A 144,179-nucleotide genomic window follows, 5' to 3' on the forward strand; every position below is an offset into this window, starting at 1 on the left:
TACCCATTAGTGCAACCTAAGCCAATGCCTAGCTCTGAATACTGGATACCCATTAGTTTACCCTATACCAATGCCTAGCTCTGAATACTGGATACCCATTAGTGCAACCTATACCAATGCTTAGCTCTGAATACTGGATACCCATTAGTGCAACCTATACCAATGCCTTGCTTTGAATACTGGATACCCATTAGTGTAACCTAAACCAATGCCTAGCTCTGAATACTGGATACCCATTAGTTTACCCTATACCAATGCCTAGCTCTGAATACTGGATACCCATTAGTGCAACCTATACATATGCATTGCTCTGAATACTGGATACCCATTAGTGCAACCTATACCAATGCCTAGCCCTGAATACTGGATACCAATTAGTGCAACCTATACCAATGCCTAGCTTTGAATACTGGATACCCATTAGTTTACCGTATACCAATGCCTAGCTCTGAATACTGGATACCCATTAGTAGAACCTATACCAATGACTAGCTCTGAATACTGGATACCCATTAGTGCAACCTATACCAATCCCTCACTCTGAATACTGGATACCCATTAGTACAACCTATACCAATACCTAGCTCTGAATACTGGATACCCATTAGTGTACCCTATACCAATGCCTAGCACTGAATACTGGATTCCCATTAATGTACCCTATACCAATGCCTAGCTCTGAATACTGGATACTCATTAGTGCAATCTATACCAATGCTTCGCTCTGAATACTGGATACCCATTAGTGTACTTTAAACTAATGCCTAGCTCTGAATACTGGATACCCATTAGTGCAACCTATACCAATGCCTAGCTCTGGATACTGGATACCCATTAGTGCAACCTAAACCAATACCTAGCTCTGAATACTGGATACGCATTAGTGCAACCTAAACCAATGGCAGGCTCTGAATACTGGATACCCATTAGTGGAACATATACCAATGCCTAGCTCTGGATACTGGATACCCATTAGTGCAACCTATACCAATGCCTAGCTCTGAATTCTGGATACCCATTAGTGCAACCTATACCAATGCCTAACTCTGAATACTGGATACCGATTAGTGCAACCTAAACCAATGCCTAGCTCTGAATACTGGGTATCCATTAGTGTAACTTATACCAATGCCTAGCTCAGAATACTGGATACCCATTAGTGCAACTTAAACCAATGCCTAGCTCTGAATACTGGATACCTATTAGTATACCCTATACCAATGCCTAGCTCTGAATACTGGATATCCATTAATGCAACCTTTACCAATGCCTAGCTCTGAATACTGGATACCCATTAGTGCAACCTATACCAATGCCTAGCTCTGAATACTGGATACCCATTAGTGCAACCTAAACCAATGCCTAGCTCTGAATAGTGGATACCCATTAGTGCAACCTATACCAATGCATAACTCTGAATACAGGATACCCATTACTGCAACCTAAACCAATGCCTAGCTCTGAATACTGGGTACCCATTAGTGCAACCTATACCAATATCTAGCTTTGAATACTGGATACCCATTTGTGCAAGCTAAACCAATGCCTAGCTCTGAATGCTGGATACCCATTAGTGTACCCTATACCAATTCCTAGCTCTGAATACTGGATACCCATTAGTGCAACCTATACCAATGCCTAGCTCTGAATACTGGATACCCATTAGTGCAACCTAAACCAATGCCTAGCTCTGAATATTGGATACCCATTAGTGCAACCTAAACCAATGCCTAGCTCTGAATATTGGATACCCATTAGTGCAACCTAAACCAATGCCTAGCTCTGAATACTGGATACCCCTTAGTGCAACCTATACCAATGCTTAGCTCTGAATACTGGATACCCATTAGTGCAACCTAAATCAATGCTTAGCTCTGAATAGTGGATACCAATTAGTGCAACCTATACCAATGCCTAGCTCTGAATACTGGATACCCATTAGTGCAACCTATACCAATGCCTAGCTCTGAATACTGGATACCCATTAGTGTACCCTATACCAATGCCTAGCTCTGAATACTGGATACCCATTACTGCAACCTATACCAATGCCTAGCTCTGAATACTGGATACCCATTAGTGTACCCTATACCAATGCCTAGCTCTGAATACTGGATACCCATTAGTGTACCTTATACCAATGCTTAGCTCTGAATACTGGATACCCATCAGTGTACCCTATACCAATGCCTAGCTCTGAATACTGGATACCCATTAGTGCAACCTATGCCAATGCATTGCTCTCAATACTGGATACCCATTAGTGTACCCTATACCAATGCCTTGCTCTGAATACTGGATACCCATTAGTGCACCCTATACCAATGCCTAGCTCTGAATACTGGATACCCATTAGTGCAACCTATACCAATGCATTGCTCTGAATACTGGATACCCATTAGTGCAATCTATACCAATGCATTGCTCTGAATAATGAATACCCATTAGTGCAACCTATACCAATGCCTAGCTCTGAATACTGGATACCCATAAGTGCAACCTATACCAATGCCTAGCTCTGAATAGTGGATACCCATTAGTGCAACCTATACCAATGCCTAGCTCTGAATACTGGATACCCATTAGTGCAACCTATACCAATGCTTAGCTCTGAATACTGGATACCCATTAGTGCAACCTATACCAATGCCTAGCTTTGAATACTGGATGCCCATTAGTGTAACCTAAACCAATGCCTAGCTCTGAATACTGGATACCCATTAGTTTTCCCTACACCAATGCCTAGCTGTGAATACTGGATACCCATTAGTGCAACCTATACCAATGCCTAGCCCTGAATACTGGATACCAATTAGTGCAACCTATACCAATGCCTAGCTTTGAATACTGGATACCCATTAGTTTACCGTATACCAATGCCTAGCTCTGAATACTGGATACCCATTAGTGCAAGCTATACCAATACCTAGCTCTGAATACTGGATACCCATTAGTAGAACCTATACCAATGACTAGCTCTGAATACTGGATACCCATTAGTGCAACCTATACCAATCCCTCGCTCTGAATACTGGATACCCATTAGTACAACCTATGCCAATGCCTAGCTCTGAATACTGGATACCCATTAGTGTACCCTATACCAATGCCTAGCTCTGAATACTGGATACCCATTAATGTACCCTATACCAATGCCTAGCTCTCAATACTAGATATTCATTAGTGCAATCTATACCAATGCTTCGCTCTGAATACTGGATACCCATTAGTGTACTTTAAACTAATGCCTAGCTCTGAATACTGGATACCCATTAGTGCAACCTATACTAATGCCTAGCTCTGAATACTGGATACCCATTAGTGCAACCTATACCAATGCCTTGCTCTGAATACTGGATACCCATTAGTGCACCCTATACCAATGCCTAGCTCTGAATACTGGATACCCATTAGTGCAACCTATACCAATGCATTGCTCTGAATACTGCATACCCATTAGTGCAATCTATACCAATGCATTGCTCTGAATAATGAATACCCATTAGTGCAACCTATACCAATGCCTAGCTCTGAATACTGGATACCCATAAGTGCAACCTATACCAATGCCTAGCTCTGAATAGTGGATACCAATTAGTGCAACCTATACCAATGCCTAGCTCTGAATACTGGATACCCATTAGTGCAACCTATACCAATGCTTAGCTCTGAATACTGGATACCCATTAGTGCAACCTATACCAATGCCTAGCTTTGAATACTGGATGCCCATTAGTGTAACCTAAACCAATGCCTAGCTCTGAATACTGGATACCCATTAGTTTTCCCTACACCAATGCCTAGCTGTGAATACTGGATACCCATTAGTGCAACCTATACCAATGCCTAGCCCTGAATACTGGATACCAATTAGTGCAACCTATACCAATGCCTAGCTTTGAATACTGGATACCCATTAGTTTACCGTATACCAATGCCTAGCTCTGAATACTGGATACCCATTAGTGCAAGCTATACCAATACCTAGCTCTGAATACTGGATACCCATTAGTAGAACCTATACCAATGTCTAGCTCTGAATACTGGATACCCATTAGTGCAACCTATACCAATCCCTCGCTCTGAATACTGGATACCCATTAGTACAACCTATACCAATGCCTAGCTCTGAATACTGGATACCCATTAGTGTACCCTATACCAATGCCTAGCTCTGAATACTGGATACCCATTAATGTACCCTATACCAATGCCTAGTTCTCAATACAAGATATTCATTAGTGCAATCTATACCAATGCTTCGCTCTGAATACTGGATACCCATTAGTGTACTTTAAACTAATGCCTAGCTCTGAATACTGGATACCCATAAGTGCAACCTATACCAATGCCTAGCTCTGAATAGTGGATACCAATTAGTGCAACCTATACCAATGCCTAGCTCTGAATACTGGATACCCATTAGTGCAACCTATACCAATGCTTAGCTCTGAATACTGGATACCCATTAGTGCAACCTATACCAATGCCTAGCTTTGAATACTGGATGCCCATTAGTGTAACCTAAACCAATGCCTAGCTCTGAATACTGGATACCCATTAGTTTTCCCTACACCAATGCCTAGCTGTGAATACTGGATACCCATTAGTGCAACCTATACCAATGCCTAGCCCTGAATACTGGATACCAATTAGTGCAACCTATACCAATGCCTAGCTTTGAATACTGGATACCCATTAGTTTACCGTATACCAATGCCTAGCTCTGAATACTGGATACCCATTAGTGCAAGCTATACCAATACCTAGCTCTGAATACTGGATACCCATTAGTAGAACCTATACCAATGACTAGCTATGAATACTGGATACCCATTAGTGCAACCTATACCAATCCCTCGCTCTGAATACTGGATACCCATTAGTACAACCTATACCAATGCCTAGCTCTGAATACTGGATACCCATTAGTGTACCCTATACCAATGCCTAGCTCTGAATACTGGATACCCATTAATGTACCCTATACCAATGCCTAGCTCTCAATACTAGATATTCATTAGTGCAATCTATACCAATGCTTCGCTCTGAATACTGGATACCCATTAGTGTACTTTAAACTAATGCCTAGCTCTGAATACTGGATACCCATTAGTGCAACCTATACTAATGCCTAGCTCTGAATACTGGATACCCATTAGTGCAACCTATACCAATGCCTTGCTCTGAATACTGGATACCCATTAGTGCACCCTATACCAATGCCTAGCTCTGAATACTGGATACCCATTAGTGCAACCTATACCAATGCATTGCTCTGAATACTGGATACCCAATAGTGCAATCTATACCAATGCATTGCTCTGAATAATGAATACCCATTAGTGCAACCTATACCAATGCCTAGCTCTGAATACTGGATACCCATAAGTGCAACCTATACCAATGCCTAGCTCTGAATAGTGGATACCAATTAGTGCAACCTATACCAATGCCTAGCTCTGAATACTGGATACCCATTAGTGCAACCTATACCAATGCTTAGCTCTGAATACTGGATACCCATTAGTGCAACCTATACCAATGCCTAGCTTTGAATACTGGATGCCCATTAGTGTAACCTAAACCAATGCCTAGCTCTGAATACTGGATACCCATTAGTTTTCCCTACACCAATGCCTAGCTGTGAATACTGGATACCCATTAGTGCAACCTATACCAATGCCTAGCCCTGAATACTGGATACCAATTAGTGCAACCTATACCAATGCCTAGCTTTGAATACTGGATACCCATTAGTTTACCGTATACCAATGCCTAGCTCTGAATACTGGATACCCATTAGTGCAAGCTATACCAATACCTAGCTCTGAATACTGGATACCCATTAGTAGAACCTATACCAATGACTAGCTCTGAATACTGGATACCCATTAGTGCAACCTATACCAATCCCTCGCTCTGAATACTGGATACCCATTAGTACAACCTATACCAATGCCTAGCTCTGAATACTGGATACCCATTAGTGTACCCTATACCAATGCCTAGCTCTGAATACTGGATACCCATTAATGTACCCTATACCAATGCCTAGCTCTCAATACTAGATATTCATTAGTGCAATCTATACCAATGCTTCGCTCTGAATACTGGATACCCATTAGTGTACTTTAAACTAATGCCTAGCTCTGAATACTGGATACCCATTAGTGCAACCTATACCAATGCCTAGCTCTGAATACTGGATACCCATTAGTGCAACCTATACCGATGCCTAGCTCTGGATACTGGATACCCATTAGTGCAACCTAAACCAATACCTAGCTCTGAATACTGGATACGCATTAGTGCAACCTAAACCAATGGCAGGCTCTGAATACTGGATACCCATTAGTGCAACATATACCAATGCCTAGCTCTGAATTCTGGATACCCATTAGTGCAACCTGTACCAATGCCTAACTCTGAATACTGGATACCGATTAGTGCAACCTAAACCAATGCCTAGCTCTGAATACTGGGTATCCATTAGTGCAACTTATACCAATGCCTAGCTCAGAATACTGGATACCCATTAGTGCAACCTAAACCAATGCCTAGCTCTGAATACTGGATACCTATTAGTATACCCTATACCAATGCCTAGCTCTGAATACTGGATACCCATTAATGCAATCTTTACCAATGCCTAGCTCTGAATACTGGATACCCATTAGTGCAAACTATACCAATGCCTAGCTCTGAATACTGGATACCCATTAGTGCAACCTAAACCAATGCCTAGCTCTGAATAGTGGATACCCATTAGTGCAACCTATACCAATGCCTAACTCTGAATACTGGATACCCATTAGTGCAACCTAAACCAATGCCTAGCTCTGAATACTGGGTACCCATTAGTGCAACCTATACCAATATCTAGCTTTCAATACTGGATACCCATTTGTGCAAGCTAAACCAATGCCTAGCTCTGAATACTGGATACCCATTAGTGCAACCTATACCAATGCCTAGCTCTGAATACTGGATACCAATTAGTTCAACCTAAACCAATGCCTAGCTCTGAATATTAGATACCCATTAGTGCAACCTAAACCAATGCCTGGCTCTGAATACTGGATACCCCTTAGTGCAACCTATACCAATGCCTAGCTCTGAATGCTGGATACCCATTAGTGTACCCTATACCAATGCTTAGCTCTGAATACTGGATACCCATCAGTGTACCCTATACCAATGCCTAGCTCTGAATACTGGATACCCATTAGTGCAACCTATACCAATGCCTAGCTCTGAATACTGGATACCCATTAGTGCAACCTATGCCAATGCATTGCTCTCAATACTGGATACCCATTAGTGTACCCTATACCAATGCCTTGCTCTGAATACTGGATACCCATTAGTGCACCCTATACCAATGCCTAGATCTGAATACTGGATACCCATTAGTGCAACCTATACCAATGCATTGCTCTGAATACTGGATACCCATTAGTGCAATCTATACCAATGCATTGCACTGAATAATGAATACCCATTAGTGCAACCTATACCAATGCCTAGCTCTGAATACTGGATACCCATAAGTGCAACCTATACCAATGCATTGCTCTGAATACTGGATACCCATTAGTGTACCCTAAACCAATGCCTAGCTCTGAATACTGGATATTCATTAGTGCAACCTATACCAATGCATTGCTCTGAATACTGGATACCCATTAGTGTACCCTAAACCAATGCCTAGCTCTGAATACTGGATACCCATTAGTGCAACCTATACCAATGCATTGCTCTGAATACTGGATACCCATTAGTGTACCCTAAACCAATGCCTAGCTCTGAATAATGGATACCCATTAGTGTAACCTATACCAATGCATTGCTCTTAATACTCTATACCCATTAGTGTACCCTAAACCAATGCCTAGCTCTGAATAATAGATACCCATTAGTGCAACCTATACCAATGCCTAACTCTGAATAATGGATACCATCAGTGCACCCTATACCAATGCATTGCTCTGAATACTGGATACCCATTAGTGCAACCTATACCAATGCCTAGCTTTGAATACTGGATGCCCATTAGTGTAACCTAAACCAATGCCTAGCTCTGAATACTGGATACCCATTAGTTTTCCCTACACCAATGCCTAGCTGTGAATACTGGATACCCATTAGTGCAACCTATACCAATGCCTAGCCCTGAATACTGGATACCAATTAGTGCAACCTATACCAATGCCTAGCTTTGAATACTGGATACCCATTAGTTTACCGTATACCAATGCCTAGCTCTGAATACTGGATACCCATTAGTGCAAGCTATACCAATACCTAGCTCTGAATACTGGATACCCATTAGTAGAACCTATACCAATGACTAGCTCTGAATACTGGATACCCATTAGTGCAACCTATACCAATCCCTCGCTCTGAATACTGGATACCCATTAGTACAACCTATACCAATGCCTAGCTCTGAATACTGGATACCCATTAGTGTACCCTATACCAATGCCTAGCTCTGAATACTGGATACCCATTAATGTACCCTATACCAATGCCTAGCTCTCAATACTAGATATTCATTAGTGCAATCTATACCAATGCTTCGCTCTGAATACTGGATACCCATTAGTGTACTTTAAACTAATGCCTAGCTCTGAATACTGGATACCCATTAATGCAACCTATACCAATGCCTAGCTCTGAATACTGGATACCCATTAGTGCAACCTATACCGATGCCTAGCTCTGGATACTGGATACCCATTAGTGCAACCTAAACCAATACCTAGCTCTGAATACTGGATACGCATTAGTGCAACCTAAACCAATGGCAGGCTCTGAATACTGGATACCCATTAGTGCAACATATACCAATGCCTAGCTCTGAATTCTGGATACCCATTAGTGCAACCTGTACCAATGCCTAACTCTGAATACTGGATACCGATTAGTGCAACCTAAACCAATGCCTAGCTCTGAATACTGGGTATCCATTAGTGCAACTTATACCAATGCCTAGCTCAGAATACTGGATACCCATTAGTGCAACCTAAACCAATGCCTAGCTCTGAATACAGGATACCTATTAGTATACCCTATACCAATGCCTAGCTCTGAATACTGGATACCCATTAATGCAATCTTTACCAATGCCTAGCTCTGAATACTGGATACCCATTAGTGCAACCTATACCAATGCCTAGCTCTGAATACTGGATACCCATTAGTGCAACCTAAACCAATGCCTAGCTCTGAATAGTGGATACCCATTAGTGCAACCTATACCAATGCCTAACTCTGAATACTGGATACCCATTAGTGCAACCTAAACCAATGCCTAGCTCTGAATACTGGGTACCCATTAGTGCAACCTATACCAATATCTAGCTTTCAATACTGGATACCCATTTGTGCAAGCTAAACCAATGCCTAGCTCTGAATACTGGATACCCATTAGTGCAACCTATACCAATGCCTAGCTCTGAATACTGGATACCCATTAGTGCAACCTAAACCAATGCCTAGCTCTGAATATTAGATACCCATTAGTGCAACCTAAACCAATGCCTGGCTCTGAATACTGGATACCCCTTAGTGCAACCTATACCAATGCCTAGCTCTGAATACTGGATACCCATTAGTGTACCCTATACCAATGCTTAGCTCTGAATACTGGATACCCATCAGTGTACCCTATACCAATGCCTAGCTCTGAATACTGGATACCCATTAGTGCAACCTATACCAATGCCTAGCTCTGAATACTGGATACCCATTAGTGCAACCTATGCCAATGCATTGCTCTCAATACTGGATACCCATTAGTGTACCCTATACCAATGCCTTGCTCTGAATACTGGATACCCATTAGTGCACCCTATACCAATGCCTAGATCTGAATACTGGATACCCATTAGTGCAACCTATACCAATGCATTGCTCTGAATACTGGATACCCATTAGTGCAATCTATACCAATGCATTGCACTGAATAATGAATACCCATTAGTGCAACCTATACCAATGCCTAGCTCTGAATACTGGATACCCATAAGTGCAACCTATACCAATGCATTGCTCTGAATACTGGATACCCATTAGTGTACCCTAAACCAATGCCTAGCTCTGAATACTGGATATTCATTAGTGCAACCTATACCAATGCATTGCTCTGAATACTGGATACCCATTAGTGTACCCTAAACCAATGCCTAGCTCTGAATACTGGATACCCATTAGTGCAACCTATACCAATGCATTGCTCTGAATACTGGATACCCATTAGTGTACCCTAAACCAATGCCTAGCTCTGAATAATGGATACCCATTAGTGTAACCTATACCAATGCATTGCTCTTAATACTCTATACCCATTAGTGTACCCTAAACCAATGCCTAGCTCTGAATAATAGATACCCATTAGTGCAACCTATACCAATGCCTAACTCTGAATAATGGATACCATCAGTGCACCCTATACCAATGCATTGCTCTGAATACTGGATACCCATTAGTGCAACCTATACCAATGCCTAGCTCTGAATACTGGATACCCATTAGTGCAACCTATACCAATGCCTTGCTCTGAATACTGGATACCCATTAGTGCAACCTAAGCCAATGCCTAGCTCTGAATACTGGATACCCATTAGTTTACCCTATACCAATGCCTAGCTCTGAATACTGGATACCCATTAGTGCAACCTATACCAATGCCTAGCTCTAAATACTGGATACCCATTAGTGCAACCTATACCAATGCCTAGCGTTGAATACTGGATACCCATTAGTGCAACCTAAACCAATGCCTAGCTCTGAATACTGGATACCCAATAGTTTTCCCTATACCAATACCTAGCTCTGAATACTGGATACCCATTAGTGCAACCTATACCAATTCCTAGCCCTGAATACTGGATACCCATTAGTGCAACCTATACCTATGCCTAGCTTTGAATACTGGATACCCATTAGTTTACCCTATACCAATGTTTAGCTCTGAATACTGGATACCCATTAGTGCAACCTATACCAATGCCTAGCTCTGTATGCTGGATACCCATTAGTGGAACCTATACCAATTCCTAGCTCTGAATACTGGATACCCATTAGTGCAACCTATACCAATGCCTAGTTCTGAATACTGGATACCCATTAGTGTACCCCATACCACTGACTAGCTCTGAATACTGGATACCCATTAGTGCAACCTATACCAATGCCTAGCTCTGAATACTGGATACCCATTAGTGTACCCTATACCAATGACTAGCTCTGAATACTGGATACCCATTAGTGCAACCTATACCAATGCCTAGCTCTGAATACTGGATACCCATTAGTGTACCCTATACCACTGACTAGCTCTGAATACTGGATACCCATTAGTGCAACCTATACCAATGCCTAGCTCTGAATACTGGATACCCATTAGTGTACCCTATACCAATGACTAGCTCTGAATACTGGATACCCATTAGTGCAACCTATACCAATGCCTAGCTCTGAATACTGGATACCCATTAGTGTACCCTATACCAATGCCTAGCTCTGAATACTGGATACCCATTAGTGTACCCTATACCAATGCCTAGCTCTGAATACTGGATACTCATTAGTGCAACCCATACCAATGCCTCGCTCTGAATACTGGATACCCATTAGTGTACCCTAAACTAATGCCTAGCTCTGAATACTGGATACCCATTAGTGCAACCTATACCAATGCCTAGCTCTGAATACTGGATACCCATTAGTGTAACCTATACCAATGCCTAGCTCTGAATACTGGATACCCATTAGTGTACCCTATACCAATGCCTAGCTCTGAATACTGGATACCCATTAGTGCAACCTATACCAATGCCTAGCTCTGAATACTGGATACCCATAAGTGCAACCTATACCAATGCCTAGCTCTGAATAGTGGATACCAATTAGTGCAACCTATACCAATGCCTAGCTCTGAATACTGGATACCCATTAGTGCAACCTATACCAATGCTTAGCTCTGAATACTGGATACCCATTAGTGCAACCTATACCAATGCCTAGCTTTGAATACTGGATGCCCATTAGTGTAACCTAAACCAATGCCTAGCTCTGAATACTGGATACCCATTAGTTTTCCCTACACCAATGCCTAGCAGTGAATACTGGATACCCATTAGTGCAACCTATACCAATGCCTAGCCCTGAATACTGGATACCAATTAGTGCAACCTATACCAATGCCTAGCTTTGAATACTGGATACCCATTAGTTTACCGTATACCAATGCCTAGCTCTGAATACTGGATACCCATTAGTGCAAGCTATACCAACACCTAGCTCTGAATACTGGATACCCATTAGTAGAACCTATACCAATGACTAGCTCTGAATACTGGATACCCATTAGTGCAACCTATACCAATCCCTCGCTCTGAATACTGGATACCCATTAGTACAACCTATACCAATGCCTAGCTCTGAATACTGGATACCCATTAGTGTACCCTATACCAATGCCTAGCTCTGAATACTGGATACCCATTAATGTACCCTATACCAATGCCTAGCTCTCAATACTAGATATTCATTAGTGCAATCTATACCAATGCTTCGCTCTGAATACTGGATACCCATTAGTGTACTTTAAACTAATGCCTAGCTCTGAATACTGGATACCCATTAGTGCAACCTATACCAATGCCTAGCTCTGAATACTGGATACCCATTAGTGCAACCTATACCGATGCCTAGCTCTGGATACTGGATACAATTAGTGCAACCTAAACCAATACCTAGCTCTGAATACTGGATACGCATTAGTGCAACCTAAACCAATGGCAGGCTCTGAATACTGGATACCTATTAGTGCAACATATACCAATGCCTAGCTCTGAATTCTGGATACCCATTAGTGCAACCTGTACCAATGCCTAACTCTGAATACTGGATACCGATTAGTGCAACCTAAACCAATGCCTAGCTCTGAATACTGGGTATCCATTAGTGCAACTTATACCAATGCCTAGCTCAGAATACTGGATACCCATTAGTGCAACCTAAACCAATGCCTAGCTCTGAATACTGGATACCTATTAGTATACCCTATACCAATGCCTAGCTCTGAATACTGGATACCTATTAGTATACCCTATACCAATGCCTAGCTCTGAATACTGGATACCCATTAGTGCAACCTATACCAATGCCTAGCTCTGAATACTGGATACCCATTAGTGCAACCTAAACCAATGCCTAGCTCTGAATAGTGGATACCCATTAGTGCAACCTATACCAATGCCTAACTCTGAATACTGGATACCCATTAGTGCAACCTAAACCAATGCCTAGCTCTGAATACTGGGTACCCATTAGTGCAACATATACCAATATCTAGCTTTCAATACTGGATACCCATTTGTGCAAGCTAAACCAATGCCTAGCTCTGAATACTGGATACCCATTAGTGCAACCTATACCAATGCCTAGCTCTGAATACTGGATACCCATTAGTGCAACCTAAACCAATGCCTAGCTCTGAATATTAGATACCCATTAGTGCAACCTAAACCAATGCCTGGCTCTGAATACTGGATACCCCTTAGTGCAACCTATACCAATGCCTAGCTCTGAATACTGGATACCCATTAGTGTACCCTATACCAATGCTTAGCTCTGAATACTGGATACCCATCAGTGTACCCTATACCAATGCCTAGCTCTGAATACTGGATACCCATTAGTGCAACCTATACCAATGCCTAGCTCTGAATACTGGATACCCATTAGTGCAACATATGCCAATGCATTGCTCTCTATACTGGATACCCATTAGTGTACCCTATACCAATGCCTTGCTCTGAATACTGGATACCCATTAGTGCACCCTATACCAATGCCTAGATCTGAATACTGGATACCCATTAGTGCAACCTATACCAATGCATTGCTCTGAATACTGGATACCCATTAGTGCAATCTATACCAATGCATTGCACTGAATAATGAATACCCATTAGTGCAACCTATACCAATGCCTAGCTCTGAATACTGGATACCCATAAGTGCAACCTATACCAATGCATTGCTCTGAATACTGGATACCCATTAGTGTACCCTAAACCAATGCCTAGCTCTGAATACTGGATATTCATTAGTGCAACCTATACCAATGCATTGCTCTGAATACTGGATACCCATTAGTGTACCCTAAACCAATGCCTAGCTCTGAATACTGGATACCCATTAGTGCAACCTATACCAATGCATTGCTCTGAATACTGGATACCCATTAGTGTACCCTAAACCAATGCCTAGCTCTGAATAATGGATACCCATTAGTGTAACCTATACCAATGCATTGCTCTTAATACTCTATACCCATTAGTGTACCCTAAACCAATGCCTAGCTCTGAATAATAGATACCCATTAGTGCAACCTATACCAATGCCTAACTCTGAATAATGGATACCATCAGTGCACCCTATACCAATGCATTGCTCTGAATACTGGATACCCATTAGTGCAACCTATACCAATGCCTAGCTCTGAATACTGGATACCCATTAGTGCAACCTATACCAATGCCTTGCTCTGAATACTGGATACCCATTAGTGCAACCTAAGCCAATGCCTAGCTCTGAATACTGGATACCCATTAGTTTACCCTATACCAATGCCTAGCTCTGAATACTGGATACCCATTAGTGCAACCTATACCAATGCCTAGCTCTAAATACTGGATACCCATTAGTGCAACCTATACCAATGCCTAGCGTTGAATACTTGATACCCATTAGTGCAACCTAAACCAATGCCTAGCTCTGAATACTGGATACCCAATAGTTTTCCCTATACCAATACCTAGCTCTGAATACTGGATACCCATTAGTGCAACCTATACCAATTCCTAGCCCTGAATACTGGATACCCATTAGTGCAACCTATACCTATGCCTAGCTTTGAATACTGGATACCCATTAGTTTACCCTATACCAATGTTTAGCTCTGAATACTGGATACCCATTAGTGCAATCTATACCAATGCCTAGCTCTGTATGCTGGATACCCATTAGTGGAACCTATACCAATTCCTAGCTCTGAATACTGGATACCCATTAGTGCAACCTATACCAATGCCTAGCTCTGAATACTGGATACCCATTAGTGTACCCTATACCACTGACTAGCTCTGAATACTGGATACCCATTAGTGCAACCTATACCAATGCCTAGCTCTGAATACTGGATACCCATTAGTGTACCCTATACCAATGACTAGCTCTGAATACTGGATACCCATTAGTGCAACCTATACCAATGCCTAGCTCTGAATACTGGATACCCATTAGTGTACCCTATACCAATGACTAGCTCTGAATACTGGATACCCATTAGTGCAACCTATACCAATGCCTAGCTCTGAATACTGGATACCCATTAGTGTACCCTATACCAATGACTAGCTCTGAATACTGGATACCCATTAGTGCAACCTATACCAATGCCTAGCTCTGAATACTGGATACCCATTAGTGTACCCTATACCAATGCCTAGCTCTGAATACTGGATACCCATTAGTGTACCCTATACCAATGCCTAGCTCTGAATACTGGATACTCATTAGTGCAACCCATACCAATGCCTCGCTCTGAATACTGGATACCCATTAGTGTACCCTAAACTAATGCCTAGCTCTGAATACTGGATACCCATTAGTGCAACCTATACCAATGCCTAGCTCTGAATACTGGATACCCATTAGTGTAACCTATACCAATGCCTAGCTCTGAATACTGGATACCCATTAGTGTACCCTATACCAATGCCTAGCTCTGAATACTGGATACCCATTAGTGCAACCTATACCAATGCCTAGCTCTGAATACTGGATACCCATTAGTGTACCCTATACCAATGCCTAGCTCTGAATACTGGATACCCATTAGTGTACCCTATACCAATGCCTAGCTCTGAATACTGGATACCCATTAGTGTACCCTATATCAATGCCTAGTTCTGAATACTGGATACCCATTAGTGCAACCTATACCAATGCTTCGCTCTGAATACTAGATACCCATTAGTGCAACCTAAACCAATGCCTAGCTCTGAATACTGGATACCCATTAGTGCAACCTATACCAATGCCTAGCTCTGAATACTGGATACCCATTAGTGTACCCTATACCAATGCCTAGCTCTGAATACTGGATACCCATTAGTGCAACCTATACCAATGCCTAGCTCTGAAAACTGGATACCCATTTGTGCAACCTATACCAATGCCTAGCTCTGAATACTGGATACCCATTAGTGTACCCTATACCAATGCCTAGCTCTGAATACTGGATACCCATTAGTGTACCCTATACCAATGCCTAGCTCTGAATACTTTATACCCATCAGTGTACCCTATACCAATGCCCAGCTCTGAATACTGGATACCCATTAGTGTACCCTATACCAATGCCTAGCTCTGAAAACTGGATACCCATTAGTGCAACCTATACCAATGCCTAGCTCTGAATACTGGATACCCATTAGTGTACCCTATACCAATGCCTTGCTCTGAATACTGGATACCCATTAGTGCACCCTATACCAATGCCTAGCTCTGAATACTGGATACCCATTAGTGCAACCTATACCAATGCATTGCTCTGAATACTGGATACCCATTAGTGCAATCTATACCAATGCATTGCACTGAATAATGAATACCCATTAGTGCAACCTATACCAATGCCTAGCTCTGAATACTGGATACCCATAAGTGCAACCTATACCAATGCATTGCTCTGAATACTGGATACCCATTAGTGTACCCTAAACCAATGCCTAGCTCTGAATACTGGATATTCATTAGTGCAACGTATACCAATGCATTGCTCTGAATACTGGATACCCATTAGTGTACCCTAAACCAATGCCTAGCTCTGAATACTGGATACCCATTAGTGCAACCTATACCAATGCATTGCTCTGAATACTGGATACCCATTAGTGTACCCTAAACCAATGCCTAGCCCTGAATAATGGATACCCATTAGTGTAACCTATACCAATGCATTGCTCTTAATACTCTATACCCATTAGTGTACCCTAAACCAATGCCTAGCTCTGAATAAGAGATACCCATTAGTGCAACCTATACCAATGCCTAACTCTGAATAATGGATACCATCAGTGCACCCTATACCAATGCATTGCTCTGAATACTGGATACCCATTAGTGCAACCTATACCAATGCCTTGCTCTGAATACTGGATACCCATTAGTGCAACCTAAGCCAATGCCTAGCTCTGAATACTGGATACCCATTAGTTTACCCTATACCAATGCCTAGCTCTGAATACTGGATACCCATTAGTGCAACCTATACCAATGCCTAGCTCTAAATACTGGATACCCATTAGTGCAACCTATACCAATGCCTAGCGTTGAATACTGGATACCCATTAGTGCAACCTAAACCAATGCCTAGCTCTGAATACTGGATACCCAATAGTTTTCCCTATACCAATACCTAGCTCTGAATACTAGATACCCATTAGTGCAACCTATACCAATTCCTAGCCCTGAATACTGGATACCCATTAGTGCAACCTATACCTATGCCTAGCTTTGAATACTGGATACCCATTAGTTTACCCTATACCAATGTTTAGCTCTGAATACTGGATACCCATTAGTGCAACCTATACCAATGCCTAGCTCTGTATGCTGGATACCCATTAGTGGAACCTATACCAATTCCTAGCTCTGAATACTGGATACCCATTAGTGCAACCTATACCAATGCCTAGCTCTGAATACTGGATACCCATTAGTGTACCCTATACCAATGCCTAGCTCTGAATACTGGATACCCATTAGTGTACCCTATACCAATGCCTAGCTCTGAATACTGGATACTCATTAGTGCAACCCATACCAATCCCTCGCTCTGAATACTGGATACCCATTAGTGTACCCTAAACTAATGCCTAGCTCTGAATACTGGATACCCATTAGTACAACCTATACCAATGCCTAGCTCTGAATACTGGATACCCATTAGTGTAACCTATACCAATGCCTAGCTCTGAATACTGGATACCCATTAGTGTACCCTATACCAATGCCTAGCTCTGAATACTGGATACCCATTAGTGCAACCTATACCAATGCCTAGCTCTGAATACTGGATACCCATTAGTGTACCCTATACCAATGCCTAGCTCTGAATACTGGATACCCATTAGTGTACCCTATAAAAATGCCTAGCTCTGAATACTGGATACCCATTAGTGTACCCTATATCAATGCCTAGTTCTGAATACTGGATACCCATTAGTGCAACCTATACCAATGCTTCGCTCTGAATACTAGATACCCATTAGTGCAACCTAAACCAATGCCTAGCTCTGAATACTGGATACCCATTAGTGCAACCTATACCAATGCCTAGCTCTGAATACTGGATACCCATTAGTGTACCCTATACCAATGCCTAGCTCTGAATACTGGATACCCATTAGTGCAACCTATACCAATGCCTAGCTCTGAAAACTGGATACCCATTAGTGCAACATATACCAATGCCTAGCTCTGAATACTGGATACCCATTAGTGTACCCTATACCAATGCCTAGCTCTGAATACTGGATACCCATTAGTGTACCCTATACCAATGCCTAGCTCTGAATACTTTATACCCATCAGTGTACCCTATACCAATGCCCAGCTCTGAATACTGGATACCCATTAGTGTACCCTATACCAATGCCTAGCTCTGAAAACTGGATACCCATTAGTGCAACCTATACCAATGCCTAGCTCTGAATACTGGATACCCATTAGTGTACCCTATACCAATGCCTAGCTCTGAATACTGGATACCCATTAGTGTACCCTATACCAATGCCTAGCTCTGAATACTGGATACCCATTAGTGCAACCTATACCAATGCCTCGCTCTGAATACTGGATACCCATTAGTGTACCCTATACCAATGCCTAGCTCTGAATACTGGATACCCATTAGTGCAACCTATACCAATGCCTCGCTCTGAATACTGGATACCCATTAGTGCAACCTAAACCAATGCCTAGCTCTGAATACTGGATACCCATTAGTGCAACCTATACCAATGCCGAGCTCTGAATACTGGATACCCATTAGTTTACCCAATACCAATGCCTAGCTCTGAATACTGGATACCCATTAGTGCAACCTATTCCAATGTCTAGCTCTGAATACTGGATACCCATTAGTTTACCCTATACCAATGCCTAGCTCTGAATACTGGATACCCATTAGTGTACCCTATACCAATGCCTATCTCTGAATACTGGATACCCATTAGTGCAACCTATACCAATGCCTATCTCTGAATACTGGATACCCATTAGTGCACCCTATTCCAATGTCTAGCTCTGAATACTGGATACCTATTAGTACAACCTAAACCAATGCCTAACTCTGAATACTGGATACCCATTAGTGCACCCTATTCCAATGTCTAGCTCTGAATACTGGATACCTATTAGTACAACCTATACCAATGCCTAGCTCTGAATACTGGATACCCATTAGTGCACCCTATTCCAATGTCTAGCTCTGAATACTGGATACCTATTAGTACAACCTAAACCAATGCCTAACTCTGAATACTGGATACCCATTAGTGCAACCTATACCAATGCCTAGCTCTGAATACTGGATACCCATTAGTGCACCCTATTCCAATGTCTAGCTCTGAATACTGGATACCTATTAGTACAACCTAAACCAATGCCTAACTCTGAATACTGGATACCCATTAGTGCAACCTATACCAATGCCTAGCTCTGAATACTGGATACCCATTAGTGCAACCTATACCAATGCCTAGCTCTGAATACTGGATACCCATTAGTGCAACCGATACCAATGCATTGCCCATACGACCATACGACACTTCCCTTGCACATATTACTGTGTAGCTGCTGTTTGTAGTTCGCTTAGTTTCACTCTAGTTCGCTGTAACCAAAGTCTAATGCCGTATAGCATTGTGGGTAATTGTGGGTACTATGGGAATCATAAAATCGTCGTAATACTCATTTCAACACGTATATATGGGCTTACAAGATAAAAGGCTGAAACAGTAATAAAGGAAAAAGTGCTATTGTTGTCTAAAGTGACGTACAAAATTGGATGGTTTATTCAGTGCCATTGCCCCACCACGTGTTCCGGGGGAGGGGTATGTTTACATCGAGTTCGCGAAACCGTGCATTGGGGCGACGCCCCGATTACTGCGTGACGTGAATTATCGTTACAGATGTTTTAGATGTTACGGATGTTTGTTGCTCAATACGATTCTTGACTTCGCCGATATCAAACTCCGTGAGGGCGTTGAGCCGCATCAGTTTCCAACTAGTTCTCAATTCAACAGTTGAATGAAATTCATAAGCATCTCCCGTGAACGTAATTATTGATACAGATTAAGACCTACTAATTTCATATTGTACCATAAAGTACTAGATACCTTGACAACAAATGCATTCACGGTAAATACGGTAAACACGTCGGGAACGCCTCGTGTGAATTGAGCAAAAAATGACAGAGAAATTACATTCAATTTCCAAAAGATATGCCTACAAATTATTCAATTATGCGTCGTGTCGGCAGTATGTCAGGCACTTGAATAAGATAATAAATGTATGGTGTGTGTGGAGAGACTTTTTGCTTCAACTGTAACATTCGGTTTTTTTTTAAGGTAAGAATGTGTCTTTTTTTTTTCTCTGAGACATGTATTCATCTCACCGGCCACGGCGTCGACGTTGACGTGAGTCTATGAATGTCACCAAAGAACTGACTCGCATCTTGACTTGTACATGCTAGTATACGTCGCCTGCAATAAAAAAAATATCTAGTAGCTCAGAGAAAATGCGTTTATTTATATACGTGGTGTATGAAATAAAGCGGTCAACACTCAACTCTTAACACTCATGGAATTGGGTCAGAGACGGGCTGCATCAGTGTCGGACGTTATAGCAACCCGTGGTCCGATTTTTGGACTGAAACAAATTTTCATATCGTAACTTTACATAATTCTAATATGTCGTGAATATTTTTTTTTAAAATAATTAAAGGACAAGTAAACACAAATGTACAATACAGTACTGACTGATACACTTTTGTTAAAATATATTTTGCCGGGGGTCATTAACAGCGCTCTGTGTGCGCATGCTCCACTGACGGGTGTTGTAATAAAACGGTCCTGCTGCATGCAGAATATGTATGTCTGATCCGCAAAACACAGATATGCAGTGTTATGCAAGTATTCCGATTCAGCTGCTAATATGGACTTCTTTTATTAACTGTACGCCTGGTGCGATGGGAAGATTAACGGAATGAGAAGATGCGCATGTATGGATGGATGCGACGCTGTGAAAGATAAAGTAAGCGCACTCGCTGTACTGCTATACAATCAGCAGTCTGTCACTCGATATCCGTCCTCCATTATAATACCACGTATTATTACATTTGTGTGTGAAAACCATTACTGGACAAACGTAAAAGATATACGGGAATCGTTGAAACAGTTACACTCTATTGTCAACCTGAGTCACTGTCATATATTAAAGCTCGTCGCTAATAGCTACAATTTGGTGAAATACAGTGCTCTATATTTATTATGCGTCAACATAATAATATACGGTATTCGTCCGTATTGTTTGATTGTTTATTCAGACAGCCTAGAACATATGATGCACTGCACCGTGGCAGCCATTTCGAGAGCATGCACATCGCTGAAAATAATCTGAAAAACACGAATAATAATATGCTAATACTAATTGAGCGCATGATGTCATATTGTCATCTATACTATACCGTCAAGGCCGACCGTCTGGTTGTATCGCTGATTTGCATAATGTTGAATTAAATTAAGGTTTTAATTGACGGTGTTGCTCATTATTAACAGTTAGTGAAGTCATGGAACCAAATAAATATTTCGTGTGCGAATGCAGTGAAATTGGAGTAGAGAGTATACAAACACACAAACCAGAACTACGTCGCTCATTATCGATGTCGCATAATTAATTCAGGCTATCTTTGGATATCAATGACGCGTGACTGTTTTGTATTGCGTTATGTGTCTGGCTACTAGTGTATGCTTTTGCAAACACATTTACCTTGCAAAAAATAAATTAATTAATTGTATTAAATAAATGTTTATTTTATTTAAATTTTCATTCACCCATATTTCCATTCACTGACAGGCAAAGACAATGTTTCTTGGTATTTGTTTTTGAAGTCTCTTTTTTTAGGATTCTAGCTGGTAAACAACAGATAGTGATGACAACATTGCATCTTTTTGCGTCGAATGAACCCCTCAATATAATTACAACCTTTAATGACATTTGAACATATTAAATAACATTATATGAACGAGAATTTGACACTTGCGTAATCGAAAACAATACGGAGTCGGGAGTCCAATGGGGATGGGGTGGATGGATTCGTTGCTCTATGACACAACAAATTATTATACTGATAACATTATACACCGGGTTCTTCGAACAATTTTCGCTATATCTGCCGTCTTCATTGACATCTCTCTTTAGTTTATAACGACCCGCCATGTCTTAGTTTCATACTACGTCATTTATTTCAGATACACAACCATGGCCGTTGTAGAGGATAGATTCAACTCTTCTCTTATTCTGCTTATCAAGTTGATCTGTTGTCTTCACTTCTGTGTAACGATTACTAAAGGTACATAATTCAATTGTCGTTTCTTTTAATATATAATGACCGTCCAGCGGCCAAAACAACGTTACAAACTATGATTATGAGATCTCAACTAGAAATGATTATTATGGCGTGTTTGTTTAACATGTGCTAAACATTCTGAAATAATATTGGAATGTTCAAACAAAACATAATTCTACACATACAGACATATCTGTATGTTTGTATGATTTGATATAAAAAATATTGAATTCTACGCTATTAGTCAAACACGATTAATGAAAACCACACTCAGAGCGCAAACATAATTGTTATGAAATATCCTCCATGAATGTGCGCCATTTTGTATATTTATTCGGTAGTAATAAGTCGTGTATAAACTCATATAAACTTGTAACGAGCTGTCGTCGATATGGGAGTGTAATTATATTCATTACATAACTATACCAGGATCCTTGTGGGTGCATGCTACGTATATCATGTGTAGTATACAGCTGTTATTGGTCTGGCTGTCTATATCTAATTCATTCCATGCTATCTCATTACATTTTGGTAACTTCATATTTAGGAACTGGTATCACCACCACTTCGGAACAAAACAATTTAACTAAAACGGAAACTATCCAGCGGATTTCGTGTGGAATAGTATGTGAAAATGGCGGATCCTGCAGACTTCACAATGGAGAACCATTATGCAAATGTTCCAATGGTTACCATGGTTACCGATGCGAGTTACTTGACGGTAGGTATAACTTATAGTCCACATCTATCCTGGGGTAAGAACGCTCGGCGACGAGAGTAAATTATTCTGGTCCTTTAGGGATTCCTACCATTAAGGAACATATTAATTACAAAATTGTAAATAAAGATGTTATTATCATAATTATTGTAATTATAAATAAAGACGTGAGTTATTGTCCAATTTATTGCTAATTTCTTTGTTTGATGTAATGCCTCTATTTATCGTCCAGCCAACTCGAATTCATCTGTTTTGTAGAGAAAATCGCCGGAACCAGCATTGCACGAGAATCTTCTCATGAAACCACATAACATGGTAGTAGTATCAATTCGAGGCTATCGGATTGTCAAAACTCTACACAAATTAATGTTGGAAGTAATGTAAGAAAACCCTAACTTGTAACGTCCGGGGAGTAGTCATACATTTAATTTGTTTTATATATAGATACAACAAGCAGCCACGATGACACGATTTCGCTGATTCTTAGTCTGATTACAAGCACGGCGATGATTGGTCTAATTCTCTGGGGAATGATTCGACTATCTCATCGACGAAACGCAAGAGGTTCTCCATATAGCGAAGGTACATAGTCATTGCAATTAATCTTTCTAGAATATTTACATGTTAACATAAATCAAAAAAATAAAAATAGCAAAACTGTCGCAATCCCTTGTGGACCATAGAAACTAGTCTAGTCTAGTCTATGATGATTAATTAATGTGTCAGATCGATTGGGCAGACAAGAACTATATTCTAACCCATAAAATATGTAAGATACTAGTAGGTTGTGAAATACGTAATACCGGTACCAAAATAGGAAATTATGTCAATACTGTGATAGGTCAAGTGGCAAACAACATTATATATTAGAATATTTACATGTTAACATAAATCAAAAAAATAAAAATAGCAAAACTGTCGCAATCCCTTGTGGACCATAGAAACTAGTCTAGTCTAGTCTATGATGATTAATTAATGTGTCAGATCGATTGGGCAGACAAGAACTATATTCTAACCCATAAAATATGTAAGATACTAGTAGGTTGTGAAATACGTAATACCGGTACCAAAATAGGAAATTATGTCAATACTGTGATAGGTCAAGTGGCAAACAACATTATATGGGTAGAGGCTGGTTATAGTCCACTTTTGGGGAATTGGATTGTTTATTATTTGTATTTTTTTAAATTTTTGTCGGACAATTGTAAGATAAACTTAGGGTCATTTGGTGTCTGGTGAGGGATACGTCCACCGTTTTGCTTTTCTGTCACCTTTGACCCCAGTCCTATTCGGGAGACATCCCCGTTTGGTTTATCTCAAATTTCTATCTTGTTTTCAGGAATATCCTCCCGAAGACAATCATCGGCAGAAAGAGGTAGGGATGCGAGTGAAATCCGAACTCCGCAAAGTCAATCGTCATCGGACCCAAATGAAGTAGTACCATCGCTGTACACTGGAATCGCAGTTGAAGGAACCGTTCCGTACTCTTTCGATTTACACCCTCCCCCAGACTATTATTCGGCGGTAGCACTCTACGCCAGTAGACAGGATTCCCGGGAAGAAGAGGATAAGGCTCCGGGGTCACCACCAACCTACGAAGAAGTTATGAACTGCAGAGCCGAAGATGTTCAGCCACAGGCCGACTCACCGCCATATTCAGAGGATCACCACTCTGATGACAATAATATCTCAGAACTTCATTCTACTGAAAGCTAGTCGCCGCTTTATGACCGGGGCAACATGCGCAATTTGTTTTCATGTTTCTGCATTGGAAATATTGTCCACATTCGAAGTAAACGCAATATAATAAACTACTCCAGCGGCGTTGTTGTATTGAATGACAACCATTTTTTCAGCTTATTGATATAGGGGTTTGTGATATTAATTGAGATATACGTCGACTCTAGATGGTTACTGATCAATCAAACAATACACTTTGCTGTTACTAAATTATTCCAAACTAAAATAGTTACATTTAATTTTGTTCAATTTTGACAGCAATCTCATGGATGCAATTGTCACCATGCAATTTATGTGAAATGTACTATAAAAAGCGAACAAACAAATTATATTCTAAAACGGGAATACGTCCGTCGACCGGACAAAATCACAGTTAGTCGCTAGTGGAACTCGTGATGTAATGTTATCGAAAACACAATTAAACATCAAAACCCAGGTGCATAATCACCAAAGACACGTATAACAATGCTGATGTCATTGTTTAGAGAAATACGTGTAAGTCTAAAGACATTTTTTTATGAAAAACTTATATACTTATCATTGTTATTATAAATTTGTTTGTATAGTTGTGTACATATTTTTCCAACCATTTCTGTATTAATGATGTGTTATCGCAGAATTCATACTCGTGACAGTTTAGTTGGTAGCTTAATTTAAAATATCGCATATACACGTGACAGACAGGCTGCATATCCGAAGACTGGCATATCGTACGAAATGATATTTTCAACTACCAAAGGCATGTTTATACTGTTGAATTACGCTGCTTCCTGGATTATTGTCGGCAATAATGTTCCTGCCGTTGGTGGCGTTACACTCATGAACAAAAAAACGTTTACACCTAGTCTTTCATTTTTTTTAACCGACAAGAACAATAAGCTAAGGAAATAGATTTGTATGATGAACTTTGTATTGAACTTATAACTTCTCGGGTAGTTAAACAGTGTGATCTACGTTATCAATCTCAATTCGAGCTTTTTTCGTCATTCTTTGGTGTATGTAATTTTCCTAATCTGTTAGGTAACCATGCTTATGCGTACACCACGACTGATACATCACATTTAATACAGGTAATACTAGTATTTTCCCTTTTATAAGTACTACACGACCAGGTTTGGTCGTTAGGGGACGGAGGATTATTTCAGAGGATGCGTTGGCCCGAGAGTACTGAGATGCAGAGAATGGACAAATGATATCACAAGCCTGGAATGAAACTATCCCGTAAATCTCAGCTGTAATCTTGAAAGACTGCAGTAAAACATGCCTATTTCAAAATGTTTACAGTATCTGTAAAAAGTGACCATTCCAACAAGGCCACTCATTTACCGAGCATGCTCAGAAACAATGCTCTACCTCTGATCGGCCATCATAAAGTCAATATCATTTTTGTCGTTTTCCAGACATTGAACATTGTATATACTTTATTGGGTTTATTGATTGATTTAAAAAGTTGAAGAAAAATCAATGCAAACGTAGTATTTTTGTTTTCTTCGTTATGCCAAATAGTAGTGTGAGCTCATATGCACCAGAATGTAATTATGCGCGCACCGATCCATGGGCGGATTTAGAGGGGAGCGAGGAGGCCGCGTCCCCTATTTTTAACAACCAACAGGGCTTCGCGCCATCGGAGCTCGCGAACTTGGCCTTCGGCCAACTTATCGGCCCCCTATTCCAGAATCCTAGATACGCCCCTGCCGGATCCGAGTACTTTAATCCTTCGATCTCTGTCCAACTCATGATATTGGGGACACAGTGTGCGCATTTGTGCACTGGTTAATCGCATTGGCTACGTGTCTTGATCGAAATGGTTGGGCAAAATAATGAAGGTTTGTGGAAAGTGGCAGCATGACACAGCCCGGAATTTTACCAGTAGTAACATTTTTGCTTCCTTCCTTAATCAGATGTTCCCATACATCTGTGATAACACATCCCTCTAGATATTCCATATCCCAACATAATTCGAATGATATTTTACTGAAAAATAGAGATAGTATACAAGATAGGATAATTATACTGGTAAATTCACTAGTATTTAATTTTTAGTTACTTTGAAGTTGGGCCACAGTAATACGTAGCCTGTGCCTACGGAAGTAAAACAGATAAATACCATTTGTGTATATAGTTGTGACACTTGCACGACAATCAACCGTGACGATACTGAATTATATGTCTAACTGGAAGGAATTCTGGGAATAATAATTTGATAGACTTGCATACAGTCTCTTGTAAAAATGTTTGATGTTTTGTAATAATCATGCTAATGCCTTGTAAATAATGGCAAAATCCGGGTAACCTGCAAATGTGGTATTCGTCATTTATAAACTCCCATTTTATTTTATTAAAACAAACACCAACAAATAAATAAAAGACTGTATACAAGTCTAAGTATTCGAAAAATATCGACAACTTGAAATGTGCATCTGTCTTTGGTTTCTTCGCAATCCGAAGTCTGTTGTTTTAAACTGAATACATCATAGGATGAAACACTGAATGAAATTGAGTGAGTCGCCGACTACAATCAAATAAGAAATTAATAGCGAACAGTTCAATTAATTAAGTAATTAAACTCATGTGTCATCACGATTCACCATGGTGAATTGACGTGACGCTCTGGTCGTCAATTCAGAAACACATGTGTAGTATGAAACCGACATAAGTGAAATCAGTTAGTTTGCAAATGCTGAAGTAGTTACTCGCAACGGCGTATATGGTCAGTAGTGTACGTGCTTTTTTTAATGCCATACTTTTTATGGTATTCGATAATGATTCAGTTTTAATTTTGCTACATTTAAGTAGGATGCGACTCGTGAATTATTTATGCACATATTTTAGAGCATATTACAGTGACAATATTTCGTATCAAAATCTGTCTACAATTATTAGTCTGTATGGGAATTATTTTGGTTCACTGTCAATCTGTTTATTGAAAAATGGTAAAATATTATACATACAACTGAATGCCACTTTAGCAGCGGTTTCCATTGATGACAATGAAAATACATTTTTTCTTCAAAAACATATAATGGTAAAATGCCCTACAGTCAAAACATACGATTTTCACTGTATTTTATTGGTCGATTTTTTTCCATCCGAGTACGGTGACGCCATATTTTTAATTCATGTTCTTCTTTCTTGTAACATATCAAATGTGTACAAATAAAGAAAATTGCAATATTTGTACCCTAATGATGTTTGAATCGAAATGAAAATAATACTTCTATGTAATTATTTTTATGGTTGCATGATATTATGAAAACAATCACATAGGTATTTCTTATGAGCAGCATACATAATAGTATATCAATTCATTAACGCCGGCCTTAATATAATAATAATAATAATAATAATGTTTATTTGCCATAGATTACATAAAAAATAACAATACAGCAATAAATAATAACTAATAAATATTGATAAATAATAATAATATTAATCTATGGCTGGGAAACAGAAATTAGCTCATGCAGAGCTAGTCTAGTCTATTTCCCATCAAAATATATTTGTAAATAGCTATTTATTAAAAAGGGCAATCAAGTAGACAGAAAAAACTTATTTACAATGGTTTGCTTACACACCGATACATGTTTGTATGCCTCTATATATACATATTGGAATATAACTATGGATGATTACAGTGGATTAAATAGTCTTTCACTTCTTTTTTAAAATTTGCTCGAATACGAATCAATTGGATATCCAGGGGTAAGCTGTTCCAAATTTTAGTTCCCTGGTAATCGACTGAAAACTGACCCAAATTTGTCTTTTTCATTGGTAGAAGAAAGTTTGAATTATCCCTTGACCTAGTGTGATAATGGTGAGTATGGAAATTGAAATAGTAATTAAGGTCACGTGGCAATCTGTGAAATTGTAGGTCATGTATAAATGTACATAGCTGATACTTAAATTGGTCATATATATTGAGAATACGTAGTGACTGAAAAAGAGGTTTACTATGTGCACAGTAGTCTTTAAATAGCATGATACGAACAAGCTTTTTTTGTTGTTTATATATAGGGTCCAGAAATGTGCGATACGTACTACCCCATACTTCTAAACCATAGGAGATATGAGGAAGAATTAGAGAATTATACAGAAGGATAAGAACGTATTTGGGAAGTGTATGTCTGAGCTTAGCAATTAAGCCAATTAAAGGAGTTATCTTTGCTAAGAGGTGGAAAACAGCGTGTAATTAGTTTTGTTGGTATTAATTGTAAGTTTATTAGTGTTGCACCATGTGTTCACCATATCTAAATGTAAATCAACTTCAGCGCTGGGTATATTGTTACTGGAAAATGAATGAAAAAGATTTGAGTCATCAGCAAATAATTTAATTTGGAAGTAAGTTGATGATGCAGGAATATCGTTTATATAAATTAGAAAAAGTAACGGTCCAAGGATGGAACCTTGTGGCACACCATAATTAATTGGGAGAGTGGAGGAGGTATGGCCATCAGCTTGAACAAACTGTTTTCCATTCAATAGATAGTTTTCAAGCCACTTTAAAGGTTTTCCACGAATACCATAGAAACTTAATTTGGAAAGAAGAATGTTGTGATTTATCGTGTCGAAGGCCTTAGTAAAATCCAGGAATACCCCCATCACGATATTACCATCAACAATTTTATTAATTAATTCATAGAAAAGATCTATTAACGCAAGCTTGGTACTGTATTTTCTGCGAAATCCATATTGGTGCTTATTGATAATATTAAATTTGTTAAGAAAGGAAGATAATTGTTTGTGCAGAGTTTTTTCAATAATTTTACTGATAACGGGTAAGATTGAGATGGGTCTGTAATTACCAGGCAAATAGGGTGAACCTTTTTTTAAAAATAGGAGTAATTTTGGCTATTTTTAGTTGGTCGGGGAACACACCAGACATAAAGGATTGATTTATAATGTGACAAAGAGGTATTTTAATGAAAGGGGCTGCATCTCTTAGAAGACGGGAATAATTATAGTCATGGCCACAAGATTTACGCGGGTCTAATAATTTTAGATCAGATTCTATTTCATGGATGGTAACTGGTTGGAGAAAGAAGGAATTCAAATTGGTAGTTGTAAAGTAGTCCAAGGGATCGGCAGATGTGTTAATATTCATAGCAAGTTCCTCCCCAATGTTAGCAAAAAATCTATTAAAATAGTTAGTTATTTTTATTGGGTCATGAATATTCATGGTTTGAGAAAGCGGGTTGTCTATGGTAAGTAGTTTAGGCAGTCTACCACCATTCCCAGTGGCCCTTCCTGTTAAATCATTTATCGTTTTCCAGAGTTTAGTCGGGTTGTTTTTATTTAGATTAATTAAATTGGAGTAATATTTTTTTTTAGATTTTCTAAGAATAGATGTTAAAATATTTCTGTAGGTTTTGTAAGCAGACAGGCGATTTTGATTGTAATTACTCTTAATCACTTTCTCGTATAGTTTATTTTTATGTCTGATTGACTTTGTAATGCCCCTCGTTATCCATGGCTTCTTGGGTAGTTTTGATCTTTTTTTCATCTTGACTAAGGGGGCCACTTTGTCACAAATAGTGCTAAAAATAGACGAAAAAGTATTATACGCATTATTTACATCCAAGCTGTTTAGGACATCAGACCAGTTGACACTGTTTAATTTCAGATGAAAATTTTTAATATTATACCGGGAAAAGTCTCGAGTATAATATACACTCTGCTTTTGGTACATTTTGTCAAGATTTTCAATGAATGCAAAAATGGGAAAATGGTCTGTTATATCTGTCAGAATAGTGCCACAGTGCACAAAATAATCATAGAAGTTTGAATATATGTGGTCAATTATTGTTGATGAGCTATTTGTTGAACGTGTGGGTTTATTGATTAGTTGTTTGTAATTGATACTGGCCATAGAATTGATGTAATTCTGATTTACTGTAGCTGATTGATTATTATAATCAATATTAAAATCACCAATTAAGATACACTTTGATTTAGTAACATTTATATTCATAAGGTGGTTTTCTAGGCCAGTACTGAAGTCAACCACATTTGTTCCTGGTTTCCTATATATAATGCCTATGTTAAAATAACCAGAGTTCAAGTGTAATTCTAGCCACAAGGTTTCAGAGTGGGGAATAATGTTAGAGTTCAATACACGGTAATCAACCGAATATCAGGCAGTAACATCTTCTTTCTACGTTTGTAATCAGTTTGACGTCCAGTAAAATGTAGATTATTAGTAAAATATCTAAATATGTTCTAAATTATGTCACACTTGATTTATTTATTACTTTTTTCATCATAGCAATAATAGTACGGGTTATTAATTTCGTCAACTATTTTAAGTAAGTTTTTATAATTTCTTTCTCGTTTTTATTGTGTATAACCAAATTCAAATAAGTTACTTCAACCATGGAAGGTACTCCCTGCGCTGATTTTGAATTGAAGTGCTCTGTAACCTGTTGAAAACCATGGACCACAAAAGATCGACGTTGAGAGCGCTTTTTGGCTCTCTAAATTAGCGTTTTTCGCCAAAAAAATAAACCTTTTTTTTTTTTTTTTTAAATGTTTTTTGTGCCAGGCGACAGTTCCGGACATTGAATGTCACTGTTGTCTCTCCTGACTATTTTTTGTATGTGCAAATTGCAAGTGCTAGTGCTGACACATAGTGCAATTTTGCCACACTAAGTCATATTCATGTTTGGTACTACATGACAGGGCTGTGCGACCATCTTCCTATCAAATGGCAATTTAATGCGCTGTCCTGGCGTCAACCAGGCTCGGTCGAACACAAGCACCTTTGGACCTTAACCAAGGTTCCCCCAAAGTCGCAAATAAACCTAATATTGTCGAAAATCTTAAAATTGGGCTCGACCGTGAAAATGGGGAGGGCGCTTCCCCCAACAACGGTACAGTTCCATGGGTACAGTAAGGCAGCCGACATGACCTGTCAGTATGACCACCAGAGTACTTCCGGTAACATGATGACGTCACTTGAAATGACTATGGATTACCACAATACGAGGACAACTGAATGAATTCGTAAGTATGTTTTGTGTGTCGTTCTTCTCACTCTGTGTCATTCTCGCCCCATTATAACTCGATATGGTTTACATGGTCATTGTAAAGAAATGACAGATTTCTGAAACACTTAGGTGCGCCAAGAAACTGCATGCGCGCCTGATCATAACAAGGTCAGTTGGATATGACCTAACAAAAAGCCATTGAAACGGCTTTTAAGAAAAACATAAGGCAAACGCTACTCATGACGATGGTCTTGGCGACATACTGCAGTTGTAGTGTGACTAATATGTTCAAAACGTATTCATCATCTTCCTCGAAAATATACAGCAGTAATAGTAACAGTATCGAGTCTGTAACAAGGATGCAGACATGTACACTCCCGTCTATCTGGTATATTAGTGTTCACGGTCACCAGGGTAATTTATTAACACACACGGAGGGGATGAAAAGGGTTACAAATCAGATATTAGTAAAAGAAAAATAACTACATAAAAAGTAAAGGAACAAAAAGGAAAAAATGATAAAAATTTGTATACAAGGAATGTGTTACTGACTTAGTTTATGAAGGTGCTGCTGTCTTATATTAAAACAGTTTATTAAATATTGTGGCTTATGTGCTAAAGGAATTGACATTTTCTCGTCACTTAGTAATGATATGAATTTATTTTCATTACTAAATTTGTCAAAATTTTGTATACATTTATTAGCTACAATGTAAAGTTTTAATCTTATTTCATTGTAATGAGGACAATTTATGACAAAATGTTGTTCATCTTCAACATGGTCATTGTCGCACATATTGCAGACTCTGTCTTTAAAATCCAATTCTGTATGCCGGCCTGTTTCAATTTTCAGACAGTGGTTGCCAAGTCTAAATTTTGTTAAGGATTTGCGATGTTCACTGTTTTTCATAATTGTTAAGTAGTTTTCTTGTTCTATTTTAGTTTTAAAAAGTTTGTAGGTTCTTAGTTTATTTTTAGAATTAGATTTTTTCCTGCTGTCATTATTTATTTCATTTTTCCACTCAGTTGTAAACTCTTCTTTTAATTTCTCATCAGTTGTTTTTAATTTTGATAATGAGATAATATTTGTTTCGTTTAAAAAGATAAGAATGGTTTATATTTTTTAATATCAAATCAAGTTTTTTAAACCATTTACTTTTAATAATTTTATTGACATAGTATGCTTTTCAAAGTATTTGTGGAAGTTGCAATACGATTGGCATATTTTATCATTTGTTTCTTAATAAAAGAGTCAAGAGGTAATTTTCCCAATTCACTATATATTGCCATGATTGGTGTATTTTTTGAGATACCAAGAATGTACCGATAGTATGTAAGCTGGACGTCCTCTACAATTGATTTTGTAGAACTTTCTTCTTTCCAAATGTCACTCCCATACACAATAAGTGGTCTGATAAGTTTATCAAACAGTGACAGTAGTATAGACATGTCCAGATTACCAGATCCAATTTTGGTCTTTAATGAGAATAAGGCTTTTATTCCTTTTCTTTTTAGGTTTTTCATGGCATCTTTAAATTTACCATTTGGACTCATAATTAAGCCAAGATAATTGAAATCTTTTACTATATTAATTTCTTTTCCTTCATAAAAGAATATTTCCTTGTTATGGAGTATGTTATTGTTATTATTACACTTATTGAATATCATTATTTTCGTTTTATCTTTGTTGACAGACAACTGCCATTTTGATGTGTAGGCTGATAGTTTATCCAGACAGTTTTGTAATCCCTTTTTGGATTTTGAAAGAATCACAATATCATCTGCATAAAGAAGGCAATTAATGGGTGTGTTGTGTAACAGTGTAGGGTCACAATGCTCATTATCAAAAATATCAGGCAGGTCATTAATAAATAAATTAAACAGACTTGGGCTAAGGTTGCATCTTTGTTTTACTCCGATATTTGAACAAAATGATTCTGTTAAACCATTTCTTGTTTTCACCTTATATTTCACATACATATCTTTTATAATTTTGTACATATTACAGTTTACACCATTTTTCAACAATTTTTAAAAAAGACCATCATGCCAAACACTAGCAAAGGCTTTTTTGAGGTCTACAAAGTAGGCATAAATTTTATTTGATATTTTCGATTTATTTTTATCATTTGCCTGTCTGATGATCTCCTTGTCATGATGGAGGTATTTATTAATAATAGTTTTCAGAATAAACAGATTGTCTGTTGTTCGACAGTCTTTCCTGAATCCAAATTGTTTATTTGAGAGAATAATATTTTTTTCTAGATATGAAAGTAATAGATAGTCTGAGTATTCTACACATTTATATACATGTATATTGATGTGATGGCTGGTACCACCGTACTATCACGGTGTACTGGATGTAGACAAATTGGAACCATTTGTGATATGTTTTGTCAAGAGACCAGGGGCCTACATGTATGTCAGCGAATGATTTACATAACAAACATGTATGTAAATGCTGTTAATTGTTTTAATTTTAGGCTAAGCTCTAAGATTCCACAAATTGTAAACTTACTTACTGAAATAAAATTACAATTGGAAGTAAAAAAAAATTATTGTGTAAACAACCTAAATAATTATTGTCGATTTCTAGACGATCTGGCCCTGGTCACTTGCGGCCTTGGTAAAAAAAAACAAAAAACGATCCAGCCATGGTTTGGACATTCCGGCCCAAAAACATTTTGGTCGATCTGGCCCAGGCATAAATTTTATTTGGTACATGTATGTGTTCATATCTATTTGTTAAAATATTAAATGCACAACGAATGTATGATATCAGTGGGACTGATATGAGACGATGCGATACAGATTATCCGTGGCACTGATACAGCAATTTTAACGTAATGTAGCATTATAAAATTTTCAGAGAGCAAGTGATATAGAATTCTGAGCAGTTAACTGAAAGCTAGACTGAATCAGAATAACTGAATTATGCTTTACTTCCTAGTGTTTTACACGGTGTGTGAACTACATATTCATTGTTCATAACATTGACCATGCACTTACATGTACGTACAGGCGTTGTATCATCAGTCACGTACTCACTTCTATTGAAGTTGTTAACACCTTCCGTGAATTTTTGTCTTTAAACAATGATCTGCTGCCCACCACCAGGTCATTGTTTGTAATTTAGCATATAAAGTACAAGAAGTCAAGCATTTAACTTGGCAACAAAGTGAAGGCATCTTGCTACATTGTTACATTCCGACATCTATTCTTAATTTATTCACACAATTCCCAATGGAATCACATTCCAATGAAACACAAAAATGCGGACTCTGAGCAGAACTGAAATGTATTGCCGGACAACCAGAAACACAACTACAAAGAAACAGTTTATTTGTTTATTTACTGATAGACCAATAAAACTGTTTTGTCTGCCTACATAAACTGCTACATTATTTTCTCCTGTCAATTAACGTTCTTAATTCATTACGCCACAAGCCATAATTGTGCATTCAAACCCTGACTGAAACAGATTGTATTAGATGTGTATTCTGTGTCTGTGGCTGCACATGTCCATATGTCAATCACTCGGGCCATACGGTGTTTAATACAAAGGTGGTGGTGAGTAAATGAAAAAACATCTGTTGCATTGTGTAATACATGATGTTAAATCGTGACAAATGCCCTGCAAAAGGTAAAAAATAAGTTGTGAATAAGATAGTCACACATTCGTTGTGCATTTAATATATTACCATTAGATATGAACACGTATCGAATATAATTTATACCCGGGTCGGATCGACCTACCTGTTTTGGAGCCGGAACATCCAAACCAGGACCGGATCGTTTTTTTTTTACCAGGGCCGCAAGCAACCAGGGCCTGATCATCCAGGGCCTGATCATCCTAACACCTTATTATCCCATGATTCCATGGTACACTCCCAAGATTCATGGTTTTAGTTGAGGAGATCTGGTTTAAAAGCTCATTTAAGGTTTAGAATAAAACCTATGCCCTACTGCTGTTTCTGGTCAGCTTGCACACCACCGAATAAAGTCTGGTTTGATTTGTTTTTTATCATTTATTTCGACACTTCACAGCACCCCAGCTGATGAATTATTGAACTTACAAAATCTGTGTTCCACCTAATATTTTTTTTTTTTTGCTAGGCCTAACAATGGAGCTCATTTCCTTTCAAGTATCTTTATTGTAAACAGTTTCCTACAAGTTCTGGTCAAATTGTTTTTCTTCAGTCAACTGACTTGGGCTAGCCGCCTTGATACAGCTATTCAAATTCAGGTTGCTATGCATGTTCTGTCTGTTTTATGCCAAAAATTTGTAACGTGTATATATGAATGCAAAAAGTCAACTTATATTTTAGATGAAGTCTGAAAACAGGGATTTATGACCTCTGTCCATCAGTTCACACTGTTTGTGATCTTGGAGAAATTGAAGATGAGAAACATTTCCTTTTCACGTGCCAGCTTTATGATAAAGAGAGAACTGCCCTTTTTACTAAACATAAAATGTATGGAGAGACATTAATAAACATATTAAATAATAAAAACGATCACATAATTAAAGATGTTTCAAAACACATTTATACTTGCTTTATGCTTAGGGAGCAAAAAATCAAACAATAACTTCAGTACCAGCTGTCTCAAAAAAAAACCCACAAAACACAGATTTACATTTATTTACATTATATTACAATTATTCATTTATCTCTTATTGTGAGATATGTATTTATTTCATTCATTTACAGTATTTTTAGTATTTCCTTTTATTTTCATTTTTTTTTATTATTACATGTTTTTGACTTTATTGTACTTTACGTCAAGATCTCAAATGGGATACGATAGCAATAAAGAATTACTTACTTACTTACTTACTTGTATCTGGTGGCCTTTTTGTTTTAATTAATGCAGTTCAATGACATGCCTTGACTGACCAGATTCAAACTTTATCATGTCACACGTATGTTTATTGAATGGTTAAATTAAAAATGACTAAATATTATATTATATTAGTGTCATTTTTGATGCTTAAAATGCATATATACTGTAAAATCTATATTAGAACTACATGTACATGCACACCCTCCAACATTCTCATCAACTGACTTTCCCCCAACGAACCCAAACATTTTTACACGTACAGGAAAGATGATTTATGGTACTGTAAAATGACTAATTTTCACTGGGTTTAAATTTCACTGATTTACCATTTGAGGCATATTCAGTGTGTTTTAAATTCACGGTTTCGTCATTTAGATAATGTGTTCTATGCTAAATTTTACATATTCACTGGGTTTTAATTTAGCCCATTTTCCAGTCAGTGAAATAAGCTAAATTAAAACCCAGTGAATAATTACCCCCTTTACAGTATGTAGCAGGCGGAACAGTAAGTTACTCAAAAAACAGAGCAAAATTTTAAATCCTTTGCATCTCTGCCTGTTCTTGGTTATGGTGCCTTTTCACCACCAGTTTCCTCTTTTCATCACAAATTAACAAAATATTGTCATTTATAGTCTGCAATTTCCTTCCGAATGTTGGCACGTCTTATATGGATCTGTTTTTATGGCTCAACTTGATGGAATGCAATGACCTAATGGTATATTAGTTTGTGTTTACGTTGACCCTGTCACAGGCAATTAATAGGATAGAATAGGATAGGGTAGGGTAAGGTAAGGTAGTGTAGGGTGGGATGGGATGGGATGGGATGGGACGGGATGGGACGGGACGGGATGGGACGGGATAGGGACAGGATGGGGACAGGATGAGGAATAGAATAGAAATTAACGGGGACTTATAATTCGGTCTCTGTCTGTGCATCTGTCCGGAGTAATATTTCAGAATCCTTTGGACCGATTCCGTTCATTCTTTGCATGTGCCTAGTACTTTATGTGGACATATGAACATGCAGTGGTTTAGCGATTCAATTCTAAATGGCCGACTGGCAGCCATCTTTTTTTTAGCTCCGCTGTCGACTTTGTCGAGCGGAGCTTATCATATGAGTGATTGTTCGTCTCCGTCGTCGTCGTCCGTGTCAATGTTTTACTTTTTCGACTTCTTCTTGAAAACTACAAGCCTGAATGCTTTGATACTTGGTGTATATGTACCTTGGGTAGACCTCTCTCAGATTTGTTCATTTCATGATGATATCTTCAATTCTCTAATTTTGGTGAATATTTTTGTCATTTTTAGTAAAAAGTGATATTTTCGACTTCTTGTTGAAAACCGCAAGTGCAATTGCTTTGATATTACATATATAGGTACTACATGTGGACCTCTCTCAGATTTGTTCATTTTGTAATGATATCTTTAATTCTCTAATTTTGGTGAATATTTTTGTCATTTTTGGTAAAAAGTGATATTTTCGACTTCTTGTTGAAAACCGCAAGTCCAATTGCTTTGATATTACATATATAGGTACTACATGTCGACCTCTCTCAGATTTGTTCATTTTGTAATGATATCTTCAATTCTCTAATTTTGGTGAATATTTTTGTAATTTTTGGTAAAAAGTGATATTTTCGACTTCTTGTTGAAAACCGCAAGTCCAATTGCTTTGATATTACATATATAGGTACTACATCTGGACCTCTCTCAGATTTGTTTATTTTGTAATGATATCTTTAATTCTCTAATTTTGGTGAATATTTTTGTCATTTTTGGTGAAAAGTGATATTTTCGACTTCTTGTCTTGTAATTGCTTTGATATTACATATATAGGCACTACATGTGGTTCTAACTCAGATTTGTTCATTTCATGATGATATCTTCAATTCTCTAATTTTGATGAATATTTTTGTAATTTTTGGTAAAAAGTTATATTCTCCACTGCTTGTTTAAATGTGGTATCTAGGACATGCATTGTCAGTTTTCATTCAAATTTAGCATATACTTTATATGTTATGATACATGCCCATGACAATTTGTTTCAAAATCGGATCAAGGATGGCCGATTGACAGCCATCTGACTTTTTGGCCTTACTACTATATTTCCAAGATTTATGTACCATTTTCATTCGTATTTGGCACATACATCATACATGTTACTTTGTTTCATAATCAGATTAAAGATGGCCGAATAATGGCTGTTTTTATTTGTGGCCATATTACTATATCTCTGTCACTCATGTATCATTTTCATTGATATGTCATAAATGGATACATGTACATGTCAATTCTATTTGCAATTTGATCAAATATGGCCGACTGGCTGCCATCTTGTTTGTTTAAAATGTGATAACTTGGACATGCTTTCACTTGTGATCTATGTTTTTCTTTGCTATGTCTTAAAGGCCCAATTCACTTGCCCCGGGCAAGTGTGAATTGGAGGTGTGGCTATTCTAATGCATGGTATTAAACACTTGCATAGCCTATGACGCATCCTGTTCCAGCGGTCCAACATCACGTGACTTTGATTGACAATAGTAATTATTCAAGATTAGTCGCGCATCCCTTTCCCCGGTTCATGTTTTTTACTTTTATCCGCCAAAATCGCAGCTCGTACACTATTTATTGTCATAAATACTACACACAGTCACTGCTGTGATATTCATAGTCACATGCATCCACTTTGGCACGACATAATAGACATGTAAGTTCGAGAAAACGCGTTTTTACTGGAGCTTGGCTGGAGCTGTTTACTACAGCGTAACAAGCAAGGAAATAATCCCTATTGTTTAGGAGCGTATTTATAGTATACCTGGGCCTTTAAACCGGAGGGGTCGTCACACAACACATGTTCGAATTTGATGTAAATAAACAATCTGTTGTATACGCCACTTGGGACTCAAGTTTCAAGGACATGCTCGCAACAACCCCTCTACTTTAATATGACGAGCACAAAGCGAACTTTCAAAAATTTAACGGGGACTGTGTCATTTTCAATGACTTGTTTTTACATTTGTCAAAGGCTGCAGCTAGTACCATATTTGATATTCCACAATCAAGCCTTTTGTAATATTTTATGCTTGCTGTACAGATATCCAAAATAAAGTCACTTCTGCATGCTGTTTTGAAACCTATCCTCTATACACCAAGAGTTCTTTTAGCTTCTCTGCCTTAAAATTATCAGACCACAGCTTGTGATTAAAACAAACGGTGTTCAAATTTTTTATAATTTTTATAAGTGCTTCAAATTATGAAGCATTGTCACTGAGATGAGATATGGTGGTGAATATAAAAACACAAAAAAACTGTATTGATTACTTGTGTACTACATGCATCTCAAGACAGTGGTGCAAACACAGATGTGCTATTTAAGATTTTAATGAAATATTTCCTTTTTCATAATTCAAATTTCAGATTTCTTACAATGACTACGAAGTTGAAATCAATGTCATCTCATCCGCTGTTTGGTGTTTATCTGGCGTTCACTATCATACTACATGGTACATTATCATCGGCACAGACAGGTACATTTACAATATGTTCTCACATCAGTCATGGTCTACAAATACCGTTAAAGTCCTAATATAAACCACGGTTTATATTACAATGTATCAATTTAAAAATTGGGATCAAAAGCTCAAGTTCGGGGTGCGGTTTCTATTACGTACATATTGCAATCACTAAATGGGCGTGGTAATTTTTTGCCCACAACACATGCACAAAACAAACAATACACCGTACAATCTCTTGAATAGGCGTCAGGGAAGAGTGAAAGGCCTTACTTTGGTTCTAAAATAGGCGTTACGAAATGTTGAAAAATTATACTATCCACATGATAAAAAAAATACTCAGTATATTTAATGTAATATGCATTTATTTTTTTAATTTTCTTGGTAACGAAAAGTATATTCTAACAGAAGTTTCAAATAAAAACAAACACGAATGCACTGCTTAGTAGCAAATGATCACATAACGGTAGCGCAATCCGGCCATGCTGCGGTTCACAAGTAAATAACTTACTTGTTTTCGAAGTGTTGAAATTGGTGATTATTATTCAGTAGTGATTACAATAACGCACGAAAAATAAATCCGTTGAATTGTTATGAAATGCAAGTAAAATTCAACTTAGATTCACTACGTTCAATTACCCACCATAGACTCCGGTCAGTCAAAATGACTATTTTGAACTGTAGGCATTAATCAGCGATTCTGCCGGTGACGGAGAGATAGAATCCAGGTCAGGGGAAGCCCCATGACCTCAAGATTCTTTTACCCCTTACGTCACGAACCCACGTGACCGAGGCCACCTGGCAGCGCCACACGTAGCCGTCCATCACTCTTAATTTCTCTCCGCCTCGAGTGGAGATGAAATCTAGCGAGCTCTGCTGGATCGCCTGCTTTTTTTTTCCTGTCCGGATTTATAGCTTGGGTTGTTGCCGCTGCTCGGCATCCGACATGGTAGCTGGTAGGATAAGTTTTCCTTGTCTTTTTTTACCCTCGTGTCGTTTTCCCCTTTGTGTGTAGTATTTTTCACAGCAAAGAAATCAAAATCCGGCGCCACTACGTAGTCACATGTTGATTTCATGGCGGCACCTTTTACAACTGTAATTCGTTTCCCTCATGCATGTCGTCTTTTATTTTTAATGTATTTAGCAATATATAGGTGTAATGACAGCACCAGGGCTCGCTGCCGTTTTCTTTCCAGTCTCCTCGTGTTTCGAGTCGACCGTGCAGTGGTTATATTCAGAATTTACCAGCATAGAACCCGCATCCGAGATACTTTGTCGTAGCTACGTGCGGGTTTCGGGGTTTTTGCGTGAAAGCGTGTTTTTTTCACTGGAGTTCTGAGGCCTGAAATTTTCTTTCAGAGCCATCAAGATCGCTGAGACTGACCGCGTCACAGCAAGGTCGCGCGTCCAGTAAACAAATCGGTTAAAGTGAGTTGCGTGTTTTGCATGAGTGGAAAGTCCTCACGCTCGGCTACCGGTACTTCATGTACCGGGACGTCGAGTAAGAGGCCCGACGGTGGAGGTACCGATATTTTTCTCGGTCTCCCCCGCTGATCGGAGGGCATCCTCACAGTCTGTTTTTTCAGGCGGTGGTTTACCCGATTTTACCGGCTGCAGCGAGGCTGTGCCCCTGGAGGCTTTCCTCCTATGGGGCCCGTTGCGGGTCTCTTTGTGGACCCTTCCTCGCACGGCACCGGGTTTGCCTCCGAGTTGAGGGCTTTGGTCGAAGGACTGTTTGGGCAATTGCATCCCTGGCAGGCCGGGTAGATCAGACGCAGTCGGAGTGAGCTGTCTCCACTGTGTCCCCTCGGTGGGCAAGCAGGAAGAGACACGAAAGCATGTTTGCATTCAAACACGTCTCTTCCGGGGAACCCCCGTTCCCAGTCACGGCTCTCCCACTATTTTGGGGGGTGGCCGAGGCTCAGGCTAATTGCACCGGCCCTTCTCTGGATCCGGGGGCACTGAATGCCAACGGGGTGCTGGCAGCCAAGTCTCCGATCTCGGGGCAGGGCTTTCAGGGCAGGGCACGTGTTAACCCCCCCCCCCCCACTTTCAGCCAGCTAGGGTTCGTCACGCGGTAACGGTACAACGGTAACGAATTTATCCTTGTGTCCGGTCCCCGCTGTGGGTTTTGACTCCTTTCTTACCGACCCACGGGCGTCCCCAGAGGGAACCGACCCTGTCATGAGACGCACAGTCGAACACGCTCCCTCTCACATATTTTAAGTTAAAGGAGACGCAGTTCACTCGCGTTGGATACAGCCGGTACTCCGGGCAGTCCCTCAGAGTCTTCCATCTGTATGACTTGGTGAGCCACGCTTTTGGGGTGAGGCGGAGTATCATCGATCCCAGTGATACGATGTATATACCCCCACCCTTGATCCTAAAGCGACCACCTAAGGTTGCTTCAACGCTTATGGGATCACGGGCATCGGGATCCAAAGCAACCCCGTCGGCACATCTCTCCCCTGTCCGTCTGAGTGCGGAGTGGGGCGCAGAGCACGCAAACGGTGTTGATGGGCGGCGTTGGTCAGCCGCGGAGGATGTAATGCTTAAGGCCCCCGGGTGGGGATAACGTTAGGCAACATTTCCCACTGGACCAAACGCTACCCGGTCGGTGTGTTTCGGGATCAGACCAAAACACCCCCAACCGGATTCCAAGGCTCCTTCCCCAGACCCCGGTACCATGAATTTGGCAAACCGGGCAAAGGGGGATAGCCGCGTTCCATGGGTGTCTTTGCCAATTGAGGACGACCCATCTAGCCCTGAGGGCAGAGTTGCTTGAGCGTATTATTATGCGTGCCCAGCACTCTGGTGACCTTGGAGGCAGAACGCACCAGCCTCCTAGACCAGGCGACATTTTTACTGGTGGGCCACCGCACATCTACGTGCGACACCCCCTAGTGTTGCCTGGCTCGCTTGGCCAGGGCCACTACTGTGCTACGAGACGCGGCCTTAGACGCACGTGTTTTCGCCGACAAGCTGAGCCGGGGTACGTCCCCACCTCAGTGACGCAGACTGGACACCCTCCACCCTCTTTGTTCAGGGAATGGTGGGTACAGTCTCGGAGCTTCGGAGTGCAATGAATCACAGGGTTCAGATCGAATCCGCTAGCCAGTTGGTTCTGCCATAGGCAAGCGGAGGGCACCCCAAGCACAGAAAACACAACGCCCTAGGGCGTTGTCCGCTAGCCAGAGTCAGCCAGGAGGCAAGCGCCTATACCCTTCCATGGGAGGGAAGGGTAGTGGCGCGCCCCCAGGGAGGTAAGAGCCAGGTGGTGGCTCCTCACCCTCTCTGGGCGGACGTCTACCCGGCAGCAGGGGAAGCATGTTTGACGCTCACCTCTGCAACCGGGGGGGGGGGGGGGGGGAGAGAGGCACGTGTTCGGTGAGTGGCCAGGTCACAACTTAGTGACTACTTCAGGCCTTGGGGAACTCACCTCATGGGGGAAGGGAGCACCCCCCCCCCTCGCAACTGCCGAACACATGGCCACACATCCCTGTCATACACAGATTGCGCCGGTGTAGTCCGGTTTGGAGACGGCGGGTGACCGATACCTGGACCTTTCCAGGTGGTGACATCCGTTTACGGCATACCGCTGAAATCTCCATTTCCCCCCGTCAGTGTCTCCCCTGCCAGGGGACTCCCGCAAGGCTGAAGCAATCAGACAGGAAGTAGCAGTTTGCTGGGGAAAGACGCCATACACAGGGTACATCAGCCGGAACTAAGTCCAGGCTTCTACCCAAATGTGTTCATAGTACCAAATACACAGGTGGCGGGCGTCCAGTTCTGGACCTAGGCAGACTGAATCATTACGTGCTCCTCGATCGGTTCCGCATGGAGACTCCATTCAGGGTTCTTCTCTCCATCCACCGTTTTGACTGGCTAGCCCCCACTAGACTTAAGAGGGGCCTACCTGCACATACCGATGCACCCAGCAAGTTGCCACCCCCTTCGAATCGCCCAGCTGGGCCAAATATTCGAATTTCGGGTGCCCCCCATTCGGGTTATGCACAGCACCCTACGTGTTCACCCGAGTGATGAAACAGGTAGTGCTGCGGCTTCACCAAATGTCGGTACACCTCAAACCGTACCTAGACAACTGGTTATTACACAACCCGAACAAGGGGTTGTTAGCCAAACACGTCAGGCTAACACAGGATTTACTTCACCAGTTGGGCTCTTCAGTAAATCAACAAGTCCCATCTCGACCCAACGCGCAGTTGGTGTCCCTGGGCATGGAATTTTGACAGAGGTAAGCTTGGTATAGCTATTTCAAGTGTGTTGCTTAGCGCTAAGCAGCCTAGCCGAATGCCTAGTTCCCTCAGTGTCCCTCCGAGAACTAATGCATATCATCGGAATGATGACCTCGGTTCGAAGGGTGGTTCCCCAGGCCGCACTACGCAGCCGCCCGGTACAACGCTTGTTGTTACAATGCCAAGCTCTCCTATGGGAACTAGATAGGCCCCTTGGACCCACTCACTGCATGTATGACTCTGGTAACAGATGCCTCCCTCCAAGGTTGGGGAGCGCACCTATTGGACGAACAAGCCCAAGGATATGGCCCCCGCATTAGTTTCGGGACCACCATATCAACCGGCTCGAACTGAAAACAGTGCACTTAGCACTACCACACTTTCTACCCGTAGTTCGAGACCACAGAGTCCTGCCCCGCACAGGCAACGCAGCGGTGGTCTCCTTCAAGAAGGAGGGGGGACATGTTCCCCATTGTTGTCAGTCCTAGCGGAGCAAATCCTTCTTTGGTGCCTGGAGTACAATGTAGAGCTAACCGCACACCACCTTCCAGGGGTGAAGAACACTGAGTGGCTGATACCCCAGTGGGTAGGCTCCAGACTGTTTCGGCTGTGGGACAGTCCAAAGATAGACCGGTTTGCCACACCCCGGAACGCCAAGCTCCCGACGTACATAACACTCCTGCCGACTCCAGGAGCCTGGGCCAGGGTCGCTTTGCTAACCCTGTGGACCCACTTAGTTGTGTACGCCTTTCCTCCCTTCCCGCTAGTTCACCGGGCACCGGAGAAAACTTCGACAGGTGCACACCTGTAATTGGCCAACCAAGGCCTAGTTTCCACTTCTGTTGGAAATGCTAGTCGAAACACCAGTAGTGCTTCCAGACTTACCGGACCTGCTGTCCCAACTGGACGGCGCACTACCAATGAGCCCAGCGGGTATCACGCATAGAGGCTCTCAGTAGACCCGCACATATGAAAGCTTTATCTGAGCGGGCTGCTAACGTCCTGGCCAGGGCGAACAGGGATTTCACCAACAAGGCCTACATTTCTAGATGGCGGACATACACTGATTGGTGTAGCAGAATGGAGATTGATCCATACCATCCACCTGTTTGACGAAGTGGGTTTGTCCTACGCAGTGATTGCTACAGGTCGGCCTTGTCCCCCACCATTGAGAACGTTTCGGGAACAAGACTAGCCGATTGTCCTATTATTAGGAGACTATTTACTGCTTTCCAGACACCGAGACCCTGTACAAGAGAACCGCCCAACTGGGATTTGGCGGTTGTTGTTGTCCGCTCTAAGCAGACCGTCCTTTGAGCCTCTCCGTTCAGCACCACAACAATTTTTGACGTGGAAAATAGTCTTTCTACTGGCCCTCGCCTCAGGTAGGCGTCGGTCAGAACTAGGCGCACTGTCTTTCTCGGGCGGGTGCGCCACCTTTATGGACGATCAAGTTGTGCTAAAGACACGAATCCGGTTTCTCGCCAAGAACCAAATCCCAGGACACAATCCTCAACCGATCGTCATCCCCCGGCTGTCAAATATTGTCGGCCCGGAGGATCAGGTGGAATTGTTTCTCTGCCTGGTTCGAGCATGGAGTTGCACACCAAGTACGAGCGCATGAGGTCTGTGTGATTGCTAACTTCCTAGTGCTAGCGTCAGGAGCCCCCCTCAAGCACACACTGAGGGCAGGCTTCTGGAGAACGCAGAACGTCTTTATCAACTACTACCTAAGAAACACCCAATCCATTGAGGAGGGTCTCTTTAAGTTGGGTCCCGTCTTAGCGGGTCAGACTTGGTTTGCTGACCCAGCCCGAACGACCACAAGGGTCCCTGCGCATAGGCGATAAATCAATCTCCGCATTTTTGTGGGGTCTAGCTTTCTCCGAACACTGTCACCGTAGCAGCCTTTTGGCTTCTTGCTCCGGAGTCAGCACAGGCATGCTAAGACACCACCCTTTTTGGGTCTTAACTAAGGTGTTGAGTGATTATTGTTGAGTGTTTCATCCCGGACTGGGAAAAGACTTTCATCTGACTCTGCCTACAGTTCAAAATAGTCATTTTGAATGACCGGAGTCTATGGTGGGTAATTGAACGTAGTGAATTTAGGCAGAGGGTTCCGCGAACCCACCTTTTCACATAGTTCATACCCACCATAGACTCCGGGTCCCCCCCCAACCACCCCACTCTTTCCGTAGCGTTGGTCTAAGTCCTCGATGCGGAGAGAAAGGAACCAGAGTGAACAGCCAGCCGTAATGGCGCTGCCATATGGCCTCGGTCACATGGTTCGTGACGTAAGGGAAAAAAATCTTAGGGTCTCTCCGTCATTGGCAGAATCGCTGATTAATGCCTACAGTTCAAAGTAGTCATTTTGACTGACCGGAGTCTATGGTGGGTATGAACTACCTGTAGGTGAATAGGCGGGTTCGGAGAACCCTCTGCCCAACTGGTGGTCATTTTACATTAGGTGATTATATCCAATACGATCAACTGATGGCCATTTTACATTTGGTCATGTTATTGAATATGGCTAATTGGTGGATATTTTACATTTGGCTATTGTATTCATTATGACCAACTGGTGGCCATTTTACATTTGGTGATTGGATTGAATATGGTCAGCTAAAAGCCATTTTATATTTGGTGGCTGTATTGAATATGACTAACTGGTGGCCATTTTACATTTTGTGATCGCATCAAATATATCAAGCTGATGGCCATTATACATGTACATTTGGTGACTATATCAAGTATGACAAGCTGTCATTTTACATTTGGTGATCAAATTGAATATAACAAACTGGTGAATATTTTACATTTGGCTATTTTATTCATTATGACCAACTTATGACCAACTTTTGTGATCGCAGCAAATATAAATATCAAGTATGACCAGCTGGTAATTTTTAATTTGGTGATCATATTGAATGTGACTAGCTGGTGGCTATTTTACGTTTTATGATAATGTTAAAAATGACCAGCTGGTGGCTATTTCACATTTAGTGATTGTATTAAGTATGATCAGCTGGTCATTTTATATTTGGTGATCATATTAAATATGACCAACTGGTGGCTGTTTTACATTTAGTAATGATTTTGAATATAACCAGCTGGTTGCCATTTTACATTTGGCTATCATATTCAATATGACTTGGTGATCATATAGAATAGGACCCACTGGTGGCAAATTCATTCAGTTCTTGCAAACATTCATTCAGAATGCATGTTTTGGTCAACTACACTTTAGGGCTGTTTGTACACAATATATGGCTTTTACCTTTTGAAATTAACACATGCATTGCGAGTATTTTAGTGATCTCTGTGTAAGAAAATAAATTCTTGTTCATTGGCCCATATTTATGTTGAGAATTCTACATTATCATGGTGCGTAGAGCTCATGTGAAATTTGTGATCAATATATTCAAACGCATCAATTATTATATCTTACTTACTTATTACTACATTTAACATCGATATTTGATGCAATAATAGTAACATGGCAGTGATTCTGTGTCAGTTGTCTCTTCCACCACTCATAAGATAACACAAGTGATTTGACCCAAATTATCTTATAGGTAAGTCACAAAAATTAATTTCTTACAATTTAATATTCATTTTATTTTGTCATTCTAGCTATGCCTGGGACTGCAGCGCCTGGTAAGCAGTAAAATTTCAGCATTTCTACACTTAGTCTGTAGTATGTATCACAAGTCAACTTATTGTACATCATAGTCTATGCTGTATGTCTTAATTCTATATGTCATAATATGTGCTGTAGTATGTGTCAACTCTGTATGTCATAATCTATGCTGTAGTATTGTCAACTCTGTATGTCATAATCTATGCTGTAGTATGTGTCAACTCTGTATGTCATAATCTATGCTGTAGTATGTGTCAACTCTGTATGTCATAATCTGTGCTGTAGTATGTGTCAACTCTGTATGTCATAATCTATGCTGTAGTATGTGTCAACTCTGTATGTCATAATCTATGCTGTAGTATGTGTCAACTCTATGTCATAATCTATGCTGTAGTATGTGTCAACTCTGTATGTCATAATCTATGCTGCAGTATGTGTCAACTCTGTATGTCATAATCTGTGCTGTAGTATGTGTCAACTCTGTATGTCATAATCTGTGCTGTAGTATTGTCAACTCTGTATGTCATAATCTATGCTGTAGTATGTGTCAACTCTGTATGTCATAATCTATGCTGTAGTATGTGTCAACTCTGTATGTCATAATCTATGCTGTAGTATGTGTCAACTCTGTATGTCATAATCTATGCTGTAGTATGTGTCAACTCTGTATGTCATAATCTGTGCTGTAGTATTGTCAACTCTGTATGTCATAATCTATGCTGTAGTATGTGACAACTCTGTATGTCATAATCTATGCTGTAGTATTGTCAACTCTGTATGTCATAATCTATGCTGTAGTATGTGTCAACTCTGTATGTCATAATCTGTGCTGTAGTATGTGTCAACTCTGTATGTCATAATCTATGCTGTAGTATGTGTCAACTCTGTATGTCATAATCTATGCTGTAGTATGTGACAACACTGTATGTCATAATCTATGCTGTAGTATGTGTCAACTCTGTATGTCATAATCTGTGCTGTAGTATGTGTCAACTCTGTATGTCATAATCTATGCTGTAGTATGTGTCAACTCTGTATGTCATAATCTATGCTGTAGTATGTGTCAACTCTGTATGTCATAATCTGTGCTGTAGTATGTGTCAACTCTGTATGTCATAATCTGTGCTGTAGTATGTGTCAACTCTGTATGTCATAATCTGTGCTGTAGTATGTGTCAACTCTGGATGTCATAATCTATGCTGTAGTATTGTCAACTCTGTATGTCATAATCTATGCTGTAGTATGTGACAACTCTGTATGTCATAATCTGTGCTGTAGTATGTGTCAACTCTGTATGTCATAATCTGTGCTGTAGTATTGTCAACTCTGTATGTCATAATCTATGCTGTAGTATGTGACAACTCTGTATGTCATAATCTATGCTGTAGTATGTGTCAACTCTGTATGTCATAATCTATGCTGTAGTATGTGTCAACTCTGTATGTCATAATCTATGCTGTAGTATGTGTCAACTCTGTATGTCATAATCTGTGCTGTAGTATGTGTCAACTCTGTATGTCATAATCTGTGCTGTAGTATGTGTCAACTCTGTATGTCATAATCTGTGCTGTAGTATTGTCAACTCTGTATGTCATAATCTATGCTGTAGTATGTGACAACTCTGTATGTCATAATCTATGCTGTAGTATGTGTCAACTCTGTATGTCATAATCTATGCTGTAGTATGTGTCAACTCTGTATGTCATAATCTGTGCTGTAGTATGTGTCAACTCTGTATGTCATAATCTATGCTGTAGTATGTGTCAACTCTGTATGTCATAATCTGTGCTGTAGTATGTTTCAACTCTGTATGTCATAATCTATGCTGTAGTATGTATCAACTCTGTATGTCATAATCTGTGCTGTAGTATTGTCAACTCTGTACTGTTGAATACTTTATTTTCGCTGGAATTAATTTTCGCTGAAAAGGCTTTTTGGGCGTTTTGTATGGATTTTATTTTCACTGATTTTTTATAAGTTTAATGTGAAATATAGGAAAAAAAGTATATTCGCTGGATTTTATTTTCACGGAATCATCCCTATAGCGAAAATAAATTCCAAGCGAAAATAAAGTATTCTACAGTATGTCATAATCTGCGCTGTAGTATGTGTCAACTCTGTATGTCATAATCTGTGTTGTAGTATTGTCAACTCTGTATGTCATAATCTGTGCTGTGGTATTGTCAACTGTGTATGTCATAATCTATGCTGTAGTATGTGTCAACTCTGTATATCATAATCTGTGCTGTAGTATGTATCAACTCTGGATGTCATAATCTGTGCTGTAGTATGTGTCAACTCTGTATGTCATAATCTATGCTGTAGTATGTGACAACTCTGTATGTCATAATCTGTGCTGTAGTATGTGTCAACTCTGTATGTCATAATCTGTGCTGTAGTATTGTTAACTCTGGATGTCATAATCTGTGCTGTAGTATGTGTCAACTCTGGATGTCATAATCTGTGCTGTAGTATGTGACAACTCTGGATGTCATAGTCTGGGTTGTAGTATGTGACAACTGTGTATGTCATAATCTATGCTGTAGTATTGTCAACTCTGTATGTCATAATCTGGGTTGTAGTATGTGTCAACTCTGTATGTCATAATCTGTGCTGTAGTATGTGTCAACTCTGTATGTCATAATCTATGCTGTAGTATGTGTCAACTCTGTATGTCATAATCTGTGCTGTAGTATGTGTCAACTCTGTATGTCATAATCTGTGCTGTAGTATGTGTCAACTCTGTATGTCATAATCTGTCAGGTAGTTTGTGGGTGACTAAGGGAAATTAGGTCGCAAAAAAACGTCCGGTCGGAAATTAAGCAATAAGCGGTCGATTAAAAAGTGGGAAGTTGGGCGAAATGAGTGCTGTAGTACAAGTGATGTTAGCGTATTTCTAATACAATATTTATTCACTTGCTGTTTACTACAGCTAGAACGTACGTATCTTCACTTTCTTCTGCCGGTTTCTCGCAACCAACATGATTTTTCATTTGGGATTTCGAGAAACTTAACATGAATCATTATGGCATTCATACGCACAACACCTCACCATGTTTCAACTTTTAAATTGTCAGTTAACAAAGTCTTTTATAGTAGCACTTCTATGGGATTGATGTACTAGAATGAATGGGTTCAATTATCAGTGTTCACTGATGACATCATTGGCCCTCTAGAGGCGGAATGACACCAGGCAAAGCAGAAGTTTGTCGTCTACTTCACAGCCCGTTTTATACTCGATATTGAGGGCATTTTGCAGCACCTACAAGTTGTTTTATCGCCAGAATTCATTCATAGATCTCAATTTTCATTTACAGAGTGACAAAATCTCTGATTCTGTTCTCATTTTTAGATTGTATGTATGATGGTGATTGTAACTATAGTGGAATTTGTTTTGATGGACGATGTTCATGTAATGTTGGTTACTCTGGCATTCATTGCGAGTATTATCAAAGCTCTTCTACGTGTACTATATTCTCATCAGACTGTAACCATGGTTACTGTTCTGGTGGATACTGTTCTTGTGATATTGGATGGTCTGGTACGTTCTGCGATGTACGAGATGGTGAGTTGTGACAATAAATCTCAATCTTGCATTTTCAGTATGTTTTTCATAATTAAAGCTTTCCAAGAGTTCCATTGCAATTTCACTTCATCAAACATGGACATAAAATGTATAATGGTGGCAATCAATGCAAGTCTTCTGATGATGATCTCTGCAATTATTTGAAACATTACAGCATCCACATTAAGTGAAACATGCATTGATTCTGTTCCATTTGAAATTACACCAGTAAAGGCATATGTGTGAGAAGTTTGTCATGCAGTGACTTCTTAAACTCAATAACTCACAAGGGCTGTGCAATCTTTTTCAGAATGCACCTATAACTATGACTGTGGTAACAATGCCCAATGCTTGAAAGGATTGTGTTCATGTAAGGACGGATACTCTGGTGATGACTGTGAAGTTTTTGAATGCACTGCCTTCAATTCATGTGGTAGTTATGGTTACTGTAGTGCTGGTATCTGTGAGTGCATCATGGGATATTCTGGTACATTTTGCGATGTAAAAGACGGTAAGCTTAGAGCATTTAATGTTGAGCTATCAGAAAAAAACAGATTATACAAGTAGTAAAGACTTTAATCCAGGTCAAGTGTTCAAGTTGAAAAATTGTGTAACAATTGTTCATTTATTCTTACTGAACATGAGATAAACACAGTTCTTCAGATCCCTGAATTCACATGGCTTTATATGGAGATCTGCATAAACACAGTTCTTCAGATCCCTGAATTCACATGGCTTTATATGGAGATCTGCATAAACACAGTTCTTCAGATCCCTGAATTCACATGGCTTTATATGGAGATCTGCATAAACACAGTTCTTCAAATCCCTGAATTCACATGGCTTTATATGGAGATCTGCATAAACACAGTTCTTCAGATCCCTGAATTCACATGGCTTTATATGGAGATCTGCATAAACACAGTTCTTCAGATCCCTGAATTCACATGGCTTTATATGGAGATCTGCATAAACACAGTTCTTCAGATCCCTGAATTCACATGGCTTTATATGGAGATCTGCATAAACACAGTTCTTCAGATCCCTGAATTCACATGGCTTTATATGGAGATCTGCATAAACATAGTTCTTCAGATCCCTGAATTCACATGGCTTTATATGGAGATCTGCATAAACACAGTTCTTCAGATCCCTGAATTCACATGGCTTTATATGGAGATCTGCATAAACACAGTTCTTCAGATCCCTGAATTCACATGGCTTTATATGGAGATCTGCATAAACATAGTTCTTCAGATCCCTGAATTCACATGGCTTTATATGGAGATCTGCATAAACACAGTTCTTCAAATCCCTGAATTCACATGGCTTTATATGGAGATCTGCATCAGATATCACATCAGTTGCTTACTTGTTTAAATCAAATTTTATTTGCGTCTATATATTGGATTCCTTTGTATTACATGCAGATAAATTGCAGATTCTATTGTGATACATATACATATAAGATTCTATATTTAAATACGCTAATATAGTACACGTATTTCTTTTCCACAGATTGCATGTTTAACTCTGACTGCACTAATGGATACTGTTCATCTGGTAAGTGTATCTGTTACTACGGCTTTAGTGGTTCCAAATGTGACGTGGAAACTCATACTGACTGTTCTACTGATTCTGACTGTAACAACAATGGCTATTGTTCTATTGGATTGTGTTATTGTGATCCTGGATACAGTGGTTCAACCTGTCTGGAATATTCTGGTATGTGCGTTTTTAGTGTCATATTTTTCTGGGTATTTGGGTACCTGATCATGAAATATTTGCTGCAGTATGACAATAAAAATAGAAGTGGGTATCTAGACACAGTGTTCTTTATTGGATTTACGTGATATAGTGATATATACCAGTATCATTAGTTCATTTGACAAATATTAACTCATTGCAGTGAGGTCATTTTACACCTAATATTATGCATATATTCAGAAACTTCTAATATTTATAATGTAATCACACAGTATTGAGCATATTTTAAATTTTCCAAACAATCAATGACTGCTAATGTAATTTTTAATGAGCAAATTTCATGTATCAGAGGACATAATGAAACTAATGTTCATTAATTTTTAGTATGACATTTCTTTCTTTTTAGACTTGACTGATGATGAGTCAAGAAGTCAAACAACATACATTCATTACATCATTGGTTTTGTAGTTCTGACTGTCATTGCCATAGCGATATGCATTATCCGAATGTCTCTGAGAACCCAAGGACGTAATGTAGCCAATACTACAAGATTCACCACTGTGACAACAAATGAGAGGCATCCAGTAACTGCCACAGTACCGCCACAACCACCATCTTCACAACAACGTAAGAATATTTCAACATTTAAATTTTGGATACTTATTAGAAGTGCATCTCTATTTGAAACAAACATAAACAAAAATAGCTTTTAATGTAGTGTGTTAGTCGGTTCCACTGATATCTAAAGAGCCACTCATTGGATTTTGATGAAACTTGGCACATAGATACTCCAAACTAATGCGCAGATGTGATTAGTTTTGGGTGAAAATCTGTGCAATATTAATTACCTACTTTGCATAATGATTAATCAATTGTTGGCCTTTCCACTGATATCTCAAGTACTAATCATCACATTTCAATAAAACTTGGTACATAGATGTCATAGGAGACTGCACAAACCAGACAGTTTTTAGGGTAATATCAGTACATATTAATTACCTAATTTGCATAATTAATTAATTTTCAGCTTTTGATATTTCAAGTAGTAATCATCACATTTCAATGAAACTTGGTACATAGTTGTCATAGGACATTGCACAGACCTGATAGTTTTTAGGGTAATATCAGTAGATATTAATTACCTAATTTGCATAATTAATTAATTTTCAGCTTTTGATATTTCAAGTAGTAATCATCACATTTCAATGGAACTTGGTACATAGATGTCATAGGACACTGCACAGACCTGATAGTTTTTAGGGTAATATCAGTACATATTAATTACCTAATTTGCATAATTAATTATAATAATAATAATAATTTATTTACCTAGAAAATATTTCATACAATACACAAAGTTGTACATGCAGTCTAGGTAAAATGGAATCTGAAATAGCTTAAAAGCTAGTCGAGTCAGATTCCTGACATAACTTGAATTTAATGACTTAAGTTAAGACTGACAGTAGGTTACACCTCAATATATTTCAAATACACAAATATGATAATATAATAATATATATATGTATATACATACATTTATAACAAATATTAGTTCTATTCTAAATACTCTGACATTAAATTTTCCCGTATAGTATTTTTGAATATAGATTTTTGTTTAGACCTTAAAGAGATTAATATGCTGTTCCAAAGTTCATTCTAGGTACAAGTAAATCATTTCGACATCTTTGTCGTGTTCTATATTTATGATGTAAATACTGCAAATTATATGTTGACATTGATTGTGGGAGATTCTCATGAGTTATATCATACATAAAACTTAAAAGTAATGACTTATGAAGTTTAAAAATATCAAGAATTTGAAGAGTATTAAAAATTGGTGGAGCATGCGCAGTAAAGTCGGAAAACGTTATAATTCTGGCTACCATTTTTTGTGTGGTATGTATAACTTGAAGATTTGACGGGTATGTACTACCCCAAACTTCTAAACCATGGGTAATATGAGGCTGAATCAACGTTTTGTATAACAAAAGGAGAATATGCCGTGGAACATAATGTCTTAATTTTAAAAGGATACCCGTTTTTTTCCTAATAGTTTTATTGATCTTTGAAATGTGATTATCCCAGGTCAGATATTTATCAATTTCCACCCCTACGAAAGTTGCTGATTCAGTCTCATATACTACATTGTTTTTTTATGGACAGGGCACCTCTTACTGTCACACACATACGCCTACCGCTGATGATCATATATTTTGTTTTTGAACAATTGATGGTCAACTTATTTGCATTACACCAGTGTACAACACTGTTTAAATGTTTGTTAATAATACACAAATCAATATCTGCCCCTGGAGTCATCAGCAAAGAGTCTAAAGTTAAAACAATTGGTAGAGTTTGGGAAATCATTAATGTATAAAAGAAATAAGGTAGGGCCAAGTACTGAACCTTGTGGTACACCACATGATATAGGAAGTTGAAACAGATGAATCACCATTTGAAAAAATGAATTGTGATCTATCTTCTAGATAACTTTTAAACCACTTATTTGGAAGCCCGCGTATACCATAATGACCCATAATGATTTTTTCCAGCAAAATTGTATGATTAATAGTATCAAAAGCTTGCCCTCGTCAATTTGAAGGAGTAGTGTGTTTATTAGCTTAGTGCTGAATTTATTACGAAACCCGTATTGATGCTTGTAAAGAATTTTCTCTTTCTCCAAATAATGCAGTAGTTGTTAACTGTATTTTCTAGAACCTTGCTAATAAGGGGTAACACTGAGATTGGCCTATAGTTTCCGGGGATATTGTTTGGGCCTTAATTTTCAGCTTTTGATATTTCAAATAGTAATCATCACATCATCACATTTCAATGAAACTTGGTACATAGTTACTTAAGGACTGTGCAGACCTCTGATTAGTTTTTGAGTAAATATTTGTACATATTAATTACCTTATTAGCATATAATCAGGTAATTTTCAGCTTTTTGCCTGATATCTCAAGTACTAATCATCATATTTCAATGAGACTTGCTACATAGATCTTCTAGGACTATGCAGAGACTTGATTAGATTTAGGGTAAATAATTGTGGATATTAATTACCTTATTTGCATAATTAGTTAACTTTTTTCATGAATGTTCCACTGATATATAAAGAACCACGAATTGGATTTTAATGAAACTTTTAAAGAGTACTCATCATCACATTTCAATGAATCTATAACTATGAAGAGACCCAATTAGTTTTTGGTAAATATTTATGCTTATTAATCACCTAATTAACATAATTAATTAACACTGATATCTTAATTACTGATCATCACATTTGAATAAAATTTGGTACATAAATTCTCTAGGACAATAGAAAGGCCTGATTAATTTTGGGTTAAAATTTGTTCATATTAATTCTCTAATTAGCATAATAATTCATAATTTTTTTGTTCTGTTCTGTTCATATTAGTTACCTGATTTACATAATTAGTTTTCAGTTTTTCCATCAATATCTCAGGTACAAGTAATTTTGAATTAATTTTTAATGTGTCTTCAATACTCTCAGCACACAGGAGTTCTTTCTAAGCTTTCTTTGATTGTAATTGTCATTGGGTTATTGAGTGGGCTAAGGAAAAATTACAATGTTTACCTGATACTGTCATTCATTGTCACATGTGTCTGCAATGATCTCCTGGCAATCACATGTTTTGTAATGTACAGCATCGTGGAGTATGTGTTTCACATGCTAACTGAAATCCAGAGAGTGAGCGAGGCATTAATACAATGGCTCACTGATGGTGTCATTTTTTGTCACACGTGTCTGCAATGTCACCTGGGAATGATGTATCATGTAACATACAGCAGTGTAAAGTGTGTGTTTCACATGCTGACTGAATCTTATAGAATGGGTGTGGTGCTAAGGGAAATTTATAATGGCTCACCGATGTTGTCATTTCTTGTCACATGTGACTGCAATGTCACCTGGGAATGATGTATCATGTAACATACAGCAGTATGAAGTGTGTGTTTCACATGCTGACTGAATCTTATAGAATGGGTGTGGTGCTAAGGGAAATTTATAATGGCTCACTGATGGTGTCATTTCTTGTCACATGTGACTGCAATGTCACCTGGGAATGATGTATCATGTAACATACAGCAGTGTGAAGTGTGTGTTTCACATGCTGACTGAATCTTAGAGAATGGGTGTGGTGCTAAGGGAAATTTATAATGGCTCACTGATGTTGTCATTTCTTGTCACATGTGACTGTAATGTCACCTGGGAATTGCATGTTTTTTTAATGTACAGTGGTATGAGTATGCCAACATGCTTACTGAATCTCAGTGTTTTGTATCTCAGTGTTCATAGCATAATGGATCTCTTACTATGTCAGAGTCCATTACAACCAGGGTTCCAACTAATTCTGTACTGATTTGTAATCACCAGAAAGTTTGTCATTTACCAACAACTACCCTTAATATAAAGCTAGATCAATCTAATTTAGAGCAAGTTAGGGCTTTAAAATATCTTGGTGTTTCTATAGATACCCACCTCAACTTTGATGAGCCCTTTAACAGTATAATTAAAAAAATAAATAGAGGTCTGGGCATTTTAAAACGCTGCTCTCCATTCATCTCTTTCCAAACATGTAAATCACTTTTTTTATACTCTAATCTTATCTCATATGGATTACTGTTCAACCGTGTGGTCTGTATCTTCTGGTAAGAACATCTCCAGATTACAGAGACTACAAAGTTGCGCAATGCGATTTATTTTGCAGGCTGGTCCTCGGACCCATATTGAGGATATGTTTACTTACAATGGATGAGTGTTAAACAGCGAATTCATTTTAATAAGATGGTTTTAATGTAGCGAGTGTCCCATAATTTGGCACCTGAGTATCTTATTTCAAAAATTAAATATCTTAGAGAAGTGCACTCATATTACACAGTTGACAGGTGACTTTAGGGTCCAATCTGGCCACAAGTCCTCTCTCCCCCAGCAAGTGCGTAATCAAGATACGTACATTTGCTGGTTTTAAGAAGACATGTTCTCAGTATATTTTACAAAATACTGGTAAATTTTAAAAATATTCTAATGTAATTGTTGCTTGTATATTTGTATATATATTTTTTTCTGTATTGTATTTTAATGTAATATTTTAACTGGCTCCTTGTAAAACAGCATTTAGCTGACAGGATTCCTAATAAACTTTGAACTTTGAGCAAGAATTTGACTGAGCTCAGGGCTTCCAAATCCAAATACTAATAACCTTTGTATAAGGATACAACAAGGTATTCACGTAGACAGCAATTGTCAATTGTACAATCTTTGTGCACACTCTTCAGTATCCATCTATGTGAATACATATTCTGATTGTTTAGTATCAAATTGATAGCCCATGTTCATGAAAACGTTGGGTTCCTTTAAAAACAATATACCACACTAACACTATTACATTCCAACACATGAATATACCAAATATTAATATAGCGCTTTAAAACTTCTCGCACAGAATACATAATGGCCGATTATTTTTCTTTCCCAGCATATCAGCATTACCCTTCTTGGTATGAACCATTTCAAAGCAGTCAACAGAACAGACGGGCTGATACAACGGTTCCTATTGTGATCACACCACCGCAACCATCAGCACCAGCAATAGAACAACCCCCGGCATATAACAGTGTGACTAATGATCCCGGAGAAGAAAATCTTCCGCCACCTCCAAGCTATGATGCCGCAATGGAGATGAGGGAAGGAGATGTAACTGGTAATATTCCAAATCTGTACAGTGCTCCGCAACCAGCTCTGGCAAGAGAAGATAGAGTAGTATAATAATGTTTTTATTATCACTGTAGCAACAATAGTCAGACTGCCAAGTGTTTATGACTGGATCATAGACTTTACAGATAATAATGTTTTGCCACTTGTATGCCAGTGTTATTGCCCTTCGTGTGTGTCCATGCTTATTACTAGTTGAGATAAAAATAAAAGTCTTGTGGGGTTTTTTTTTATGTGAGATATCTATCATCAGTTGTACTGAGAATAAGGTATATTGTAAGAACAGTGTGTCTACATTTAGTTTCAGAGATTGACAGCAAAAAGCCAACAATGACCTGAACCGTGGCTCTTTTTAACAATGAGACATGATCTTTTCATGACATTGGTGTTGATTATGCTTGTGCTGATGAAATTAAAGAATTTTTGTTAATTTGTCAAAGTGTTATTTATGAATGTAACGTCTCGATTTGATCACAATAATTTTTTCATCAATTTGTTGCAACCTTTTACGCATTTATACTTTTCCAAGAACCTAAATGATGAGAAAGATGTTTGAAAGGTGAATGTTGGTATTGTTCTTGTCTTACTGTTTTTTGGGTTGCAATTTATATCTAATGAACTTCAAACTTGAAAATCTTCAATAAAATCAATAAAAAGTAAACATTAACTGTAAAATTTTGACTGAGACCAGTACTGATGTCTTTTTTTTCAATATATAGTATAAATAAAAAATGTTACACGTGCAGTGTAGTTTTTCTGCTTTTTTCAAATCTGGTGGATATATTATTTGGGAACTTTTTTACAATTCATGTTATATTATATTATTCTATAATAGACATTGATATGAACTATACATTATAGAGGAACATGAATATTAAGTAATTTTTTTTTTGAAATTTTTTTTGTCAGAATTGTTCCCACGTAAATTTCAGCTTTTATTTACCACAAAATGTTTGAATATATTATCGCATTATTTCAGGAATTTTATACTCATTTTTGCCATGCAATAAAAAAATATCATGTATCTATCTATCCATAAATTTGTTATTTAATCTAGATCATTAATGGGAAAGGTTGTAATACTTATGCTATGTTTTAACTCATTTAGTATAACAGATGAAACTGACGCATTTTTAAAATTACATTTCGGTGCCAGGTCATTCAATCAATTTCTTTCCTTAATTCTTTCCTGACTTTTCTTTCAAAATTATACACATGCTATAGATATAGCAGTTTGCCACAGAAACCATAATCTTTTGTGTTCGAAATTATCTAACAAGACTATGTGATAATGGCATTTTAATAAGCTCTATATGGGTGTCAACCAGACAAAATCAAGCACAATAAAATGAAATCAGATTTTTTGTATGTATTTATTTATTAAACAAATGAATTCATTTACTATTCAAACATGTACAAAGCTATTTTAAATTAGTAAAGTTTTTAAATTTTTATTTTCCAACATGCAGAATTTAGTATTTGGTAATTCACTGGCTATTGTCACTGTTACCATGGTAACATATTGTACATTGTATCTGGTGGTATTCCTGTAAATACTTATAAAATATATTTTTTTTGTGTCAGTGAGATGTACCAGTACCACAGACATACATACTACTATGTTGGTCTGTATTTTACTGTTATTATGCATGTATTTAACTATGTATTTTTTTTAACAATATGTAAATAAAAAAGATGTGTAATATTGATATTGCGTATTTGTATTCAATATTGATGTACCCTGGATTGCCTAAATTTTGCTGCATACAAAATATTATTATACATCTGTCACCATAACACCACAAAATACAGCATGCCGTAATTTTGCAGGGTATTTTCATCCTACCATATGAAGAAATGTGAAATACTACACAACAGACTGATTGCATTTGAGATAATTAATACTGCAATACAATGGTTTAAGTTTTACTTCACCAGCATACACCCATCTGTTTTTACTAAAGGCCAGTTGTCAACTGAAAATAATCTCCTATTTCATTAATATGCCGATGACAAGTCATATTATACAAAAATGCAAAAACTACACAAATCGAATCTTTAAAAAGCATTTGACAGTGTTATAGCTTGAAGGCATGGTTCTGAAATTACGGAATTATGGTGGATTAATTAAATTGTCTTCAACATGCATGTGCATAAAACAAGATTGCAACTTGTTCCATTCTCTTCAACTTAACCCCGAATTTTTAATCCAAATACATGCCACCCCACTTTAAATGACAGTAAAGTTAGCTGTCTGCTATATGCAAATGACATTTATATACTAGTACTTTCTGAAAACGATATTGATCTTCAATATTGTCTAAGTAGTCTACTTACATACACAAAGCACAATAGAGTGGAAGTTATCTGTCAATACAGACAAAACAAAATGTATCATCTTCAATAAAACAAGTCGACTATTTGCCTACAATTGTTACTTTGGCCACGGTTACTGTAACTGTTGTTAATTTCATTGGAACTGCCTGTTGCATATTTGGTGTGCTTACATGCATTTTGTAGAGCATGGGCGGGTCATTTCAGTTGTCTTATCGCTTATTTTGTTTATTTCCAACAAAATGTATGTGGTATCATGGCTTCTCATTGAAACTTTCGCATGGCTGAAATATAAACACTTGCATGGTTTTTAATTGACGTCTTTTTTTCTGATCATGTTTTGTTGGTTTTTTTATTTCAGTTTTCTGCCGATCTTGTTCTTTAGAAACGAAAATGTCATACAAGACAGGCAAATTATATTGAGTTTAAACTGAGCAACAGGTTTTGTCAGGATTCACTGGAACAACTTACACTTTAGTATTACCATGGAGCTAAAAAAAGAAGGAGAGAGGACCCTATTGTCTTTCCTGTGTACCACGTTAGTTGGTTCTTGTTTGCTTAGCCAAAAAGATAAACAATCTCTTCCCTGTTGTCTGTTACTCCCTTCTAATATGGATTACGTGATTCGTGTATATTCGGAACGCATTCGGTATAGTCTGGTTCCCTGCCCCATTTCAACGCTGAGGGCAGGGAACCAGACTAGCATTCGGTATTCGCCGACACACTGTGTGCAAAGGCCTCTGGGACGGAGAGCGCGATTAGGGTTGACTGCGCATGCGCACAGTAACAAACAGTACAGTAATCTTCCAACCTAGCGGCGAACCATCGACATATGAAATGCGATCTTTACCGACCGCTGGACGTCGCTCGCAGAAAATGAAAATAGAGTCTAAAAGCCAACTTCACAACGATAATAAATCAAGTTGAACTGTTTTGCAAATGTTTGCGGAAAATTTGGTAATCAAGCCTCGAAAATCGTCAACTCACGGAGCACAAAAATGTTGTAAATTGACGCCAATTCTTGAATAATCGTCCGACTGTTGTGCTTCCGGTCTTCAAATACGCAGAATGACCTAATGCACCAATCACATGCCACTGCGCATACGCAGTGACCTTATTTGTTAACTGCGCATTCAATTTTATGAGAGGGGCGTACATCTCACTTGAAATACAGGACTACGGCACGTCTCACTGTGCAAACATACACCAGCTATCGTGGATTTCCATAGAACGAAATTCAATGGGTTTAATTGGATAATCTGGGCGTGAAACAAAGGGAGTTTATTGGCTAATATTGCGTCCTCTCTCCTTTTTTTAGCTCCATGGTATTACTGAAAGTATCGACACAGACACAATAAAATGGCGTGCAGTTGTTGATTGCAATGAACTCTGGGAAAATGACGTCTTATTTGAGTGATTTCCTGTCTACATTTTATGTTAATGATTTATCACAGATTATTAGTACGTCTTTTGTTTCAATTGTTTACCCGCGACACGCATCCAATGAAAAGAACATGGTTTGTTTTTTAACCGTCTTTTTTAGTGCTTTGGCAAAAAGGAAATACGTAATTTTTTCTAAAAAGCTATGAAAAAAAGCGAAAAAGTTATACTCTCCTTAACAGGAGTGAACTAAAATCAAATCTAAGCATAGCAAGAATAAAAACTTATGAGACCAAAACGACAGTGAGGTATACATGAAAGTATGTACAATTGTTGGAGATTCATAATATATATTTGTATTCGTTTTATATTGCTATTATTATTATTATTACATGTCATTTCGCTATAGTTAATTCGTTTACCTTTCGCATGAAGGATTCCTCTGAGTAATTCTCGACCAATTAGAATCATTTAATTTCAGCCAATCATTTTACTCTGTATTGTATCTTTTTCTCCCGCGTACTTACATTTTGTATTTCCCGCTTACATGTTTTCTCTCACGTTCGATACGCACCTATATAAAGGGCTAGTTTCGGGGCTCCTTATTCATGTGTTACATGTTTCTATGCCAGTTTATCCAGCAATAAACCATACCGTGTTTTGCATCCTCATTGACTGTTTATTCTGCCATCAAGTTCAACTGAAGCGTATTATTATACCCCACAACAATCTGTGATAAAGGATATTAATCATTTCCATTTTTGCAGATTCATTCTGAGAGTGAGGAAACATCCCTATAATAGGCATACTATACGAAGAGTTAATGGAACATCCACTTCACGTTTTCATACAGAAACAGCTAACCAAGTACTACAAACAAAGCGATTAACTCGTCTCACGAATTAATAAAGAAAACAGCAGTAGTTAAACAAATAAATAGTAAACGGTTCAGTAATATAAGGACGCAGTTGTACAACATCAGTACAGCACAGATAATAAATACAAAACAAAAATATTCAAAAACATTGAGCAAAGAAAATATACATATCATATTAATAGAACAATTCATTGACTATTGGAACAAAACGGGATTGATGTAAAATAGACTAGAAAAATAAATCGAAAAGTTGTTCAAACTAGATAATTACTTAAATTCGATAAAAAAAATGGTCGAATTCCGTAAAAGTAACCATGACTTGAAGATCGAATCAGAATGGCACTCAAAAGCGAAGTTAAATCCATCTGCACAGACAAAGAAATCGACGATGAATATATATCAAAATTAATACTGATACAAGACAGCGACACCTCAAATTGTTGATATACATGATTCACAGTTTAATTCGTACCGTACGTTTATTCGTCCCAATTCATTTTTGTCCTAATACGCTATTTATTTTGATTTGTAACAAGAGTTCGGACAACCATAATTACTAGTTGCTAGTTACCCAGTACCAACATTTCTAGTCGAGTCGAGTCGACTGACCCGGAAATGTGCATCAAGGCTGGCTGATAACTTTTCAATGGGACATCTTAGTCGATGTATTGATTATAGATACAGTTTGTTGTTCGGATCTAGTATATTGCGCATGGGACTAATCGACCGTCTACCATATATTTGTTAAGTGTCCGTTGTTTTTTTTTTCTTTTCTTTTTTTAAGGTAATATTGTGCTATATTTTCTTTCTCTTTTAGTATTTTTGCTTTGGAATTCCTCCAGTCCCCCTGTTCTGTCCGGCCAGCCTGTATTAGGTGATTGGTATAGGCTGATCTATCAGGCCCCGTGTGAGCAATAAAATAAAATAAAACCATATTGCAAGAGAAGTGGAGTGTTTTAGGGTAGAAGCCTAATCATAAATGCAAATCTGACTCAGAATTTATTCATTTTTCAAATAAATTGTACTTCCAGGCATTTATAAGGATATTGATTTGAAAAAAAGTTCGGGGTCACCAGCTCAGTTTTCGACTGAGAAAATAATGGTTGTAATTTAGCGTATATTTGCCATTTTGACAGTATTAACGTTTTACCATATGCTCCTATGGCAGAGATATTATGCCATATCTCAAATTGTTCCCTGGTGACATATGCTGAAAAAATCATATATTGTTAATGATGGGGTACTTATTGTTGTCCTTAATTACAAAATGTACAAGATGTCAACAGTTTCTCAAAATACGTCATCATTTTACACAATAAACCAATAAACACTGTCATGCTATTTATGCCCTTTCTCAAAAATTATGACTAGGCTTCTACCTTATGCTTATAGCCAATAACATGCATTTTCTTCGATCGTATCGCCACCTGATAGTGACCTGACCCACAGTGAGGGACTGTGCCTGACCTAATCAAATATTTGTTTGTGTACGCATGCTCAATTTGGGTTCATGGTTGCTGAATGAGTGTATATCATATGTAAGTATGTTTTGTGTATCGCTCCCCACTCAGCAGAATTCTCTCTAGGATTATTGCTCAGTATTATTCTTGCCACGAAATTACTCACTATTGTACTCGTTACGCTTTAAGAAGATCTAGTAACTGTAAAGGAGCGACAGCTTATTGTTAAACTAGACGAGGCAGAGAATCGCGAAACTGCGCCCCAACAAGCAGATGTGAGTTGCAATCTGACGTAACGGTACAACGACGGTCGCGGTGACTTTGCCCTGGACCATTGGCGGTGACGTGTTGTACTTGTGGTGCGACTAATCATTGGTATTTGACTAGTCCGTTCAAAAACAGTGTCTATATAGTCTGTCTCAAATTATACACCTCGTGAATGCAACAGAGATGTAGTTCATGTCAACTGCCAGGCAGAGGCCGGCCCGTGTCAAGGAGGATTTTACACAACACGCAGTTTTTGCCAAAGCTCTGATGTGCAATAAAACAAAGTTGTTTCAGGAGCACTGCAGGGTCGTGGAACATTTGCTGCAGTTTATGCAGCTCTCTTGATCGTGGTATACGTTGCGGGGCCGCAACGTAATATCGAAATAGCTTAAGCGGCCAATAAGAGCTGCTAAACTGCAGCAAGTTGAACATATGATTGATTATACCCGCGGGTATATAAACAAGTCGTCTCAATACACCGGATATCATGAGGGCGTAAATTTGTTTTATATGGAATATTTATAAATGTTTATAAATTTCAAAAAGCTGATTGAAAACAGTTTGACTAATCACAAGAAGATGAACCTATTCACTGGCTCATGTTCACAATTTAAGGTTCTTTGTCGATATACTTTTACTTGCATTTTCTAAAATTTATTTCAGAGTAATTTCAAGTATTAAACAGCAGTGGTCATTGCATCACGCCACTGTTGCGCAAACTGACGAGTACAAACTGAGATGTTACCAATCTTCAATTAGATAACAATTCTTTGGTAATTGGAAGATATCATCAACAGTAATTAGTTCACGTCACCCCCAGGTTAAAACTCATACTTGTGATAAATTAGAAAAGTGCATTGGATGACATTAACACTTATGTCGCATATGTGCGGCCCAATGACCAACACCGTTTAAACAAATTTGATAGAAATTATCAGTTACATTCATGGCAGTAAATGCGACAATGGAGAATTGAAGAAACCTTGTTAAGACTCATGATTAATGGACGTCATCCAATGTACCTAATCATCTTCCCTCAATTTGAACAAAGTGCAAGGATCTTTCGAGATAAAAGTTTTTTAAATATTTGTAAATGGCCATAAAACAAATTCACGGCTTCATTTAACCTGGTGTAATGAACATTTCCTTTAATCCAGTAGATTAGTTTCTGGTGGTTGTGCATTGTTTTGCTAAAGCAAGGTGAGATACATAGTCGTGTTGGCTACTGTAAAATACTTTAAATTATTTTAGCTGGAATTAATTTTCCCTGAAATGTGTTTTGAGGTGTTTTGTATGGAATTTATTTTCACTGATTTCTGACGAGTTGAATGTGAAATATAGGAAAAAAGGTATATTCACTGGATTTAATTTTCACTGAATCATTCTTTCAGTGAAAATAGCGAAAATTTATTCCAAACGAAAATAAAGTATCTCACAGTAACATATTGACATTGTAATCCAGCTAAAATAATGTATTTTAGTGTATGTTAAAGTTATGGTAAAAACACAATCTGTTGTTGGCACTGAATAATTAATACTTTCCCTAAAGATCAACTTGGCTTATGTTTAAATGTTTTATGTTTTTTTTTATTGTTATTTTTGTTTATTCATGACTATTTTGTTGGTCTTATTTGCCAATATTATATTGCACATCTGTTACCTTTTATTAACTACATAAATAAAATTGTTTACAGTATTTTCACTTCACTAATTTATAACACGTTATATTTCATATGATTTCCCCATGAATTTATAATCACAATATTGTGCATATTATAAATGTTTTTCAGATCAACTAAAAAAGGGCCAGCTTGTGGTAATTTTGTTTTAATGAATGTCGTTCATGTTTTGTTCATGTCTGACATTTATACCTCATGACCATGACAGCCAATCAGATTCACGCATTACAGGAAGCATATTCGTGTGTCGACCTGCTGCCATATTTGTATGTCTACCTCCATCCGAATACCTTTCTTCCCTATTTACCTGATTTAAGCCAATAACTTGTATACAACACATCGCAATTATTCATGAACTTATTAGTTTGCCAGGTTTGCATTCACTTTTTAAATATCTGACCATTTTGTTTGAATGAACGCTGTTCCACAGCCATATCTCTGACATGCCTTGACCAATTAAGTTTATATATATTTTATATATACACATACAAGATGTTCGAATGGTAGTCATTTTAAAGTGAAAAATACATCCCAGATCTTGGTGACTGTGAATACTTTATTTTTGCTTGGAATTAATTTTCGCTATTTTCGCTGAAGGAATGATTCAGTGAAAATAAAATCCAGCGAATATACCATTTTTCCTATATTTTACATTCAACTTGTCAAAAATTTCATACAAAAGACACAAAACATCTTTTGAGTGAAAATTAATTCCAGCTAAAATAAAGATTTTACAGTATGCATAAATACATTGTAACTACTAGTTAGCAAGAGTTGGTTGTTTGCACTGGGAAATAAAACAATGGCGTTGTTTGCTACAAATGTAATAAATACACATGTATGTTTCTCCATTACTAAAACTACTTACGAACAACATTGTTACAAAAGATTGCAAGCTAGTGATGATCAGTGAGCAAAAATTGGTATCAGAATTTGCATGTTAGTTGGCAAAAATATAAACAAATTACATATGTCAACCAATATGTCGAGGACCAATAGCATGATAGCACATCTATATATTTTAATAAAATATTCTTTTTTTTAGATATCAGATTTCTTAAGATGCCTACAAAGTTGAAATCAATGTCATCTCATCCGCTGTTTGGTGTTTATCTGGTGTTCAGTATCATACTACATGGTACATTATCATCGGCACAGACAGGTACATTCTCACATCAGTCATGGTCTACAAATAGTATTTCTCATAAGATGAATGAAATTCAAAGCAGGTTCAAAGACAATTGATATTTATTGACTTATGCAGGTATTATAGTCTGTTTTGCATGTGTCAATATTAAATTTTTTTAGCTTATGTCATGGTGATGTCTGTCTGTCTGCAGCAAATTTGTGAAGGTGATATCTCAAAAATCAGTGATCAGAATCGGTCGTAAACTATAAGACAATTACAAGATCTGATTAGGTTTTGGTACGAATTGTTAACATTTGCATTTGAAAGGAATTCTCATTTCATTGATAAGACTAGAACTGGTTCTCAGATTCACATGAAACTTAACACTGCTATATTTGGAATATTTGTGCAAGTGTTGTGCATAATTATTGAGCACAATTAGTATCTGAATTGATTTCTATTTGTTTCAGAACCAGCTCTATTTGTAAACCTCTATTTTTTGGGAATATTTTTTGTCATTTATGGTTAAAAATAATGTTTTTCAGATTGTTTTGCAATTTGATATGAATATTGTTGACATGGATTACACTCAGAATTATTATTTTCAAGGCACCATTGCAAGTTTTTTAAAAAATTGTTTGCGAATTTTCAAATTCTTCTCCAAAATTAACATTGCTTTGAAATTCATAATGTCAACACATGGACTGGTACTCTCTCAAGTTTGTTTATTTGGTGAAGATATCACTAATTCACTATGTTCAATTACCCACCATAGACTCCGGTCAAAGTTAGAAGAAGCATCATGACCCAAAGATTCTTTTCCCTTACGTCACGAACCACGTGACCGAGCCTATATGGCAGCGCTATTAACGGCTGTACAATCACTCTTCTTTCATCTCCGCCTCGTCGGGAATGATTCTGAGCGGCTCTGCCTGTCTCGTTTGCTTTTTCCTGTCCGGGTTTCTAGCGTGGGTGACTGCTGCAGCCGCGGCATTTGACATTCTAGCTGGTAGGATAAGTTTTTCTTGTCTCTTTACCCTCGTGTCGTTTCCCCTTTGTGTGTAATATTTTTTCACAACAAAGAAATTAAAACCCGGCGCCACTACGTAACCACTTGTTGGTTTTGTGGCGGAACCTTTTATAACTGTTTCGTTTCCCTCATGCATATCGTCTTTTTTTTACAATGTATTTAGAAATGGATAGATATACTGGCAACGCCAGAAGCTCGCCGCCGGTTTTATCCCCTCGGCCTATGAGGCAGGTTTGCATCAACTGTGCACAGAACATACTAGATTGGAACCCTCATACTAAATGCGTACGGGGTTCAGGCTTTTGTCCAGAGGGCATTTTTGATCATTGGAGTTCCGGGGCCTGGGATTCTTTCCAGCATTGCGTTAAGATCGCTGAGACTGACCGCGTTGCTCGCTTGGGAAAAGATCGTGCATCAGGTTTAATCGGTAAGTGTGAGTTGTGCATTGGCATGAGTGGGAAGTCCTCGTGCTCGGCTACCGGTACTTGTACCAAGACGTCAAGCAAGAGGCCCAATGGTGGAGGTACCGATGTATTTCGTTTTCCCCCCGCTGATTGGAGGGAATCCTCACAGTCTTCTTTTGCAGGTGGTGTGTAAACAGGAAGAAACACAGGAAGCACCGCTCGCATTCTAGACACATCTTTTCCAGGGGGAACCCCCCATCCTCTCCCCCCGGCTGATGGGGGGGGGGCTCATGCTAGTGGCACCGGGTCTCTATGGGGACCCCAGACACAGAACACCAACGGGGATGCTGGCAGCCAAGGCTCCGATCTCGGGGCATGGCTTTCGGGACAGGGTACACATTGTACCTCCCCACCCGCCTTCAATCAGCCAAGGTTCACCGCGTGGTACCAGACTCAAAAACTTACTTTTAAGTCCGAGCTCCATCATGGTTTTCGACTCCCTATGGCTCTCTTGGCTGGGGCTACTACAGTGCAGTGAGATGCGGTTTTAGATAAAATAGATGTCAAGTGTTTCATATAAACATGTGTTATCTTGTTTTTATTTTTTTAGTTTGCACTTCAATGTCTGACTGCTACAGTGGAGACTGTGTTTCTGGACATTGTGAATGCATTGAAGGATTCTCTGGCATTTACTGTGATGTTTATTCTCCATGTCATGATCTTTATTTCCCATGTGGTGAACATGGATACTGTACAGAAGCTCAAACATGTATTTGTTCTGAAGGTTATTATGGTGCATATTGTAATGAGAAATATGGTAAGTTAATAATTGTGATGTTTTATTATGCTTAGTACACTAATACCAAACATTGTGTTTGTTTGTGGTTGACTACGGTAATCAGCAAACTTTGAGACAGCTTGTCTATGACTAGGGTCTATTGTCGCAAACTTTATGGTAGTTTGTAATGAGAAATTAGGCAAACATTAATGTAGTTTGTGGGTTTCTGAGGGAAAATTGCACAAACTTCAAGGTAGTTTATGAGTGGCTAGGAAAATTTAGGGAAACTTAAATGTAGGTAGTGGGTTTATGTGGGGTAGGCAAACTATAAGGTAGTTTGTGAGTGACGAGGAGAAATTAGGCAAACTTTATGGAAGTTTGTGGGTTTCTGAAGGAGAATTATACAAAATTCAAGATAGATTATGAGTGGCTAGGAAACTGAGAGAAACTTACATGTAGTTTGTGGTTTTATGTGGGATAGGCAAACTATAAAGTATTACATTTCGCTGATTTACCATTTCAGGCATATTCAGTGGGTTTTTAAATTTACGGTTTTATCATTTAGATAATGTGTTTTAAGCTAAATTTTACATATTCACTGGGTTTTAATTTACTGCATTTTCCAGTCAGCGAAACACTGCTTTTGGAGGCAGCCATGTTGTGTACGCCCTCAACATCAAAATATGTTCAAAGCTTGAGTTCTCGATGTCTAAACTAGCGGATTTCATTCCTGCAGCTAAGCTTTTCCTGACCAAGCTATGCTGCACGGTGTCAAAGCTGTGATTTTCATTAAAAAGCTACACTTTCATTGGTACCCCTGAAGAGGTCAAGTTGTTATTAAAGGTACATCAGATTTATGAATGCAGTTTCTTGAGCATGTATGAGACATAGTTTGGTTGCGCTTGTGTACTTTAATAGTTTGGACCTGGGTCAATGAAAGTTTCAGTTATCAGATTAAGGGAAATCACTTTATGATGAGTTGTACCCACATAGAGTACATATTGAATTGTAGATGTTCCATGTATTATTTTAACATTAACATTATTTTATAATTTAATTAAATGACGGGGACTGTGACAGTCATGTCTTGTTAAATAAAATATGGTAGTGTATGAATGGCAAAAGCGGTAAGCCAACTTTTGCGGTAACTCTGCGCTCGCCATTTACACGCTCCCATTCCCAAAGAAGAAGCTACAACGTGATCCCCGAAATGTTGCCTGAACCAATCACAGAACAGACAATGAATTTTCGGATTAACACCTCTTTTTTTCTCCCGCACTAACCAGCTATCCCCCACACTGCCGAAGAAAACTTTTGTCTTCTACTGACTTTCTGTTCTGGTCTGTTTTTGAGAATGATATTTTATTTTTATTGAAAAAACACGAAAAACATAAACAAGAGACTGTATGCAAGTCCAAGTGGATTTAGTCATATAGCACTATCATTTATACCAACTTGCATTTTAACAACAGTTTTATATGGCATAATATTTTGGGCAAACATTTGAAATCACGGGTATGACCATTGCAATTAATTTTTTTTTTCGCGTTGTCTTATTTATATTTTTTTTTATTTTTCTTGAATGTGTCAACATTTGTTCCAGCTGCACCTCACTTGCATTTTTATTTTTGGTGATTGGCTTGCGTTTCTTTTGAACAAATTTTCCACCCCTAATTTTATATATAATTTATGGAAATATACAGAAAAAATAATATACATAAGTTATTACTACAATGGTTAGCACGTTTTGATTTTGAATTCCAAATTTGCTTGACAAATCTCAATTAAACTGTTACATATTCTATTTTAGGTACTGTTACTAGAAAATGACAGAGAGAGACTAGAGTGTTTTTAGACAGCTTGGAAAAACACAAAGAAATAACCAAAAATACTAGACTAAAGAACAAATAAAAATCAAGGAGGAGATGAGTAAGTGTTAATTAATAGTTTTTATAATTAAGAATTCGTTTTATTCAAGCTTGTTAAAATAGCAGTTCATTGTAATAATAAATATAGTGTTAGTTGTAAATAATATTTCTATCATTGCAGCTGATGGAATGCCTGGAAAAAGAAGTCAAAGAGGAAGAAAAAAAGATGTGGGACATGGTGACTAAAGTTGTCGACATTATGTTGTCAGATGAGGAAGACGGCAAAGAAGATTGGAAAGGAATGCTCATTGTGAGGTCTCCAACATTCAGGTTATGGCACTGAACAACTTGATTTTGGATTTAGACAACTGAGTAGCCAGCCATGATTGTCCCAAGTTTTGATGACCAACATGATTTTTTTTTCTGATTTCTACCCAAATGGACTCTTTCAATATTTTTAGCTTATTACTGGAATTTTATTACTTTTGTTTCCTTTCTTTGAATTTATAAATTACAAATGCATTAATTTTTGAATGTCGTTATTTCTGTGATACAAAATTTAAACCACTTGAAATGTACTTATTTTTCACCTTCAATTAAATTAAAATTAAAACCCCATACGATTTATTTATGTATGTCGTGGAAGATTTGTGTACTTGTAAGTGTGTGTATTGTTATTACAAATAAATACTAAATCACTTGAATCACAGATGTCTGTCTTTTATTCCCACATTTACAATTACCCCAAAACAAGTCCTCAATATTAATTAACACAAAATTTCATTAGTTGAAATGTATTATCATTCACCTGAGATCTACTGTGAACGTTATTTCCGATTATGAACTGTTCACGTTGCCCTTTAGTACTTATTTCATGAACATCAAGTGGCCATATTTGATTTCCTGTGGTATATGCGATCTAGTCTGATGCAAGTCACAGGGGAACAGTCACTTATAACATACAGATAAAAAACGACTGATCACTGGGATGTCCATGGGTGTGTCAATAACCATTTCTTTATCTTTACATGTATATGACAGTAACAGGAGCTCAAGATATTGCTAGGTTGTTGTATTGTGTTTATAAATAAATGTGCTGCGGTAGCAAACACGAGTAATACTATCGATACTTTATTTACAATGTATAAACAAAATACTAGTATATAGTAAAATTACGAGCACCTGCGGTGCCCTGTCGAACCAAATTACTACGTGACTGATAAACCGGAAATGAAGTTTGACCAATAATATGTGACCTGTATGCAAATGTTCCTGAAAAATCAGCCAATAGCATGCGCTTTAAATATGCCAAGTATATTGTACTCAAAATATACGTAGATTTGTGCCGATATTAATTATGTGCACTGGTTTGTTGCGTGACCGTATACGCAACGTATACGTAGATCTGCGTCAGTATTAACTCTGTGCAGTCATGTGGTCGTATATACTACATGTATGTATACATAGGAATATGTTAGACAGCATTGTTCTTCATTACGTGTACGTTAATGAGTGCAGTGTATGAGTAAATATACTGCTGTGTATATTTACGTATCAGTATGTTCCAAATGTGTGAATATACGTTGCGTATTCGTCATACACACGCTGAATCTATGTGTGCACTGACCAACGTATTTCTTTGAATATCAGGAATATACATGTACATGGGCGAGTACGTTAATGTGCGTATATCAACGATTTTGCCCACTGTCTGTTCTATTTGTGGTCATTGTTCAGATATGAGCAGCCATGTGTAGGACTGATCACATTACATTCTGTTGTCATAATAAAAATGACTGTCAAATTTCTGACTCATTTTCAGATTGTATAGACGATGGCGATTGTAACTATAAAGGTATTTGTTTTGATGGAGAATGTTCATGCTATTCTGGTTCTGGTGTACATTGTGAGATATCTAATAAATGCTTTAATTCATTGGACTGTAACCATGGTTACTGTGCTATAGATGGATTTTGTATTTGTGACACTAGATGGTCTGGTATTTTCTGCAATGTGCAAAATGGTAAGTTATATTATAATGAATTTTGCTTTTCATTTTTCATTCAAAAATTCATTGCAATCTGTGATGCCATTAGTACAAAATAGGTTTGATTAAAGTGCAAATGAAATTTGGAATGAGTTCTTCATAGAAAATCACCAAAAATTAACCTCTTATAAATACTAGTCAGATATCCTTTGAATATGTGATTTGAATTGTCTTATATTGTAAATATTCTACTTCATGCATCACAGACAAGAGTGAATTGTTTTTAATTTTTTTTTTTTAATTTTTGGTTTTGAATTTTTTTTTTCTATATTTCCACATGATAAAAATTACTAAAATGTTTTCATAGTATACAGCAAATTTCACTAAAACAAACTTGAACAGGTTGTTTAAATGGTAGCAAAAAATCACAGTAGGATAATTTGTTCATGCTAGGCGAATAACTTATTTTCTAGGCGTTACAAATGTTGATTATTACTTGGTCATGATTATTTTACATATAACATAGAAAAAAAATGATGTTTTGTTCCGAGACGCAAGTAAAATTCAAGTACATAGATGCTCCAGAACAATCCAAAGACATTATTAATTTCAAGTAAAAATGTGTGCATATTAATCAACTAATTTGCATAATTAGGTAATTTTTGGCTTTTACACTGATATCGCAAGTACTAATTATCCCATTTCAATGAATCTTGGTACATAGATGTTCTAGGACAATGCACAGACCTGACTATATTTGGGTTAAAATCAGTGCATATTAATTACCTAATTTGCATAATTAGCACATTTTCAGCTTTTACACTGATATCACATGTACAAATTATTCCATTTTAATGAAACTTGGTGCATTGATGCTCCAGAATATTGCACAGACCTGCTCAGTTTTGGGTTGAAATCAGATCATATTAATTACCTAATTTGCATAATAACTTCGTACATAGGTGGTCTGTGACAGTACTTATCTTAATTCAATGAATCTTGGTATATATGTACTCTAACACAATGTGATGATCAAATTAGTTTTAGGTTTATGTACATCTATAATAATTACCTAATTTGCATAATAATTTACTTTTCAGCTTTCCACTAGTTTAGTTAGGATTAATCATCACATTATAAATGAAACTTGGTACATGTGCGCCATGGAACAATATAAAGACCTATTAAAAATAAGTACAAAAATGGTTTTGACAGCTGTCATGCTGATGTAAAACAGTAACTGTAATGTTTTTACATTAGATATCAAATCTTATATTCTACCAGTATATTGATGGTGTCATCCATCGATTTGATTGGTCCAAACACAAAAGTTGCATATGCAATTAATGGTATATTGGCTGATAATGCGAAGCTAAACAAAGTGGCCCTGGAACATGAATTGACTACAGGTTTAATGCGGAAATACATAAAATCGGTAGTATTTGATTTTTAGGGAAATATAGTGGTCGTTGCTCGCCACACAAACCTAAACCACCGTCCCTCAACACTGTGAGGGTTGTAGCTGACAAAATTGCAGTGAAATTGCACCCGGGTAATTGCCATCTGTTTCAAAGACCACAGGACAACGCAGAATTCGATGATGATATACATTATGTATGGTATTGTAATTCTCCACTATGGGTAAATATATTACAGGAGATGATGAAGGTAATTTCGAAATCTGCAGATTTGTCCCGAGTGTACACCAACCACTGTACAGAGCGCTGGCGTGCAATGTCCTTTATTCACCGTGTTGAGACAAGGTACATGTATGTGTCACAAAAATGATGCGAGAATTCGATCATACACCAACAAACTTCAGGCATACTGTCACAAAACTTTGGTTATACCAAAGATGTATCCAGGTCAGATGTTGGGACTGAGGTCACCGTGCCGGTTATCGTACATGATACACTACCGCGTCCTGCCATGTCTCAAAATTTGATCGAACAAAATACACTAGAACGTCAAATATCCACAGTTACAAGTAGTACATGTATGATGAGTCACAAAACCGGTTTATTTCACAACTGTACTTTCAATGGGCAAATTACAGTCCAAATTGTACAAAAACCGGGATGAAAACGTGGAAAATCCAAACTGTAATGACCCAAACTGTACACAACCCTATATTTCAAATTGCGTTGACGCAGTCAGTAAATGGTCATAAAGGTCATCTTTTGTTATGCTAATTATTGTATTTACGTACATGTAGCTCTATTAACTGTGGATACGTTTTCGTTTTCACGCGGAATAAAAATTATTTTGTAATCAATTTGAACTGTATTGGCTATGTAATTTTTGTATGCATTCAGTGTACAACTACATACTACTCTAAATATTCATGTTCAAGGGCCACATTCATGATGTACATGTATACCCGTCTTTGGTGGGGGAGGGGGTAATTGTTCAAATATTGTAAATTATACATGTATTTGTTAAATGCTTTTGTTCAACAGATTGCACGTTTGATTATGAATGTGGTGATGGATACTGCTCATCTGGTACATGTATCTGTAATCCTGGCTACACAGGACCCTTTTGTGACATGGGGACTGACTGTTCTACAAATGGTGATTGTAACTATCATGGCTATTGTTCTGAAGGAATATGTTCTTGTGATTACGGATACAGTGGTTCTACCTGTCAATATAATGGTACGTGTGTGGGGGATAGAGTAGTGCGCTTCGGTAGTACTTGATGACAGAATGTACAACAATCAAATCTAGATGTAAACAAAAAGAACACGGTATGGTTTATTGCTTGACACACTGGCATAGAAACATGTTACATATTAATAAAGAGTCATTGAAACCTCTAAACTAGCCCTTTTATATAGGTGCGTATCGAATGTGAGAGAAAACATGTAAGCGCGAAAAAAATTGTAAATTACGCAAGAAAAAAAAATACAGTATTGAAAAAAATGATTGGCTGAAATTAAATGATTCTCATTTGTCAACAATTATTCTGGAGAATCCTTTGTATGAAAAGATAAACGAGTTACTTCTATGACATAATACTAAACAAATACAGATATACATCATGAATCTCCGACAACATGTGTTTTTAAAATTGTATTTATCAAGGTACTCAGGTAACTAATCTTAAAATAATTGCTGAAGTGTGAGATTACAGATAAGATAAATATTTATACTTGTATTAAGCTATGTTATGTTAACCATTTATACTGACTCGGGCAAGACTATCATACCTGCTAATTCATTAGAATCAGTAGAGGTATTTTTGGAACTTCATGTTTCCTTGTTACAGGGCACCTTGGATTGTCAAACAGTCTTTTTTTTGGTCCACTTTACTAAAGATTCTGTTGATTTCATTTTGTGATCCATTCCTGACTGATCACATTCATTGAGCACTGGCGATATGCATTTAATGCTGAGATCTCAGTGTATAAATCCAAGGTTATTTACATTATAGATATTGGATATTCTATCATAAAACATGGAATTGTTACTATTGTATGACATGTACATGTAGAATTCTATTGTAATACATGTGAACATAGAATTCTTACTATTGTATGACATGTAGATGTAGAATTCTATTGTATGACATGTAGATGTAGAATTCTATTGTAATACCTGTAGATGTAGAATTATATTGTAATACATGTAGATGTAGAATTCTATTGTATGACATGTAGATTTAGAATTCTATTGTAATACATGTAGATGTAGAATTCTATTGTATGACATGTAAATGTAGAATCCTATTGTAATACATGTAGATGTAGAATTCTATTGTAATACCCGGTACATGTAGATGTAGAATTCTATTGTAAGACATGTAGATGTAGAATTCTATTGTATGACATGTAGATGTAGAATTCTATTGTAATACATGTAGATGTAGAATTCTATTGTAATACATGTAGATGTAGAATTCTATTGTAATACATGTAGATGTAGAATTCTATTGTAATACATGTAGATGTAGAATTCTATTGTAATACATGTAGATGTAGAATTCTATTGTATGACATGTAGATGTAGAATTCTATTGTAATACATGTAGATGTAGAATTCTATTGTAATACATGTAGATGTAGAATTCTATTGTAATACATGTAGATGTAGAATTCAATTGTATGACATGTAAATGTAGAATCCTATTGTAATACATGTAGATGTAGAATTCTATTGTATGACATGTAAATGTAGAATTCTATTGTAATACATGTAGATGTAGAATTCTATTGTAATACATGTAGAGGTAGAATTCTATTGTAATACATGTAGATGTAGAATTCTATTGCAATACATGTAGATGTAGAATTCTAGTGTAATACATGTAGATGTAGAATTCAATTGTATGACATGTAAATGTAGAATTCTATTGTAATACATGTAGATGTAGAATTCTATTGTAATACATGTAGATGTAGAATTCTATTGTAATACATGTAGATGTAGAATTCAATTGTATGACATGTAAATGTAGAATCCTATTGTAATACATGTAGATGTAGAATTCTATTGTATGACATGTAAATGTAGAATTCTATTGTAATACATGTAGATGTAGAATTCTATTGTAATACATGTAGAGGTAGAATTCTATTGTAATACATGTAGATGTAGAATTCTATTGCAATACATGTAGATGTAGAATTCTAGTGTAATACATGTAGATGTAGAATTCAATTGTATGACATGTAAATGTAGAATCCTATTGTAATACATGTAGATGTAGAATTCAATTGTATGACATGTAGATGTAGAATTCTATTGTAATACATGTAGATGTAGAATTCAATTGTAATACATGTAGATGTAGAATCCTATTGTAATACATGTAGATGTAGAATTCTATTGTAATACATGTAGATGTAGAATTCAATTGTATGACATGTAGATGTAGAATTCAATTGTATGACATGTAGATGTAGAATTCAATTGTAATACATGTAGATGTAGAATTCTATTGTAATACATGTAGATGTAGAATTCTATTGTAATACATGTAGATGTAGAATTCAATTGTAATACATGTAGATGTAGAATTCTATTGTAAGACATGTAGATGTAGAATTCTATTGTAATACATGTAGATGTAGAATTCAATTGTAATACATGTAGATGTAGAATTCAATTGTAATACATGTAAATGTAGAATTCAATTGTAATACATGTAGATGTAGAATTCAATTGTATGACATGTAGATGTAGAATTCAATTGTATGACATGTAGATGTAGAATTCTATTGTATGACATGTAGATGTAGAATTCTATTGTATGACATGTAGATGTAGAATTCTATTACATGTAGATGTAGAATTCTATTGTAATACATGTAGATGTGGAATTCTATTGTAATACATGTAGATGTAGAATTCTATTGTAATACATGTAGATGTAGAATTCTATTGTATGACATGTAGATGTAGAATTCTATTGTAATACATGTAGATGTAGAATTCTATTGTAATACATGTATATGTAGAATTCTATTGTAATATATGTAGATGTAGAATTCCATTGTAATACATGTATATGTAGAATTCAATTGTAATACATGTATATGTAGAATTCAATTGTAATACATGTAGATGTAGAATTCTATTGTAATACATGTAGATGTAGAATTCTATTGTAATACATGTAGATGTAGAATTCTATTGTATGACATGTAGATGTAGAATTCTATTGTAATACATGTAGATGTAGAATTCTATTGTAAGACATGTAGATGTAGAATTCTATTGTAATACATGTAGATGTAGAATTCAATTGTAATACATGTAGATGTAGAATTCTATTGTAATACATGTAGATGTAGAATTCTATTGTAATACATGTAGATGTAGAATTCAATTGTAATACATCTAGATGTAGAATTCTATTGTATGACATGTAGATGTAGAATTCAATTGTAATACATGTAGATGTAGAATTCAATTGTAATACATGTAGATGTAGAATTCTATTGTAATACATGTAGATGTAGAATTCAATTGTATGACATGTAGATGTAGAATTCTATTGTAATACATGTAGATGTAGAATTCTATTGTATGACATGTAGATGTAGAATTCAATTGTAATACATGTAGATGTAGAATTCTATTGTAATACATGTAGATGTAGAATTCTATTGTAAGACATGTAGACATAGAATTCTGTTGAAATATGTGTATAGATATAAGAATTCTATTGTTACAGTAATACTTATAAATAGGATTGTAATATTGCAGATCTAGCATTTTATGAAATTAATGTTGAATTCTATTGTCACATAGGATTTCTATTGTAATACACCTTGATATAAAATTTAATTTTATTATAATACATGTAATGTAAAAAACCCCGCCCACCAAAAATTTATCTTCCTTGAGCAATAGTTTAAGTTTAAATTGGTCTGTATTATAGAAAACAGAAATGATTGAACGGTACATGATGTTGTGAACATCATGAAAATGATCATCTACTATCATAGAGGTCATGTTTTCTTGATCACACATTGAACTGCCATTGCTTCCTTTGACCTGATAGGTCAAGAATGGCTTTAACCAATCAAACTACAGTTTTTGCAATTGCTCAATGCATTGCAGAAGTAAAATTCATTATTATCAAAGTTGCACTGTATGATTTATCAATTGCAAGTTTGGCGTTGATTTTACTGCAAGATGTTAGCACTTTTTAAAAGGTAAAATAAGTACAAAAATGGTTTTAACAGCTGTCATGATATGAAACAAATGTTTTTTACAGTAGATATCAAATAATATTGTAAATTATATAATTATGTATTTGTTAATGCTTTTGTTCAACAGCTTGTACGTATAGCTATGAATGTGGTTATGGATACTGCTCATCTGGTACATGTATCTGTAATCCTGGCTACACAGGACCCTTTTGTGACATGGGGACTGACTGTTCTACAAATGGTGATTGTAACTATCATGGCTATTGTTCTGAAGGAATATGTTCTTGTGATTACGGATACAGTGGTTCTACCTGTCAATATAATGGTACGTGTGTGGGGGATAGAGTAGTGCGCTTCGGTAGTACTTGATGACAGAATGTACAACAGTCAAATCTAGATGTAAACAAAAAGAACACGGTATGGTTTATTGCTTGACACACTGGCATAGAAACATGTTACATATTAATAAAGAGTCATTGAAACCTCTAAACTAGCCCTTTTATATAGGTGCGTATCGAATGTGAGAGAAAACATGTAAGCGCGAAAAAAAATGTAAATTACGCAAGAAAAAAAAATACAGTATTGAAAAAAATGATTGGCTGAAATTAAATGATTCTCATTTGTCAACAATTATTCTGGAGAATCCTTTGTATGAAAAGATAAACGAGTTACTTCTATGACATAATACTAAACAAATACAGATATACATCATGAATCTCCGACAACATGTGTTTTTAAAATTGTATTTATCAAGGTACTCAGGTAACTAATCTTAAAATAATTGCTGAAGTGTGAGATTACAGATAAGATAAATATTTATACTTGTATTAAGCTATGTTATGTTAACCATTTATACTGACTCGGGCAAGACTATCATACCTGCTAACTCATTAGAATCAGTAGAGGTATTTTTGGAACTTCACGTTTCCTTGTTACAGGGCATCCATGTCTGGACCTTGGATTGTCAAACAGTCTTTTTTTTGGTCCACTTTACGAAAGATTCTGTTGATTTCATTTTGTGATCCATTCCTGACTGATCACATTCATTGAGCACTGGCGATATGCATTTAATGCTGAGATCTCAATGTATAAATCCAAGGTTATTTACATTATAGATATTGGATATTCTATCATAAAACATAGAATTGTTACTATTGTATGACATGTACATGTAGAATTCTATTGTAATACATGTGAACATAGAATTCTTACTATTGTATGACATGTAGATGTAGAATTCTATTGTATGACATGTAGATGTAGAATTCTATTGTAATACCTGTAGATGTAGAATTATATTGTAATACATGTAGATGTAGAATTCTATTGTATGACATGTAGATGTAGAATTCTATTGTAATACATGTAGATGTAGAATTCTATTGTATGACATGTAAATGTAGAATCCTATTGTAATACATGTAGATGTAGAATTCTATTGTAATACATGTAGATGTAGAATTCTATTGTATGACATGTAGATGTAGAATTCTATTGTAATACATGTAGATGTAGAATTCTATTGTATGACATGTAGATGTAGAATTCTATTGTAATACATGTAGATGTAGAATTCTATTGTATGACATGTAGATGTAGAATTCTATTGTAAAACATGTAGATGTAGAATTCTATTGTAATACATGTAGATGTAGAATTCTATTGTAATACCCGATACATGTAGATGTAGAATTCTATTGTAAGACATGTAGATGTAGAATTCTATTGTATGACATGTAGATGTAGAATTCTATTGTAATACATGTAGATGTAGAATTCTATTGTAATACATGTAGATGTAGAATTCTATTGTAATACATGTAGATGTAGAATTCTATTGTAATACATGTAGATGTAGAATTCTATTGTAATACATGTAGATGTAGAATTCTATTGTAATACATGTAGATGTAGAATTCTATTGTAATACATGTAGATGTAGAATTCTATTGTAATACATGTAGATGTAGAATTCAATTGTATGACATGTAAATGTAGAATCCTATTGTAATACATGTAGATGTAGAATTCTATTGTAATACATGTAGATGTAGAATTCTATTGTAATACATGTAGATGTAGAATTCTATTGTAATACATGTAGATGTAGAATTCTATTGTAATACATGTAGATGTAGAATTCTATTGTAATACATGTAGATGTAGAATTCAATTGTATGACATGTAAATGTAGAATCCTATTGTAATACATGTAGATGTAGAATTCTATTGTAATACATGTAGATGTAGAATTCTATTGTATGACATGTAGATGTAGAATTCTATTGTATGACATGTAAATGTAGAATTCTATTGTAATACATGTAGATGTAGAATTCTATTGTAATACATGTAGAGGTAGAATTCTATTGTCATACATGTAGATGTAGAATTCTATTGTAATACATGTAGATGTAGAATTCTAGTGTAATACATGTAGATGTAGAATTCAATTGTAATACATGTAGATGTAGAATTCTATTGTAATACATGTAGATGTAGAATTCAATTGTATGACATGTAGATGTAGAATTCTATTGTAATACATGTAGATGTAGAATTCTATTGTAATACATGTAGATGTAGAATTCTATTGTAATACATGTAGATGTAGAATTCTATTGTAATACATGTAGATGTAGAATTCTAGTGTAATACATGTAGATGTAGAATTCAATTGTATGACATGTAAATGTAGAATCCTATTGTAATACATGTAGATGTAGAATTCTATTGTAAGACATGTACATGTAGAATTCTATTGTAATACATGTAGATGTAGAATTCTATTGTAATACATGTAGATGTAGAATTCTATTGTAATACATGTAGATGTAGAATTCTATTGTATGACATGTAGATGTAGAATTCTATTGTAATACATGTAGATGTAGAATTCTATTGTAATACATGTAAATGTAGAATTCTATTGTAATACACGTAGATGTAGAATTCTATTGTAATACATGTAGATGTAGAATTCTATTGTATGACATGTAGATGTAGAATTCTATTGTAATACATGTAGATGTAGAATTCTATTGTAATACATGTAAATGTAGAATTCTATTGTAATACATGTAGATGTAGAATTCAATTGTAATACATGTAAATGTAGAATTCTATAGTAATACATGTAGATGTAGAATTCTATTGTAATACATGTAGATGTAGAATTCTATTGTAATACATGTAGATGTAGAATTCTATTGTATGACATGTAGATGTAGAATTCTATTGTAATACATGTAGATGTGGAATTCAATTGTAATACATGTAGATGTAGAATCCTATTGTAATACATGTAGATGTAGAATTTAATTGTATGACATGTAAATGTAGAATTCTATTGTAATACATGTAGATGTAGAATTCTATTGTAATACATGTAGATGTAGAATTCTATTGTAATACATGTAGATGTAGAATTCTATTGTATGACATGTAGATGTAGAATTCTATTGTAATACATGTAGATGTAGAATTCTATTGTAATACATGTAGATGTAGAATTCTATTGTAATACATGTAGATGTAGAATTCTATTGTATGACATGTACATGTAGAATTCTATTGTATGACATGTACATGTAGAATTCTATTGTAATACATGTAGATGTAGAATTCTATTGTAATACATGTAGATGTAGAATTCTATTGTAATACATGTAGATGTAGAATTCTATTGTAATACATGTAGATGTAGAATTCTATTGTAATACATGTAGATGTAGAATTCTATTGTAATACATGTAGATGTAGAATTCTATCGTAAGACATGTAGACATAGAATTCTGTTGAAATATGTGTAAAGATATAAGGATTCTATTGTTACAGTAATACTTGTAAATAGGATTGTAATATTGCAGATCTAGGATTTTATGAAATTAATGTTGAATTCTATTGTCACATAGGATTTCTATTGTAATACATCTTGATATAAAATTTAATTTTATTATAATACATGTAATGTAAAAAACCCCGCCCACCAAAAATTTATCTTCCTTGAGCAATAGTTTAAGTTTAAATTGGTCTATATTATCGAAAACAGAAATGATTGAACGGTACATGATGTTGTGAACATCATGAAAATGATCATCTGAACTGCCATTGAACTGCCATTGCTTCCTTTGACCTGATAGGTCAAGAATGGCATTAACCAATCAAACTACAGTTTTTGCAATTGCTCAATGCATTGCAGAAGTAAAATTCATTATTATCAAAGTTGCACTATATGATTTATCAATTGCAAGTTTGGCGTTGATTTTACTGCAAGATGTTAGCACTTTTTAAAAGGTAAAATAAGTACAAAAATGGTTTTAACAGCTGTCATGATATGAAACAAATGTTTTTACAGTAGATATCAAATAATATTGTAAATTATATATGTATTTGTTAATGCTTTTGTTCAACAGCTTGTACGTATAGCTATGAATGTGGTTATGGATACTGCTCATCTGGTACGTGTGTGTGTAATCCTGGCTACACAGGACCCTTTTGTGACATGGGTACTGACTGTTCTACAAATGGTGACTGTAACTATAATGGCTATTGTTCTAATGGAATATGTCATTGTGATTCTGGATACAGTGGTTCAACCTGTCAAGACTATTTTGGTAGGTGTGTTTTTATTATTGTATTTATAGAGGTACTTATGTGACTAATCTTAAATTAATTGCTGCAGTGTGAGATTAAAAATAAGATAAATATTTATACTTGTATTAAATGCTTTCACTTGTGTATTAATTGTCACACACATTCACATGAGTCAGATTAGTTTAATATGTAAATACATACTAATTTAGTGTCCTTATTTGACAGAAATTCTATTGTAATTTGAATTGTTTATTATGTGAATTTAATTTTAATGGACATCATTTGTCAATAGTGAAATTGAAACCCAGTATAAAAATTATCCCATTTACAGTATAACATTTTTTTTTTTAGACTGGAACGATGATAAATACGACTCCTCAGATTCATCAGGTGAAACTACATATATTCAGTACATCGTTGGTGTTGTTATCTTCTTTGTTGTTACCATAGCAATATGCATCATCCGACTGAGATTGAGGAGCCGAGGACGTAATGTTACTAGCACCTCTAGATTTACCACTGTGACAACTGGTACAAGTCATCCAGTAGTTGTGGGAACAACAGTACCACCACAACCACCATCTTCACAACAACGTAAGAATATTTCTATATTTAAATTTTGGATACTGTATGCGCTTTATTAGAAACACACATAAACAAAAAATGCATTTATGGTATACTGGATTATCAAAATATAAATCATTTTGACCATAGACACACCTTTTTGGTTTTTGGTAATTACAAGGGCTACTAATAGAGCAAAATGCAGTAGTGAATGTAATTGTCACTGGCTAACTGAGTGGGCATGGCACTAAGGAAAATTAAAAATGTCTAACTGATTCAGTCATTTCTTGTCACATGTGACTGCAATGTCACCTGGGAATGATGTATCTTCTAACATACAGCAGTATGAATTGTGTGTTTTACATGCTGACTGAATCTTAGAGAATGGGTGTGGTACATGCTTTGGGAAATTTACAATGACTCACTGATGGTGTCATTTCTTGTCACATGTGACTGCAATGTCACCTGGGAATGATGTATCTTGTAACATACAGCAGTGTGTGTTTTACATGCTGACTGAATCTTAGAGAATGGGTGTGATGCTAGGGGAAATTTACAATGGCTCACCGATGGTGTCATTTCTTGTCACATGTGAATGCAATGTCACCTGGGAATGATGTATCTTGTAACATACAGCAGTGTGTGTTTTACATGCTGACTGAATCTTAGAGAATGGGTGTGATGCTAGGGGAAATTTACAATGGCTCACCGATGTTGTCATTTCTTGTCACATGTGAATGCAATGTCACCTGGGAATGATGTATCTTGTAACATACAGCAGTGTGTGTTTTACATGCTGACTGAATCTTAGAGAATGGGTGTGATGCTAGGGGAAATTTACAATGGCTCACCGATGGTGTCATTTCTTGTCACATGTGACTGCAATGTCACCTGGGAATGATGTATCTTGTAACATGCAGTAGTGTGAAGTGTGTGTTTCATATGCTGACTGAATCTTAGAGAATGGGTGTGATGCTAAGGGAAATTTACAATGGCTCACCGATGGTGTCATTTCTTGTCACATGTGACTGCAATGTCACCTGGGAATGATGTATCTTGTAACATACAGCAGTGTAAAGTGTGTGTTTCACATGCTGACTGAATCTTAGAGAATGGATGTTGTACTAGGGAAAATTTACAATGGCTCACTGATGGTGTCATTTCTTGTCACATGTGACTGTAATGTCACCTGGGAATGATGTATCTTGTAACATGCAGTAGTGTGAAGTGTGTGTTTCATATGCTGACTGAATCTTAGAGAATGGGTGTGATGCTAAGGGAAATTTACAATGGCTCACCGATGGTGTCATTTCTTGTCACATATGTGACTGCAATGTCACCTGGGAATGATGTATCTTGTAACATACAGCAGTGTGAAGTGTGTGTTTCACATGCTGACTGAATCTTAGAGAATGGATGTTGTACTAGGGAAAATTTACAATGGCTCACCGATGGTGTCATTTCTTGTCACATGTGACTGTAATGTCACCTGGGAATGATGTATCTTGTAACATGCAGTAGTGTGAAGTGTGTGTTTCATATGCTGACTGAATCTTAGAGAATGGGTGTGGTGCTAAGGGAAATTTGCAATGGCTTACCGATGGTGTCATTTCTTGTCACATGTGACTGCAATGTCACCTGGGAATGATGTATCTTTTAACATACAGCAGTGTAAAGTGTGTGTTTTACATGCTGACTGAATCTTAGAGAATGGGCATGGCACTAATGGAAAATCAAATTGTCTATATAGCTGATGCAGTCATTCCTTGTCACATGTTACTGTTAATGGTGTCCTTGGAAACCAAATAGTTGGTTCTGACTGATGTATATTAATTTAATAACCATTGTATAAGGATACAACAAGGTATTCAGGCAGACAGGTTGTCAATTGTACAATCTTTGTGCACACTCTTCAGTATCCATCTATGTCAATACATATTCTGATTGTTTAGTATCAAATTGATAGCAAATGTTCATGAAAAAGTCAGGTTACTCCAAAAACAGAGTCAATATAACCACACTAACACTATACTATTTCATTCTGAGACATTAATATAAAAGTACCTCTCGCAAATATTAATATACTCTAAAACATCTTAATACACAGAATACATGATGGCAGATTATTTTTCTTTCCCAGCATATCAGCATTACCCTTCTTGGTATGAACCATTTCAAGGCAGTCAACAGAACAGACGAGCTGATACAACGGTTCCTATTGTGATCACACCACCGCAACCATCAGCACCAGCAATAGAACAACCCCCGGCATATAACAATGTGTCTACTCAGCCCGGAGAAGAAAGTCTTCCGCCACCTCCAAGCTATGATGCCGCAATGGAGATGAGGGAAGGAGATGTAACTGGTAATATTCCAAATCTGTACAGTGCTCCGCAACCAGCTCTGGCAAGAGAAGTTGATAGCGAAGTATAGTACGTGCTTTATTACCACTATAGCAATAATAGTTGGACACTGAAAAGTTATAGCAGCTCATGGCATTACTTCACAGGTACCACGGGTATGCCAGTGTTTCGTGTGTATAAGAGGGTATGACCAATTGAGTTTAAAAACAAGTTAGGTGGTTTTTGTTTCTCCGTGTGAGATTTCTTCCATAAAAGCCTGATGTAAATTGTTTTGGGAATAAGGTATGTTGTATGAACAGTGTGTCAACGCTTAGTTCCAGAGATTGACAAACAGTTAATTCCTGATCATGTGATCGCTTATTAAACATGCATTACGTTACCTATTCATGGCAGTGGCTGTGATCCATATCAGGTTTGCCTTAATTGAAGAACATGAATATTAATCTTGTTTTTTGTGTAATACCTGATGACTTTACCAGTTTTACACTACTCATTTGTATATTTACTTTGGTTCACTTCAAATAGGGCCACAATATATTTATAGGAAAATAAAAGCAGTAATAACCATTGGTGAACATAATTGCAGGGAATGAAGGCATTTATACATGACTGGTCATGAAAATCAGTTAGAAGATGTCAGTAATATAATTATTCTCCAAGATTTGGTCGTGCAGTAATATGACAGAACCCCACACCCTCCCCGTGGCTTTCGTTGCGTATGGGAGTTATTTTCACGAGTGATGCGGTGTATCCTGCGGCCGTACTTTCACGAGTGAAGCGAGTGAAAGTACAGCAGAATACACGGCATCTCGAGGGTGTGGGATTTGAACTGGATAAAAATAGCAGACGAAAATGGTTTACAAAATAAAAATAGTTCGGTAGCCAATGAAAATACCATGTCATTTGCATATGGACCGTGAAAATACCGAAAACATTATTGCATGGGTGATATGCAAATTAGTTTGGGCCAAAATAAGTGACTGCCTAAAAGTACCATTACTGTTGTTCAAATTTCATTTCACTCGGCAAGTATATTCATGTACCCCAAGGGGAAAATATCGTACTTCTAAATATTGTTTATTCCGAAAAACTGTACTCCTGAAAGGACTACTTTGTTTGCTCTCAGACCTCATTTGCATATGGGTTGTGGAAATACCGATTTTGATTTCAGAGACGAATCAAAATAAACTGCAGTACATATGTAATAATTGTTGTTTTCTTATGAAGTGTAAATCATCTAAAAAATACAAGCACTTCTCCAATCAAAACCAATCACCAAAATTGATTGAGCGAAGTAAATAAATGTCTTACAATAAAAGTTAAATAATATATTTTATACACAATATATGTTTTACACAATTGATCGTTTCTAAGCATCCACTGTTTTCTGTGACACTATTGGTCAGAATTACGTTTGATTAATTCACATTAAATGTACATGGTCATTTTGAAATTTAATTTAATAATAATTTAACATGTATAGTAAATTCTTTTTTTTCATCCAATTAGTATTATCTATGAATCTTCCTTACATAGAGAAAGAAATATATTGTAGATAGAACATTAGCATGTGATGGACAATGTGAACTGATATTTAAATTAATAATCATAGCATAATTAAATAGATATATCTCGCATATTATTGTGATGTTTTAAAGACTTTTTATGTGTGTTTTTAGTCATTTAATGAAACTATGAATATTTTATTAAATGAAACTTTTGTACCAAGAGACATAAAAATTCTTTCCATTAAATTTCACTAGTCTTTCCCGATTTTTCTTGTATTGTATGTATAGTATATATAACATAGTTTGCCACAGTAACCATAGTCATTTGTGTTGGTGCAGTATATCGGTATATAACTCCATTTAATGACGTTTGGGCCAAATCAAGCAGGGCACATATATTCTCCTATGAATGTACCAGTTTTTATACACTTAGTATCCAAGATGAAATAAAATCAGATCAGATATGTGTACATACATCTTACATAATATTATACATATGCACATCAATTTGTTACTTGATTTGATTTAAGATGGTCGAATGGTGGCCATTTTTGTGCTGAAGTATCATTTAGATTAAGCATTTCTGGCATTCTGGAACCAAATCTCGGCTGTTTACAGATGGATTTTATTCAAACTTGGTACATACATTAGACATTATGTCTCCCTGGTCAGATCACAGATCAGATTCAAAATGGCTGACTAGCGGTCATTTTACATCATGTCATAGATAAACAGTGTATTTGACTGATCAATGGATTCAAAGGGCCGAATGGTGGCCATTTTTGTGCTAAAAATCAAGCATTTCTGGCATTCTAGAACCAGATTCGGTCACTTATAGATGGATTTTGTTCAAACTTGGTACATACATTATACATTATGGCTCCCTGATGTACAACATTTGGTTTTTCACAGATCAGATTAAAAATGGCTAACTGCGGTCATTTTGTTTTAATGAATGCAGTCTTTGGGCCATATCTTTAACAATCATCGACTGATTATATTAAAATTTTAGAACAATATCTCTCAATATGGACAAGTACTCATTTGATTTTCAGATACAAAATAACTGAATGTCAAACATCATAATCAAGCACTAGCTTCTTGATTCATATCTCTGACATGTTTATGTTCCAACTATATTACTACATGTATAAACAAAACTATATACATAACTATGTATCCTAAATTTGATAACTAACAGGGACGTTGTCATGCATTGCTTGTTTAAGAGAGGAATTCATATACTGTTAGTAAATTAAGTGAATTCAGTACAGCATGTTGTAGTATTTGACAATGATAATATTTCATCATTCGGGGTCATAACCAAACATTGTTGCCATGGTAATAATATATTGTTTATTGTATCTGGTTGTATTCCTGTAAATACTTGTAAAATACTCTTTTGTGTCAATGAGATGTACCAGTACCACAGAAAGACATACTGTTTTCTCTTATTATTATAATGCATGTATTTTAACTATTAAAAATGTATTTTTAGCAACGTGTAAATAAAGAGAAGTTTAAAAGTCACACTATGTGTACTATTGATAAATTAATTTATAATATGTTGGTATGCAAGTGTGTTATGTGCAATAAACATCATAAATGGAATCACTCATGTGACCTGCGATATGATCACAAAATCGCATTGGAAACCTACATTTCTATAAATCCTAATGTGAATTAATCTGTCTGTGATCATCTCAGATTATTTTTAGTAGTTTCTTGCTTATTAACAAAGTGGGTAATAAGTACATCTATCGCTGTCAGATATTTAGATTATAGGAGGCCTTCATCCATCTTGTGAAAATACATTAGTCGTCATGGTTCTGAAAATCTTCTGAATCTTCTGCATAATCATTGAAAGAGCAGAGTAACCATGACAAAGTCAGATCCTCTTTCTTGTGGCAAGGACAGATTATTGATATAGGACCTGGTGCAGTTTGTTTGGTTGATACTATGACTGCACTTCAACATGGAGGTGGCCCTTGGGGTCCTCATATTACATGTATTAGATTGGACTTTGATTGGCCACATTTATTTCACCCATCAGCTACCTGGGTATTTTATTTCTACAGTATAATAACTGTCAACCTGGATTAGATCATGTGAATGTGCAAATGCCAGCTTCAGGCCATCATCTCATACTGTCTATACATTCGTCATGTTTTGAAAATGGAGTGTCGGACTATGTTGATTGATCTCTCACTTTAGTGTCAAGATCTGCACTCTCTCGCCTTACTTGCACATCAGTCGATTATGAAACTTTCACGCATATAGAAAGATAGGTTTGCCAGATGTATCCTGCCTTATTTCTTACCATGCATAGTTTTTTTGTTTCAATTGAGTCAAAATTGCTGTCAAGACTTTATTTACTTGTGGTGTGGCTGATCTAGACTAATTAGTTAATCATGCTTTGCTTATGAATATGCATGGGCCAGAGCAGCAACTTTCCACCACACTGATTTTTCTTATATATCTGCTGGCTTGGATTTGTCAAAAACAGACTTCTGGTCTCCAAAGTTATTTGATGGGGAAATGGCGAAAGTTTTAGAGACAAAATCTATTTTGACAGTAAATGCCTTGTGCTTTATGAATATGCCTGATGATTCCCACTGCCAAACCAAAGTTATCTGCCTATGTTAAGGGCAATCATAACCACGGGGCATACATAGTGACCGGTTTCTCAACGATCATCGAAGGGAGAATCTAGAAGAACACTCATTGAGTTCATTGTAGCATTCCTCAGATCATTAGTGTAGTCAATATGCGCAAGTCGTTGTTGGAGACAATCCCAAACTTGACATACTCAGTCAATACTTCTTAGCCAATGCATACACTTCAGAAACTAATGAAGGTGGTCAACATGTTGAAGTCAGTGAATGCCAGGCCACACTGCACACCAGAACATTACAAAACTTTCTGCTGATCTCTCTGTCTGTATACTTATGTGCAGAAACCCCAGTACATAGACTGCTCATTCAGGTGCAGGAAGGTGCTAGTTTGGAGAACCGTACCTGATCACCTGGTAGCCAGAATACCTCTCATACACCCCTACCTACAGTGTCCATTTTGATGGCTGACTTGGTACACATATTATGGATCACCAGATCCAGTGTCTCTGGAGCACATCTCAGATAGCCAGACAATTGGAATAATTCAAGATGGTTCATTTGGCCTACTTAACCTTTCTGCCACATTTGAACCAGAAGGGTATTTGGTGCAACAATACCTTGAAGGTTAACCACCTCAACAAGGGTGGAGGCACCGAATTACAGTGGAAATTCTGGACCAGTGTTCAATGCACATCATCACTTTAGAATGAAAGCACATTAGTGGGATTCTATCACAGACTCAGACAAAATCTTTTAAGATTGCCATGGAACTATTCAATCTTTATTTGGCTGGAACCATCCATTGATCTTTTTGTATCACCACTAAACAAGCACCCCTCTCCAGACAGCACTGACATGAGATACAATATCCAACAGCTGAGACAGTTGGCTCTAACAAACAGCACGCTGATAGCGCAGATCTGGTAGTGCAGTCATGGCGGACACTCTATTCATGTCCTCATCACTGGAGCTGTTCCACTTCCACACGTACGTGTTATACTCATGCTAAGATCAGCACACGTTTTTCAGAGAGATCACTATGCTTCAGTCGCTTGGAGATGGCACCAGAGTTTTACCAGAGTCACTTACTACCATTCTTGGTGTTTACAATACCAGACACATTCTTTCTATATCATGTGGGCAAATACAGACTAGAACGCCTAACTACATCCCTTTCCACAGTGAAAAACATCAAGTTGGCTCAATATACTGGTCATTGTCAGTTTCTTCGGCAGGCTTAATGAAAGCCACAATATACACTCGCTGATTGCTCAAGGAATATTTTATTTCTGGTCACCTTGGCTTTAGGCTTGAAATGCAACGAGTTGTGAGCTGATAATTTAGCGATCTTTTATTATAATTGGAGTGACTGATAAACTCGAGTTCTTGCTGAAGCAACAACTCTATTTTACAATTCCTTGAACAATTTCTCTTTAAATAAATTTGAAACTTAGATAACTTTCAAGGTATGGTGACAATTTGACCTTGTTGTAAACTGTCTGCATTTACATTTGTGCTAGTAAGTATGCTTTACCAGTTTTACTTTACCAGTGTCACGAATGTAAAACATTAAATCATGTTTTTGTCCTGATGGTGGTGTTTTGTGTTTGCTTTACGGCGATAGATAGGCAATGTTGTTTTTGGCGATAGATAATTGTTAAATATAAAAATATATATAGAGTGGCAAGATGTTTCTTTTAGTCAGTACTAGAGAAGCGGACTTTGATAGAACCTGATCTGAACGTTCATATGTGATCAAATGTGGATGTCCGATCTTGTAGGTACCACAGTAAGCCATTAAATAATATTGCATCATGGGAGTTTGTGATCTATTCTGGAGGACGTCGTTTCGCCGGTGCTGGCAGCCTGTCAAGTATACCAATTTTTACATGTCTACTAATCACGCGTTTGCAAGTAACGTTAGAACAATGCACTGTGTATTGTCATACAAAATAATGTAATGTGATGTACGGAATGTGCATCATGAAGATAATTCTATTGGCCAATTGCGGCCTACTGCAGTTAACGAGTGGGGAAACTCGCCAGTGAATGACATTCCCGATTTTGGTTCTGAACTGGATGTGCCTTCTAATTTATGTTGCTGGCTACGGACGTGTACTACGGTGCAAGGGAATCCACCCGGACCACTCTCCTTCTACAAGTTACGAATATTGAACAGATAAACTCTGTAATTGATTGGTATCGTTCTCGACTGAGTGTGCAGCGTGTATTCTACGACTACAGTGCTTCTGACTGCGTTCTGTAATTACCGTCGTCGCCACCGTTAGCAGAGACTGGCTGGAAAATGCACCGTTATCACGCAAAGACCCGTTTTCATCTAGTTTGAAGAAACTGTATGTAGGTAGGGCTGTGTCCGATCGCCAGTATATTATTTGCGTCCGTTGTCTGTTATGTACGTTTGTCTCTTAGTTCTATGCATGCATGCAAGATTCCATGTTAGACAATGATTTACATTATCGATTTAGGAATTTCCTCGTAATAGTATAACGTAATCCACTACCCCTTTATAGAGGGTTTGGCATTTCTTGACCACCCTTTTCCCGTGTGGGAATATTACAATATTATTACTGAATTATATTCCTAGTGTTATATTTTTGTGTAACAATACAACGTGTATCCCACTACCCCTTGTAACGGGTCAAGTATTTCTTGCCTATCCTTTAGGTGTGTGGAATAAAGTACATTGTTTGAACCACTCGTGTAGCGTGTACTTGTTGTTTATGTCGCATATAAATTATACAACTGCCTTAAGTTTCGAATTATTAAAAGACCCAGTTCACATGGGTGTTATGGGTGTCATTTGTTTGGGACAATTTGAAGTTTTAGCTCAACCCAAATAGCACCCTGTGACAACCAGCTAAAGTAGTAGATCTCAGAAAAGAGGGACTTGACCTCTGTGTATTTGTTTCTGTATCTTCACCTGTATTTCAGTCATGCCTGGACACTTTCAAACCCCACACATAATTCATGCATCTTGAGATACATATACACATTCATTCGCTGACAGATGGTGGCAATTTTTGTGTTAAAATCATTAAAATCTGAACCGGATCTTGGATGGATGTTCAAATGTGGTAAAAACATCAATCAGTATGATGCACATAATTGTAATCTAAATGACAAATGACTGTTTTATTATATCTTCTGTAGCCTTATCTCTAACGTGCCCACATAAATCATGTTTAGCCTTTATATACATCACAAAGTTTGTAGTTTTGTCTTTGCCATTTTAATACATGTGTACTGATTTGTCTTGTAGTTTTATGTATTGTTACCATTGACTACAATACTCCTCAGTAGTTTAGTTTCATTCATCGTCCTTTATACTATATGCTAAGACTAAATTGCAGCTGAAATGCCCACTGAGAATCTAAAAAGAAGCACAAGTCCGGAAAAAAAAACGGCTAAAAATTTTCAAGAACTAATAATGTCTCAGCTTATTTGAGATTCCCCAGTAACTTCGGCGAGTTCAAATTATAATTAAACGCTAAAGGCATGTATCATACAAAAAGAAGTAAGCGACTTATTGACAAATGACGACATTACAATAATGACCGATAGTCTTCTTGATCATTCCTCAGCTTCTGAGAGCGAGGTTATTTGTAGATATGTTGGCGATCGCCTCTGTGTCTGCGGAAGTACTATGGGAGATTGCATGATGGGAGTGAAAAATCTTTTGATCAGTAAGATAATTTTAGAAAAGTGAAAATTAGAGTGACTGTGAAATAAAGGTTGGTTTTAAATATAAAATATCATGGAATCTGGATGAAATAAAGAAAGGAAATTGAACGGGTATGAAAGTAAATGTGGCAAGAATGCAAGGTCAGAATCCGGGGGTCAAAATACGTCACAATACATCCATCATCATCCATCGGCTGTCAACTATAGATGCGGTAAAAGTCTTGATTTGCAGTTTGCGTGAATGGCCGGGGAAAATCATGCCAATTCTGTGCTTCAGTAAGAGTATTTGCTGCTTTTTGTGCAATGGAAATTAATTCAAGTAATGCTGTCAAAGGACATTTCCTTCTAGTAAACAAAACAACCCTGGGACGTTTATCTTGAGAAATTGAGAAGACGAAAATCTCTTGGGACAGTCGTTGTTGTGAAACAATGAACATAATTCACCAGGGTATCAAGGGTAGTTTTGATTATTAAAAAAGGGAAACTGCTGCTTTATGGAAAAGCAAAAAATGTCAATGTCATTGACCACAGTAATTCTAAATCGATGTTGGTTTTAATTTGTGTTGCCTGGTGTAGAAGTAATAACATTACGATGTTTTTTAGTTTAATAGTAAATTATTAATATTAAGAAATTAATAGTAAATGGTCGACTCCCTTTTGATTAACATCAACCAGTATAACCTGGTTGACAACAATGAATTTCTAACAACAAGGCAATTAGGACAAATTAATAAAAATATACAAACATCATTTATATCAACTTGGAAAAGTGAATTACAAAACGACAATTAATCAAACCAAAATGAAATATAAATAAATTAAGAACATACAGAGAATTAAAAAAAAAACAATTTTGCTTTTGAAACCTACCTTGTTACCCTGCAAAATATTGTGACTGACAGACACAACGGAATACCCCTTGCTAATAGATTATGTAACCTTTGTGATCAGAATCAAGTAGAAGATGAATATCAACTAATGATGTCATGCAAAAGTTGTACTCCCGATAGAAATGTCTTATTTGAAATGGCAAAAACTAAAATTTGTCACCAAAGACAGTTCATAGCCTTGCTAAACAACAGTGGTCTAACACTCCCTGTAGCAAGGTGCCTAAAGAAGTGTTTTGAAATAAGACAGCAACCCCAGTGACAATTTTCGTTCACAGTTAAGTTTTGCATTTTTTCTATCTTTTTATTGTATAATAATTTAGTCTTAATATTTTCTTTCTCTGTTACAGTAATGTATTAGCTTAGCTTTTTGTATGTTTTTATTTTATATTATTTATTTAATTTTTGTAACCTTTTATTTTTTCTTAAACATTTGTAGCCATTGCCAATCCCTCCGGGTAATGTGTAAGTGTTAATAAAATTAATATTATTTAATTAATGACCCCGCACATTATTGATTGGCCTTGGCTAGTTGAAGCGGTTTTTAAATGGGCGACTCGATAGAAGTATTCGCCGTGACTCAAGACTTTTCATTCGGGTTAATACAACGCTTACATGTTACTGTCAGAAAGGTTTAATGTCTTGTTTGTATTTGCACAATGTGAAAGAGGGGTTTATTGTCAAAATGTACTACTACATGGGTGGTTGTATGCATATTGAACTATACAAAATTTGAATTATGTCACCAAACTGTACGTTTTGACGACTCGTATGCAATTGTAATTCTGATCAATCTGATTAAAATCTGATGTAGTGTACGGGCTTTAATTATTTTGGCTTTAAACTTATTCTAATTTTATGTTTTATTACTTTTGTTATTAATGCCTTTATATTTTATTATTTTACTTTGATTTTAATTTTGTGATTTTTTTAAAATTCCGCCCTACATACATCTGAGCCGATGCCTATGTAACGAGATTTCAACGAGACCCACTGTCGACGATTTTAGTCAACGAATCACAGACCTTCTTCTATAGCGCACATGATGACGTCACTGGGCAGAGTCAGGTGGCAAACACACTCAAATAAAATGGCGGATAATACCGACGTTAGCGACCGAGAAGAACACGGCTTTTCGGTAAGTTTATCATTGTCAAATGCAACGAAAGTCATTTTTTTATGTTTATATTGTGGCTCGAATGGTTCGAGTTTAGATCGTTATTTTGCGTAGTTATTCTGGGAGTGACGATTTTGTTTCCACCGGTTCGACCGAACACCGGTGTCTTTTTCCAGTTGCTTGCCCTGGAGACGGGTGATGTTTTGTTGACGATCGGGTCAAAACCGTCTACGGTATTGAAGCCGTAGCTGTAAATATTCATCAAAATGTATCAACATTTTGTACATTATACAATAACTCTTTATTAAAGTAAATGAGCTGATTTGGACTGGAATAAAATATTTTTTATTTGGAACACATCGCAATTGATCAGGAAATATTTTTTTGCTCCAATTTTCTGTGTCGATGCCGTGGGCCGGTGACCGTTATACAATTTAAAATTTGCATTGTTTACTATAGCTGTTTACAGTGTTCTAATCATTACGATTTACTTATTTTTTTGCTTCCATTCTAGATAATTATGCTCAGTGTTTGATGTAAAATTGAAGCGATGACTGAATAAACGAACCTTGGCTGGCGAAGATGTATCAGGAAGTGTACACATTTGTTGGAAGTGAACAAAATATTCAATGTAATGACAAAAATTGTAAAATGCTGTGGAATTTCTTTTGTAAATAAAAATATACTAGCAATTTTCTATTAATGGTTTATTCAAGTGGGTAAAATATAATTTACAGAAAGATTGCCCGTGGAGTATCGCTACACTGAAAAGTAAGCAACCGACAGCCTACATGTATATAAAAGGGGGCCTGTGATTGGCTGTTACTTACGCGAGATTTGAACGGGACTTACGTAGGCGTCGGATCAGATGTATGTAGGGCGCAATTAAAAAAAATCAAAATCAAAGTAAAATAATAAAATAAAAGGGCATTAATAATAAAAGTAATAAAATTAAAATAAGTTTATAGCCAAAATAATTAAAGCCTGTACACTACATCAGATTTTAATCAGATTGTTCTGATATACTCGAAGTGAATCTCAGCACTGTGCTTTTTATAAATGTTATGGTTCGGTTAATAAATTTCCTGGAAACTGTGCAGAAAATCACAGACTTTCATTATTTTTTGTTCATAGTTTTTCTAAATTTCAGTTTTTATTGTTCATAATTATTTACAGCAATAACACTTGTTTTCTGTTGTGAAACCATTTCCAGTTATTATGAATGTGTACATGACAGCTTTCCCCCACACAATAAGACATGTATGGATATGTGCGAGTATGTTTGTTGGGTTAATATACCACTTCTTTATATCCCACAATGTCTGGTAATTCTAACTAACTACTTTTTCGCAAATTTGCGTAGCCTTGTTTCTACTCCGATATTGTCCTTAATAGTGAAGGTTAATGCGGATATATTGTAAATTACACAGAAGTAACACTACAATACATTTCCCTTTACATTCCCTTGTATTACATAACAGTCTTTGAGCTGAGGCAGTTATGGTTCTACAACCACCACCAGTTCTCTTGTTATACTTGTTTCTGACGGACAAGAGCAGCCAGTTGCATTTGATCATTAACCTATGCCAACTGAATCAGTACATTCCTGCATACCATTTCAAAATTAGAACATCGGCCTATGTGTGGCGTTGCATACACAAATGCACATCACTAGACTCTGAAAGCCGTTGATACTCATGCTGCACGGTTCAGGGAAAACAGTACCAATTCAACATCTGCCAATTTGGACTGAACTTTGCTCCATGTGTTTGTCATGCCATACCAGTTGCACATCTGGTCTGCTAGAAAGCTGACTCTAACGATTTATAAACACTGTCTGTGGGGACAACAAAATATTTATTATTTAATGAGACAGACAGTGCATCAAGATCATTAAGTACAAAGGTTTGATCATCTTTCTCTCAATGCACCCAATTTCTTATGGTCTTTACTCACTCAGAGAGCGTATCCAGCTCCACCTCCTTTCATTTATCCCTCCGACTGGCGTATTCTTCAACTGAGTTCAGAATGATTTTAAAAATACGACTCCAGTTGATTCTCTGAACACATGATATTATCTATCAAATAGTACCATGTAAAATAATATCCCCAGTAATATCATAACGTACAGGAGCAGAATTGAATGGAAAGATGAAGCTGTCATAAATAAATAGATTGTTAAGATGGCCACATAATGGATTCACTTATTATGAGGTATATGTATATAACATCAATTCCTTTATTTGAAAAAGACATGCTTAAAGAGGTGATTTCTGTTAGCCAAAGGCTCAAATTGAACTACCCTGAAGAGTCTGTTTGCAGAAATGTTAGCAATAATAGTAAATAATTTGTATTTTGGAGTTTTGAAATTAATTTCTAATATAAAGATATATCTCTAAAGGGTTTTAAGAGTGAAATGGAAAATATTGTATATAATGAATACCTTTGGGCCTTATCATATAATCGAGAAATGTTTTGAATCGGTGAGAACATAAATAATTGGTATAGACATTGTTTAACTGTAGCTGATAGTACATATTACGTCCTTGAATTCGTTTTTTTATTTAAACTTTTTCTCTTTTTTTTGTTCTCTGATCCCTTCATTTGAAAACCTGTTGGTATCATCCGTGTCTTCCCATAAATCAAATAGCGCATACACTCACTATCAACTGATTCTGTAACATAATAATGCCAATACAAGTTTCCAAAATATTCATTTGAAGTCTGAATGGCAAAGTAATTTAAAACAAAATGCCCTTACCATTTCACGATGCCTTCCTTAATTGGTGTATAATATCATTATTTTGAAATTCATTTATGTTAGTGTGTAAATGTCTCAATTTTAAATGTATCTTAACTGATTCATTTAGATTCAGTGATTTGATTACTTTAGTGCCATAGTTTTGATGCAGTTTGAGTTTATCATAGACAAATCACTTACCTGCTTTATAATACAGAACTGGTCACTTAAGATTTGTTCACAGACCCTCAGCACAAGCAATCTGCGAGGACTTGTTTAGTTGTTTAATACTGCACATGTACTGATTTCTCTTTTGGTACATGTCACAGAGGAATTGATCTGATTCGATCGGGCTTCCCTGTCACGATCTTGTTTGATAGTTGATAGTTCAACAATTTCAACAATATCAATATTATTGAATCAACAATAAAATACAATGTTTCTGTCACTTCTAGTGACCCATTCTCAGACATTGACAAGCTACCCAGATTTGCTGACAATTGCAGACAAAATTTTTTTTTCTGTTTTTATCACCAGAGGTGTTTCACCACCAGGCTGTTATTTTGCCTAGATCAGTACTTAGCTTTTCAGAAAGAGCAATCTAGAGGATGATGATGTCCCGCCAGATTCAAGTTCATCTGTTTATTTAAGAGTCACTGGTTCTATTACAGAGATTCGTATCTTTGACAACAAGTACATTCTTTCTATGTAATTGACCAGATGTGCTAAATATGCCACCAAACTTCACAAATATGTTATATTCTGTTTTTGCATCAGCTTTATCAGTGATTTTGTGCCTAGACACAATGTACTCGTGTCGTTGTGTATAATGCCAGAGATAGCATACAACCCTATCAGCTATCCCGAATTCTCATCCATGTCAAATTGTGTAAACAAATGATGAAGAGTTACTGAACCCTGTACGTGGTTACTGAACCCTGTACGTGGTTACTGAACCCTGTACGTGGTTACTGTACCCTGTACTTGGTTACTGAACCCTGTACGTGGTTACTGAACCCTGTACGTGGTTACTGAACCCTGTACGTGGTTACTGAACCCTGTGCGTGGTTACTGAACCCTGTGCGTGGTTACTGAACCCTGTGCGTGGTTACTGTACCCTGTACGTGGTTACTGAACCCTGTACGTGGTTACTGTACCTGTACGTGGTTACTGAACCTTGTACGTGGTTACTGAACCCTGTACGTGGTTACTGAACTAGTAGAACCTCAGAAATGCTCAAAGAATGATGAGATGTACAGCATCTGTAACTCTGTACCCTGTACTTTTCTTAGTTTTGTGGATTTGTCCATTACAAACTGTCACGTGGTTTACATTGAATAGCAAATGACAGAGCATACAATATAGAGTGTTTGTTTTTATGTCAATTAACCTCGCTTCAGCGATGTGTGCGGGGGAAGAAAGCAGATTGCTGATTTTTTGTGTGGCATAAGTTGCTAATCGCAACTCGCGATTGTTATGGTGTAAATTATTGTAAATGTCGGAATTTTGTCAGCATCTTATACAAACACCTTGTGATTTATGACCAATACATATACTCTCACGTCACCATCACGTCTAACGCTGATCTCCACCTAAAGGGGAAATTTCCTTCCCTTTAGACAATTTAGAAGATTGGATATCAGAAATAACGCACGTTTACGATGTGATCTAATGAGCTTGTTGTTGAATATGTTTCTTGTGTCGTATTATTTCCAGACATAATAATCACATCTGAGATATTAACATCAAAATAATAATTGGGATGTAGGCAAATTCTGTCTCTGTCTCGGTACCGTGGCGCCATTAGATTGTACAATAAGTGACGCCGTAAAGGCGGTTCTTTTCTGTCTGTTGCTTCCCAGCAGTCAAGTGTTAATAATTCGATGCATCGTTTTGTTTGTAAATGTATGTTTCTATTTCACATATTTGCCAAATTAAAGGCAGGTAGGTACAGTGATTCAAACAAATTGATTTTATTTAAAAGCGGGAGGGTCGTCACCTGCGCTAACAACAATACACACGCAAGAACGTTCATAGGTAGACGCTTGTTTGTAAACAATGATATGCTATGCCCACCTGACGCATGCGTAGGTGTCGACTTCCCCGATTTAAGTATTTTAGATGATGCTTTGTGCTTCATTCAATCCAAAATGAAAATATACGACACTGGGTGGCGCCCTCTATTCAACTGTGATGCTTCGATCGATTTCAAGTGATGCAACTATTATTTAATCTTTTGTATTCACGTTTTCTGGTGCATGTTATTGCATAATTACATTGCGGAAATTTGTCTTGTTTAATTTTTAATTCCGTCGTGACCCACGTCTTCTTCACGGCACCTAAGTAGTTAGCCCATAACGTTGATTTTGGAAGGTTATGACACGTAAATAAGACACTTTGAAAGCGAGAATGTGTGGCTTCATAGTCATACGGGAAGTTAAATGTGAAATAATCGTCTATTTCTGCCGCAAGAACGCAGAATTAAATCAAAGGCAACACTTTAAATGTGGCATTCCATGCTCGTTTACCTGAAAAGGGCAAAACAATATCAGTTATATGTATTAACTTGAAGAAAGGTATGTAGTAAAATGCTGTGATTAAAGTCAGCTCCGACAGCGTACGTCTTGGTGAATTCCAAACTGTGTGTACGCAAACACTTATACTCGCTAAGTTTCCATCAAATAGGGAATTCCGGTTATACGTAATAGATATATCGGCTTTTGAGTATTTCCCTGCCTTATTAGCGTATTTATGTATGGCACACATCCATATCGACCACATATATTAAATCATCATAGGCAGTCAATATAAAACACAACACCCATTCAAAGTGTCTAGACGTATATTGATATAAAGGCACCGCGCTTTCGGGTTTACGTTTGGTAATAATAAATACTGACAATCCTTGAGCAGTGTCTAGTGACGTCACGATTTCGCGATTTTCGCTTCTCATACGTGACCCGGATTCACAGTCCTCTGAATTACCTGTCTAGGTAGCGCATGCGTGATACGATCTTCTTCTAGCAATTTCTTCGCGTCTTGGAGAGACTTCGCATCGGCGTCCGTTTACCGCAAAAAAATGTGCTTGTGATGTTTATCTCGCTCCCTTTCTCGCTTGTGTCATTTCAGCTGCGGTTCCGATAAACAACGAGCATCCTACAAAGGCGTGCACACGAACAAACCATCGCTCACCGTTTCCCATTATCAACGCCAAGATTATTCGAAGACGTCAGATGACATATTGTCCAAGAGGTAATCAGTCATTCGTCTCAAGGAGTAACATTTTATCATCAGTGGCGTCAGAATTTACTACCAGCATAAAGGTGAGGTTGACGTACGTGTATTTTCAGCGCATGGTGTCGCATGACGTAAATCGCACATGTGACAAAACACGCTAAATGAATGATGAAACTAGAAGATAATGGGAGTTTTTATAAACTCGTGAGATACTAAAACCTATCAATAAATCTGAATTTGAAGATTTAGTTCGTGATTACCACGTGAAATAATTGTCGCGGTCCCCGGTATATATGCATACTTATATTGATGTCCACACATTAGCCTTGGAGGGGCACGCCACAGTCAGAGTATATTACGTGCGTTCGGGGGCGTTCGGTCGTCTTCCGATTTGTTGACAGTATTATATGCATGTAAAATTAACGATGTGCATCACGTGCAATCATGCATATCGATTAATAGGATTTAATGAGTGGCCTACTTAGTGATGGTTTACGACTGTAAACTGTCATATCACATAAGTCAGCGAAAACTGTACCCTTACGACGTGGCTCTGCGACCCCATAATAATAATAATTAGTCGAGTTCCAAATACACATATTAACATGTCGTTATATGTCGGGAAATCAGTTTATTTCACGGCTGTCCTGATTATCCCAAAATATTTTCCTCGCAGTAGCAAGCACATATTCAATTCACATAACCAATATACGTAGGTTGTCATAGCAACTCTCGGTTACTGATCTAGACGACTACGCTAATAGTTGCATCCATGTTGGGTAGAGATGCATGTTGGGGAGGGGGTATTCGTTTTCGTCCAAGTAGACGGTTTTCTCATCGACCTTAATGTCACTAGCATTTACTGTCTTACTAATTGGCGCTTTTGAAAACCTTATCCCTAGAGAATTCTCTCATTATTGATGCTCAATCGTGAATTATTTGTCGAATTCTATTAATCAAAACGGTTAAATGCTCCGCACAATGTCTCGCCATGATCGTACAAGACACTCCGCCATGATTGGTTGAACATACACGGGTAATAACGAACATATATACACAGACTCCCAACGGCGGAGTGAAAACACGTACCAAATATAAACACCTCTTAACACTGTAGATTTCTTTCAAATATGGCAAAATATGAGGCGATACAAGAAATTTACTTGAATGACTTTTTTATTTATTGTAGGCTTATGATCACCAGGTTTGTCTCATCTTTCGTTGTCTTCTTCCTGTGTCTTCCACTTATTCTGTGCCACAGTGAGTATACCATCATACAATCAAGTTAATGTTAGCGCGTGGGGGGTGAAGTGTTTATTTACTGTATTACCGTTATTGCGCGCATTACATTCAGTTCAAATATCGCATTATCAACATGGACAGGAAATAGAGGTAACTAACAGAGAAATTCAGGATGTTTGCTTTACGAGCTAATATAGGTAATTTATGATTAGAATAACTTCGGCTAACAAGAACTGCAAGGCTGCAAAGTTGTATTTTTGTGCAACGCTTTTGAAAGCAAATAAACAGGAACGGAAATTATACACGCGATGGACTCGGACAGCGCCTGGAAATTCGAGTGTATCTATTCTACTTATCTAGGATATATCTAACAAGCGCACGTTCCCTCTTTTCGTCACCATTATATGCACACCTATTTAGAGATCCTTGGCAACTGCATTTTAACCAGCCCCACAAAAATGATAAAGTTCGCACAGCGCGTGGCCTCAATTCCTCGTTCCGCCCTGCAAACTATGAAAATAGCAATATTCCAATCACCGTTGCTAATTAGATTTACCAATCAATTTGCAGTACGTGTAATAAAATTATTCATGAGGGGCAAATCGCTGCCTTGTCATTTATATCGGCAATTATTGCGTGGTGTTCACTAGGCGAGATGTTTGGTGTTAGTGACTGCGATTAGATACGTGTTTAGATTCAATGTTATGAAGACTCTACGCGGTATAAAGCACCGATGCATTGGGTAACAGGATACTCCTTCATTTGAATAATATTTCCCATATCCCAGAAACATCAACGACCATGTCGGCGACACTACTATTACATCAACGCTAAAAGTGACGTACATTAATTATAGTTTTACCAAATTTATCACATATTCTGACTGCAGTGTAAATGTAAATCTGTGTGCGTCATGTGATTTGTGGGTTAAACTACTCTATCGGCTGCCATCAAGTATAATTAATTAACTGTTTCAGATCGCTGGTTCGATTCATTTAGCAAACCACATCAATAAGCTTAATCTTTCATAGCGACGAATTCTAGCTACGAAGGCTTCGCAGAATTAAAGCTACTGTTGTGTGGGTTTGGTAAACCATGGAGGTAATAACTTTCGGTCCTATCTCCATTCTTATTACCTCCATGGGTAGACAGTGCAATGAACTCATCGTATGAAAGCAACCACTATTGCGTAATTACGTTTAGAATACTAAACGAGCGAATCTACCATGCCACTGCAGTGTAATCGTTATCTTATTCGGAGAAGACGACAGCGATATTCACCATCTATTGCCCTATTAGTAGCGCACAATATATAAATATATAGGTATTGCATAGGACCCGGCGGATAATAAACTCAGAGGCGACGCTGATTTGTTTATTTTAAAAAGCTGTATATAATATGTTTATTTTAATGCTAAAAAACTGACCACTAGATGTTTTTGTAAAGCTCATGAGATATTACGTTTCTCTAAGTTGAGGACAAAGTATCTAATGCTTTGGCAAACAGTTTTAAGTTTGAACCGTTGGTATAAAATGACAACCGGATTTATAAAATGAAATTAGATTGCCCAAGACGCCGTACGACCCCGGTAATTGCAGAGGTTACACTATGACGTTCAAGTGACATTGTATATAAACTATAGAAGTGAAACATTTAGATTTGGGCAACAATAAACTCGGATTGTGATTGGCTAGACCTATACCTAAACAAATAATATATGAAGGCTTGATATTTGTAGCGTCAATCGAAGTTGTGTGTCTAAAAGTGTGAATATGGTCTAGGCATGTAAAGTACATTGACATGTTAACTCCCGGTGTTAAGACAAAAGTGATATTGCATAGGAAAGTTAACATGTACTGACATAGACAATCGAATACAATTCAAGTTGTTCTTTCGGGTGCGGGTGATACACAAGAGATGACATACACGCTTATTTTGAAAAAGCGCCATCTGCTTTATTCCTTGTAAACAAGACATGCAACATTGGAATGCATGTATTTTGAGATATGACAACTTAAAACGTAAAAAAAGAAGAAAATGTCCAAAAACCATTATACACAATAATAAACAAAATAAAACAAGACATGCAAGATTGAAATGCATGTATTTTGAGATATGACAACTTAAAAACGCAAAAAAGGGAGGGGAAAATGTCTAAAAACCATTAGACCTAATCCGATCTCATTCACGGTTTTTGCCAAAAAAAAATAAAACAATAAACAAACCCGGTATTAAAATTAAACTTACAAATACAAAACAGAAATGAAGCGGCCACATGCGACACCGTGACGTAACAACGATATATACGACACAATGTGTAAACGTAGCTAGCGATCGCACAAAGTCACGTGACACGTAAACATGTTTAAAACCCACCTTGTGCTTCAAACCAAATAGAAATCCCAGATAAGTCTTCGTAGTCGGACTTTCTTATAATCAAGGTAGCTTTCATTCGAAATCATGTTTTGCAGATTTATTTATTAATACTAGAAACATCAAAACGGGTAATTCAAAAATACCCAGTATCTTATGCAAGTTCATTAATAATTGACAATTGACCCAATCAACATAAGTCTGATCTTATGTGAATGTGGGTTAACAGTAAGTAATATGACATTGACATTACAGTGATGTATGTTTAGTCACGGTCTGACAAGCAACAATCTGTTTACACATACTTGTATGCGTTCTACTGAAACTAAAAAATATCATTGTTTTTACTGCTATTTTTAATAAATTATAACTCATTTGATTCTTTGAGCTGGTAGCTGTCCGATATCTTCATACTTGAATACACCTCTAACAACATTGTAACACTGTGTTAGGTTTCCACATAAAATACGTACTCTTGTGTTGACAAATAGATTCGAGGTATTTGACTGTGACTTGCACTAGTTTTTAGTGGAGAAAATGTGACTGAAACTGTATTTTGATTTTTTGCACACTGGTGTTTTAACCACCGGCATTGTGTACGCCGTTGATGACACATTCGGTCGACCTGTCTACTCAACTTCTAGGAAATGTGAATACACACATTCTAATCACGCGCGTAATTGAGTCCTTTTTACCCAAACAAGGATGTTTCTGCATTTGAGCGTCGCATAATGTAAATATTGACTAAAAAATCACCTTTATAGAAAGCTTGAAGTCTGCCGTTTCTAAAAATATGTGTTCCTGGCTTTCTTCGTAGCAATTTAGAATAGTAAGCTGAAAATAAGTATGCAGATAATGATGCAGCTACCTTAAGTGTTGTACCTAATGGTCGCATTCAATCTATTGAAGACATATATATAACAATATACAGCTTACTCGTCGTAACTAAGGAATACATACAGTCTACAAGACGCGTACCACAAAAACGTCGTAATTTAAGTAGTATACTGTGTACAAGACACCTCAGACAATTAGCTGTCTGATGCGATAGGTAGCACTGTTCACGTGTCGTGATTAACGATAGTGTACTGATTTAAATTTAAACCCGATTCACAACTGTCTGATTGACGTCGTTATGCAAATTTTATGACATACGAGATCACCTAATAAATACATGTTTGCCCAATTTCGAAATCAAGCACTGATTTCAATGTTGAACTGTTCATTCAACGGTGCAAGTTTATGGTTTTCAAATAGAATGACGGTTGAACTACTCACACACGTCTGAAATATACTAGTACGCTCAGAGATAAAATCGAATATTCACCGACAACTGAGCTGGTTACCCAGGTTTAAAATGTACACTCAACGTACAATTAGAATGTTTACTGACGGCTGAACTGTTCACTAAAGATTAAGATGCAAGCGCGACGTGAAATCGAATGGTCGCTAAAGGGTAAAACTGTCCAGTTTTGTTTGAAGTGTATGCTTAACGTGATTTTACTAAATTATAGGTAATTTCGGGTTCTTTTGAACTGGTGGCTGCTCACCGAGGGTTGAACTGTTTACTCACGTTTGAAATGTAAGCTCGGCATGAAATTGAATGATCACCGTTAAACCGTTAATCTTCGTTTGAAATGTAGGATTAATGTAAAATTGAAAGTTCACTGAAGGTTGAACTGAAAAATAACGTTCGTATGGTAAAGTCGAAGTGAAATTGAACGACAACCAAAGCTTAAACTGTTCACTTTCGTTTAAAATGTACTTGTATACTCAACATTAAATCAAAAGTTCACTGACGATCGAACTGTTCACTCACGTTTGAAATGTACGCTCAATGTGAAATTGAATGGAACTGAACGTTGAACTGTTCATTTAACGTTACTGGCTATCAAATCGAATGTTTACAACAGGTTCAACGAACTTTTCACTGACGTTTGATTCGAACTAAACGTGAATTGTGAAATATTACGCCCCAGACTTTCACCTGGAACACAGTCGCGACTCAGTGCTACAGTCGGGCACCGGAATTAAGCAGTCATTCAGAAGTAATCCCCCAGTACTATTTAGCGTAAGGCAAACAGAAATGATGCGAAGCATATGTTGTGGTCGGGGGAATGTTCAAATATTAAAGGCACTGATTCATATAATGGAGACTCGCAAATATACAATTATGGTTAGTGGACTTAGATAGATAATCCGGAGTTTTCACCTAACACTAAGCCATCAAGAATAATTATATTAAAAATGACATGTATATACTTTCAATGATTCCAGTCCTAATTTGCAGTCAACTCGTTCAGAGACTAGTCCCTAGTGCCATCAAACATTTCACACATTTACGCACTGCGATTGTATTGGGAAATGTCTTCTATTGTCTATAGTCTCCAAGTCTAAAGCAGTCTGCTGAAAACTGAATTGTCAGCGAACACCTGCTACCGTCAGGATCGATTCATTTCATCAGGCAGCGATCGATTCACATTGATTGTACGACAATACGAAGAGGCGATGCCTCACCTCGTGTTCACGTGAATTATATTGACAACCAACAAATCATTGTTTTTAACAGAAGACTGGTCAGACTGGTTTGGACATGATTGCAAGTCGAAACATGACTGCAATAACCACGGTGATTGCCTGCGGGGACTGTGTGCCTGCCATCGAGGATACGGTGGCAGAAAGTGTGAGTTTGCGCGAAAAGACCTAAAAGGTATGTGCGCATGCGTCATTTGGGATATATAATAATGTATGCATAGACTCGATCAATTATTAATGTTTACGAAAACGATTTATTTTCAAGTAGTAACTGAAAAATGGCATTTTAAGCCAGGGAAATGTGTTGCATTCTATACCTTTGACCGCGGTTTCCATGGATACGAGTATTGATAGCTATAATTTATAAACTTGGCTAGGTGAACAGGAAATTAGATTCGATTGTAGAATGGCAATATATTTTTGCTCTTTACTCCAAGGGTTGATCTGTCTTAAATGAGGCGATAGGTCGGACATAAAAACAATCTTGTGGATAAAGAGAAAATTAATGTATCACGTTACTTGATCGCGTGATCGACATATGGATCAAGTGGAAGGTTGTTTTAATCTAACGGGTTATGTTTCATTATTTTATGTGATTCTGCTCCCAGTAGACCGCCATCTGAACTCGAATAATTCTTTGAAATTGTGTTCATAATTCAGTTAAATACCAACCGCTGACAACAACAACACCATCGGCAGCCCACTCAATGGCTTCATTTACAACACCACGCGAAGAAAATATTACATCTTCTATCAGTACTTATGAAAACGTGACTGGTTTCCATGACAACGAAACCAATGTTGATATTATATGTTTTTCCCGGGGCGACTGCAACTTCCGCGGAATATGTCAAATGGGAGAATGTGTCTGCCGTAAAGGTTTCCATGGAAAACAATGCGAAAATCGAAACCCAAAAGGTGAGTAGAACCACTTATTACTTGTTCCTGAAAGGTTTATTCCCTAGTTGTTTTATTTTATAAATACAACATTATGAATTGATTTTACAAAATACAATGTACCAATATTTATGAGCATATTGGCTGCCAGGGTAGAAATGTTCAGCAGCCTCTTCATCCTTTGAAAAACACACTAGCAAGATAGCAGAAAGAGTTGCTCTAATTTATTTTAATTTCTATATGGTTTTGATCACAGGCTATTGAATAGTGCAAATGCCCTGCAAATCATAATGCATTGCGACTGACTCTTGGATGCAATACGTACGCATTTTTCATATAGTGACGTATTTCAATAAGGTCGTGCAGTGAAATTATTATGAAGAATACATATGACTCATATGGCGGGATAGACAAGCATTTCTGGCGGCGTAAATGTTGAGAATAATGCATGCTGGGATGGATGAGCGTTCCCGGTGGCAGAACAAAATGGAATGATGTATGCCGGGACGGATGAGGATTATTGGTTGTAGAAACAGAAAGAATGCTACATGGTTGGATTGATGAGCGTCCCTAGTGACATAAATAGGGAGAATGGTGCATGCCAGGATGGATGAGCGTTTCTGGTGGCGGAATTAAGTGGTTGATTCTACGCTTCGCCCATTATTGCGTACATCCCCTTATTCGCCCTGTGATCACGCAATCAATAGACAGTGCGCCTTCTCTTATTCCAAAAATAATTACACATGATTGTGAGGCCATTATCACAAAGTGTTGCCTGTCCAATAGGTAGCGGTCATGATATTGATACCGCGAGAGCATGATCAATATTATGATCATGACCACCAACCTGAGAGAAGATAGCAAAGCATGACATTGTCCGAACATGTGCTATTTATTTTATCACGACAAACAGACATCCATTATGTACAACAAATATACATCTCTCGTGCACAAGAACACCAATATTTGAAGCATGTTATTTGTTTTAACGTATATTTATTGCTGTTAACCTGCAATGTAACCTTCGGCATTTGAAATATAAAGATAGACTACATAGACAGAACATATTTTAGGAATGAAGTGATTATAATGATTTACCAACGAACGTAGCCCCCTATTTGCATTCGTAGAACGCACCGCCCTGGGCACCCGCCGCACTGTTAATGATTTACATTATACAAAGCGAAATTCAATGTTGTACACATCATCAACAGTGCGGCGGTAATTACCAAACAGTCGTCCGGTCTAGTTTGGAAGAAACAGTTCTGCATATGTTTGAAAAACTGACGTGGCGATCGAAAAATTGACATGCGCAGAAACAATGAACAGTGGTCGAAATGATGTCATCACGTTAAATCACTCATCGCACGTTATCTCACTTGACAAAAGATTAACCATGTTATAACCTTTTTTTCTAATGTCACGTTTCAAGATTTTGGCCAATCACAACGCTTGTGAAAACAGTGACAACATGTGATAAATATATATATATATATATATGCTGACATTCACAAGATGCAATGATGTAAATTACATAATTTATTTAATATTCGCCCACCTCTCCTAAAGGAAAGCCTGAAATTGGAACAAACATGAAAACAACTCAGTAAGACTTTTGCACACAGTAATTAAAATCACATTCAACCCCACCCCGGAACATTGAGATTGCGTTTACTATGAGCAAGTTTTAATTATCCATGCTCTATAAGCTGTAGGGAAATTGACCTGGCAATTTGAAATGACGTAACGCTTGCATCTCCTGTCTGTCATTGAGCACTCTGAACCCCAGTTGATTGATGTTGACCGACTTTCGAGAAAGCAGACAATGACGTCATACCACTTCTTTCGGTATTCAAGACTATTCGTGTTTTTATCAAAGAAATCCGATATCTATTAAGGAGAAATCGTGACCCGAAACTGTAAAAGCGTATAGTGAATGTGGCTGGTCTACCGCTCCCCCTTATTGAACTAAAACTTAATTTATACATATTGAAATATGTAAAATAACAATTAAATTTTTGGCCTGGAAAAATGCCCAATTATTCACGTGAAATTGTGCACTCACAACTGTCTTCCTTTCTTCCTTAAATCACCTCGGGAAATTCTATTCCTGTTCTGTTAGGTACTGACGTTAAAACCGGAAAAGATCAGACGCACCACTCACCATATGACGTAAATTATTATCGATTTCGTTCGGTCATGGTTGCTGTTGTTGTCGTTGTTGTGTTATCTATCTGTACCAGTTGCATACGATTTGCCATGAGACGGACGAGCTCACGGAGACGTGAGCGTGAGAGGTTGGCAGCAGAACGTCCTGGGGCGGAGAAAGAAAGCATAGAACGTAAGTAGTGCCGTTGCTATGACAACGCTACAATTACCATATGTCGTCGATAAACAAGTTCAAGTTGCCATGACATCATAAATTACTTAAAGATTACTGATTTGGTAAACAATAACAATCACGCACATGAGAATTAGTGTTTTGTTTCCATCTTTATAAGTAAACAAATTAATGAAAACAAATTCATAAAAAGATGGGAAATAATAGCTATGTGTGAAAAGGGTTATTTTTTTATTTATTTTACTTCGAAATATATATATATATATATATTATATATATATATATATATGTGTGTGTGTATTTATTTTTTTATTATTGCGTTAAAATTAAAGTGTCGATTTGTATAAATTAAATGACAAAGTTAAAACAGTATCAACACATCACTAATCAAATGACAAAGTTAAAACAGTATCAACACATCACTTGTGTAATTAAGAGTCGTGGAGAATGCAAATTGATTTACTCGAAGATTTTATCAGTGGAATTATCTCTTTTCTAAGTGAAAGAAAGATTTTACGATTTGCTTCATCACACAACGGACTGGAATTCAACCTTTGCTCTGAGGTAAATTGGAATGTATATGAATTAGACAATTGGAAATGTATAGAAATGAAAAAATGAAATGTATACAAATGAAAAATTGAAATGTATAGAACTTGAAAAAAATGTCTGAACAGATATTAAAATAAATAAATGAATATTGAAACAAATATAAGTAAATTGAATAGTTCATATGAATAATTGGAATGTATGTCAATTACAAAATTGAAACTTATAAACAATTCAAATTAAAATGCATGAATACTAAAAAGATTGAAATGTATGTAATTTAAACATTGAAACGAGTGGAGTTTGAAAAGTGGGAATGAAAATTAATCATCATCTGCTTGCACGGTTTTCTATCCGTCCGTTCGGAATTTTCTCTTTCCACAAATCCACAAACCTATGGATATTTAAAATGTATGGAAACTGAAAAAACTGAAATGACTGGATATTGCAAATTAAAATATATAGAACAAGGAAAATTATAGTGTATGGATATTGAATAATGGAAGTGTATAGACATTTGAAAAGTACTTCACTAAAATATAGAATCGGTCATTGATTAGTTGCCGGCTTTTGGAATCAGTCACGGTGCTCGACAGTAAAGAATTATTTTCTGTACCATAATTTCTATCTTTCAACGCATTTATGGATCTCAACTTTATGCTGATTTTGACAGGTTAACTGTTTCGTTGTTGTTTTTGTTGTTTCAGTGTTTCATTGTCTATAAAAAAAAAAAAATTGTCTGACTATTGCAAAATTTCATCCACTGCCGTGAATGTATTGTTGTCATACACGCGTTATTCTTATAGATACCATATGATGAGTTGCTCGACAATAACGATTTACGTATTAATCGGATCAAAGATGGCTGACTGGCGGCCGTCGTGCTTTTTGGCCATAATAATATCACCTTATAGACTTATAAACCTCTTTTTCTTTCATATTTTGCACATACAACATATATGTTTTAATACATGCCAGTTTGATTCATAGTCAGATCAAAGATGGCTGACTGGCATTTTTTTAACATGGTATCTTATACTTTGTCGGGTTTTGGTACATACACTACATGCTGAGATGCATGTTCAGAATGATTTGTTTCGCGATCGGATCGCAAATGGCAGCCATACAATTTTGTTATTTTTGAAAATGTGTCGTTGGCATGTTTTTTTTCAAATTATACATGGTAGGATACATGTCAATGACAGTTGGTTGCAGAATTTGACTGACAGTCATTTCCTTTTTTAGCCCTACTACTATAATATCTTTTTCAACTACGTACCGTTTTCATTTATGTTCAGCATATGTGTCATAATAATGAATACATGAGTGTTAATTTTGTTTGATTCGATTAAAGATGTCTGTCTGGCTTGTAGGGATACATTTGCATGATGATTTGTTTTATGATCGGGTCAAAGATCAACTGCTGGTAATCTTCCTTTTTGACCATACCTCTATATCTATGATACCCATGATTGTACAATCTCATATTTTCGTCACATAAATCATAATAAACGTTTATGTTTATTTGTAGGAATATCTTTCAAAATTTGTATTAAATATTCATAGTCAAAAAGTATAAATAATGAAAACAATTAATAAATATAAAAAAAAATTCATAGATTATTAATCATAACGTGGTTGCAAAAGATTTTCTCTTGACATGCATAAAAGCTCGTACAACAGATTACGACTATGTATGTGAGTAAACTGACGTTCTAAGTAAATTCTCAAATATACAATTCCAATGGTCACACGTTCATGTTTGACTTATGCTTCGTTCTCACTAACTTGTAAAGTGCCTTAAATTTACGCCATGAAAACATTGTTACAAAGTTGATAACAATTAAGCAGGCAAACGATTATGGTACTGGGGACATGCACATTACTCAAATTTGGATACAAATGTTGCATAAATATGAGAAATAACGAATAGAAATACAAAGTTTGTGACGATATATTAGATTAATTTTGTAATAATATATGCGCGAATGTGTGCTGACTGCCATCATGCAAATCATGTTTTTAAAACGATAAAAACAGTGTCGGGATTAATTTGTTTTCTCCGTCAATCAAAATTAGATATTCTGTTTTTTTGTTAAATTTACAATTTTTTGTAAATTTGGCCCGTTTTGAAGTTCTTCTGGAAATAGAGTGCACAATTTTGACATGTCTGCTTCAAAACGTGAATACAATGTGCATTTCATCTTTGATATGTCTGCTTCAAAACGTGAGTACAATGTGCATTTCATCTTTGATATGTCTGCTTCAAAACGTGAGTACAATGTGCATTTCATCTTTGATATGCCATTATTCACTTGCGTCCTACCTTCTCAATAAACATGGGCTTGAGTTGGCTTATTGTAACTATAAAAGTACATTGTAAGAAGAGTTTGCTCATAATGCGATTTATTCTTTACTTTTATCACGACTGAAATTTGTATAATGTGAATTTTAGTAGCGACTTGGCTTCGGGTATGGACATTAACACGTTCGTACCAGTAAGTTTCTATCACCAGAATTTACACATCGCATAGGCGTGGTGCATATTAATAAGCTGTGCTGTAGTGTTCTATGTCTGGGCATTCTATATTATATTTGTCTACGCAGTAAGTTTATTCTATCATCGTTATGTGACACATCCAGCTGTGTATGCCATGCCAACCGTGTAGACGAGTGTTCCCGTAGGACAACATTATGAATTGCCTCTAGAAATTGAAATACTGGATGAATAAACAGGCATTAATCTTATTCTGGAAAAAAATGGAATTTGGTAATTGGCTAACCTCAGTGGCTCAATAGTTCTTCTGAACTGGATCAGTGTCAACGCCCACACCCAATAGATGTCGCTTGAATTTGATTTGGCCATTATCGGCCTTTGATCGTCATGTACGTAGAATTTCACAAATCAGTAAATACAATAAATGTTGAAAGCATCGAGATGATTGTTCACGCTCTTCTGCGTTTAGATCGGATTGAACATTCACAAATTACAGAGGGTGAACCGACTCATCAGCTAAATTAGATCGATGCAAGGGTCGGAGATATCATCGAACAATTCACGATCTAACTCTAGTGGCATCCAGTGACGTGTGAGATTGATTTCAAAATATTATTTGTTTTAAATCCTTTGTGGCCAGGTCGGTGGTATATTGACTTGGTAATGCAGCTGTATGTTCCACCACATAAGATATCACCATAGTTACATGGAATATCACTAAAATTATACAGGATATCATCTTAGTTACATGGGTATTGCCGTGATTATTTCGGTTATCGCCATACTTGCTTGGATATGATTTTTAATATCACCATAGTTGCATGAGATATAACCGTAGTTGCATATGATATCATAGTTGCTTCGGATTTTGTCTTACTTGCATGGACATCGACATAGTTACATGGGTATTTCTCAGGCTATGTGGTTACATGGGATACTTTTCTAAGCATACAGTGCACATAATATATTCATTCACTTAATCTCGGATCGTTGTTGACATCTCTCTATTATTTAATGTACAGATAATTAAGTCTATTAAAGGCATAGATGTCACAGTTAACACTTACTTATAGTACATATTAATTAGTTTGTGCATGCCTGTTTAATGCTCAAAATGGTTTTAATTAACTGTAAACTGGTTATTGCTAAATTGATCAATGAATACACTATAGGCAGCACGTGGTGATATATCGAAGGTAAGTTTTAGAGTTTTATGAAATCAGTTAGTGTAAAGTCAAGCTGTGATAATGGATGTACCTGAACACTGTCTCGTATTAAGCATAAAATGTATTCTTGACATGCTGGAAGTGGTTGCCTTATATTCAACGTTAAAGCGCGGTAGTCGTCGCGCTGCGCATGTTCGACATTTGTGTTGATAAACATTGATTTTCCCACAATCCAATGCGCTCTTCAAATGGAAATTACAAGTATGAGGTTTGACTTGGGCGCGACTTGCACTGATTGCCGCCAGTGATTCCTTCGATACCTTCCAATCACATAATAATTACCTTATTAAAGCTTGGAAACGTGTCAGTTCGTACTCGTTGATCTGGGCAACAATCAAAGTCGCCATCTTTGTTTATATGAGACCCATATATCTCGCACATGCGCAGCGCGACGACTACCGCGCTTTAAATCTGTTTTTGACACACTGACAAGGAATCAATTATAATATCGTTTGTTGGTTGGTTATTGGGGCAAACAGCTTTAACATTTTGTGGCTATATTTAACATAAATATTGAGTGCTAAAACTGGACGTCTTCGGTCATGAGAACATGCGAAAGGGTCATTTTTAATTTACATAATGACTTGAAAAATTGGCCGTCATAAATCATATATATATATATATATATATATATATATATATATATATATATATATATATATATATATATATATATATATATATATATATATATATATATATATATATATATATATATAAACTGTAAAAATAAAGTCTTGAAAAAAAGAGTGACAGATATATAATTGTCGATGGTAATCCCTGCTATGTGAGGGTCACCGAGCGGCGATCACGTGGTAACCAATATACGTTCTCTTATTCCAACATTTTGTAATTCTATTTATATCTGCTTCATCACAAATTCTTGTATCGTTCGATAGATTTTATGGTCTATAACCTCCAAAGGTTTCCAATTTTCTCATGTCTGTGTTATTCATTTGGAAAATATAATGATGATGATTCTAAATGAAATTTAACAACATGGCTCATGAAATGAGGCGACTGAAATATAATTAACTGCGGAATAGTGCAAGCATGTTTTTACGGTTACGGAGCTTATTGGTTTTTAATTTCGTTCTCTTCCAGCGTTTTTAGTGTATATATTTTAAAAATTAAATTTTGATTTGAAACTGTAATAATTAATAACACCGATGTTCATTCGAAGTTATTTCGTACCACACAATCACCGTTTCACACGACACGATTAGTTCACATGACTGATTCAAGTTCGTTGCAAGTCTCTTCGAATTCGTAACAAATCATCGCTTCGTTGCAAGTCTCTTCGAATTCGTAACAAATCATCGCTTCGTTGCAAGTCTCTTCGAATTCGTAACAAATCATACCTTGATGTGTGACTTCAATAACATGACCAATAACTTTTATTTAATGACCGAAAATAATCATACCTCGCTTTTTTTTCTGGCATAACATTTATTAACACGCAACAGAAACTGTAGAATATCTGCCCGACAGGGCCAGAGTTGTTTTCAAGTTTGCATGTAATTATTGTTATCACGTGTTCTTGTTATTGTATTGTCGTAATCGGTTATTATAACTGAAAAGATGATCGGTGAGGTGTAAACACGCGCTGTCATCTAATGTAAAGATATAATAATAAACCATTGTGTCACACAAAACAAAATAATGATGCATGCTGTAGTGAAAACATGAAAACTGTAATACAGCAAATTTTGAAAAAAAAAAGGTGTCAAATATCGTTGTGTTGCTATTACAGCTTTGTCGTTTTGAAGTGTATCTCACCTATAATATTATTAAACAAAATGAGCTGGGACGTAGTGACTCTGATGTGAGTTAAAGTGTAGTGACTTACGACAAAGTGCATCTGTGGTACGAAGTGGTACATTAGACGAAGTGGTTTTGGTATGAAGTGACAGTGCCTCAGAAAGTGCAAAGTGTGCTGAAACTTTCACGAGATCCACAAACAGCGCCCTCAATCAATACTCATATCAATACACACATATTCTTATTTTTTCAGCACCTTACGAATACCGTCCTTCGTGGTACAAGCCATTTGAAAGAAAAGCTCACATCCCAGACGCATTTGAAGCATACAAATGCCACCACAGTACAGTATCTGACATCGAGGAACATTTCTACGATGAATTTGAGCTGATGTCACCTGATCGAGACGACGTAATCCCGGGACCTTCAACATCGACCGGTCTCAAAGGAGCCACTGCCTTGGAATACAACGGACACGCTGCTTTATGTGAAAGCTTCGGGCTAACTGAAATAAGAAATCTGACATTTTCACCCCGACAAGCGAGAATTAATGCGTCTTATCATCTACGGGACGAAATCGGGGACATTGACGTCACGCCATGTTCCCCGCCCGCTTCTAACAACGGACACGCAGTTGTACGCCAGATAAGTACTTCCGACGGCTCAGACGAGTCCATCAGTGACTTATCAAAAATTGGACAATGTAATAGCCACCGATGAAATTATGTTGTATGTTGGGCAGACCCAAAAATCACTTGCTCCACTTGATTCGCCACATGGTGAATTTCTCGTGATGCGTTGTTTATTTTTTTGTGGGTTGACGCAAAATCGTGAGATGCTACTCTTCTAAAATCGGATGACAGTGGTGCTGTTGTGAGAAATAGAAATACAAGATCTGTTTTTTTATAGTCGATAAAACTTCCAGAGTTGCCATTAATCCCGTAGCCTAAAGTTATTTAGAATTATGATTTTTATTGTATTCCGTGAAAAATCTTGCTTCATGATCCCCCCTCCCAGGCATGTTTTTGTTCTGTTTTTTTTTTTTTTTTCATGAAAAAATCGCTGATCAACAAGCTTTTTTGGGTCTGATCTTAAAATAGGGCGCCTTATTATTTTCGGTGGTGAACCATCTAAAACGTCAATGCTACAGCCTACGATACACAGGAAACTTCATGGCTGATTAGCCAAGCGACATGCATGACAATTCGTGCGATATGGATACGTGGATCACCGTTTTCGTGGTTGTCTCTTCCGACTTGTGTGCTTAAAATGGAAACTAACAATTTATATCTCAGCCTGAAAACGTTTAAGAAGGAAAAAAGGAAAACTGAAATTTAGACTTTGTCGTGACATTATAGTTTGTAAATAAGGTACGTATTGCAAGCCGGGGAAAACGATAATACCGGATCTTCATTGATTTGATAAACTGGATAATTCACCTCACACCTGTTTGCCACCACGTGTGTTGTCCACTACACGCCAACGTACAATATAAAACACGTGACTTTAATGTCCCGAGCACGAGCAATACGCCCAGTGTGCGCATGCGTTGGATTCAGTATTTGTAATTTGTCAAAGTCTTCCGTAAAAATGCCTTTTTGTATATAACCATGAATATATTATTGTCTGTTGTGGCACGGGTCCTTTTTGTAGTAACCATCAAATTGTGTAAAAAATGACGAATTTGTATTGCCTGAGATGAAATAATAAACATGTCTATGTTTTTAGTCGGTAACGTCATTTTCGTGTAATACTGAGTATTCAATGCACATGCTCACTCGAATGTTGCCACTTTTAAAGAGGCTATGTAAATAACATTGTGAGAATTTTTAAATATTTTTTATTCGATGTTGCATCTTGAAAATTTGATATATCAGTGTGTGATTTTTTGATAAAATTAAACCCTTGTTTTGGCAGCAAACTTTATAGCAGCATTTGTTCAACGAACTACTCAACAAGTCAAATACACATGCGTCCCGAATTTACCTTTATATACTCGTGTTTCAATTTGTCGTCAATCGAACGAATGTTGTAATGTTTGCAGTTAAAACATAATTAATGTTTCGTGAGGATAAATCATGCCATAATCATGATGTTTTCAAGTTCATGAGGATACAATATTCCAGGTATACCGAATATCGCCGTCCAGGTAAATGTAAGACGAATTATTTTATCGTTGCATTGCAGCTATTAGCATATATTTTAGGTTGACAAAGCTCATGAGGTTGTGGTGGATGTATGTTTGAGTTTAACATGGCATTTTGTGTATCGTTGGTGGCGTTTTTCGCAGATTTCTGAAGTTGTACCAGGTCGTGAAGTTCATTCAGGACCCTGTAACTGTCTAAACGCTGTTCTGAATACAGTATTACAAGATTTGTATTGTATTTCAGATTATACGTAATAACTACTACAGTACTATTGTCTTGGTGCCTGTCCCTAGAAAAAGTTAAAGAAATGCTAATCACTGTCTGGTTATACGTATCACCGTCCCTCAACTTTGAGGGACGGTGTATGTATATACATGTCTTTACTAGACTCGTCACATCCGACAATGTACAACACACACTTACATAAGGTAAGGTTCATGCCAGGTGCGGCCACGTATGTGCAGTCGGTCCGGCGAACCATTTATTTAACAAAACACACTAAAAAAGCCGACTAAAACGGCTGCCATTACATTGCATGTAGTGTTCAGATTGAAATAAACTAAATGCGAGAAAAAATACCTTGCATGGATTGCAAAAAAAAAAATCGACTATTGATGCTCGGCAAATGCCACTAACATTACTCGGCAAAGAAACATTTAAAATAACTGACAAAAACACGACAAAAATAGTAACCCCCGTTACTGGCACGCCGACCGCCCAGGAAAAACCAGGAATAAAAAACAATTTGAGGACAAAAAATACCTGGAAACCTGTACCCGTCGCACTGTCGAACGTGCCCAGGTGAAGGTGGCTGGTGTCGCCCTGTATTATACAAAAAACATTAATAAACTTACAAAACAACCAGTTGAAAACTGCACTGTAGCGAGACTGGTTTAGACTCAGGCTGATATTCAACCTCCTCTCCACCACTTAAATACCCCTTGTCACATGACCCCACATGTCATACCCGTCTGTTTGCCATCACGAACAGACAATAGTTGACCGCTATACTGCGAAACGCGGTTAAAAATATAAACAGTAACAGAACACTTCAGCTTTTGGACTGACAGCTAATAGGATGTGCTGTCAGTGACGTCAAATGACATTATCAAAACAAATCCAGTATTGTATGACAAAATATACCAGTCATTGCCGGATTTATAGCATCTACTGTCTGATTAATGTCTAGTTTATGGCCACGTTCCGTCAAATTCTAACTCAAACCTCAGAACGGATATTGACCCGATTAGCATGTACCCGAGCTGCACGGAACTTGATCGATGTCGACCACTGGCTTTCGTACTATATCGTGTTCGAGATCATGAATATTCAGAAGTAGATCATTATGCAACAAAGTACCATATGCAACATCCAACTGCCAATAATAACGAAAAGACGACCCTTACGCACGTGTGATGTATTCACGGCTTTCATAGCATATTTTATTTTGGCGTACTATTATTGTCCTTGTCTCCAGCACGAAATTCGTATGGACAGCACTCACTCATGTACTTGAAAGTACTAGCCCAGTCTGAAGGTCTCATGCCACAAATCAACCAATGGTTGCTCAATTTAAATGCCTTGGAAGAACCAATGAAATTTTTTAAATATTTTTTTTTTCTCAGGCGCTCTCTGTTTGAGGACGTAATCACATGAGTCAAAGGTGAGACCAACATGTGGTCTTTTGTTTACTACTTAGCGGCTGTGTACCTGTGGGTTTATTCTGTGTGTATTTGGATGTTCTAATCTTGGTGTTTTCCAGTGATTACTCTAGGTGCAATCTAAATACAGTAGGTGTGTCTTGTTTACCTGAGATTTGTAAGAGTTTGAGCTGGCCAACATGTTAGTTTTTTTTATGTGGTTGATTACTGGCATGTTGATTTCCCATTTTTAGCCATGTTTTCAACTTCGTTTATTATTTTTATATAGTAATCTCGTCATTTGTTAACATTGTCGTTTATGGAAATTCAATTAGTGGTATGAGCCCTAAATGCCTATTTAAATTCCCATTAAATGGGAATCGAGCACATTTAAAATAACAAAAATGCAACTGTTAAAGACGTTTACTACGCAGAAATATCTGGTCAATCGAAATATTGACATCATTGCAGTCGCATAGCCGAACTGCCTATAAATTGTAACTTTATATTTGACGATTTTTTTCTATAAACACAGACAGGACTGATAACGGCATATTTTCAACTTATATTATTTTTTAACCCCTTGCCCAATCAACGTGACTAGCACATTGGCGCGTACAGTACAAGAAACTACATTAGACCCTGGGCGATGTCCTCGCCGTGTAATCTTTCATTCAATACGGTGCCTGGTCTCAAGGATAACCAATGTATTTAGCAAACAACAACAAAAGAAAAACACAAAGAAAGTACATTCAATAGCGACTCAAGTCTGCTATGATTTCGTAATAATTCCGACGGACAGGCATCAGCCCATCGCCCTGGTAACGATAGTTTTGAATCGATGCAATGAAAGTTATTTGTAGTAAAAGGTCTATAAAATTGATCATTGGTGGACGAATCAATTCAAGATAGTTCGAGTTTTTTTTTATAGTTTGCGGTTCGCTTAATACCCCGTCCCAATCGTGATGCACCAGTGTGAAGTTGGCACGCAATAAGAGCACGCAATAGAAGTTGGCACGCAATAAGAGCACACAATAAAAAATGCCATAAACCGGCGTTGTTCGACGTTTTTTTGTGCTGTGCATTCGTGGTATGACTAAAATAATCATATTTGGTAACCAAATTTCTTGTTTTTGGTAAGTATCTTCAACGAAAATACAACGAAGCCATACAAGTGCTAAACTCTATCACAGTGTACTTGGCTGACAGTACCATCGAATAATAACAGGCTGACAGTACAATCGAATATTAACAGCCTCGTTCGCTTTCAATTTAAATTGCTCATTCAATATTATAAAAAAAACAATCATAGTTTTACACATTATAAACTAGTTTAAGGCGAACAAACAAAAAAACATTGGTTATATATATATTGCGTTTCAAGATCGATGCCCATGTATGAGCAATATTTCACGTTTTGGCACAACGGATGCAATATTATTTGTAATTAAAATCAGCTGCAGTCACTTTAAACAAAAAGTTAATTTTGATTATTATAAATCAATCGAGAGAAGACTAATAGCAGATTAAAATAATATTAGTCACAATCCGGCACAAAATGTTGCTACGATGTAGTCACGCCCTAAACGTGTCCTATATTTAACGTTTTTGGAACAAAAATCGATTAATTCATTCAAATCAAAGCGGCTGCAGTCACATCAAAAACAAATTTATTTTCGAATATTATATATCAAACGAGAGAGGGCTAATAGTAGATTAAAATAATATTAGTCACTTAGGCTGTCCGGCACAAAACGTTGCCACTCTTCAACCACGCCCTAAACTTGGCCTATTTTTCACGTTTTTGGCTCAAAAATTCGTTATTTCATTCAATCTAAACGGCTGCAGTCACTTCAAAGACAAATTTATTTTCGAATATTATATATCAATCGAGAGAGGGCTAATAGTAGATTAAAATAATATTAGTCACTGTCCGGCACAAATCGTTGTCACTCTGTAACTACGCCCTAAACTTGGCCTATTTTTCACGTTTTGGGCACAAAAAATCGTTATTTCATTCAGTCAAATCGGCTGCAGTCACTTCAAAAACAAATTTATTTTCGAATATTATATATCAATCGGACAGTGACTAATATTATTTTAATCTACTATTAGCCCTCTCTCGATTGATATATAATATTCGAATTGAATTTGTTTTTGAAGTGACTGCAGTCGTTTAGAATGAATGAAATAACGATTTTTTGTGCCCAAAACGTGAAAAATAGGCCAAGTTTAGGGCGTAGTTACAGAGTGACAACGATTTGTGCCGGACAGTGACTAATATTATTTTAATCTACTATTAGCCCTCTCTCGATTGATATATAATATTCGAAAATAAATTTGTTTTTGAAGTTACTGCAGCCGATTTGACTGAATGAAATAACGATTTTTTGTGCCCAAAACGTGAAATATAGGCCAAGTTTAGGGCGCGGCTACAGAGTGACAACGTTTTGTGCCGGACTGTGACTAATATTATTTTAATCTACTCTTAGTATTCTCTCGATTGATATATAATATTGGAAAATAAATTTGTTTTTGATGTGACTTCAACCGATTTAATTTGAATGAATTAGCGATTTTTTTGCCAAAAACGTTAAATATAGGACACGTTTAGGGCGTGGCTACATCGTAGCAACATTTTGTGCCGGACTGTGACTAATATTATTTTAATCTACTATTAGTATTCTCTCGATTGATATATAATATTGAAAAATAAATTTGTTTTTGATGTGACTCCAGCCGATTTAATTTGAATGAATTAACGATGTTTTGCCAAAAACGTGAAATATAGGACACGTTTAGGGCGTGACTACATCGTAGCAACATTTTGTGCCGGACTGTGACTAATATTATTTTAATCTACTGTTAGTATTCCTTCGATTGATATATAATAATCAAAAATAACTTTTTGTTTAAAGTGACTGCAGCTGATTTTAATTACAAATAATATTGCATCCGTTGTGCCAAAACGTGAAATGTTGTTCATACATGGGCATCGATCTTGAAACGCAATATATATATTCAATTTTTGTTATTTGTTCGCCTTAAACTAGTTTATAATGTGTAAAACTATTTTTTTTTTTCATAATATTGAATGAGCAATTTAAATTGAAAGCGAACGAGCTGTTAATATTCGATTGTACTGTCAGCCTGTTATTATTTGATGGTACTGTCAGCCAAGTACACTGTGATAGAGTTTAGCACTTGTATGGCTTCGTTGTATTTTCGTTGAAGATACTTACCAAAAACAAGAAATTTGGTTACCAAATATGATTATTAAGTCATACCACGAATGTGCAGCACAAAAAACGTCGAACAACGCCGGTTTATGGCATTTTTTATTGTGTGCTCTTATTGCGTGCCAACTTCTATTGCGTGCTCTTATTGCGTGCCAACTTCACACTGGTCCAATCTGCTTCCGTGTAGCTGAGTGACCGTGACCCGAGCATACTAGTATACGCAGTAATGTCACGCATGCGTACAAGGGCGACTCGCTAGATACACACGTTTGTTATCGTGACAATCGGGCTGCGTTTCAACAATTCCTATTTTATCAAGTTTACCGATCGTTAGACGTGATTTAGTGTATTAGAGACTGGTTCTAAAGCTCGTTAGGAAAGGCTATATCATGACAAATGCATTAACGGTTCCAAAAGTCTGCTAAGGTAGGAGAAAACATTCAATGCTCTCCGTGCTAGTTATAAAAATGTAGTGTGTGCTATCCTAAACGCAGGGCGCCAAACTGAGGCTACGATAACATTATAAGGTCGAGTGGGTGGGTTGGGTTGTTCTGTATTCTATAACAATGCATTAGAAATGCACAACATACTACTGATTCGTAATCGCTTGTAGTAGTCTAGCTTATATGCCATTCGGTGCTACACAAATCACCCCGAGAATGGCGTTTGACATTCAATGTTGTGTGGCCACACGCAAAGTATTCGATACTTGAATGGCATTGACGCGCACGTTCAAGTTGTCCCAAGAACTCAGCAAGAGTGATAACAACGAGACATAATGGCGAGACCGACATTCCATCACGTTTTTAATCGAAGTAACTCGAAATACTGAAATTGTTGGAGATATAGTCTGCTTAGTAAAGTCATGGCTGTCTCTCGTTAAATTCAACATATTGGGTGTCAATGCATTTGCACATTTTTGTTGATATCGCGTACAGATATGGACCAGTATGGACCCGTTTATTGGACTTATTTATAACACTCGACACTAAATTTCTAAATTCTACGTTTCCGAATTTATTACTTGCATGATGTCATATTCATCCCTTTATCATTGCGATATGACGTCACGGTCTTGCCATGATCATTGCGAAGAATCAGGCTAAGTCAATAAACTTGTTGTCACTGTGCTGATATCGGATCGTGTGGAAATAAACACTATTGTTTGGCAATGTACCATGTGTTACCCGACATCACTTGTTTGGGTGACGACCTCATTTGTTAAAACCATGAGTTGTACAGATTACCAGTTTACTCTATGACATTAGATCCGGTCATTTCGATAATATTATTTACAGAACGACTGTTAATAATCCGTACAGGGAGTTGTCGCTGAGCAATAGGTCGTGTATACTATATTTCTTTATACTTGGTATACAGGATATTGTGGCTTACTGCCCTGCGTGATGTGTGCACAATTATATTTATGAACCATGCCTCTACTCGTCCTTATCAAATAACCGATGGCATGTATTAATCATCACGACCTCATGACCTGTTACACGACTGAACATTGTGTTTTACAGCTGATTGCACTCCAAAAACAGAGGCAAGTCTGTTTGTATTTTTATATATACTGTTGAAGCTCGTAATTCCTAAGAATTCGTCATTCGCGAGAATATTTCACCTCATCCTCGTGACAACGCTGACTTTTAGTTCTCAAATTGTGTCAACTCCAGCACTAGGGTAGAATGAGTGTTGCGAGTCACGCCATACAGAACGAGCATCACTGATAGATAATACCCTCGAATATTAAATAAGCATCATTGGATGTTTAAAATAATAACTCGATAACAAATCGCATTTTTTGAACCGCGGACATTACCTAATGTCTAATGCCTAACTTGGCATTCATGATTACGTAATATGTCACTGCTCATTTCAGTATTACGTCAGTATTCCACGTGCACAGGATGCAAATTACAACGATATGCAATACGCCGGCCGTGTTTATGTTATTTATTAATATTATTTTTGTCTTGCTTTGCTGCTTAATAATGCTGTCAAATCACTCTAGTCCAGGAACTGATTCCTGACAGGACTCAAATACACTATTTCATGGACTAGGCTCTACATCTTTAGTTTGGCTGAATTAAATGATAGAAATTGAAGTTACCTTATGTTGGTTAACCTAATTACACCACAATGAGAAAACTTGAATCGAATGATAAAGGCTGATATTCTGGTCAGTTCTCTGCTGCATAATTTAACTATGAGCTGCAAATAATAGAAAACTCTATCTCCACCACCATGTCTACAGGATATATTTGACTGGTTAGATTGTCCCCTAATTTTAAATGTTGGGATGATCCATTTCTAATGTACATATTTAGCTTTGATAATACATGTACAATTGAATGAAGATATTTTTATTGTTTTCATTTGTATATCCAATCTCATAATACAATATTAATATATTTAAAATTATACTTTGAACGTACTGTAATCAATCTTTTAGCTCGCTGTGATATCACAAAGAACATGAATTTTAATCTACAATTGTAGTCGTATTAATTATAAGAAACCCAAAACTACCGTACTGTATGTCATCTGATTTAGCGAGTTTTTCGATGCATGCACATCTGCATTTTCACCATACAAAACGAGTTCCATGTTTAATTTGCATATACAATTTTGGAGTATTATACACAGAAAGCTTTATCTGTAGTCGGCCGGCCATGCACTGAAAATACTCTTTGGATGTAATTTTGCTTAGAAGCAGGCATGTATGCAAAATTGTATCGCAGTAAAGTACTTGTTGGGGTGATATCATTTGTAATTTTGGGATTTAAAATAGCGAACTAGGTCACAATTTAGACATGTATACAAATTTGATACATAAATATATTTTATTGGATTTAAGTTAAAATTAAAGTTTAAAAAGGAACATTTTCAGTGTTCAACCGGCTGACTACTTCACGTATACCATCTATACTATCTTCTATGAAAAGCTGTGTACACACACGTGTACGCATTATGTTAAACATGTTTGAAGACAAATGACAGAGACATACAACACGAATCCCTGTGTCTTGCTGTTAATCGCTGTCCGATTAAACAATGGCAGTTGTGCAACTGAGTTATCAGTATTAACATAACCACATTTTGCCTAGAGGTGCACGTATCCAACATTTACCACTTGTACATCAATTACCTAGTGATTGTAAATCATTTTTCGTATATAACATTCATCGACTTTGTAAGGGGATTTGTAACATTTTCAAAGAACACTTTCAACAACTTTGATATACAGTCTGAAAGCTATTTTTTAACTATTAATACCTTTCTTTGGACATATCATATGGTGTATGTGGCTTTGTGTATCAAAACAAAATACAATTTTCAAAACAGCTTTTCAGAATGCGTTTTGTTGGTTTTCCATACAATGCGGAACCGGATCCGGAATTAAGTAATTAGAAAAATAATATTAAATTCAACTTAATTAAATACGTGCATGAGGTTTATGGTTTGGGTTGATAATTCTATATATCCCTTTATTTACCCTAATGCCGATGACAATACCCTTTAAAATAAATTTAACCTAAGTTAAAAGTTGAATTTCAGTGAAAGTAGATATTATTTGAAAATATAATTAACTTGAATTTTTCTATAAACGATTGTAATTAAATTAAATTAACTTGTAATAAGCTTGCATTCCGACACAGTATTTTCATTATATTGAATTTAATTAGGTTGACATTCAAATGAATTTCTATGTAGATTTGTAATTTATTTGAGTTACTCCAGATTCCTGATTCGTGTTTAGACAGTCGTTTTGTTTGATACATAAAAGTAGGTTGAATAAATGCACCCGAATATTTGATTAGGCCAAGTATGCCACTGTTTTTATGCAAATTAGAGACGGGCTACCTGAACGTGTTTAAAATATAATCATATTTTAACCACTGCAGAAAATTACGACAGTCCCGACTGAAGGTGTACTAATAATAGGTATAATTATGTGAAAAAAGTGTGAATTTTAAATACATATTGACATAAAAATATCATATAGTTAGTATTTCTTAGAACAAGTCAATCACAGAATTTTACATCTAAACAGCGATATCCCAAAATCATTTTATTTCAGAAGTGAATTGTACATTCTACTGGTTGAATTTTGCAGCTCATAGTTCAATTGTTTATGTAGCAGAAACTCTTGACTTGAATTTTAGGTTTGAAAGTTTTCGCAATGTAATGTAATCGGATTGACCTTAAAGAGATCTTTATAGACACCTCAAACATTGCAGTTGGGTCAGTATTGCTCAACTTAGTCACAATAATTGAAGCTGCAGTCAAAATTGTAAATACTATTAGTTACTATACTATTTGCCGCACTCTATTTTAAATGGTCCATAGAAAAAAAAAACCCTGATACCACTGTATTGCCGGGTGCACGGTCACGTGAATTGTAGGACCGTGCTCATGGATTAGTACGCCTCTACTAAATATGCTTGTTACTTTGCCAGTGTTGCCAGCTTGAGTTGCACTGAAATGTCACCTAACCCTATATCTGGCTACCGACAAACTCCTAGTCTTTCTGAATAGGTTTGATTCGATGGCTTGATGTATTATTAGTTCTGTGTGGCAATGACCCGCGAGCGAGTACACCTGCCTTTAACGGAACGTTGCAAATTAGTTCTAGGCCGTCTTCGGTTGGTTGGTTGGTTGGTTGGTCATCGTCGTCATGGTCATCGTCGTCCATCTACCTTAGAGAATATTTCAAGCCGTAACCGTAAAGCTATCACACAAACAACTAATATTATGACCTTCACATTAAATGGCGTGTGTTATAACTGCATGACTACCCAATACTGTCTGAGTCCAGACTTTTATAACTTAATTACACCTGCACATATTGTTATTTTAAAGGCTCACACATTCTTAAAATAGATTGATACACACCTGAGTACGATATAAAGTGTCAAAGGTCGTTCTATAGTTTGATACACACGCATCGCTAATATTCGCGACGAATATCTATTACATAATTATCATATAGATGTTCATATCTATTACGCTAATGCATAATGTCAATTTTAATAAAAGATAATTGATTCATTTCTAGCGACGATGACGTTCATACATTGGGCAATGAAAGGATGATGCATGCTATGACGTCATTGTGTTCTATTTTGTTAATGTCTTCGCAGTTTGTGGCGATACTTGGTAAGTGATTTTTCGTGACGATATTCTCTAATGTTGTGATGATTTTTTTTTTTCATTTTTAGTAAAAGAAGTATTTCGACGTCTCCTTGAAACCCACAAGTCCGATTGCTTTCGAATGATTTTTCTTAAAAATATGCGACAATTTTTTAAAGCAAGTAACCCTTACATATGTATATATTTACGAGGTCGTTCACAAGAACTTGACTAATCGAAATAGGGCCGGTAACACGATACACACGGTATATATTGCTGCAAAATTATCGCATAATTCTCTATTTTGAATTTTGAAACGATATCTAATTTCAAAACAATATTAATCGTTGTAATTTCCTGATACTTCAACCTTGGCATACTACGTCATCATCATGCATTCGCCGTATAAGTTGCCGTGCATTCGAAATATAATACTCCGCGCATCGGAATCACGGGTGACCAATTACGAAGAATCGTCATTTTCCCTGATGTTGAACACCTTTGTTTGGGGGTCAGACATATGTTTTATCTGGTATTTGTGTATAACGACACGGAGTGAACTATCAATAAAATCTTACAATTTAATGGCCAGCTACCTTAAAATAACCTACATATAGCATGAAGTACGAAGACGTACCAGCTATATGTATACGTGGGTAACTGAAAAAGATAGGACGTTTAAACACTTTTGTTATCAAATACGTGAATTGAGGATACCTGCACCTTTGCTGTGTATAAATATAGGTTTTATCAGACTGCATTCAATAATATCTCGTCTCATTCACGATTTCACTCAGTATGTGGACAGTCGAGGCTCTGAACCACTGCAAACAAATCGCCCTCCGGGGGCGTAAAGTGTAATTATATATAGGAAGGTCAAAGTTGATATATCAAATGTGATATAAACTATGATATGTAATACTCATGAGTTATATAAATTGTGGTCATCTTTTAAAATTATCCGTGGTGCAAAATATTCAATATTTTGATTTAATTAATATATAAACATTATTCTCAATAAAAAAAGACCCCCCCCCCCCTCGCCTAAATATATACTATGGTGTACATGTGGTACAAAGTTACCTAGAACTGTGAGTTTTGGTACGAAGTAACGGTGTTATTGGAACGAAATTGTAGTTAATTTTATAATAATATAATTATAGTGCGGTATTTTTAAAACCAGATAATCCCCAAAATGCTTTAATTATTACGTTGTTTGCCTCAAAACAACGTTTGCGACGGGAAAATCATACATCAGTTGACAAATTATATAACAAAGCCATAAGGGAGTATATTACATCTGTGAGTGTGAGTGAACACACTGACAATTCTAAAGTCTGCTATATTAAAGCGGGACGCGCTGGAATTGAGTCCCAAGTGATGATAACAACACATGCTAAAAATGGAAAGGCTCATGGGTAGACACTTGTTTGTAAACAATCACGCGCTATGGCCTTCTGACGAATGCGCAGGTGACGGCGACCCCCCCCCCCCCCTGCTTTAACATAATGTTGTTACTGTTCAACTTGAGACAACAAATTACAAGCACCAAACGCATTGTCGAGTTACTAGTAATGTAATTCTTTTTATTTAGCAGCTCTCAATGCTTCATGGTCACCTTCTGTGAACCCGGTAACCCTGGTAACAGTTGACGTATGCGGTGGATGCCAAAATGGTGGTTTATGTAACGTAGCTGTCGGTAAATGTGCCTGCGACAAAGGCTTTGGGGGAGATCATTGTCAATTTTCGACGAAAAGTAAGTACAAACGAATCCATATTCCGCGTTTTTACTTTACTGTCAGACTGTGGGGTTTGAATTATAGTCACCGCGGCTCCTGCAATCTGAATCTGTTTATAAAATTTACTTTTGAGCTGCATATTCTAGGCCGTCTCACTTGTTTACGTGTTGTGTGTGTGTAACGTGCGTAGTGACTGGTTGGCCAGAACCGGACCCTCGCACTCGAAAATAAAATTACGACGTTGTTCACTGCTTGTGTATCTGTTAATAAAATAACATGCAGGTAATGTTGCCACATCATGATCGATATTTGTTATCAAACATTCGTGTACTGGTTGAGATCACTCTCCATCCCAGAGTTCTTAGCGCACTCAGGCAGGCTAACCCCTCTGCCACACACGACTGTTCACACTATGATTTGCCACATATCAATACGCAGGTGTTGTTCGGTTATTCAAGACGGTGGCCCAAACCCAGTTGGCAAGAAAATTATTAAATCTTTCTCTTCCCATACACTTTCATCTGCTTTGGTTTCAATTCAACGTCAGAATTGAATTCATTCAGAATACGTGTTAAAGTATAAATCCACTATATTTAAATACAGTTCGGGTTTGACCCTACCAATGACCCTGGATTTACATAAATGCATAATCAAGCTGTGGCAGAGGTGATTTGAACATGCGCCATTTTGCGTGGGGACTGGGTTGACATAATTGTAAACATGTGACGTCACAGCGCGACGGTCTATTAAAGCGCCACCGTCCTTATGCGAAGCGCTTTCGAATTTCTGTAAATAAGCAATGTATCTTGTATATGCTTATACGTCGCATGGGACCCACAACGCGGTGCGAAGACTGTGGCCCTTTAATTTATTACTCGTGACTTGGCGGCATGTGGTTGTTGTGGAATATTACCTATCGCTTTTATATTTCTCATTTTTTTTTACCTGCTGCCAACTTGTTCTTGGTGGTCCATTGTATCATATAGACATGAAGTCAAAGCCATCATATCACTGCAAAACTGACGGTGGATGTAAAAACGAGGGAATATGCGTGGACACGGGAGAATGTCTGTGCATACGACCGTTTCATGGTGACCAGTGTGAATTTGTTGATGGTAAATAATGCTATTTTGATGCAAGTCTAACACTTTTCCAAATATAAGCGAAGTTACCCGATGCCTCGTATACTATCACACGTGATTGACTTTTCAACACCATTAAAATATTGTGTTTTCATTTCCTTAAGTCAAAGTTCATTTACTATCTAATTAAATAGTTTCTTAATTTTTTTTTTAATTTGTTTTTACTAACCACAATAATTCACACTCATTTATTTTTCATATAATCATTTTAATTTGTTTGCCGAATAATATTTTAGTTTTAAAAATAACTAACACACGATAATTACTAAATCCCTCGTACTTACCTAATCCTTGCACTCACCATGATAATTCACACTTATCCCATGATCACCCACATTCGCATATTTCTAATATCAGGTGCGCTATGATAGAAGTGAGGAAGGTATTATCTCAGACAACTAATAACTATTAGTTGTCTGAGGTATGATTGAGATTGGTCGACGATGACCATTGTGTGCTGCATGGAATTCACACAGATGCCGGGGCCACAAAATATAAAACTAGTAAATACACAAGGTCGCGATATTGTGATAAATTCGAAAGTGTTTGAGATTTTTAAAGAGGCAATATGGGCGAGAACGACATGTTATTTTATGGAAGTCTTTAGTGCGGTTAGGGAGTCTGTGTGCATGTATGACTGTATGTGCATTTGTGTATGTGTATCTGTTCCATTGATATCTCAAGAACCAATTATCAGACTTCAGAAGTTCAATGAAACTTAATTTTCCAATTTTAAGCATGTTCACATGTTTCCCAAGCATCATTCAACATATTCTAATGACACTTGAAATATATATATAGTTGCTCTGAGATAATGCGCAGGTATGACTAGTTTTTGGTTGCAATCTGTGCATAATAATTACCAAATTTGCATATTAATTAGCTTTTTCACCAATTTCTCGACCACTCACTAGATTTCAATGAAAAATTACACATAGATGCGCTTAGATGAGCCATATACATTTTTTAGTTTACAGTTGAATTTTGTCCATACTAATTACCTAATTTGCATAAATTAAACAACTTATATCCACAGATATTTTAAGTACCACTCATAAAATTATAATGAAAAATCGGGTTGTAAACCATGCATATTACTTACCTCTTACTTACCATAATAAGTACCGTTGTAGACAGGGATATGCAACTGGTGCTAGTTGTTGTCTGACAAGATATACGACTGAAATTTCAAGTCATACATGGTCATGATTTTATTAAATATTTATAATTGCCATACCATAGCCCTATTGAACCACCCTGGATCACTACGTTCAGTTATATTTTTAATTACCGTATTTGCTGTATTAGAACATCTGCTCATTGTAATTGACCGTATATGGTCAAAATAAAATATATGATTTCGCATGCAATAAACACAATTTTTGCTTTATGTGTATTGGAGATGTGCTTGCAATATAGTCAATACAGTATTCCCCATTAGTACTTCATAACTCCAATACCATCAGCACACGGGAGTTCTTTCTAAGCTTTTTTTAATTGTATTGTTATTTGTTACTGTGTATTGGCAGATATATTGGACTTTGATTTATCATAATCACAAAACGCTGTTCTAGTACTACACAGCTGAGTATCGCTCGATGAAACTACGCAACTCTGCAATACGCATGTGCACTGATTGTATTGGTACGTACAATAACAGTCTCTGCACATGCGTATTAGTAGTTTTGGTTAGTGCAAAAACAACATATTTAGTTTATGATAAATCATAATTCGATTTAGTCTACAGTATATCCAACAGCAATATTTTAAAAGTATGTTTTCGTCCATGTAGCATCTTTAAGGGTGAACGAAAAATAACAAAATGGAAATGGAATGGGAATCATCACCTGGGTAGTTAGTGGCACACTATTTTGAAAAGAAAATTAACTGACGTGATTTCCAATACGTACAGACAGCACTCTTAGATTCGGTTTATGCGTTCAGTTGTACAATGTACTTATATTTTTAACCTTTCATTAATTGTCATCTTTAGATTGGTGGAATGCCTCTGTTGATGAAGAAAAGGATAAACGATCGATGATCGTGTCTGCAAGTTTTGCCGTTGTGGTTATGTTTGTTGTTTGTTTCCTCATCATATACGTCAACATCAAGCGAGTGAAAGAGGCGAGGCAGGACGCCATGGAGATACGAAATGCAACTCAAGTTGATGGTCCTCCACACCTGCGCATTAGTAGACGACTTCTTCAAAATCGTCACGATGACATTGAATCAGATGACCATAATTCTAGCGAGGGTTAGTTTTATTTTATCTATTTGTTTCTTTTAGGATAAATTATCAATTATAATGAGGATTGCCAAAAATATTATTTATTGTGCTAACTGATTTTATTTAATAAACATTACTTTTCAGAAAACGTCACTCCAACTGGAAGGATGCTTTCTGCCTGGTATTGGCCATTTTCCAGGAGTGGTGGTGGTCGCCGTATAAGCCATTCAAGGGAAGGAGCCACTATGGCTGGTCTTCATCCTGTTAGCACTGCCCCAGCAATTCTGCAAGGAGGTATACCACCAAAATATGATGACATTGTGTCGCCAAATGACGATTACCCACGGGGGTCAACCGTGACAATTCAGGAAACTAACTTATTAATAATACCGCCCTCATATGACGAGGCAATGGAGGCAAACGAGCCAGAATCTATTCGTCTGCACTCATTTGCGCGGGGATCGTCAACTTCGAGTGGCATATACATGAGAAGCATTGCGAGTGAAACAGACAGCCAGGAAGTATTACAGGAACACGGTGATTCGCTACATCACATGCGGCGATGCAGTGCAGCTCATATTCGAACAAGTCCCCGAATACCGGAGGAATCGGACGAAAATGATAGCGTTTTTGAGGAGGAGGGGGAGGAGTCTTCTGGGAGGCGAAGACCTAACCAACGATCTGACTCGTCATCTGACGATGCAACTCCGGAAGAAATTGTTGTCAGACAACATCTCATTGGTCCGCGAAGGTCACGTGATATTGTTGGAAGCCTTACTACTAGGAGTGATGAGATTGATGAATTCCACCGACTGCCACAAATTAACACACATTTATGAGAAGCAGAATCATTTAAATTACCAATTAAATTGTCTCTATACAATATTTATTTAAATATGTGCTGGCAGTGAAGGCACTTTTAGTTGCACAAGACGGGTAAGGTGGATACGGTGTGTTTCCAGCGAATATTGCCTAACTCCTCAAACAAAAATGGCAATTGCGGCAAGTGCTGTTCGAGTTCTTAGTAATTTGCATGTACGTTATTTAAACGACTATATTTCATATATATATGCATTGGCTTCAACACCATCACAGAAAACGTGAAACAAAATCATTTGATCGACGTTGACGGCGCATGTTTATATAAAAACTCGTCTCCCACCGATTGATAAAACTGAGATTGAATGCGACGGCGATACAATAAACCAGTAGTAAAAAGAAACAACATTCGTTGTACTGCAGTATGGGTTATGTTTCACGCTGACATGCCACGGCTTCTTCGCCGATAAAGAGATTATCGTGGCCCAATCTCCGGTCACCCTGTTTCCCAGACGCCAAATTGGTAGTACTGTCTACAATTTTTGCATATATATGTTTGTTCAAATCGAATGTGGGCTTCCACACAATCAACTCAAGACAGAAATTATTTGTATTTTTGATAATGCGTAATTGGTGTTTTTCTTTGAATAAACAGAGAATTTTTTAAATGTTCTACTTGTTATTTATTTTTATAATACTTATTATTATTATCTGTCACCGTAACGCCATAAGTTACAGCGTGCCATAATTTTGCGGGGTATTTTCATTCTACCATATAAGGAAATGCGAATTCCAAATATCATGGATTAATTACACGCGTGAGCGTCTTCTAATAATAAAGCAAACATGGCTGCCACCATGGTTTGACGGGACTCCGCACAAAGAAGTTCGTTATTCTGTTCTAAACTTTTTGGATTTCAGCATTCCCATGATGTATCCTTGGAAGGCAAAGATGTATAATAATAAGGTTATTACGACGATACATCAAAGTATGCACTCAGACAGTACACCGTCGCATTCAAGATACTTCCGCTGTACTGTCTTCGAGCATACTTTGAGGTATCCTTGTAATAACCTCATATATACTAGTATATACATATTGTATTCTCCCTAGTAAAAGTTACGCTAGCGTAAGTTGCGCCTAATAATTGAAAAGGCAAAAAATAAGCTGCAGATAGACCGCTTGGGTTGTCGAGATAGTTCAGTCTCGTTTGTGTTATTATAATACACTGTAGACGTGTTCAATCCAAGCAGCAGATCTCGAATCTATTCGTATACAGGTCTATGCAACAACATAAACTACCTTGTGAAGTGCAGTTTATGACTCCAATTTACTTACAAACAGGTCGTGAATCATGTCATTTAGTGATGGCGTTTAACGCGGCGTAAATACCTTCGTCGTGTATCACGCCCTCTCATGGCAGCCCAAAATTGTGCCCTCCTTTTTTGGTCAACGGCGAAATATGCTCTGGCGTAAAAGGGCACAAGAACAGATGTAATCGGGCTAAATTTCGAGTAGCCTGAAATTTTCTATAAAGATACTAAGTGTACCGAATGCACAATATTTGTGACTTTCATTATTGTTAGTGTTCAGACATACAGACGCAAGTACCACCTAATTCGCCTCATCTATATATATTGCTCAGTGCAGTGCTAAAGCAGTGCCATGAGAAATCCCAACATCCTATATAAGATCTACACTGATATTTTGAAGTCAGTTTATTTACCAGTTTTACAATGATCAGTATTTTTTCTTATTATAAATTAATACTTACAATAATCCTCACTGTATATACAGACAGTAAGATGTGTATGTAGATCGCTGTAATTGTCATCACACAGTCATGTGTTTAGGCCAGGAAAAAATCTCTATTTCTTGTTTCATGGAAATTTTAAAATGAAGCGGCGAGGGGATTTTTTTTTTATAATACAGAGCTAACATGGGGGAAATTTGAGACAAGTGCGAGTACAAGCGCATTTTGGAATGCTTTAGAAGGAAAAACAAATGTCTGAGGCGCATAGTTCAAATGATGCGAGCGGAAACAAAAAAACAGAGATATTTTTTGTCTCAGCCTTAGTGTATTTGATGGATTTTTTCGTGACGAGAGAATGAACGCCGTGCAATGTACTACATCTCCGATAAATAATAATTTTACAGCCATAGGCCCATGATTGTATTTCGATACAGAAACCACCGGTAAACTACACCCATAGTCATGTGCACAAAACTATGAACAAAGTAATTTAAATAAGATTCAATCCGTTACATTATTGCTTAATACAAAAAATATCCAAGGTTTTGAACTAGCATATCAAAATCTGTAGTAGCCATCAGATTATTGAATTTATTGACCATTGGGTATGGCCAGAAATATTTTGATATGGGTTGAAGTTGCGTATACACTGGTATAACGGGCATGCCAATATAAAAATGTAACCCGTCTGAGAAGAGTTCACATATTTTTTTCACCCGGATCCAGCCCTGTAAACCTCTCATCCTGGGCAGCGTATTCGTGACACTGCGTGTCTAAATATCTGATTTCTGAAATAACCATTAAATATCTGTCTGGTTTTAAACAATGTTTTAAAATGTCAATATTTTCGTAGGTTACTCTTACCTGTACACATTTGACTATAATAACATTTGTATAACAGATGATTGATTTCCAACATAAACACATTGACACCTCAAACTATTCAAAAGTCACTGGCATGTGTGCATAGTAAGCTTTTAAGTTCTGGAACCCAAGGCGCCCTCAAATGTTCATCAACGTTATACATTAATTTATATGCATGTCTTAACTATCCTATTTTCAGACATTTGAATTAAATGTAACCAATATTTAACGATCTTTAACGCATTTGAGATTTTTTACCTCCCGTCGCGCACAGTATTGCTTTATTTGTCGTGTTTTCGACTCTCATGTTTACGTAATGCTATGATTTTGAACATTTTTCTGAATATAATCAAACAAAGACGACCAAATCTTACCGAAATATTGGATTAGACACAATTGCATGGGTTCAGTGACCCATACAAGGTTAAAATGCAATGTGAAATCTAAGCGTCGAGTAGATTGTAAAATCATGATGCACGGCGCACACTACTATGAGAAATGACGCATGAATCATTGGTGAGAAGTCGTCGGCTTAGCCTCTCAATATGGCAACGTATTTGCCATCTTGCCCAGGCCCCATGTAAGTTGTCATCTTGTATTGTAATCTCTGAAGTTCGCTTGACAAAATTGGATTTCAACTTAGATGGCGCCCTCTAGAAACCTGGAGGCAACCCCACGACAATTGTTTTCACTTGCATTTCGGCAATGGCTGTTACAAATGTTTAGTAACTGGGTAAAAGAAACTTGAGTGTCTATTGGTGTACAATTCAGTCACATGCAATAACAAGATGATCGGAGGTGAAACAATTGCAACACAGTTTCTTGTCTTGCATAAATTTCCATGGGTTTAGTCCAAATGACTCCTCGAATGTTTCACAGTGTGACAGCCAATACAGGGACACAGTGACTGAAAATGATCTACAAGGTGCACTTTTGTTAATTATAGAAATTATTGAAACTGGGATCATTTTTGCATTGATTTTCAATGGATAAAACTGTACAAATCTACACATATAACCGAAAGTACATAATTATTAAATGGTGTGATATGATTCAATTTGTACCACAAATTAAAATAGCAGTCACATGATGGGCAACTATTCACAAATAAACCAATCGCGATTGAGGCATTTGTAGCATAATAATTGATGAAATAACAAATACACGAGTTCGCACATCATTCATGAATTTCCACATTTCCACAGCCCTGTGACCATATGTAAACTTGCGTTTAGAAACCTCTCCAATTTCAGGCATTAGACATAATAAATGTCATGTAAAAGCAACAGGAAAATAAAAAATAAAACAGGACTTAGCTTAAAGGGTGAACATGACGTTTCGAATGGGCAAGCCAGTTCTTTTTCAAGTGAATGATTAAAACAGCTGGGGTATGGTAGTTGGTAAATAAAATATTTTATTCTGATATTTTTATTTACATAAAAACAACTTGAAACCGTCAACTATATTTAATATACCGGATATAGTGAAAGCCAGAATGCTGTATCTCAATTTATGTACATTTTTAAAATGAAGGGCTTTCTGATTCATGGTGTTTATATAGTTTCTGGATTGGTAAATTTGAATTCTACCAGTCATTTTGATTTATAAAAGAATATATTCATAAAACATCCCCAGCTTTATGTCTTTCATTGTAATAAATAAATTTAAATAAAAATATGAGAGATGTCTTTTGTGGATATTGTTTTACACTTGCAATGTAATGAACCTCATTATAAAAAAACGTTTGTCACGATTATGAAAATAGAAGTGACGTCATCACAAAAGCGGTACAGCGAGTGCAAAAACCTGAAATGAGAATAACGTTTGCTCACGATGAAGACATTTTCAAACCAGCTGCGTTACTTCGCTGCTATTTTCGTTGATTTGTTGTTAATCCCAAGGGAGTTTTTTTGCTTAAACAAAGACATATTTGAACGCCGTAACTGTTATACCATAGACCCTCTAGAGGGTCTATGGTTATACATACGTTTTTGTTTATTTTTTTGTCTGTTCATGGACGTACGTGTTAGTACACCCTGATTACGTTCATAGTAAATAAAAATATATAAATAACTAATCACATGACGTAAACAAACGCAATATAGAACTGTGACCCTCTGACAATAACTGACGCGTTTGTAACAGTATCAGATATGAAGCCTGAATAATGATCACGTAGCTTCATTCAGCCTGAGATCACCCCCACCATTCCTAGGAAATATATAATAAGGCAACGCAGTCAGCTGTCGTGAAATCTCAATCAACTAGTTCAACGACCGTCAACTCAAGAAAGGTCGCCGAGAGGTAAACATGTGCGCATGCGCAGTAATATAAATTAGCTATTTAGTCTGTTTTTACAGGTAACTGGCTGTTATAAATGGCGTGTTGTCCGGGTGTATATATACACATGTATACATGACTATTCATAGCAATTGTATCGTTTTATTTCAAATAGTTGATTATATTAGGCGCTGATATCTCAACACGCGATACAACCAACAGGTAATGTACATATCTCTTTGTTGTGATGCTGAATATAACGTTTTTATAATAAGACATTTGGGTATCACGATTGAGGTCAGCAGAAATATTGAATAGCCTGTCATGAAAAGCCGTTTATGATGGGATTATATGTTCGTATACATCATTGGTTTGATTTACTGAGATTGTACTGTACGTGAGAGCAGCGGTTGAAGCAACGAGAGATACCGAACGTTGTGGTTTACAATACGAATGACCTCGAGACACAGCGCTCGGTATGGATTGTGGGACTTATCACTTAGACCTTCGACACATTGGTTTATTCCGTTGTAGTACTTTCATGATTTAAAACTCAGCACAGTGTCGGTGTTATCGTACATTGTTGCGCAGAACGCGGGTTTCATATCGAAATAGTGTGGTAACTGTATAGTTCCGTCATGACGACCGCCATTTTGAATGTCTGTGTCATCGCGGTCAAAGAACGATTTGATGACCCTCTGCTGATACATATGTAAAACTCCTAAAGTGTCTGATCGGATTATCTTATATATCCGCAATATTATGAATGTCTTAGTGATTCAGTGTATATCATATTTAATAATTTGATTTTGTTTAAATAAATAAATAAACTAAAATGACATGAGTGACGAATACAGTCTATAGCGTGGTCTTTATTTGTACTAAGCTTTATCCATCTCATTGGTAACAGTTATTAAATATTCTATTTTTTGCTATGCTGTCGACACAACAAACCCTTTCTGGAATTTGTATAACTATTTATAATGTAATAGCAATTGACTCCAGCCAACCAATCAAAATGTACAGTGCACACGCAATGAAATAATTTTAAAATGTTTCAATGTTATTCAAGTTCCTACAGCCAAATTAAAGCTCTCGATTGAGTTTGAATCAGAGGAGTTCGTTGTTTTGCACTATTCTAACAGTTGCAGATACAGTCAGA

At 36.8% G+C, this 144,179-nt stretch overlaps 6 protein-coding genes and 2 long non-coding RNA genes across 12 annotated transcripts in view; all 8 read left to right on the plus strand.

Moving 5' to 3' along the window:
* Positions 1 to 21,189: 21,189 nt before the first annotated feature.
* Positions 21,190 to 25,249, plus strand: LOC100376377 (uncharacterized). Its single transcript, XM_006820224.3, has 5 exons — positions 21,190 to 21,402; positions 22,620 to 22,720; positions 23,265 to 23,438; positions 23,880 to 24,017; positions 24,775 to 25,249. Exons 2-5 carry the CDS (start codon positions 22,630 to 22,632, stop codon positions 25,149 to 25,151), a joined length of 780 nt encoding a protein of 259 aa, XP_006820287.2. The 5' UTR covers positions 21,190 to 21,402; positions 22,620 to 22,629; the 3' UTR covers positions 25,152 to 25,249.
* Positions 25,250 to 32,110: 6,861 nt separating this feature from the next.
* Positions 32,111 to 61,129, plus strand: LOC102806450 (uncharacterized). The gene is made up of 8 exons (XM_085497165.1): positions 32,111 to 32,174; positions 40,421 to 40,530; positions 48,405 to 48,428; positions 51,764 to 51,976; positions 52,287 to 52,487; positions 53,495 to 53,701; positions 54,090 to 54,311; positions 59,187 to 61,129. Exons 1-8 carry the CDS (start codon positions 32,167 to 32,169, stop codon positions 59,474 to 59,476), a joined length of 1,275 nt encoding a protein of 424 aa, XP_085353291.1. The 5' UTR covers positions 32,111 to 32,166; the 3' UTR covers positions 59,477 to 61,129.
* A 5,773-nt stretch (positions 61,130 to 66,902) lies between these two features.
* Positions 66,903 to 71,601, plus strand: LOC102806330 (uncharacterized). The gene is made up of 5 exons (XM_078011857.2): positions 66,903 to 66,940; positions 68,465 to 68,581; positions 69,742 to 70,005; positions 70,593 to 70,799; positions 71,497 to 71,601. Exons 2-5 carry the CDS (start codon positions 68,482 to 68,484, stop codon positions 71,541 to 71,543), a joined length of 618 nt encoding a protein of 205 aa, XP_077867983.2. The 5' UTR covers positions 66,903 to 66,940; positions 68,465 to 68,481; the 3' UTR covers positions 71,544 to 71,601.
* Positions 71,602 to 72,425: 824 nt separating this feature from the next.
* LOC146747965 (uncharacterized) lies at positions 72,426 to 73,332 on the plus strand. Its single transcript, XR_014928896.1, has 2 exons — positions 72,426 to 72,689; positions 72,810 to 73,332. It is a non-coding gene; the product is annotated as an uncharacterized LOC146747965 (long non-coding RNA).
* Positions 73,333 to 76,470: 3,138 nt separating this feature from the next.
* LOC100376225 (uncharacterized) lies at positions 76,471 to 88,869 on the plus strand. Its single transcript, XM_085496623.1, has 6 exons — positions 76,471 to 76,480; positions 77,075 to 77,272; positions 81,404 to 81,601; positions 85,692 to 85,892; positions 86,224 to 86,466; positions 88,577 to 88,869. The coding sequence occupies exons 1-6, from the start codon at positions 76,471 to 76,473 to the stop codon at positions 88,867 to 88,869; spliced, it is 1,143 nt and encodes a 380-aa protein (XP_085352749.1).
* Positions 88,870 to 98,438: 9,569 nt separating this feature from the next.
* On the plus strand, positions 98,439 to 99,320 carry LOC146747966 (uncharacterized). Its single transcript, XR_014928897.1, has 2 exons — positions 98,439 to 98,649; positions 99,143 to 99,320. It is a non-coding gene; the product is annotated as an uncharacterized LOC146747966 (long non-coding RNA).
* Positions 99,321 to 127,315: 27,995 nt separating this feature from the next.
* On the plus strand, positions 127,316 to 138,791 carry LOC100374029 (uncharacterized). 4 transcript variants are annotated; one of them, XM_085497167.1, is made up of 6 exons: positions 127,332 to 127,479; positions 132,119 to 132,219; positions 133,790 to 133,948; positions 134,918 to 135,046; positions 137,067 to 137,327; positions 137,445 to 138,791. In XM_085497167.1, the coding sequence occupies exons 2-6, from the start codon at positions 132,153 to 132,155 to the stop codon at positions 138,137 to 138,139; spliced, it is 1,311 nt and encodes a 436-aa protein (XP_085353293.1). In that variant the 5' UTR covers positions 127,332 to 127,479; positions 132,119 to 132,152; the 3' UTR covers positions 138,140 to 138,791. The 4 variants fall into 4 exon arrangements, with proteins under 4 accessions (XP_085353295.1, XP_085353293.1, XP_085353292.1 ...); XM_085497166.1 differs by having other exon boundaries at positions 127,335 to 127,479; positions 133,787 to 133,948; XM_085497169.1 differs by lacking the exon at positions 134,918 to 135,046 and having other exon boundaries at positions 127,316 to 127,479.
* Positions 138,792 to 143,087: 4,296 nt separating this feature from the next.
* The window catches only part of LOC144357839 (uncharacterized), a 14,924-nt gene continuing 13,832 nt past the window's right edge, over positions 143,088 to 144,179 (plus strand). For both annotated transcript variants that reach the window (XM_078011870.2, XM_085497171.1), the window contains exon 1: positions 143,088 to 143,239. The gene's annotated coding sequence lies outside the window, so the exon portion shown is untranslated. The remainder of the gene's footprint in view (positions 143,240 to 144,179) is intronic.

This window comes from Saccoglossus kowalevskii, chromosome 3, assembly GCF_978046115.1.
Source record: "Saccoglossus kowalevskii chromosome 3, keSacKowa6.1, whole genome shotgun sequence".
Taxonomy (NCBI): Eukaryota; Metazoa; Hemichordata; class Enteropneusta; family Harrimaniidae; genus Saccoglossus; species Saccoglossus kowalevskii.

Coding starts and splice junctions, on each gene's coding strand:
- LOC102806450 (XM_085497165.1), top strand. Junction 53,702..54,089: donor AACCTGTCTGGAATATTCTG/GTATGTGCGTTT, acceptor CTTTCTTTTTAG/ACTTGACTGATGATGAGTCA. Junction 54,312..59,186: donor ACCACCATCTTCACAACAAC/GTAAGAATATTT, acceptor TTTCTTTCCCAG/CATATCAGCATTACCCTTCT.
- LOC102806330 (XM_078011857.2), top strand. CDS start 68,482: ATGCCTACAAAGTTGAAATCAATGTCATCTCATCCGCTGTTTGGTGTT. Junction 70,006..70,592: donor TCGTGCATCAGGTTTAATCG/GTAAGTGTGAGT, acceptor TTATTTTTTTAG/TTTGCACTTCAATGTCTGAC. Junction 70,800..71,496: donor ATATTGTAATGAGAAATATG/GTAAGTTAATAA, acceptor TCATTCCTGCAG/CTAAGCTTTTCCTGACCAAG.
- LOC100376225 (XM_085496623.1), top strand. Junction 77,273..81,403: donor TTCTACCTGTCAATATAATG/GTACGTGTGTGG, acceptor TTTGTTCAACAG/CTTGTACGTATAGCTATGAA. Junction 81,602..85,691: donor TTCTACCTGTCAATATAATG/GTACGTGTGTGG, acceptor TTTGTTCAACAG/CTTGTACGTATAGCTATGAA.
- LOC100374029 (XM_085497166.1), top strand. CDS start 132,153: ATGATGCATGCTATGACGTCATTGTGTTCTATTTTGTTAATGTCTTCG. Junction 133,949..134,917: donor TTGTCAATTTTCGACGAAAA/GTAAGTACAAAC, acceptor TGTATCATATAG/ACATGAAGTCAAAGCCATCA. Junction 137,328..137,444: donor TGACCATAATTCTAGCGAGG/GTTAGTTTTATT, acceptor ATTACTTTTCAG/AAAACGTCACTCCAACTGGA.
- LOC100376377 (XM_006820224.3), top strand. CDS start 22,630: ATGGCCGTTGTAGAGGATAGATTCAACTCTTCTCTTATTCTGCTTATC. Junction 22,721..23,264: donor CTGTGTAACGATTACTAAAG/GTACATAATTCA, acceptor CTTCATATTTAG/GAACTGGTATCACCACCACT. Junction 24,018..24,774: donor AGGTTCTCCATATAGCGAAG/GTACATAGTCAT, acceptor TCTTGTTTTCAG/GAATATCCTCCCGAAGACAA.